The sequence below is a fragment of the Clinocottus analis genome, unplaced genomic scaffold (assembly GCF_023055335.1).
Source record: "Clinocottus analis isolate CAN_PGR_092001 unplaced genomic scaffold, fCliAna1.0.p SCAF_16, whole genome shotgun sequence".
Taxonomy (NCBI): Eukaryota; Metazoa; Chordata; class Actinopteri; order Perciformes; family Cottidae; genus Clinocottus; species Clinocottus analis.
Window position 1 is genome coordinate 7740252 of NW_027175887.1, and position 140956 is coordinate 7881207.

Here is a 140956-nt window from a genome sequence, read left to right on the forward strand (position 1 = left end):
CACATTCACTAAGGAGACTGTGTACAATTATGCATTTATGTCAATCAGCATGTAATAAAAACAGCAATCTTCCAATGAAAGCTCATTCTGAAATCACATAGACAACGACATATTTGTATTGTAAATACTGTCCCAGCATAGTAAAAGCCTTTGCTTCCATTGTTGGACCAAATGCACTAAACTTCTGAAGGAGCTTGCAGGACCAATCATGTGATGAAACCAGTTAGACAAGTATGTGTCACAGATTTGGAGCTTGGTTTGCTTTGAAAAAGAGGATCATTAACTCCGATGGGAATAAATCAACTTGAGGATTAATTACATGAGTATTAATAAAAAGAAATAATCAATACCAGAATTGAAATGCATTTGACAAAGTTTAAAAATGTTAAAAAGCTGTTGACTACAATTGAATACAATCACTGCTTTAGTAAAAACACCACATCTTGTCTAAAGTCTAGGAAAGGCTCTGGACCCATGAGACCATGCAAAGGATAAACTGGTATAGATAATAGATGGTAGATCAATACACTTGATGACAACAATAAGTAATTCCTGTCAGATTTCACTATCATCTTCAGCTCCGGGAAGAGCTGTGAAATATGACATCAGAACAACCACAACTCAGCCACCCACTGAGAACTAAATTACATAATTGCTAGTTAGTGCCTGATGAATACAATTGCTGCAGAAAAGTATATACATTAATCTTTACACATATTTACCCATGTAGTGTGTAGTGTGCTGAAGGGAAAATAATGTATTTTGCGGTGTCTCTGTATGTATGTGGCCATCTATGTGAAGGAATGTGAAGGAATGACAATAAATTGCTGTTCTAATACAGATTTTATAGAGATGTGTTGGCGGGCGGTTGGGGGCAGTGGGCTGGCAGCTGTTGCTGGTGTGCGGGGGCCCTCAGGTCTCGGCCTACCCCTAATGGCCAGACCAGCTGTCGGAGTTCTGTCTGTAGGGGCGCGGGGCTTCAGAAGGCGGGGAGGGCATGAGAACTTCCACCCCCCTGTCCTGGGGGGCGGGTCCCCGCCTTGTCTGCCCTCCTCTGAAAGGGGGTGATTGATGGCGCAGGGTTGACACCATGCTTCCCCAACAATTGACTCAGGAGGGACAGAGGATGAACAGAGAGCTCGGGTCCCCTCTACGTCTTTCTCCTCTGGTTTTCAGAGGCAAATGTGGGATCAGTCGCAATTATAATTCAGTCATTTTTCCCAATATGTCTTTCATTTGACATTTGTAGTGCAACATATGCCACTCTAAACACTTTTCAAGACTGCCACTGCAATATTTCTGCAGACAGACTCAACTTATTTTCTGCTTTATTTATCAGATTACATGGATCTGAACACGGTTTTGTCAAACGACTTAAATGACCCTCTGCCTTTCGCTAAGATAAGCCCTCTTGTTGCACCGGGCCTTCAGTGCCCTCTTCCTTACACCAGTTCAATTAATCCTGACAACAGAGTGGAGATCCATGGTGCGTCCAGGGTGGACAGCGCCACGGCCTCAAGCGTGTGTGACAAGTCATCAGTGGGTATCAACCCAAAGTCTCAGCACCGGCCTGCTAACACAGACCTGACCTTTTGCACTAAACGCCGGGATCCTCCCTGGATCCCTTTCAGCAAGTTGCCAGCACCTCCGTTCTCCTTCAAGATTTACAACCCCGCGGAGGGATAGAGGAGGTGGAAGGAGGGGGTTGAGAGGGGGCACTGTCCGGCAGCTGTTCACAGTGGTCTTAAGTAGCTATTTCACACGGAAACAGAGTCATAGCTTTCTGAATTCCTCCAGCTGGCCAGTCTCCAGCCTAGTCTGAAATACATTCCCGCCCAGAGATGCCTTTGCACTCTCTGCCCTCTCACTGGTCTATGGACGTAAATGCCTCCAGACCTTCCACTAAGTCTCGGTCCACTGTCCCCCCCTCCTTATACTTGGAAGAGACAACAATTCTCCCATCTTGATTAGTGACAGAGGACCCTGGTCTTTTAGAAAGGAGGATATCAAATCACATTGTCTTCTTGGAAAACAATTTAGCAAGAAACAAGAGATAGTGAGACAGGAAAAAGATTCCCATAGGTGAAAAATCTATTTCCTTCCTTCTATATGTCCCCTGCAGAGACAAGGCATGTGTACACATACAGGATTTAATGGCCGTTTAGAGAGCTTGTGTGAAAGTCAAACACTTTTTCCCACAATCCAAAAAGAGATCCATCATTCACATGTGTTTACTTTAGGCAAAAAGCCCCAGCCTCTCAGTCACTGTGTGAGCGTGTGTGTGAGCGTGTGTGTGTGTGTGTGTGTGTGTGTGTGTGTGTGTGTGTAGGTGGGTGGGTGGGTGGGTGGGTGGGTTTGGTGGAAGGAAAAGAAAAGAATCCCGGTGAAAGAGGATACCAAAAGTATGAACACAGTTTGAGTAGAAACCTCTGTTTTTTGTAAGCTTGGTAAGAAATTAAATAATACGGCACGAGGTAAGCACATTGGATTTTAAATGGTTTATTAAAAACCTTTTGACTCAACAACACAGGGACAATTAGAGTAAAACTACAAGATAAATTAACCACACTAAATTAAAAGGCATGAATTGAAATACCTCCTCGCTACATTCAATTAGTATTTAAAATGTAGAAGAGAAAACCTGACATAAACCCAAATACCACAAGAATGTTTTTGCCGCTTCTTGAAACACTGATACGAGTGTGGAAAGAGGGCTGGACAACCCAAAGTGTAAGATCCTGGGAAAAGCAGAGGTGTTCTTTAGATCACAACACCCCACAACAGAGCAGAAACAAAGATAAGTTATCATATCACTGTGGGACACTGCTGTGTGTGTAAGCGTGCATGTGTTCTTTGGGTCTGCTTGTGCTATTGTCACACTTTGAGACAACATCAGAAGTGTGCCTACGATCTCTTCAAACCATAGAAGCCCACTACACTCGAAGCTGAAGAGCTTACCCACAACCCCTGAATGATAAAGAGATCATACAATTATGAAGCAGCCATAAAGGAGACAATACAGATCATCGACCTGAACGCTGCGCTGCAATTGGCCCTGACGTCTGTCTGTAGGGGGTCTCAGCTGCTGATTGGCCATGACCGGTTTTGTAGAGGGGCTTCTAATCCTCTCCACACTCTCTGTGGGTGCTCTCAGGGCTTTTCCCACATAAATCAGTCTGGCCTGGGTGGTAAAGTCATCACGTCCACTGTGTCCACAAACACTGCCTGTTAGCACCCCTATCACATGGAGTGTGCTAGCTCTGAAAGGCCACTGAGCATGAAAGGAGGGCTTGCTGACCACGCTACACTATACGTAGGCTCTTGCCTCCACTTAACGCTCTACTAGTATTATAAAAAAGACATCATCACAGTCGGAAAAAAGCGACCATCAGCTTTGCATTTCATGGCAACATGATCGCAAGGGAAGGCATGTAAAGAGCATGCCACCTTTCAGGACATTTCACATGTTGTGTATCAGCATTTCCAGCTTTTCGGATGTCATTTTGAATAATGTCCTGGATCTTATTCTATAATTAAGGCCGCATCGTCACCGTTTTATACACATGGTTAACTTTGTGAGTTTTCTACAAAACTACTATGTTTCGTCAACAAAACTACTTGGTAGGTTGAGAAATCGATGAGGTTATTATGATTCCCACTACTATTCTTGGCAAGACAAGCCCTGTGTAGCACTCAAGCGTGAGGGTTGGCCAGGCGTCCATGTTCAGGTTCTATGTCCAAACCAATGATCCTGACCCTAACCACTCAAGGTCAACGCCTAGCCTCAGCCAGCTACGCAGCTACAAGGCTGAGCTCATGAGTATGCATGAATATAATACTATTCTTTATAGAAATATTATTTCATCTTAGGGTCACTGACCCCTGCAGTGTATCGACACACTTCCCTGCTGTGTGAGTGCAAAGCAAGGCTGGGTCAAGGAGGAGAGTGATAGCACGAGTAGCCTATACCATTTTGCCTCTCACCCATGGGTGGTCTTCCCTTAAACGGCTTTGGTCAGCTTTCCCTCTTGACACTGCAAACGTATAGTATCATTCACATGCAGTTCTGGGATAAAAGCCTTTCTGTTGGCAATGTGCTTCACAATAGTGCTTGTTATCCCAAGGTATCAAATGCTCAATGGGAGGAATTACAGAGCACTTTGTACAGCTGGGTATACAAAAGCAGAAAGATGGTGCTGGAAAGGCAAGTTCTACAATTAATGTCTACACAAACATGTCCTGATTACCATCTTTTACAATCGCTTAAATCGCTTTTGAAAATGGGCTCAGTTTGGGAAAGTACAGCACACAATTCACACAACCACACACACAAGTTGCAGCCCACCTCAGATCTTTTGCAAAATGAAACACTTCATTCCAAACTTTTAATAATTTGATATAAACCCAATTTCGTCACCATATGGCACACACACCGTTCATACGGCCTAACTCTCTTTAAACCAGTTAAACATTGCTGTGCTCCATCTAAAGCACGTTTGACATTTTACTTTTCTAATGATATAGTCTAGGTTCAATTTTAGAGGAATATTGTCTGTGAATATGTTGACCAAACACAACAAACAAGACAAGTACTTACTGCAACCTTAAATATATATATATATTTCTCATTGTACTCAAATGCATGAAGGCATTTCCAAACGTGTTGATTTTTCCTGAAATTTAGAACAGAGCATAATCTAAAAAATATGTATATAGTTCTTACAAAGCTAAAGCATCTATGGAGACTAACAAGAGAGCGTGAATACAGTTCAATGCAATACTCTGGCTGCTATGTTGGCTTGCTGTTGTAAACAGTGCTCACAGTGCTTACATCCTGTTTGATGAAAATAAAGTGTTTGCCAGGAGTCCGTCTCAATACTTGTGTTGTATGTGTCATTTTAGTGTGTTAGCAATAGAAAAAAAACTATGAGCAATCCTCACAACTGTTCAAAGGGAGCCGCTCTCTTTCCAACCGAGCACAGACTCATAAATCCTGACCTGTCTCATCTGTGTTTGTGTGCTTGGAGATTCCCCCCGAGTCCTGCGCGAGAACTTTGTCGCAGAGGCTTCCACTCTCACACTTTCTCTCCAGTACAAACAAAACACTGGCTTATTTCCTGTGTGTGTGTGTGTGTGTGTGTGTGTGTGTGTGTGTGTGTGTGTGTGTGTGTGTGTGTGTGTGTGTGTGTGTGTGTGTGTGTGTGTGTGTGTGTGGGTGAGGGGTGAGGGTGGAGAAACAGTGTGAGAGACAGAAGAGATAACGAGACAAAGATGTTAAATTATTAAGAATTCATTAAAACTAAAATTTACAGACAAACAATGTCCCACAAAGAAACCAGAGGCTGTCCAATTTCTTCTGTTGTTGTTGTTGTTGTTGTTGTTGTTGTTGTTGTTCACACAAGCATTAATCCTGACATAATCTAATAAAGGTCATATTTCCGGAGGGAAGGGCTGAAGCAGCCACCTCCACTAATAAGATCAGAGAGAAAGAAGACAAACAGGAATTTTCTCATTGGCTCTTTATTTTATGGAGTCAAGCGGCACAGATTGTAATCCTCTGGAACAAAGCATTTTAGCTTGTGAGCGAAGAACACTGGGACTCTTGTGGATCCTTCAACAGCGCTCTGTGGAGGTTTTGATGCAACAAGTTTAATGAGACACGGGTTTGAGAATTCCTTAATACAAAAATTAAGTGTTGATAAAATACTTTTTAATATCATTAAAAGAATTACATCTTGGGATTTATTTTCGATTGGATTCCTGTTTATTTGTATGTAGTTGCATTTGTTATATTAGAAACAGGAACATGCAATCCTCATGTCAGGATATACAATACATTCTTGAGCAGTTGTATTACAACAATGCGAGTGATAACAACCTCGACTTGTAAAAACACTGCCAGACATCTAGAAGCCAGCCGTTGTTATTCATGAATGATCAAGGTCTTCCTTTTTTTTCGGCGAATGGGGCATTTGTAGACTTTGAGTGTCGAGATAGCAACATACTGTAAATACAAGTGTCTGCCCCTGAGCACACTGAGAAATATCTCTCTGGGACTTTCTCCAACTAAAAGCCAAAATACTGCCAACACCTGCCGGAACGAGCTGCGAGTGCACATCTCCAGACGGCGAAAGAGATATTTCACAGCCAGATGAAAACACAAAAACATGGTGTATCTTACACCTACTTGCAATATACATAAACCATAGCACACCTTCCTCCTTGTCGCTATCTAGTTTTCTCTTTCATCTGGAGACGCAGTCATAAATCGTGGGTACAAGCCAACATTAAGATGGCCTGATTGGGTGAGACTTTAAAGAGGAGTCGCAATCAGTTGCAGTCGTATAAGTGCTGGTGAAGAATACAGAACTAAGTAATCATGAAACTGTGCACAAAAAGCAGAATCCAGCTATTGAAAACTGTGCACTGCCCAACTTTTCATCACATGGTGGGTGCCAAAGGAAGCAGGTGCCCGCGAGGCCTAACAAGCTCTTTTCACTGACCCCTATAGATGACGTCACATGCACTAACGAACTTCACTCCAAACCAGCAGCTACATTCATGGCCCAACCCAGGCCTGTAATTTATTCAAGGCCAGGAACAGGAATAGTGTGATGGAGAGGGGGAGACGGTGGTGAAGGGGCAGTGTGCTTGAATATTAGTGTGCTGCCCTCCCCTGCAGAGAGAAACTGTGTCATAATGCCGGAGTCCTTTTATGATTCAAATCAAGGCTATTGTCTCTGTAAGCGACCGGCTCCGCTCTGTGCCGCAGAACAACCGAGGCACTATACGCCGGCCGTGGAAAATGAGTCCACTGCAATAGGCTGAGGAGGTGCAGCCTGAGACAGCAGGGTTGCAACTCGGTACACGGGGCCGTGGGGATAACAGGAATGTCTGCGCTCTCTGCTATCATGTAAACACAATTCACTCTCTTATCTGCATCAACTGTAAACACACAAACAACAACACAAGTACGCCTGCGCAGGAGGGGACACATTCTAGTCGACTGGCTTAATACAGACACTGTTTTTTTAAAGACTTTTAAGACTGTATTTTTTTTCTACGCGTATACTCAAAACTAATGATAAGTAATTATCTTTTGTGTTAATGCTGTAGCAGAAAGTCACATTGCAGCAGCATACACTTTGATATTTAAGATACCTACCAAAACGAACATACAAATTAATGAGCACTTACATATAACCTCCAGTCCTTGTGTTTTTATCAAAACAGATATTATGTGGCTCGGGATTTTAATTAATGTAAGATACACGTGTGTGTGTGTGTGTGTGTGTGTGTGTGTGTGTGTGTGTGTGTGTGTGTGTGTGTGTGTGTGCGTACGTGCGCGCACGTGCGTGCGTGAGGGGGGGGTAGTGGTCTCAGTGCGTAAAAGTCTAAATGTGTGGAAGCTCTGCACACAGACATGGACTTGTGAGAGAGACAAAGAGAGAGAGAGAGAGAGAGAGAGAGAGAGAGAGAGAGAGAGAGAGAGAGAGAGAGAGAGAGAGAGAGAGAGAGAGAGAGAGAGAGGGAGACAGAGAGAGAGAGAGAGAGAGAGAGAGAGAGAGAGAGAGAGAGAGAGAGAGAGAGAGAGAGAGAGAGAGAGAGAGAGAGAGAGGAGGCGGAGTAATATCAGACGCTGGGACAGATCGGGAAGCAAAAGTTTCAGGAGGTTAGCCAGAATCACAGCAGCCTTGGCCGAGCTGCGGAGGATAATACGGGATTGGGACCTAACGCTACACGTTCCGGCTGGCTTTATGAAAAAGTCCCTCTCAATTTTGGAGCCTTTATTTTGATGTGAACTTTATAAAGGATGTATTTCTACTAAAAGCCCAACTTAAAACGTTGGAAGTTCTTCACCGAAATGGAAGGGAATATTCCATGGATTATTTTGTCATTTTTATTGTTCATTCATATTTGTGGAGGTAAGTCGAATTAATTAAATTTCGCAGCTCCACACACATCCGACGGTAGACTGGACATGTCTGGACAATGAAATATCCTCCAAAGACGTATAACGAAGACGTGTCTGTCTAAATATCATGCAGATACACTTATGTTTGGTGTATAAATCTCACACTTTGTATGGGACACGTTTTGTCTGCTTTAAAAAAAAAATGTTACAAAAGAATAATTTCCCTACAATTGTTAGCTTGGTGTGTGTGAGAAATCTGATGGAGGGCTACCACCGACTTCACAAAGCCGCTCCAACATCAGCAGCACTTTAAAGGTTTGGGGAGCAGCGTGGGCTTGTGAAATGATGCCGAACGCGATAGTCCACTTTACAAAAATGCATTTATTGTATGCAAAGGGGCAGGGTGCAAATGTAGTTTAAGCTAGATCAAGGGCTGATGCGCCGACGTTACCCACTCCCTTTCTAAACAAAGACCTTTTAAACAACTGGGTTTTTTTTTTTTCCTCTCCCTCGAAGCGGTTGAGCAATGACTGTCAGATGAGATAAATTAACGTCTCTTCGATAAATTTGTTTCCAAGCATAAACAAATATCATGTCGGCATGCATTTCTATCAAGGTAACATAAAAAAGTGTATCTGCTTTTTGTCAAAGTAAACAACAAACAGGCGTGTGTCTGCAAGATGCCACAAGTGGCAAAATGCCTGCTGAAGACGTGAATCTTAAACTCGAAGGAGGTTTCATCCATTTAATCTCCATGAGATAGAGTTTATACACATCACATGCTACCCCGTGGGAACATTAGTGATGGTATCGCTGGGATTAATTACTTGTAGGATTACATTGTCCTTCCTTAGGTTAAAGTGGATGACAAAAATCGATCTTTGCCAGTTGTGTGGTTGGTTCTCTAACAAATGTCTCTAACTTCCACAGGGTCCCGATGCGTGGATAAATACAGACCTTGTGAAAATGGAGGGACATGCTTAGATTCACCATCTCGGTGCATGTAAGTGTAACATATGAACAGATCTGTCTTATCTCCTGCATCAATACTTCATAAACTCAGCTTTTGAAAGGCATTCAACCCACTTGTCTCCTTGTGTGTAAATTGACAGGCAGATACTGATCAGTTACTTCTTCAAAGGCTCAGGGGAAAGATTCAATCTAGTCTTATACTTTGAGTGAATATACTGTCTTTATATCCTGTTGGCTCTTAATTTACAACTTTTACGTACAAGATGGGGACACAATGACAGAGATGAGCAGTGTCACGCCTCATGTTGGACCGCTACACTCATCTTTTGCACCTGTTAAAGAGCTTTTGTCAGACATGCATCACAGCATTATGCTGCACATAAGTCAAGTTTTCAATCTGAATTTTTTTTATTGTGTGTTATTTGAGTACATTTCAAGGCTTTAAAACGTTTTTTTTTGTTGTTTTTTTTGTTTAAATTGTCTCGGTTTGTTGCCTGCTTTGGGTGTTTTCATGCTCTCACATCTTTCAACAATGCAAAGGCTTTTGTTTTTCAAATTGTTTAGGGGGGTTGTGTGAGAGCCGACTACAATAGTCAAGTTAAATGGCCTACAGTGTCTTGCCCGGAGGTCATCTGTCCTTTTTAAGAACCCTTTAGCTTAGCAAACTTGCCTGAGTGTTTCAGATGTAGGAGATACTTTCATTGATAGAACAAAAACTCCTGGGTTGCCAGCTGCTTCCCTCCAAATCCGTACATTTATTATTTTATTGGCATGAACTTTACAATACTGCAGGGTTCAAAGTTGTACCATTACCAGCAATGCACTTTTCACAAGCAAATATGAAAATATGAGGCAGTCTTTATATATATATATATATATATATATATATATATATATATATATATATATATATATATATATATATACTTTTTTTCAAGACATGAACGTAACAACATAGTTACATAAAGTGATTGTTCTGCCAGTAGTCGCCATTGCACACTAGACAATGTGTAACTCCACTGCATGTGAAACGAGTAACTACCTCCCACATTTTTTCAATCATTAGCTGGAGCCAAGATGGTTGGGTGTCATTAAGTAAGTCAATGTATAATTATGTGTGGCCATATCTTTTCTTTTTCAGGACATCCAACATTATTTTTCTGAGCAAATCATTTTGTGTCAACACCACACCAAAATAGCACTTCCCTACCACAAGTGAAAAGTAACATACTGTCAATGTTCTACTGAGTTCCAACATTAGTCTCCAAATGTTTTCTTATGTAAGATACCATCACTCATCCTTTGTGCTCCTTTAATTCTTTTGTGCTGTGCACTTGCGTTAGAGGTGTAAAAGTTGGGTATGTGTAATCACTATCTTGGTACAGTGCCAACAATGTGAAGCACTTAAAGTGCAAAGGGGAAGGACATTTTCTAATGGAAGGGCACATCAAATGTCATACCACACAGCGTAGAGAGAGTCCCATGGCAGGGCAGAGCAGTGGAGCGGAGCGTGGACACATGAGAGTGGTCAGACCAGTCCTAGACAGAGGTGACTGGTGGAGCCACCCCACCCCTTCCCCTGGGAAGCCCACAGAAACAGGAGATTGAAAACAGCAGAAAAGATCCTTTCTTCTACCAGATACCTGCCTGTAACCTGGCACCATCAGGAACAGGGCATCGAGAGCGAGAGAAGAAAGGCCACAGCAAAGTGAAGCCGATACACAGAGTAGAAAGACAGAAACAAAGTGCAGATACGGGCCAAAAGACTTGCATGTTTTGGCATTTGAAAGGAATTCAGAGAACTAGTAGGAAATAACTTTGCGCCCCTGTTATGCAGAACCACACTGTTCTACGTAGGGAATGTTCATCTTTTCCCGCTTGTTGTCCAGACACTTGCTATATTTTATTTTTCTTATGGCGGGTATCTTCTTAAGTGACAGTTCCTCTGAGTGTATGGCAGCTACCATTGTTACTGTCCCAGATACCAATGTATCCTCTCTCTTGTTGGCAAACATGAACACAGTATAGCTCAAACATGAAAAGTAGGTTGTCTATTCTCTTAGTCATTTATGTGCCTCTGAGTATGCTGGCTACTCCTCAGTTGGCTTAGTAGAGGTTGCAGGCCAGAGAGGCTGATAGGAGATTACAGTAGTAAACTGTTCAAGTGAACGCACTGATTCCCACCTCTTTCAGTTACCCAGTAAAAACCAGTCAAGGCTTTTACTCTGAATGGGTTTAGCATTCCAAGCTTGGTAGTAACTTCCTTTATAGATGACTGAAACTGCTTGTCAGCCATAAATTCCTTTCTTGACAAGATGTCACATGACTGGTTGTATTCACAATTCCTAAAGTGATCACAACTTTAAAATTGTTACTGGTACCAAAACTAATTTACACATGCTCGTGCCAACTTCAAATGTAAACCTGTGAACAGGGAATGCCAGTATTCACCTATGACCAATCTCATATGAGTCAAATTAATTATAACTAACTATAATTAAAGCGGGTAAAATGTGCTTAATGAAGATGATTACCATTGACGTTGATGCATTTCATCACCATGCACTCTGCACTGAAATCTGCACTTAAACGTGCCTCTGTGTCTGCAGACATGTTTTTATTGACACGTGCACTAGTGGGAGTGTGGCCTTTACTAGACCAGAAGGTAAAAGTCGCATAGTGCACCTTAACCCCAAAACGTAAACTAATTTGAGTGTTTTTGTTCCTAAACTGTTGCATAGTTTTAATTAATATTGGCACCCAAAGCATACACCTCCTTCTTCAACTGGCTGGCTTTGTTTGAAGGGTGCAGATAAGATCACCATGTCGTGAGATTTTGTTGGATGTCTGTTCCAAAGATAAAGATGCTGCATAACGTCAGCTCTGCAATCCAGCCTTTGCCAGGTTCTAAATAGCACTACTCAACATGGCTTACATCCATCCATCTCTTTTCTGACCCACTGCTCTCCTAACAATTATTTTTAAGTAGTACCCAATAAGTCTCCTTTCTATGATCTTACTGTGGCCCAGAGTGCTGAACTTGACAGTGAAGGGATGATAGTGTCACAGAGAGTGCAGCCTTCTAGGTGAGCAATCAGGAAGTCCAGTTGAAGAGCTTTAGGCCCCTCAGCTCCACCCTTTGAGCAGAATGTGCTGCCTTCGCGAGGGCCACGTCGGTGTGGCCGGAGGAGAGATAATTAGGCAGATTGAGAGGGTGTCATTCAGAGAGGATCCAGCTGGAGGGATCGGACTGGGGGGCAGGGAGTGGGTAGAAGGAGGGTGTGTGGGGAGGGTGGTGGGCCGCGTAGAGGACAGCTGGTGGATGTTGTGATGGTAATCCAGTGAAGTCAGATCTTGACAAAGGGGAAGCATAGGGCCAGGTGCTGCCATTGAGCAGTCAGCCGCCCCCATACTGTGAGAGACAAGCTCGTGGAGGAATGAAGCCGGTAGCTCACAGTCCCTCTAGCACATGTTGCCTCTCTCACAGCGCAACGGCAACCAGGTCCTCTCTCTCTCCCTTTTGCTCTCTCTCTCTCTCTCTCTCTCTCTGCGTGTCGTCCCAGCTCTGGCGGCTCATCCTCTGCCTCTGTGTCTCAACACAGTGGCAGATCGCAGATTACGTCCAACTCTTTCCTCTGAGCTGAATGGAAATAAATGTGTGGCTTCTTCGCTGCGTGAGGCCCGTGGATGGATACAGTGGTCCCCTTTATGTTATTAATGTTTTGCCCTTGGCCTCAGTAGCAGAGTTAGCATATAAATTGTGAGTGTTTTGTTATGACCCGACAACTCCCAGCCTCTTAGAACATGATGAAGAGACATCTTTGACTTTGATAGGGAGCAGACTGTCCAGTGAGCGTGGACTGCTTTTTCTCTCGTAAAAAGTTTCCATGTGGCTACTTTATTTTTTTATTAAAAATACCAATAACTGTTCATTTGTTTAAAGAGAGAAGATGCATATTCTTTTAGATTTTTTTAAATAAGGACAAATTACAGTTTTGCAAGGGGAAGAGTACCACCTTTCCAAATGTAAAATGAGGCAAATAATAAGTTAATTTCCAATTTTTGAGGTATGCAATTCACACATGCCAAGGCCCATATTTACTGACGGACCGTAGCAAAGAGACAGCTTATATTGTTGGCTTAGTTCAGAGCACCTCGGGGCTAGTGTTTTCTTTGGCATCTTTATGGTGGATTAGAAAGGAATGCTTACTAAGATTCCTCCTGTCCCTCTGGTGCTTTCAGGTTATTGTCCGTACCTCCCATCCATTCACCCTGGTAGCCCCTTCAGGAATGCCTTTAACAATACTGTCAGCCTAGTCTCATTTGGAAATGGGATGTTTGGAATGACTTGTTTGATTTTCAATTACTTTGCAATTTTGTGAGGCAACATATAGCCAATATCACTCATGCTGTCCTGATGGGCAGATGGAGCCATTGTCATGTCATTATTAGGAAAGCTAACACATTACAAACCCAGTAGTTTGAAATTAGTTAAGGGGGGCAGTTGTCATATCTATGAGGACATGAGTACGGTCTGACCCAAGGGTTACGCCATCATAGGGAGGAAGATTTGGGTTTGTTGTCCTTTCTTCTCTCTGGGTCATGACTTGAGACTGAACGGTGGTTCCCAGGCCCCATCACAGGAAGTTGTGCCTTCTGACCTCCCTGCTACGCACATCCTGTCTTATCAGAGAAGCTTAAGCAGCTTACTCAGTCCAGCAAGGTCTCCATGCTCCTCAACCTTGTCATCTTTTGAGTCATTTTATTGTATCCTGCCCACATATGCAGAACTTGTTTTATCGTTTGCTCCTTGGATCTTATATCTGAGTATGTGGAAAAGACATCCACATATGCAGAAAACAAAGCCAGGGTGCTAACTAATTTCGTATTTTACATTATTGTGAGTTGGCACAGGAACATCCAGTTGGATTTTGTGTATTATTCTTCTTTTTGGAGTCGATGTATGTCTGAACCACATGCTTTTGTAGGGATAAGCCTGCCTCTGAAGTCTCATCCCTTGGTTGTTTGTTCTTATCCGTGAGAAGATGACTTCTGAAAAGACATTCAGGCAGGCGTGATTGGAATAACGGAGGCCCGCCAAAGAAATTTCCCCAGTCTCTCCCTCCCCTTCAGAAGAGGAAGGGATGGGTCCATCATTAAATGATTCAGGAAAAGGCATTCACTTTTCCACTAAGCACATTTTCCACAGACATCTTGATTTCAATGTTTACCTTCTCCAGATTTATGGTTTTGGGACTTAAATACCATGCCACATGGATACAAGACATACTTCCTCCATTGCTGTTATTTTATCTTAGTTTGTATAAACGTTGTACTGTGTATGACTGACCCACAGTGTTCTTTAAATAGTACTTCTTTGAGTGACAGCAGTTAAGATAATAGACACTCTCTGTCTGTTCTCCTTTGCTTATCATTAAGAGCCTTTGCCAGTGCAACATAAACAATCTCATTCTTCAAAGATTATAAGCATGTGCTGGTGAATCTGTGCAGCGGTCTCAGTCAACATTGTTAAACTGGAGTGTGGTTGATCAGTTTTAATTCTGTTCAATCCACTTTAATCATGCAGCAAATGTTTGCTGCATGATTAAAGCAATGCAAGCCATTAGAAGGTCTGAGATCATTTCTGTCATGTCATGTTTTTTCTGTTAAGGCTAATATAAGACGCATTGGACATGGTATTGAAGTTGATCTTTCATATGAGGTTGGGGACGGGGTCCTTTTTAAACTTCAGTTTCCAAGTTTAATGGAATCTGGTTCAGTTTAGGTGGTTGGGTGGGGTTTTTATGGTTGAGTTCAGTGGAGAATGCTTTGAAAGACCTCAACCCTGGGATTCATACAATGTGGTTATGGGCAAACGACTTGCTATTTGAAAAATGTCAAGGAGCACTCCAAAATCTGCTGACACTTTGTTCGGATAGTATACAGACAAAAAGTGAAGAAGAAGAAAAAAACTACCATCTCTCACTGGGTCCTTTTTCATAGCGGTATTAAAGAGCACTTAGAAACAAGGGTAAAAACATTTTATTCACTTGGTGCAGAAGATTTTGCAGTCTCCATGCCAGGAAATTGCATTCTGGATTTATGTTGTTATACATGTGAATCTGAGCTCTACAGGACTATCGGAGGTGAGAAGAACACTCTGGCAGCCGTCCTAGTTTTCTAGTCAGATTCATTACTGCTTTTTCTCAAAAGAAAGTTAAATGTCCATATATTCACATGTTTAATATTCATGCTCAGGGGGGGTGCTCTGGAAACCTCCTTCTGGAGATTTCAATACCTCCATTGTGTGTCCAAGCACAATTGTTGGAACAAACTTTAAACTGTGTAACACGCATCCTTTTCGACATGATCATACTTAATTACCAGACTGAATTGGTGCCGCACGGTGTTCAGTGCTACCTGCATATGAAGGGGATCAGTCCTCTGAAGTGCCCCGACTGTCCTTACAAAACCCGGTCTCCCATCACCCCCTTTTTCTCACTCTGGTCTCTCTCACCATGGGTTACTGTTGCCAGGCTACAGCGCAGGCCTGTTGGTCCATGTAAGCCCAGGCCTGAAAGACTAGCTGTTTGGGTCACTGCTCCCCCCCAGCACTTTCATACAAAGGAGTTCTGACTACTTTAGCTCTTTTATTTGGGCCACAAAACACTCCCCAACCCCCAATCTGGCTCTTTGCTGAGAAAGGGAGAGCCAAGCTGGGGAGAGCGGAGCAGTGGAGGCTGTTGGAAGGAGGGGGGGATGTGGATGGGATCCTGTTGGCAGTGTGGCGTCAGTATGGACTTTCATTAAGGAGTAGATCTGGTTCCTGCTTGCTTGTAGAAAGGACGAGGTGAGGGAACAACGTCTGTGTTGAGAGAAGGAAAGAGACAGTTTCCCAAAGATCCTGATATTTTGTTGTAGCAGCCTCTTCTTAAAATGTAGTTCTTCTAATGAAATATAAATGTGGAAATCTTGTCCAGAGTCAAATGATAGTGGATATGTTGTTGCTGCTCTTTCTCTTTATTAGTTTTAGGAAATGCTCTGTGAGATAGGAAGACTCCTTTATACTTGTTGCTTTGTGGAGCATGACTGTGTGTATGAACCGTGTCAGAGATTACAGCCTCTTTGTTCACAGGTGAGTCACCTTCTGACCTCTGGCAGAGTAGCTGCTATTGTATAGGAGAGGATGAGCTCAGGTTACCCTGCTTCAGTGACCCAGAAGGCAGGAAAACTGGCATTGTGTTACACACATAAAGGTGACAGAACTCACTTGCATAAATCAAACTGTTTTAGTCAGATGATCTTCATACTTGACGTAGAAGAACTGAGAAATCACAGTGCTCCACTGCAACTTCTTATTTCATATCAAAGAAATATTTTAGAAGGTAATTTGCAATTCAAACTTGTCTTCATTAAATGTTTAACAATTGCCATTGTCTTCTTTCTTTTATTACTCTTCTCTTTTATGGGTTCACGATACTACCCTTCCTCAGAGGCTGAGGCTGGTTGTAAGTTTCTTTTCTTTGTGTTTGGGTGTGTAGTGATTGTTGCATGTGTTTGCATTGTTGCAGTGGTGCCTTTGTGTCAGTCTTTTAAAGTGTGTTAAGAGGAACTTTTAATGCACGTGTTTTGTGAACAATGACTACATCTCTTGAGTGTTGTGAAATAGCCAATGTGTCTGTGTGTGTGTGTATGTGTTGGTAATGGTTACTGGGAATTTCCCATGAATAAAACAACACAGTTGTTTTGGCTTGACGTCTGCCTGGAGATGTAGATGCCAGACACCCAGAGGTGCACTGAAAGATGTGGACAGATGCATGGTCCCGGGTCTGCAGCTGGCAAAAGTCCTCATATGTGTTGACACGGGGAGATTACCCATTCTGGCCATGCCTCCAGTGTACTCAAAGACCTCCTCCTCATCTGCTCCACTCGCTTCCTCAAAGGTCAGAAGTCGACACTAAATATGAGTCGGGCCCATTGCGCAACAACAGCCTGCACCTGCCGTCCACATCCGCCACACTTAAGGCCGTGCCTGAGCGAAGGCACAGTTCCTGCCTTGCTGTTCCCAGAGGTAATGGAATCCGCAAGGTTGTAAAGAGCCTGATAAGGAGACTCTCAGGTGCACCAGGACAAAGTTGCATGTCTCTCACAGTCTTCACACTGATAGCATACTGATTTGTGTGTTATGGGAGTAGCATGTTGGCTATGACTCAGCGCGAGACAAAAGACTGTGTGTTTTGGCTGCTAAGTTTAGTGTGCATTTGTAAGGGAGGACAACTTATTTATCAACTACAACTACTCTCGTCAGTCTTACACACACTCCCACACACAGGCATATCTACACTAATACACACAAATGAACACAAATGCACTTCATTATCCTAGCTGAACACACAATACTTCCTGGAATGAGTTTTACGTTGTTCTCAGTCCAAAAAGAGTCACGCTGGTCTTTCTAGAACAACTGCCTGTTGAGACTGAAGCTCTTAGGCTTCCATGAGCAGTCAAATGCCTGCAGTACACAGCGGCTCCAGACGAATACGTCTGCGTTGTACTTTTCAGCTCTATAAGCAAATTTCTTCCTCGGCCCTTTCAAAGCCTTCTTTGTGCCACATTTCTGTTTCATTTTTTTAGTGACACTCGAGATTCCAGACATAGTTAATTTGCCTCTAAATAAACCCAGCCAAGCCATGACAAATAGCCATGGGGACTAAAAGTGTGGGGGGGAGGGTGTTGAGTCGGGTGTTGAATCGGGTGTCAGGCTTGCTTGTTCGTCTGTGAGGTTGCCAGGGCAATGGGGATCGTGCAATCGTTGTGAGTCCAGTGTTTTTATAGCAAGGGACGAGGGATTACAGGAAATATGACATGACATTCTTGCTGGACCAGACCACTGTCTCCTCCTCTTCATCGCCCTCTCCACCAATTCCACCTTCTAAAGGCATTCTCTCCTGCAGAGAAGCCCCAGCCCACTCCCTGCAGCCTGAGTGACATTATCATCACAATTAGACGGGGGACCTCTGACATTTGACCTCTCAGCACATTGAGAGAAGGGAGTTGTGGGGGGTTGGGGTGAGGGGGGGTGCAAGCTGGCGTTCAGGGGGGGCTTTAGGAGATGGAAGAGAAGCTGTAATATCTATCTGACAAACTTGCTCAACATTGGTGCTCCAGGGTCAGTGCCTTGGTGCTGATTAGCATTTATAGTTGCTCTGATAGTTATTTTAATTGAGAGACAAACGATTACTTTGGAGACATTTCACTTGTTCTGCATGGTTTCTGTGTTATGCACATTCTTGTGGAAACGCCCGTGGGCCCGGCTTTCTCTTGCTTAGCCCTGTGGCTCCTCCAATTTTCTCTTTTGTCTTTTTAAAGCTGGTAAAAAAAAAGTATCCATTTTGTTTCTAAAACTGAGCATAAGGGCTAGGAAGAAAAAAACGTAATTTCCCGGAAAATATAAATCCGGCTCAATTCATCCATCTTAGCTTATACCTGGAGCAACTTCAGACTCTTAGCCAGGGAAAAGTCACAAAATAGGTTTTGTAAATGATAAATTAACGTTAATGTAGTGGCGATTCTCCTGTAAAAGAGAATAGATGAAACCCCATTGTTGATCCTGCCCAGGGGTTCTTCTCCAATGAAAGAGAAGACCGAGCCCAAGGGTGGGCCAAAACCCAGCCGTCAGTGCCCTGTCATCAGCATCAAACAGCTTGTTTGAAGAGGGGGCTTGTCCGCAGCCAGGGGCTCCACTGGTATAAAGTTACCAAATCATACTGTACTCCTGAGTAAGTCCAAACCATGTCTAAACACCCATAGGACCTCTGCAGAGAGCTATAGGAAGCCATGTTTATATGTTTATCTCAAGTTCTGATGGGAGCAGGTTTAGGTCAGGCTAACACACAGCCAACATAGTGAAAGCAACACGTTAGCAGAGGATCAGGAGAAGCTTCATTTCCTCATGTGTTTCTACATATGATGCATTCAGGCACATTATTAAGCCTGTCTGTTCTGTAAGTTGCACAAGAGATGGATTTACTGGAAATGTTGTTTCATTCATCGACCACAGCTGCTCCTCTCATTCGGTTCATGTGTGCTGTGTGTAGTCCTCGTTTTTCTCATGTCAGTAGTTCTTGGCAATTGATGTGTTTCCAGAGTGTTTTTCTAGGTGTGTTCTTTTTCATATATGAGAACAGAGCAATAGCTGAGGTACGGACAAACTGTAACAGTGTAAGATTATTGTTAGCTAACATAGAGATACTGAGCCTTTTCAGCTGTACATAACAGAGAATGTGCCAAGTGAAGCCCATAAGACAAAGAGAGATGGCCTACCGCCATCTTCATTTTGAAGTTGTTTAAGTGTGTGTGTGTGTGTGTGTGGTAGTGCATGGTAAGTACTTATGGGGTAGGCTACGTTATTACAAATTTGTTCCAGGGTGCAGAAGCATTACTCAAGCCAATGTATGAGTCAGGCAGCAGGCCTTGCCAATGTATCAAGGCAGAACTTTTTAAGGGATTTGGGCTACACTGGAGTATAAGTGTCACAGCTCGGTCTTGAATACCTTAATTTGTCCTCTTGTGATTTTGTTTTGAGCTCAAGGCCAAAGACATTCAAATGTGTTTGTGTATGTGTTTGTTTGTCCAGATGTCGCCTGGGATTCATTGGTCCTCTCTGTCATCACACGGACCCCTGTCATCGATCGCCATGTCTGAACGGAGCAGCCTGCAAGAGCCAGGTGGTCAATGGTATCCCACAATTCACCTGTGTGTGCCAGAGAGGGTTCAGAGGTACATCTATCAGAGTTTGTCTTCAGAGATCAGATCTGAGAAGGGAGATTGAAAGTTCCTATTTTAACCTAGTACAATTCACTATTTAATCCCCAGGCCAAGACTGCTCCCTCATTGATGCCTGTGCCACAAGTCCCTGTGCCAACGGGGCCCGTTGTGCCAATTGGAATAACCACTACAACTGCTCCTGCCCACCTGGCTTCCAGGGAAAGAATTGCCGTAATGACATTGACGAGTGCCGCAAGCCTGGCGCGTGCCTCAACGCTGGCCTCTGCATTAACAGCCATGGGTCCTTCCGCTGTCAGTGCCAGCCTGGATACAGCGGGCGCACATGTGAGGTGTCCACCCTTCCCTGTGCCCCATCTCAGTGCCTTAATGGGGGCACCTGTCGTCAGACCAGCGACCATTCCTACGAATGTGCTTGCCTACCAGGTAAAATAGCTTTTCATCAGTGTAATAGACCACACACACACACACACACACACACACACACACACACACACACACACACACACACACACACACACACACACACACACACACACAAAATCAGAGTTAGTGTGCGGTGCGCATATTTTTTCCCAGGCCCTCAGCAGAGTGCTACAGGCACACAGATTTTCCCATGATGATGACGTAGCTGTTAGTGCTGTTTCTGGGATTAACTCCTCTCTCCCAGGTCAGCTTCCTGTCTGCTATTAATAGCTTATGTCGGAAGATGGGATGGTGGGAGAGTTAAAGAGGCGGCCTGCCGACACTTTACTCCACTCTGCTCTTTTCACAGCAGAAGGAATTTACTTTATGGGCCTTCTGGTTTCCCACTGGGGAGCGGACAGGAAATGGCTCTTGCCAGAGAGGAAGTCATTGAAACTGTGAGAGATTATAAAACAAGCAAACACTGCGGGGAGCGCGGACCTCTGCAGCAGGCAGGAGTCGCGGCTGCTGCTGGCATCGTATGGGAACCATCATGAGAAGATGTAAACACTCAGACACCCTCTGAACCTTTTTACTGCCCACACTACCCCATAGCCTCTCTCGTGTGGGAAATATAACTCAACGTCAGAAGTGGGGATGCTTTGCATCTGGTACAGGAACCGCTGAATGTTTAGTAAACTTTCCCCTGGTGTATATTACTGTGTCTGTGTATCATAACTCTTTTTTTTCTCCCCATCTTTCTCAGGATTTGAGGGCCACAACTGTGAGAATAACGTGGATGACTGTCCAGGCCACAAGTGTATGAATGGAGGAATATGTGTGGATGGAGTCAACACCTACAATTGCCAGTGCCCACCAGAATGGACAGGTACAGATCTATTACCACAATATTCAAACTCAATGTTAAATGTATATCTCATGGTGAATTGGAACATGCTAATATGTCATCTAATTTCACCAGGGCAATACTGTGCTGAGGATGTCAACGAGTGTCTCATGCAGCCAAATGCCTGTCATAATGGGGGCACTTGCTTCAACACCATCGGTGGTCATACCTGTGTCTGCGTCAACGGTTGGACTGGAGATGACTGCAGTGAGAACATCGACGACTGTGCCATAGCCGTCTGCTTCAACGGTGCCACCTGCCATGACCGCGTAGCATCTTTCTTCTGCGAGTGCCCAGTGGGAAAGACGGGTAAGTGGGTTCTTCAAATGCCCCCCCCCCGTGTGTCTCTCAGTCCTTCGCTGCTAAATAGTTTATTTCATGTGTTTTGTGTGTGTGTTTCTGTGCCGTCCCCGCAGGTTTGCTGTGCCACCTTGATGATGCGTGCGTGAGTAACCCTTGCAACGAGGGGGCAGTGTGCGACACCAACCCCCTCAACGGCCGCGCCATTTGCACATGTCCCGCCGGCTTTGTAGGAGGTGCCTGCAACCAGGACATGGATGAGTGTTCGATCGGTATGTCTGCAATTTGTTTCATCATTACTCAGGACCGTGGTCACGGCCTCCCCCGCTCGGTCTTTTCCTCTTCGTGTGTTTCGTATACTGAACCTCAGCCTTCTGCCCGCAGGTGCCAACCCATGTGAGCATTTTGGTAAATGTGTCAACACGGAGGGCTCCTTCCTGTGTCAGTGCGGCCGGGGCTATGCCGGCCCGCGATGTGAGATCGACATCAACGAATGCCTGTCTATGCCCTGCCAGAACGATGCCACTTGCCTGGACCGCATTGGAGAGTTCACCTGCATCTGCATGCCAGGTATGCAGGCCTGTTATCTTGTATTTCAACGCTGCCAATAAAACAATACAGAACACCTCAATTCAGACAGATCCTCCACTTAAGATAGCCTCGAACCAACAGCACAGTCGAACAATTTATTATTTAAATGTACTGAAACATCATCTATAACTCTGCCAGACGGACTGCCAGTGTAGACTGTTATGTAATGCATTTCCATTGATGTTGGGGGTGTGGAGGCACTGCTCTACCCTCAGCGCACTATACAGCCAGACAGGGTATTAGTTTGGACTAAGTGATGGTTTGGACACTCAGTGACAAAAACACAGTGAAACTCTCACGCACAGTCCTACATGCATCCTGGGGTTTTGGGAACTATACAAATTAGAGCTGGGAGTCGGGTCTATAGGACTGTATGTGAGAGAGGGCGAGCAGTTAGGGGGAGGAGTGTGCTGTGAATACTAATGAGTGGTAGAGTGGTGGGAATGGAGCGGAACAATAGGGCCCCTCTGTGCTCCACTTTGCACCCCTCATACACAGAGAGGGAAAGAGGCCTTTTCCCAGAGCCTCTCCCCTCCCCCTTCTTTTCCAGAGACAGGCCCTTCCTCAAACCCTCCTCATCATCAGCCAGCCTGGCAAAGCTCATGTGGAGCTGCTGATTATTTCTGATTCCACGCTAGCCTCTCCCCCAGCCCTCTGATCCACACTCTGTTTCACCTCAATGAAAGAACCCTCCATAGTTTGCGAACGCAGAATGTATAACATGCATCTGTTGAATGCGACACTGACCCAGGGAGAGAAAATAGACAGTTGGCTGTGGTGATTTCAGATCAGTAGAGTGGGAACACTGGGGATGCTCGAGGAATCTTTTATTCATCCCATGGTTCAGCAGAGACAAGTCTCCAAATCTCTGAGGCCTCCTATGAGAGAAAAGTTTCCCATAGATCCTTTCCTCATCGCAAAGAGTACACACTACTACTGACAACCGTACATTAAAACAGAACATAGTGAATCTGCTTCAACTGCAAGAACGTATGTCATTAAGTTTGAACTTCTCTCTTCCAGGTTACATGGGGACTTACTGTGAAGTGGACGTAGATGACTGTGAGAGCAACCCATGTGTGAATGACGGCATCTGTCGGGACATGGTCAATGGCTTCACATGCACCTGCCAGCCAGGTAAGACTTTTCTGCCAGGCCATGATTTCTGTTCCCCGTGTTTAACAACTCCAACCCAGAGAGCCAAAGTTTAAATGTCCCTAGAAACAGAGGAGGGAGGGTCAGCCGTGCTGCTTCTGCCTGCTGGTGTTCAGAGCCCACAAGGCAGCCTATCCTCTCCTCCTGTGTGAACAAAGACACTATTGTGACCCCCGCTCCCCTCCTCTGTGGAATGTGGAAGGGACAGCAGTCTCCCTCATCCTGCCCTGGTGGTGGTGGGGAACAGCAGTCCTGCTAATGAGATTCTTTTCCAGGTCCTCAATTTACATCTGGGACAGACGTCCCCTCTCCACCCCCCATCTCGCTATTGAGCCGGTGGAGCTGATGCAGGAAGGGGATGGGGGGGTTCCCTAAAAGAGAAAACAATCCCACCGTCTCCTCTAACCCCCCCTTACCCTCTCTCCCCCCACCCTTTAGCAGCCCCGGCCCCAACACACAGACCGTCGTGACACTGTTAATCAACTGAGCAGTGTGCTACCAATGCACCAATTCACCCCTGTCTGGGCACTTTGCCCACGGATTTCAAGCCTACTCAGTTTCTCAAGCTTTTCAAGCCAATAGATTTAAAATATTATTACTGCCATTTATTTATTGTTCATATTCGTGTTTTTGTTACTGAGGTATAAAAGGAGCTGTTTCTCCACACATTTTATTCAATTTCATTTACCAGAGTCTAAAACCGACAGTGTAGATAAGACATTGTACAAACACACAGAAATGTAACATAACCTGATGTGAGATAAAGCTGCATAAATTTGATTTCGCTGCCCAGATATTTTAAACTACCTGGTCGCAATATTCATTCATATTCAGTCTTAGTCTTTTCTCATAAACGTGATCACGGTTACATGCTTTCCACTGCTTTATGTAGTGGTCATCTTTTCACTGGTCCAAGTGCACAGATGACATGTTCTTAACCAGTCGAGACGCTCTCAAACCCAACCTGAGCCAGACGTCACTAACCCAGCTAAAGACCTCCGCCCTTCTAAGAAGAGACAGAACTGCCCTCTGACCTGAGCACGGACCCTTCCACTGGACCTTCTTTCTGACCCTTCACCTCTGTGTTTGCATGTCCCAGGGTTTACTGGCACCATGTGTCAGATCGACATAGATGAGTGCGCCAGCACGCCCTGCCAGAATGGAGCCAAATGCTACGACCGGCCCAACGCGTTCGAGTGCCGCTGTGCTGAAGGTAAGAGCTTCTGTACCAAATAGTTGTCAGTGAATACTTGTTTGGATGTACACCGCTCACGACGTCTTCCCAGGCAGAAGAGCAGAGGAGCAGATGAGGCTTAACCACTTGTTGGGCTGTGTTTTGTCTTTGTTACGTGTTCAATGTTTTGGGGGGTCAGCTATTTCCCTAGATGTCTGCTGGCCAAGCAGACTGACTTGAGGCCCCTAATCCCCCTCTTTCCCTCGTCGGCTCTCAGGATCACGGGGTCACTGAGGACCAGCAGTTGCCAAGAAAGGAGCCTTGGTCATCACCCCGACATCTGTTCATCTATTAAACCCCCACACACCACCTCATGCTGCATCTTATCTCCCATTCCTTCACATTCAGTCATGTCCAAGTTTAAAAATAAGCCCAAAAACAGTAAGCGGCGTAAAAAATGTGTCACAAAGACTACATGTATGAGCTGACTGTGTGTATGCACACTTATATTTTTAACACGTTTGTTTGGACCGAAGCCTACTGAGGAGCCTGCTTCATTGTTTCAGTGGCCAGCTGCTTGGTACTCCCTCTGTTTGTGGGCCCCTTCTGTTGAGTGAAGTGGCCCTGTTTGACGTGGCGCAGTCCATTGTTCCCTCCGCCACTGAGAACAAAAGCAGGACTGGGAGGCCTGTGTAGAGCCCTTTTTTTACTGCTTTGCCCAACTCAGCACTGTGCTACACACATACCACACAAACCAACACACAGACATTGTCGACATGGAAACCACAGTAATCACAACCTGAAACTGTCGGACCTTTTTAAAAAGAAAAAGTGGGAAACAGACAGAGGAAGTACAACGAAATAACTAACCGATTGAGAAAAGTAGGAACATTGGATGAAAATGTCTGTTCAAGGAAACATTAAAGCTTTAGAATTGGGGAAAAAAGCATCGCTGCATAAAATGACCAGATAAATGTCTTTACATAAATCAACACTTTATCCTTTATTGCATCTTTAGGTTACGAAGGGACACTCTGCGAGAGCAATATCAACAACTGTCAGCCCGACCCATGCCACCACGGTACTTGCATAGACGGCATTGCCAGCTACACCTGTAACTGTGACGCCGGCTACACAGGCTACCGCTGCGAGAACCAGCTCAATGAGTGCCACAGCAACCCGTGTCAGAACGGGGGCAAGTGTGTCGACCTGGTCAACAAGTACATCTGCCAGTGCCAACATGGAACCTCAGGTGAGAAGAACAGCTCCAAATTGACATTGTCTGACCTCGTTAATTAAAACCTTTCAATTGTTTGTTTTATACAAAATAATTAATTTCCGACAAATTTACGGCAAATGTGGGCTAAATCATGTTGTATGCTCACACATCAATGTTCTAATTTTAAGTTACTCTTTGTCAACACAGGCACAAATTGTGAAATCAATTTTGATGATTGTGCCAGCAACCCATGTGACTACGGCATCTGCAAAGATGGCATAAACCGCTACGACTGTGTTTGCAAACCTGGCTTCACTGGTGAGGCTCTTTGACAATGATGGCACAAATTTGAAATAGAAAAATCCGTCCCTATTGGAAATGTTGAGAAACACACTTCTGATCGTGTCCGACGTCTCTCTCGCCAGGTCCCAAGTGTAATGTGGAGATCGATGAATGTGCATCCAGCCCCTGTAGAAATGGGGGGACGTGTGTGGATGAAGAGAATGGATTTCACTGCCAGTGTCCGGAGGGCTTTAAGCCCCCTTACTGTTACTCCCAAGTGGACGAGTGTGGTAGCAGCCCATGTGTCCATGGGTCATGTAGGGATGACATCAACGGGTATGATTCGTTCAGACTTTGTCTCAGTTTTAAGTGGCATCTTATGTGATATCAAGGAGAAACTTGGCATCAACATCTTGCAAGCTTGTTGCTAATTCTACACGTCACACCTTTTACAAGTAGCATGTGGCATCTTTTTCTATTATTGACTGAACTCCTGTATTTCTAGTTATCGCTGTGACTGTGAGCCAGGATGGGTCGGGAAGAACTGCGACCTGGACAGGAATGATTGTTTGCCGAGTCCCTGCCAGAATGCTGGCACGTGTATCGACCAGCTCAACGGCTTCACCTGCAAATGTCGCCAAGGCTTCAGAGGTAAGTGTGTGGCGTGGTAGCACAACACAGTAACCGCGTCATCAACATCAAAACGTGCAGTACAAAGAGAGAAGTATACACGGACAGCACATGCAGTGAACTTGTAACTGAGTAGCTTATAGACTTAATAGACATTGTTGCTCTAAATAATTCATACCATGTCCTCCATTATTTTCCTCCGCCTGAATGCCAATCGTTTACCTCCCCCTACTGGTGTATTACAAATATGCCAAATTCATTCACCAGAGCTTGACCAAGTCTCAGACTCATCAAAATTCAGTTCTGAAATATGTGTTAATGTCTTCTCTGCAGGTAACCTCTGCCAGGTGAACATCAATGAATGTGCATCCAGTCCCTGTCTGAACAAGGGCACATGTGTGGATGGTGTGGCTAGTTTCACCTGTCTGTGTGAGCTTCCTTACAATGGGCCCACTTGTGCTGAGGTCCTCACCCCTTGTTCCCCGAACCCATGTGCCAACCACGCCCTCTGCACAAACACACCAGACTACTTGGGCTATCAATGTAACTGCCAGTCAGGTTGGCAAGGTAAGCTAATTTTGTATTTATCATCTCACCGCCTCCTCATCTATTGTGAAATAATAGGCCTTATATCTTTAAAAAAAAAATGTTAATGCATAAACACTTATGATCTTGACCCTAAACCTCACTCTGCTCTTCTTTGGCATCTTTCAGGTCAGTTGTGCAATGTGGATGTAAATGAATGCATCTCAAACCCCTGCAAGAACCGTGGCACCTGCACCAACACACTTGGAGGGTTCGTGTGCTCCTGCAGAGCTGGATTTACTGGGCTGACGTGTGAAACAGACTTCAATGATTGTTCTCCAAGTGAGTGGCCACGTAAACCTTGCGTGCTGATGTACAATAATTGTCTGGTTAAGAACAGTATACACTTGGTATTGTGTTGGATAGCAACAAAGTCCTTTTATTCTTTTGTGCCATCAGATCCGTGCCTAAGTGGAGGGTCCTGCACAGATGGTGTGAACTCTTTCTACTGTAGCTGCCTGGCAGGCTTCACTGGGCCCCGCTGTGCTTTAGAGATCAATGAATGCCAGAGCACCCCCTGCAAAAATGGAGGCACGTGCACGGACTATGTTAACTCCTACACTTGCACCTGTAGGCCCGGCTTCACAGGCATCCACTGTGAAACCAACATCCCTGATTGCACTGAAAGGTGAGTGTTTGAGTCATGGAGACATCCCACCACATTGTACTTTCTCAACCTGCTCATATGCACATTTATAGAACTACTGAATATGATAATGAACCTTAAGTCCTTGTGTTCACTCATGTCTGCAGCTCTTGCTTCAATGGAGGAACGTGCACAGATAAAATCAACGGCTATTCTTGTAGCTGCCGCTCCGGCTTCACTGGCTCCCACTGCCAATACGAGGTCAATGAGTGTGACTCCCAGCCGTGCCTCAATGGAGGCATCTGTCAAGATGCCTTGGAGTCCTTCCGTTGCTCTTGCCCCAAGGGTTACACTGGCAACCGCTGCCAGGTACACACACTCAGACTTAACTTGAAAGGTCTTGTAAGGGCCTTGTGTCTTCATGGATTTGTTTTTAGACCAATAAATCCTTAGAATTCTTTCCATTTGCCTCTTGCCTACCCAGACACAAGTCGACTGGTGCAGACGCTCATCTTCCTGCCAAAATGGAGGACGCTGTCGCCAAAAGGATGCTTCCTTCATCTGTGACTGTTCTAACGGCTGGTCCGGACGTTACTGTGACATCTCCAGGGTCTCTTGTGAGACAGCTGCTCGTCACAGAGGTATGTGGACATTATGTCATTTAACTTCTTGGTCAAATGTGTTTGTGTTGTAGCTGAGCAATCAAAATGATTTTTTGTTCTTCCAAATCTTTCTAATCAGGGCTCCAGACAGATGAGCTATGCCACCACGGCGGTCACTGCGTCAACACTGGGAATGCCCACTATTGTAAATGTCCTGCTGACTACACCGGAAGCTATTGCGAAAGCCAAGTGGACCACTGTGAAGACAAACCCTGCCGCAATGGCGCCACCTGCAGGGGATATGTGGGAGGGTATCAGTGTGACGTGAGTACATTTCTTTGAGAATATTGTGTGCTTCTCTGTCTGATTTGAGCAAAGTCAGTGTTCATACAGTGTTTGTCACAGTTGTGGAGATAAAGTAATTGTCATCTCTGTGTCATTACAGTGTATGCCAGGCTTCACAGGACAGAACTGTGAGATAGAGATCAACGAGTGCCAGTCTCATCCTTGCCAGAATGGAGGCACTTGCATTGATCTGGTGGGACATTACATCTGCTCCTGCCCCCCTGGCACACTGGGTATGTGAGCACATATTCAACAGAACCTATGTTTAGTACTAGAGATTACATCACATGGGACTAAAATATACTAAATGTATCGTAGTATTAAATAATTCTCTCTTTTTAAAGGTGTTCTCTGTGAGATCAATGAAGATGACTGTGCTCCACCTCTGAGGCTGCGCAGTGCTCCCCCTAAGTGCCTGAACAATGGCACCTGTGTGGACAAAGTTGGTGGATATCGCTGCAACTGTCCCCCTGGATTCACAGGGGAAAGATGTCAGGGAGACATAAATGAGTGTCTCTCTAACCCTTGCAGTCCTTCCAACAGTCTTGACTGCATCCAGTTGCCTAATGACTACAAATGTGTCTGCAAGCCTGGATTTACAGGCCGAAAGTGTCAGAGCAGGTTTAGTGTGTGCGAGTCTCAGCCTTGTCAGAGCGGAGGAGTCTGTACTGTATCCAGCAGCTCAGTACTGGGATACATTTGCACGTGTCAGCTTGTAAGTACACTTTCACAATACGGATTTAAACGCCTAATTGGATTTTGTAGTTTCCGCATTTGTGTTTTTGTTGTTACTTTATTGAAAGTTCAACATCTAAGTGCATGAATGATGTCTATCCTCAGGGTTATACTGGGCTCAATTGTGAAAGAAGCATGTCCTGTCGGGAGCTCCCCTGCTACAATGGAGGAAGCTGTGCACTCACATTGAGGGGCGTGCGTTGCGCCTGCCTGCCAGGTTATGGTGGGCCCCAGTGTCAGCATCGCAGTAATGAAGGCTGCTCTTCGCAGCCCTGCCGGAATGGAGGGTTGTGCACTGAAGAGACCAGCTTCCCCTTCTTCCACTGCCAGTGTCCCAGTGGCTGGAGCGGTAAACGGTGCGAGCAGGGCACCAGATCCATCGAGGAACCGGCACCCTCGTGCCCTATCGCAGACTGTCATGGCAAAGACAATGACGGTGTTTGCGACAAGGAATGCAACACATTCTTTTGCAGCTGGGACGGCGGTGATTGTTCCCTCGCAGTGAACCCCTGGGCTCGTTGTGCAGACTGTTGGCAGGTCTTCAACAACAGCCAGTGTGATGAGTCCTGCAACAACGTTAACTGTCTGTACGACAACTTTGACTGCAAAAAGAAGGAGAAAGTTTGCAAGTGAGTTAACTTTTACTGGTCACGGGATTCCCCCATTTTTTTCTGTACTGATCTGAAAAAACTTGAGCTGATCCCTCTGTTTGTATTGTTTCCAGTCCGATATATGAAGCCTACTGTATCGACCACTATGCTGATGGAAAGTGTGACCAGGGCTGCAACACAGAGGAGTGTGGCTGGGATGGCTTGGACTGTGCAGGACAAGTCCCAGAAGAACTTGCTGATGGTGTCTTGGTTGTGGTGGTCCTACTGCCTCCGGAGGAGCTTCTCCGCACTAGCACAGCTTTTCTGCAGAAATTAAGTGCCATCCTGCACACTACACTCCGCTTCCGACTGGACAATAATGGAGAAGCCATGATCCGCCCCTACACCCGCAAAGAGGCACGCCTCAAGCGCGAGTTGCAGCCTCATCAGGAAGTCATCGGGTAAGTCAGGCCTACAATATACAAAACAGATTAGGTATTTCCTTTTATATTGTACATTACACTGAACACCTGGCTCTCTGCTGTTCCTCTAGCTCGATAGTGTACCTGGAAATAGACAACCGTCTGTGCTCTCAGCGCTTTGAGGACTGTTTCCCCACAGCGGTCAGCGCTGCAGATTACCTGGGAGCCCTGTCAGCTGTAGAAATGCTCCGCTTTCCTTACCCCCTCAAAGAAGTTCGTGGTGAGTAGCGGTACTCAAAGATCTCAAAATAAACTCGCAAGACAAGTTAGGTACACATGTATGATTTCTACTTTGTCTTCTCATCACAGGTGTACATATTCAGGATGACCCCATACCTCAATGGGGCAAGCTGATGCTGGTGGGGATTGCTTCTCTTTTCCTTTTGGTCATACTTGTGATAGGCATGTTGATTGCTCGTAGAAAGAGAGAACACAGTACTCTTTGGTTCCCGGAGGGCTTCTTCCTCAAGAAGGAACCCAGCAGCAACAAGAACCGCAGGGAGCCCGTTGGCCAGGATGCTCTGGGAATGAAGTAAGTTATTTGTGTGCAAAATGTAACACTAATAATGTAGGTGGGACTAAGTTGCTTCAGCAAATGCTATTTGTGGTTATATTGTTAACATATTAATCTGTACACAGACACATGCCAAAAACCGTAGAGGAATCTCTCCTTGGAGATCACAGCGACCATTGGATGGACTCGGACTGCCCCGAGCCAAAAAGGCTCAAGGTCAGTTCCACACCACCGATACTTTTACAAATGTTTCGCGTCAACTTATGTAAAAGCACAGTAGCGTGTGTATGTACATTTTACAACAACATCTCAGCTGGTAGTTAAACCTGCAGTGACTAAAACATTTTTTTTTCCTTCTGTGAGTTCAGGTTGAGGAGCCCAGTATGCTCTCAGACAGTGAAGACGCAGTGGACAGCAGGCAGTGGACGCAGCATCACCTTGCAGCCGCAGACATCCGTGTGCCTCCCACCATGGCTCTCACCCCACCCCAAGGAGAGTTTGAAAGCGACTGCATGGATGTTAACGTCCGAGGCCCAGGTTAGTAGAGAAATAATCTAAGTTTTCACATCGTAACTCAGGTTTGCAGGTTTTCTATTCTGTCTTTGTATTATCTGACACAAACTCATCCTTGCCTGTTTTCTCATCTCCTCCTAGATGGTTTTACACCTCTGATGCTCGCATCATTCTGTGGAGGCGGCTTGGAGCCCGAGATAGCAGAGGAGGAGGAGAGTGAGGAGTGTTCAGCCAACATCATCTCTGACCTAATCTATCAGGGAGCTTCTCTTGCTGCCCAAACGGACCGCACTGGTGAGACAGCGCTCCACCTGGCTGCTCGCTACGCCCGTGCTGATGCTGCGAAGAGGCTGCTGGATGCCGGCGCCGATGCCAACGCTCAGGATAACACAGGACGTTCACCGCTACATGCTGCAGTGGCTGCGGATGCACAGGGTGTCTTCCAGGTAAAGAAACGTCAACATGTACTGTTTATCGGCCACATCAGGTGTAGGAATGCCGATTACTGATTGTAGCACGTGTATTGTATAAATCATAATGTCAAATCCAACCTTTTCCATCTAGATTCTGATCCGAAATCGCGCGACCGATCTTGACTCCCGTATGTATGATGGCTCAACTGCACTGATCCTGGCAGCACGGCTGGCAGTGGAGGGTATGGTAGAGGAGCTCATCACTTGTCATGCTGATGTCAATGCAGTAGATGAATTGGGTAAGTGTGAGCACATTTTAACTCTCTGTTCCTTAGAGTTTTGTGATAATATTCACTGGAACGATAGATGTGTAATCTCATTGTTTGTTGGTTATTGAAGGTAAATCTTCCTTGCACTGGGCTGCTGCCGTGAACAACGTGGAGGCCACTGTCGCCCTGCTGAAGAATAGCGCAAACAAAGACATGCAAGATCTGAAGGTACGACTTCCCTTGCGACTTTTGCAGCAGCGTGACTTAAAAACAGAGAATGTTTGTATCTAACACAGCCTCTGCTTGTTTTTATTTCCAGGAGGAGACCCCTCTGTTCCTTGCGGCTCGTGAGGGCAGCTGTGAGGCTGTGAAAGTGCTGCTGGCTCACTTTGCAAACAGAGAGATCACAGACCATATGGACCGGTTGCCAAGGGACATTGCTCAGGAGCGTATGCACCACGACATCGTACAGCTTCTTGACGAGTACAACACAGTGAGGAGTCCCCAGGGCCATGGAGGGGTTGGACACCACATGAGTGGAGTACACACTTTGTCTCCACTCATGTGCCCTCCCAGCGCATTCCTGCCTAGTCTGAAGAACACCCCGCAGGGAAAGAAGAACCGTCGGCCTGGGGCCAAGGGTTCAACCCTGGGAGGCCAACATGCTGCCAGTCTGAAGGAGTCAGTCAAGGCCCGTAATAAGAAGCTGACCTTGGACATGCAGAGTGCCTTACTGGAGAGCTCAGTTACCCTGTCGCCAGTCGACTCACTGGACTCGCCCCACGGGGGAGCTAGCAATGCTGGCTACATAACCAACCCCACTTCCCCTGTGGCCATGCAGTCACCAGGGCTCTACCACTCCTCCATGTCTGTCCCAAACACCCCAATGGTACACAGTAGCATGTTGGAGGGAGGTGGCCCCTTTGCTGTGTCTCTAGCGCAACTCAATGACCTGGGAGTGGGAGGAATGTCTTTGCAGGGACGCGTCATGGCTTCAGATGTCAACCACGGCTATGTGCTGAGTTCAGGCCAGATGGGGCTCAACATGGGCTTGGTCAGTCCTGTCAGTGTACCTTTTGACTGGCACAGCCGGATGGCCGCCTCCCAGTGTGGTCAGCAGGTGGTCAATCTTGTGCAGAATAGCCAAACGGGCATGCATCCACAGAGCCCTGCCATGCAGCAGCAGAACATGCTAATGCACCAGCAGCTCTACCGTAATGCCATGCTGCAGCCCACACCCGTTACCTCCACCCCTACGATTAGCCCGGTCAAGATGCCCTCCATTGCTGAGCAGCAGCAGCAACAACAACAGCAGCAGCAGCAGCAGCAGCAGCTCCTCAACCACACCATCAACAGCCAGCAGAGCATGACCCGCATGGGCACCTCCACCCCACCGACACCCCAGACCTCCCAGCCCCCACCATCCTTCTTCCAGCAGCAGCAGATGCCTCCGCAACCTTCTCAGCCTCAGCCTCCTGCTCAGCCTCCACAGGCAGCCACGCCAGCAGCTCAGCCCTCTCAGGCTGTGCCGTCCCAGCCAAGTAGCAGCACGGCAGGAACGGAGGATTACCCAACCCCTCCTTCTCAGCACAGCTACTCATCCGCACTAGATGCCACGCCCAAGCATTACCTCCATTTACCGAGTGAGCACCCCTACCTGACCCCCTCCCCTGAGTCCCCGGAGCCCTGGTCTAGCCCCTCTCCTCACTGTGTCTCTGATTGGTCAGATTCCACACCCAGCCCAGCAGTTGCTGGCCCCGCCCAGACCCAAATTACTCAAATCCCAGAGGCCAATGGCAAGATGCAGGTGTTTGCATGAAGATCTCACGGCCCCTGCTTGAAAAGGGACCTGGGGTGAAATAATTGGTGGACTGGCTTTTAGGCCCGTCTGTTTATGTGTGTCAACCTGTTTCCAAGATTTTCATTGGATTTGGATTGACTGTGATTCTCACGAGGACCGTCTGCTAGTGATTTTGCAGAGAAAAAAAAAGTAAAGGGAAATGTGTGTTGTCTGAAAAACAGCAGACAAATTAATGAAGTAATTCTGTCACAGATGGACTTGTTTTTTATTATAAAAAAAGTATATGAAGAAAACCAAGTCTTTCATTTCAAAGACTTAGGGATGCTCTCCTGGAAACTAACAAACGTTTAAAAAGTAGATAAGAGAAAAAAAAAGTACAATGTTGAAGGGAATTCATTTATTTTTATTTATTGTTTTTATCTCTCTTGAATTGCTTTTTTTTAAGGTGTTTTCACCCTCTTTCTGTCCTAGCTTCTCACATAATGTACCACTCCTTCCTATTTTATACGGACCGCCAACATTTCTATTTAGCCAGTGCGGCAAATGATGGAAAAGGAATATAATTCATCATTCAGACCAGTTAACAGACAGAAAGAGGCATTTTCACCTCTCTTAACTGATATTTATTTAGGCCAACAACAACTGGTAAAGATGAGAAACTGGTTCTAGCAGATATATATATTAAGAGATGCTCAGCAGTAGTGGTATGTTCTGATTTGATTGATTTGTGGTTATTGATTACTTTCCATGTGAGTATTATGAATAAGAATGTAGATGAGTGTCTCTGAAGCACTTCAAGTGACCAGCCTCAAAGGGCAAGTGTGGGTCAAATACAACATTTAACTGCAATGGATATTTATAATATATGTGTGGCATTAAATCTGTGGTAATTTTCCCTATGAACTTTCAAAATAAATTGGCAGACTAAAGGTTTAGGTGTAATGCTCCAATTTACAATGTTACTCTACAGGAATCTTACCTCCAGTTCTACTGTTAGCCCTGATACAAGTATTGTTTTGCCTTTTTAAAATCAGCCTCTCACTGCCTTTTTTTTCTAGAATTTTGTTTTGTTGTTCAATTTGTTTTATACTCTGTATATTTGTGAAAACCGTGGATACCGTTTGTTTAACATCACTTCGGATGTACTAAGCTATGCTCAACAGCTGCTATTTTATCTCACTCTTCCCTGCAAGCATTCCTCTATTTTGCCCGTCTTGTTGAATATGGCCGCTGCCGCTCAGCGGCATCCGACACGGGAGTCGAACCGTTGGACAGACAGGTAGAAGTTAAATTTGTCTTCGTCCTTCACTGGACTAAATGGAAACATTCCTGGACTATCTGCGGCAGTTGAGGTCTCGCTGACACTCTGACCTTGTCTCCGGTATTGTGGTGGAGTCGTGGTCACGGGGTGTGGCTGCTGGGCTGTGACTGCTGATGCCCTGTCACTCCTCAGGGAGGTGTTTTATGGCATGCAGTGGGACCGTTCCCCTGCATCTACAGTGGCTCCCAGTCCAGGGGCAGCGGAGATGCATCTTAAGATGATTGTTAGGAGGGACTGAAAGGAAGGAACACTACTATGTAGTGCTGCACCCTTAAGCTTTTTACAAAATTCTGAGCTGACTTTCCCAGTCGTCCAGCGAACACCTTGTGTAATATTTGACCAACTCATCACCCCCACATGGCCTGCGATGAGTGTTTAGGATAAAGGTCATCCTCTCCTTGACATACTGTGGACATTTCAGCATTAAGTCAGTTGATCATAGTAAGATTTTTGAGAAAGTAACCATTGCATTTTCATCTTGTGACATCCTGAACAGAAATTAGTAGGCCTGGGCCACCACTCTTAGCTTTTTGTGGTGACCTAACACTGCCCCTAGTTGTGTCATAGAGTTTATCTTTCATTCATTTTTGTATCCTGTTCACTATAGACCCAGGTACTGTTTTGATCAGACCTGGGAAACATGTTGTTGTTCACAGTCCAGTTCACATTTTACTTAAAAAACTGTGTTTGTCTGTTTTTTATTTTTATATATAACTGGTCTTTCAATTTTCCTACCAGGTCGCACTAAGTGTTTTGTACATTTCAACCTCCCAACTTCTGTTTGTAAATATGTTTGTTCTGGGTAGATCTTTGCTTGAGAAGTCTTTTGTTTCTGAAATGTATGTACTAAAAAGGACAAAAATAAAATGTACTTCATTTAGCATTATTTGAAGCTGAGGCTGTGACTGATATTTTATTGGTCTTGTGTTATTAGAACAGTCATAGATATTTTCTATCATTATTAATTGCTATACTTGTTTAAAAGTAGTTCAAAATCACTGTACATAATCCTTTCTACAGTTTTTCTTTCTACAGTCAGAAATTGTAAAGTTACTTATAATAAAAACTGTAGGGAACTACATTTTTTGTGTCCTGGTTTTCAGTGATCATTTCATATTTGAAAGGAGGATATTCATTAATTCAGGACCTCATAATCATAATCATTAAAATAAAACTGAAAATCCAGTTACCTAAAATTAATTATTTAACAGTTGTAGAGTCTCTTATAGTTACAATTTCTGTTCAATAAAAATCAAAGAGTAAAGACTGTCTTTGAGACTCCTGTTAAATAATACATAGTAATCAGAGATTGTGGTATTGAACTGCATTATATTATAAATGACATTATGTTTGCACACTGACACAAGCTACAGCCGAAACAAATGGCCAACATGATGAGTGATCTCTGATCGCTGCATCGGCAAGGTTTACATTAAATATTCTCAATCGTAGTATCAGTTGCAGGATTATTGATATATGATATTATGTCTATGTCCACCCAATATATTTTAAACAGTTTAAAATACGGTCAAACAGAGTGGTTACAGTGACCACAAGCCATTCTTGTCCACATACTGCTTTCTGAATAAGGACAGATTGAGATCTTTCATCTTATATTTGGCTGCTATTTTCTTCAAGTTTAGTTTGCTGTAAATGTGGCACAGAAGATAACATCCACATTCGGTCAACTATGGGACCAAACTGTGAGAAAAGGTAGTGCTACTTCATTAAAGTAATAATATATAATATGTTCAAATATAACAACATCAAGCAAATAGAGCTCTGAGTGAGTTTATTGTTTTTCTGCAAACTGATTAAACGTCAATGTTTCAATTTGGCCACCAGGTGGCGAAAAACAGCCAGAGCACGATGTTGCTCCCAACAATGAAAGTCAGCCTAACTTGACTAATGAAATATCGGTTGACTCCTTAACACTCAATCTGATTTTCTGCCGGCACAAATTCAATCTGTCTTGTGTAAATATGATGTCATGTTCTCGCTGTAATCACAGCAACATAAATACAACTGGTACTGTTGTAGTATTGTCGCTTGTTGATCTTTAACTCAGGCTACTTTCAACAAGTGATGCTGAAATGAAGCTTCATAAACTGAGGAATTGGTCCCCAAAAGAGTAATTCTGTATTTTGTCTCTTGAATAAAAGCAGGAGGAGCAACGTTGTGAGTAACTCAAACTGAAGAGTGGCAGTGGTTTAATTGCAGTTAGTTTTGTCTAACTGCAATCTCCTAATGCGACATTGTGTTTCTTTCTCCTAAAAGTGAGGGTAGCAATAGCGATGCTGTTATCAATTACACAGGATTGTATTCCCCCTAAAATGGTTGTGGGGACGAGAGCCTACTCTGGATGACGCCTGCTTGTCTGATGTATTGTCGACTGATATCCACGATTTGTTTTCACTTGTATAATACAATTCTTCATTGTTAGAATCATTAAAGTAGTACTTACTTATATACCACATTGTTGTTATTATAGTGTTTGCCTCTGCAAAAAAAGAAAGGTCTACGAATACTTACAGTACAGGAGTAATTCACATTATTTTTAGAGTTAATGTGCAGTTTACAGACAACATCCTACATTACACCACAGTTGGATTGTGTACGTCAAAGACTGTGACAAGTCGTAGCCACCGCAGTCAATCACTGTCTCCTTAAGAACAATGTTACATTACAAACAGTCCATGGAAGCTGACAGAATCTTCTTTATTTCTTCCCGGCCCTCCTGTGCAGCAGGCGCAGCATCCCGAGAGCAGCATCGAACACGCGGTGGTGTTTGAAGATCATCTTGTAGAAGGCGTCCAGAGGCAGTCGGCCGGTCGGATCTGCATGCTTCAGGGCTGTCATGGGCATGTACAGGCGGTTGGTCTGGTGGCGCAGGGGAGGCTCCTTGGCTGTGATCACTTTAAACGTTTGCTAGAAAACAAACAGAACGACATCACCGCTGAACACTGCATGTCCCCTGAAATGTTTTTTTATTGTTGGCGACCTTTTGAACTTCAATGGAAATTAGCATCACTTGCCTCAGCCACTTCCTCTGGTGTCTGGCCTAATGAGGCGAAGACCTTCATGGAGTATGGCAGGTAGATTTCTCGGAAGATTTTGGCGGTCTCCTCGTCCGTTCCCGATAGATCCATCTTCTCTGCGTCCTCATACACTTTTCTTTCAAACGCTGTCACCACAGGGCCGGGTTCCACCAGAGTTGTCCTTGTGACAGAGATATAAATAAAATTTAAAAAATGCATTTTGGACCACTGTTGCCTTCCACTTGAATTGTTGGTTGACTGCATGAAACATGAAACATGTTTCAGGTCATGTAATCACTTGATGTTAAACTTCATTGCTTGCACTGCCAGACTTTCACAAAATCCCTCCACTGCAAATTTGGAGGCCGAGTACACGTCATTGAACAGAAGCCCTGTGTAGGAACACAAGGAAACATGTTACTGTAACTCTCTTTTAATCGTCAGCGTCTTCTGTGATATGACTGACGCGAACAAACGCACCCTGTATTCCCATGACACTGCTCATCACCACGATATGGCCGCTCTTCCTCCGCTTCATGTCAGGTAGCAGCTCTCTCACCAGCCGGGCCAGGCCAAAGAAGTTTGTGTCAAAGAGCTCCTTCATTGCGTCGATACTTTGGCACTCCAGTGGCCCGATCATGCCGACGCCAGCGTTGTTCACTACAGCAGTGGAGTATTCGACGTCATCCCATGCTTGTGGAGAGATCTTTAAAGCACTTAGAACGTGTCTAGGATGCAAATGAGAGATGGCCTACCAAGAACATCCACCCGTCTGTCCGGCAGGCTGTCAACACACGCTTTGATGGAGGCTTCACAACAGGCATCCAACTGTTTGATTTCCAGGGTTTTGTTTAAGGAGTCACCTGCCGCTTTCTCCAAGGGGCCCCGTTTCCCAAGATCCCTCATTGTGGCAACCACTGCCTCAGATTAACAACGAATAGACAGGAAGTAAGTAGCATGTAGTTATATATATATATCAAGTCTGTTCTGGTTGAGGACAGTGAATGGCTGACCTCTAAAGCGTCTGAGCTCATCCTTGGCCAGCCGCGCAGCCACAGCCAAGCCGATGCCAGACGAGCACCCGGTCACCAGCACCCTCCTGGCTCCCATGGCCGTTTGACCTCTTGACTTCAAAGCTGAAAAGGATCCTGCTGCCCTGTCGGGGAAATTTAATGAAAGGAAAATCCTCCCAGTATTATGTCGTCATCCCCATTTTGTACAATACAGATGTTATTTTGTGATTCAGTGTTGTAATCCACTTACACCAGGGTGCCATGCGTGTATCTAACGAAGTTATTGATTTATTTATTTGCTGTTGCAAAATACCCAGAAGATGATGTGAGAGAGTAATGTTTAAAAAGCACAGTAACAACAAGAGTCCAGTCAATAAAAGAAAAACATAACATTCCCCTGAATAACAAGTCGACGTAAGATGATATGCCTGATGTTTTGATTTGGAAATGCACCACCTATTAAGCCACTTTGGTATTTGTTCAAAGATTATATTCGCTCTGATCTTATTAATGTATCCTGGAATGTGTAGCTGCCTACAATTGCAAGATTAACATCTACAGTCTACAGAGGCCCTGCATTCTCACTCAAAGCTGTAACAGGTATTACAGTGAGTATGTGAAATGGCATGGCACAACATGATAATAGAATTATATACACAAACACACATTATACACACACACACACACACACACACACACACACACACATATATATATATATATATATATATATATATATATATATATATATATATATATATATATATATATACATACATACATACATACATACATACATATATATATATATATATATATATATATATATATATATATATATATATATATATATATATATATATATATATATATATATAATGACATGCAATGAATGCAAATACTTACACCACAAGGGATGAAATATAGACTAGATTATTTTTAACTCCTAGGACGAGTTAACCTCAACCAAGTGCAGAGTCGGACGCCTGTTCCCGCGTGGAGGAGTTGTTCTACCAACCTGTAGCGTGGAGCGTCCTCAACCGCGACAGAGATGGGAAAGAACAACTATGTTCCCCCTCACCCACCGGGTCGACGTATGACGTCACTGCGCGCGTGGGAGGAGGTCTAAACCACAACGGGACAGGCGGCGAAATAAGCTCCGCGATTACCTAAATGGGTCACGCAGGGCGAATCAGTGTGTGGGAGTTGTAGTTCTTCCGGTGATTACCGTGAAAAGGGCAGCACATCTCATCACGTGAAACGTTGTTTGCCACATTATCACTGTGTTATGTTGTGGGTTCAACTTTTGATTACAGAAAGTAATCTTATATACCTTAGTCACAGAATAAATTAGAGAACTGTGAGTTGATTATAAGTAGTAGCAGTATTACAGAAAAATATGCCTGTTCTATACATTTCTATAAACATGTACCTTTAATTAAGTCATATAGTAATATGGTGCTTTTTGCAATAAATAGTTTTATAATTTCTTATTTAATTCTTCCATCATATATTCCTGTTCCCTGTGCAGGTTTCCATGATTTGATGATAAAGTACAATACTGTAATACAAATAAGATTAACATTAGTGCTTAAAGTTGTATTATTGTCTTCAACCCTCGTCAAGAATTGGATTGTTTCAACTTGGACTCTTCATTTTGAAAGTATCTTATTATCACTGTATAGCTCGATGAATTGAATGTGTTGCAGTTCTTCACTGTGACCACTAGATGGGAGTGAAGTACATTTATTAGCTGTCAACCATCAACTCCATCTAGCGACAATGAACAGAATACTAACGTTTACAAAAAATAAAAGTTAATATGTTCAATCTTACACACACACACACACACACACACACACAGACACACACACACACACACACACACACACACACACACACACACACACACACACACACACACCTCAGGTGATTGTTATCGGAAGCTGTCTCTATCCTACGCTCATGTGTGTCCCTACATGAACCTTACCTTTCAGACTAAACAATGCTTCATATCTTTTCATTTTCTACCTAAATAAACCTTTCCGCTCACTCACTTTACACTGTGAGCACAAAAAGTTGGTGACTGATGAGGCTCTGGACCAAATTTAGCGATACATTTTCACTAGTCTGAGACACCGTTTACAGCTTGAAAAGGTGTTCAATAAAATATGGTGATGATTCATATTTTGTGTGTTTATGTAAGAGCAGTTAAAACAGACCGGTCGGGAACACTAAAGTAAGGGGGAGTAACAAAAATGACAGGAGGGTAAATAAGTCTTAGTTGAGCATTTAGAAAAAAAATCATAGTATTATATTAAAAAAAAAGTACAAAAAAGCACAGAAAATTCATGGAATAGTATTTCTATAAAGGTAGATATTGAAGATGTTGAAATAAAACTAAGTAAAGTATATTAAAAAAAAAAGTAATAGTATAGTTTGTTGAAAAAATAAAGTATTAAATGAGCCACAATATTTGATAAGGTAAAAAGTCAGTAGTAATAGTATATCAAAAAAATACATAAAAAGTCGGCAATGTTAGATTTTCCAAAAAAACTAACGTATTGTAATCACAAAATGTGTTAGACATGTTCTAGTATAGTAAGTCAAAATATAAATAAAGCTCATCGTTTAATGTCACAAAATATGTCATAGTATAGCATGTCATAAAAAAGTAATTAAAAGTCATGCATGTACGCATATAATTCAAATAAGTCATTAACAGTCACATTCTTTCACAAAATCATTACATTTCAGTATTCAATTAGATTTTAATTGGTAAAACTTTCTTCCCACGTATGGCCTGATTGTGCACTAATCTGCTTTCATCTGTCTGGGTGAAATTGTATCTCATGTTTCGTGGTTGAATACATTTTTCTGAAATTGGAACCATCTCCACAGAATTGTGGCTCCCCTCGAACAAAACGCGGTGTCATGTGATCTTTGCTAACAAAAGGTATGTAAGAACTTCTCTTGTGACATGATTCTCACCTAGTAAGGCCATCATTTATGTTCAAGCAACTTATTTGTTTCTGCATGCCACAGGTGGGACAGGATGTACAGAACAACGTGGTGGTATGGGAACTGAATACGTTTCATTGATGTCCAGAGAAACTTGAGCCACCACCTCACCTTACGTTTTGTCAAAATGTATACCATCTGATGTTTGGTACTCAGGTGGCCTGATGGTTTGATGGTTATACAACTTTTAAAGAGTGAATCCTTATTGGTTATCCACCTATTCTGATAATAAGATTATAGATGCACAATAGAAGAGAAATCAAGTCACATGGAATTATACTTGCAAGTGACAAAAGTAAAACAAAAAAGGGGACCGTTGGAGTATTTTGCTTATTGATTGGCAATTCTCTTTTCTATCAGGTATCGTACTTTAATTGGTAAATCTGTAAAGTGAAATGGAATTCAATAAATCTGCTTGGTCTTCAATTTAAGTGTATAATAAGTGTCAACAAATACAGACAACTTTGTTTTTCTTAGATCACACTGCAGCCAGCCAGATTAGAAAGGCCTGCGTCTCGTCTATGCACCTCTTCTGAATCATGTTGCACACAAACACAAAACTTAACATACTGACTTTAAAACAGCTGACCTGTAGATGATGTTGGTAAAAGTCAATGAAAAGATACAGCAACACATCTTTAGCCATCTCAACCAAAACTGAGTATTGAATGTTGTGTCTTAGTTGAAGTGCTGTTTCTTTGAATTGTGTTAAACTACGTGTATCTGACATTGTGTCGACCTCCTGGCACAGAGTAGTCCAAACTGGATCTCTTTAGGATCATCTATATTAAAGAGATATCAGAAGTTACAAAATAAGAAAAAAAACATGTGTCTCTGTGTTTGTTATATAATTGTTAAGTACTGCTTTTGGTTCCCATTGGTCTGTCTGGTTTGTATTGTGTGTCCAGGGAGTGGCCAGTTTTTCTTTCATAACCAGACTTGGAATAAATAGTTGCTGTGGACCAGACTGCAAAGATAACATTTTTGAAAACACTGAACGCAACCATCTGCCACAATGTAAGTACAATTTTATGGTTAACATTGTCTTGGATTAAATTCAATGAATATAGATTTCTTGGTTAACGAACTAACCTTACATGCTGTGAGAAAGCTGTCCTTATTTCTATTTATTTTTGTCTGGGTGCAAAAAAATATTTTAATGAAAACCATATGTGTTTCAGGATTTACCTTCCAGCGCTTGTTGGCTTCCTGTTCGTCTTCACGGCTGAGGCCAGAGTTGGGTAAGAAAAGAACGCCCAGTTTAAGTAGATTGTTGCATTTAACTAAAAACATTTAACCAAAAACATTTTTTTATGTTTGCCTTTCTAATTATACAGAAACTCATCTGAGTTAAGTTTCTGTACTGAAGCAGAACAGTGCCTGCTGTTTGATCTGATCTGTAAAACTGATGATTACGAAGTGAGTCGGTCTGAGCAGAAAGCTTTTCACATTTGAGGTGCAAAAGACTTTCAAAAAAAACAAAAAAAGCCTTCTTCTTTACCATGTGTGTTCATGTCCATCAGGTCCGTCACTACGAATCTGTCAACTGGGTTTCAACTGATGAAGAATCCTGGAGCATGGACTTTGCATCAATGACCACATTCAAACGACTGTTTAACTACATAAAAGGTACCAATATTACAGGAAAAAAGTATAGAGCAGTCAAAATTTGTAAGAAGTTTTAAACTTTTTGTTTTGCAGCCAGTTTGCAAGGAACATCATATTTAAAAGCAGATTGCCCAGCCTCAGTTTGAATATGTTGTGTGGTTAAAATCAAAATGGCCTTTTGACCTGACATCATAATTATTGTATTTAGCTGTGCTCAGAGAGCAGAAATAGTTTGGCGGTTTTATTGAATATTCAAGCCAGAACATTTTTTTGCTGTGCATTTCTTTCTGTTTTATTTTCTAAATGTTTACCTACAGAGAATGACATTCAAATGACAGCTCCTGTTATTATTGAAGTACCGACCACGGGTTTGTGGTTGGAATGGAGTACCTACAAAATGAGTTTCTTGCTGCCTGTTGAACATCAACAAAATCCCCCCCCACCTTCTGATGTGAATGTAAGCTTCTTTGACATAACATGGCAAAAAAGATAAAACACATAAACCTTCATTTTGTAATGCCATGATGCCATGTTTCAATTCATTCTGTGAGTTCTACCTTAATAATTAAACTTTGTTGATTTGCAGGTTTACATCAATCAAATGCCTGAAATGAAAGTGTATGTACGGAGCTACGGAGGATGGATGGTGGGCATAAGTGACAAAATCAAAGCAAACAGTCTGTCCTCTGCCCTCAATGCAGTGGGTGCAAAGTACACCAAGAGCTCCCACTATGGTGTTGGATATAACAGGTAAACAAATTAATGATTTTCTCAACGATAATCAGAAAGAAAGATAAACTGCAATATGTGTTGATCAATTTTATATTGTGCAATAAATAATTGTGTGTGGACTTTTTTTTTTTTTAAATTATTTTGCAGCCCAATGACGATGTTGAACAGGCACAACGAGGTGTGGTTCGTCAGCGAGGATGAACCGGTGTGTGACAGTGGCAGTGACAGCAGTGAGGAAAACTGACAGCTTACTGTAAACATAGTATATGAGGAGATGTAGCTGGACATTGCCTTAGTCATAAAGTGTCATATAGATAACCTGCCAGCAAGAGCACAGATTCAAAGAAAATGTAGATGGATTGGAATTATTTGAATACACCATGAAGATAGCTCTACACTGGCTTGTTTGTTTTTGTTTTTTGTCCAATAAAATGACACCATTGCATTACCAATAAAAGGCCTCGTCTTTGGACTTATCCTAAATATGTGTCAAAAAACAGCTGGTTTGAATAGATGAAGCTGCAAAAGATGTCTCGCTCCAATTTAGAACAGAACTACTCTACTCTACCACTAGATGGCACTGCTAGCTCCAAGAATAGCAGTACGGCTTACACATACTGCTTGATTTTTGTTTACCTTTGACAAGAATTGTTGAATATTTTGAAGATTTACTCCGTGAGCGAGAGAAAACAGTGTCAATGTGTCTGAAACCAGACAGGTAAAAAAAAATAGTGTGAGTTTTTTTATTTTTATTGATGGCTGTTGTAATCCATTTACAAGCTAATGTGCAGGAGTCATAACCATCCACCCTTGAACTGCCCTTTTGCTTTGACGTCACTGTGAGCTTCTTCAAAGCAGCCACGGCACCTTATCAAGCAGTGGCATGGTAACTGGAACAAGTTAATCCCAATTCAGCAATTGGCTAAAATTGAATTATACTGAGCATAGCAAAAGATTACTGCCCTTTTATCAACTGCAGTATTAAGGAGGATACATTATATTTTACTCGCGAATGAACAGCTGATGTCAAACTTAAATTTGGTGGTGGGCAATAACTCGGTACATTTACTCGAGTATTGTAATTTACTAAAGTTCTGGTCTGGGTTTCTGCATCCTACATGTCAGATGAAAATGTTTTACTTCCACTACATTTATATGACAGCTACTTTGCAGGTCAACATTTTGCATAAAAATAATACACGATCCGCTTATGAAATAGAATACATTGTTAAAGATTCAACCAGTGGCTTTCAAACACCTTGGTCTGTGACGCCGCACCAAAAAGAAGTTATTGAGCTTGGTTACCAGTTATGCTAAAGAGTAACTTTCTCTCTAAAGATCTCACCCTCAGATGGTTTCATTTAAATTACGCAAAGAGAAAGAATCATCAACAGTACAACAGTAAAATGCTATTTACACATAGATGTAACTAACTTTATGATAATGTCACATTCAAAAAGGACAATTTTTTCTGCAGTGCTGATAATGCTTCTGTGTTTTAACCTAAGTAAGATGTGTAATGAAGCACCTTTACTCAGAAAGTATTAGATTATTCTTTACATTGTTTCACAAGTACTTTTACTTAAATAAATAAATAACCTGGCTATTCTCACACACCACTGCTTGAATTGCAATTCAACAAAATGATCATTCAGAAATTAAAATGAAGTCTGAACGACTGTAGTTTTGACTGTGATTATCTGCACTCTTCAGTTGACCCTTATCTTATCAGCTGAGCTCCAGGATGGCTCAATGATACTGGAGTGATTTCACAGCAGTTAAATTCCAACAGGTGGATATCTGACTGTCCCCAATATAGGGGTTGGCTGGCTGAATGGGTAGGCGTGCCAGTCAGGAGAGGTTTTATGACAGACTACAGATCGAAGTCCACTAAATCCACTTGTGGGCCTCAAACGGCCATCAGTCCACCGGGCTGTGGGGCCTGCCAGCGGGCCATTGTGTGCCTCTCCTGTGTCTGTCTGGCCTCCTGATCGCTGAAACAATGAAGATCAGGCTAGGTGGACCCTAAAGCTCATGTCTCATCAGCCATAATGGACCTACCGGATTATCACCCACAGCAGCCACTTCTCCACAACCCTGGCAATTACCCAGAGGATCTGTTAACTTCGGCGGGACCATCAACATGTATGTACGAGCTACTTCGATAGTGCCTTTAAAGACGGGTTTCAAATAATGTTTGAATATGTATGTGGTTTTAAATCTATAACTTAAATGATTTGTTTTAAAGTTGGAGTGTAAAGGTGTCTGGAAATGTGTAGTATGACAAGGTATATAAATTATATTGATGATGTCCATGTTAAAACTCCATTTACAGAAGTAAAGGGATAAAGTTGTTCACCATTGTGCCACAGGTTTTAATTTGGTAGATTGGAGATTACATAAGGGTCATATCTGTGTTCACAGTGATAAGGTACTGTCTGTAACAGAGGGATCGTCCTGTACTTCTCACTATGCTCTCAACATGCTGAGGAGCAATACACCTCATTAGATGACAGAACCTGAGTAATCTACACTCTTTTAACGAACAGTATCACTGGTCTTATTCCTGACATATTTTCAACTCCAAACCTTCTTTGTGACGGACTTGAGATATTACCTGCACTGATGCAAACTGGAATATGGAGCTGTAATAGTGTTTCTGTAACTACCAAATACACAAATCATTCCCAATAAAAGATACAACTCAAAGGTCCACTTACCTTTTGGCGCCACTGTGTGAAGGAAAAAAAATAAAAAGAGAGCCGATGAAAGGAAAAGAGAAAAGCAGGTTGAAGTAGGATTTTCTTGGCACATCACCATAACGATCCCCATTTTACAACCAGCACTTGTTTTCTCACCTTGTGCCACATTAGCGGTCGTCAGCGTCAGCAGATTGTGTCGTCCTGCACATTTGACATTCAGCGTTAATGGTGGTGTCATTCTCCAGCTCCAGAATTAAAAGCAGAAGCAGACGGCCGACTAGAGTCGGAGGAGAGCTGTCCCATCTGTGGAGACAAAGTGTCAGGATACCACTATGGACTGCTTACTTGTGAAAGCTGCAAGGTAAGGGACAGAGTCTTTGACCATCCAAGGAAAAGTATGTATGCTCTACAACACCATAAAGCGCGTTTTGTAGTATGGATTTAATAGCCACAGTCAGCTATTGTAGAACTAAGATATATTATCCTCTGTCTGCTGTCCTCTCTCTCTCTAGGGCTTCTTTAAACGCTCAGTGCAGAATAACAAGCATTACACCTGTGTGGAACAAGAGAGCTGCCCCATGAACCCTTCTCAGAGGAAACGCTGTCCTTTCTGCCGCTTCCAAAAGTGTTTGTCAGTGGGCATGAAAAGAGAAGGTACAGTAAATACCCCCAGGGACATACACACATGCACTCATGCCTTTGTACGTGTACTTTTCTCCATTTTGACGTGCCTCGTTTCACTGACATGCATGTTCTTTTCTCCCCCATACGTTAATATAAGAAGTCCTAAACCAGGCAGTGCTGTAATGTCACAGATTATAAATGACGACTTTCTATCTGAACCCTAAGAAAAACGGTTTGATGAATTAAATCGTCATCAGTTTCATTATCTGTCAACAGCAGTGAGAGCAGATCGTATGAGAGGCGGCAGGAATAAATTTGGCCCTCTGTACCGGCGGGACAGGCAAATGAAACAGCAAAAGGTGTATCACCACCTACACACTGCTCCTTACAGGATTAAAATGGAAACAACTCAAACGCAACGGCCCACAGCTCCACATGACCCTCACCTGGTGAGCAGTCACACAACTGCTCCACTGCCTTTTGATGCTTTGCATCATGCCCACACGTATCCCTCTGGCATAGAGCAGTCGGGGGCTCCCCTGTCTCTGGACCACAAAATGAATACAGACCGGGTGCTCACCCCTCTCTCGCTGCCCTACTCTGAACTGTACCATCACACCTTCCCCGGATACCTCCAGGAGAAAGGAGACAGGCTTTATAGCGACAGCTCGGCTGCAACAAACTATACCCACCCCATTTCGGACAATGCATTCACACCAAGAAGCACATCCGCATCACCGCCCTGCTCAACATCCAGCCCCTCCACATGTCTCTCGCAGGCTCCCACCCAAACCCTAGACGCTGCCTCCTCGGCCACTCTTAAACCCAACTTCCTCGATCAACTCCTGGAGGGGGCGCAGGATGAGAGCCAGCTGTGTGCCAAGGTCCTCGCCAGTCTGCAGAGAGAACAGGCCAACCGGGGCAAGCACGACCGCCTCAATACATTTAGCATCATGTGCAAAATAGCAGACCAGACACTGTTTGGGCTTGTGGAGTGGGCGAGGAACAGTGCACTCTTCAAGGAGCTCAAGGTGATTCATCATGAATTGTAAAGTTACAAAAACCCTTTCAGTATGCTGTACTTATTTGAGCTCAAAAGGTTGTAGTTTTTAAATGTACAACTTTTATATTTTTGTTTTGTACGTTTCCCACAGGTGGAGGACCAGATGGTGCTGCTGCAGAGCTGCTGGAGTGAGCTGCTGGTCCTGGATCACCTCTGTAGACAGGTGACCTACAGCAAAGAGGGCTGCATATATCTGGTCACAGGACAACAGGTAAAGTTGCAGATTTCCTACATTCATCAACGAGGTCTTTGGATTAAACAAGCTTGTTTTGGGTTGCACTGACACTTTACATTTTGAGCTCTTCATCAGCTATCTGTCATTCTGATGCAGATTGAGGTGTCGACCATCATCTCTCAGGCAGGAGCGACACTGAGCCGCCTGGTATCAAGGACCCAAGACTTAGTGTCCAAGCTGAAGGCCTTCCAGTTGGACAGACATGAGTTTGTCTGTCTCAAACACTTAGTGCTCTTCAACCCTGGTGAGCTTTATTTGAAAGTCTCGTCAGACACTTTCTAGAACATACACATCGGATGTAGCTTGCTTTTTGACCTTTTTCCATTAATGTTAGTCATGCATGCAGCTGCTGGAGTTGAGGGTGTATGATGAATCTGCTTTCTGCTGTAGATGTGAAGTCGGTGCAGAGCCGCAAGCAGGTGGAGCAGACACAAGAGAAGGTGAACAGAGCCCTGATGGAGTACACCCAACAGAGTCATCCAAGACAATCAGACAAGTTTGGCCAGCTGTTGCTACGACTACCTGAAGTACGCAGCATTAGTTTGCAGGTTGAGGAGTATTTGTACCAACGCCATCTTCTGGGAGATTTGCCATGCAACTCTCTACTCACCGAGATGCTGCACACCAAGCACAGCTGAGAAGATGCTGCTGTATCTTCCAGCCCTGGTGGCACAACAGTGGCACAGTCCGAGTCTGGTGCTGCGAACTTTCTTGCCTCCCTGCTGACCTTTAAGACCCAACTGTGCTTTTTATTGTTAAGGATTGTTGCAAATAGTTAAAAAGCATGCACCCTTTAAAAGCCCTTACCACTTCAAAAGCATCTGATCCAGGATCAGCATTGACTTTTATTTAGTAAACCTGTGTCGTACTTTGGCTGTGGTAATACGGTTCATAATGGGATCTTCGACAAACAGCCCCGTCAATATCGGTTGCTGTCATTATTGTTGGATAGATTTGAGATCTAAGCACTACTATGATGTTATAGAGGCAGAATGCCCTCAACTGTGTAAAAGCATAATTGAATAAACTAATGTGTATTGAAACCCCTTAAATGATTTGATTCAAGCATGTATGATTATTATCAACATCAGTGTGGCTCTTTTCTGCAGCACAAACTAATCAACTACAACCAGTCACATTTATAACAAACAATACAGATGGGGAACTAAAAATGGGAATGAGAAAACATAGATGACGATGATTTTAAAAGGATTTTTATTCATCTGGTCTAGTTGCCATAAGTCAATTTATGAAATCATTATACATAATGTGCTGGCACAGGTTTGATACGAGAAGAGAAAGGAAACAACATAAATGTTATGACAACTTCTATGAAATGAATGTGAGACTTATCACCTTAACCTAAAAAGACAAGAGGTAGAACCTGAAACTAAACATCAAATGCATCTAACGCGAACTAAATAAATACACCTCGGGGTAACGCGGGGATTTCTAGGGGAGAATTGCACAGAATCAAAATAAAGTGTTTAACTACCACACACTACTCTTAACAAACGCATAAATACAAACATCCACTAATTCCATATGCACTCCTCCACACTCACTTCGACTCAATCGTCTTGTTTCCTGAATGCCGCTCTTAATATTTGTATTTTCTACATTTGAACCTCATTCAAACTCATTTCTCAGAGGCAATCAGTGATTTGAAAGAAGACAGCTGCACCACGGAGCTGCTGTAGTGCTCGAGACTGCTAAGGAGCTGAAAGAGCCCAATATCCAACAGGTTTTGTGGCAATATTTACCTGATCATAAGCAACTGCAGGGTCAAGTGTTTTTTCCGAACAGTGTAGACACACTGCGAAACAAAGTGTTTTACAATGGCGTCTTACATTCCCCCAGTTATATACGCAGGAGTCTCTGGAGACTGTGTGTGGGGAAGATGAGGGCTGTTACAGTCCAGAATGATCCTTCGACAAGAAACCTACTGTTAATATGCAGAGGCACACAAACAGGGAGTCATATAATAGGAAACAGACTCCTAGTGACCTAAAGGATTTATTCATCCGTAGACAAAATGGTTTCAGCAATTTTTTGTTGTTTGACAATTTCTTTTCATTCTCTTACACTCATCTCAAACATACATCTCACTAATGCTTAAGCAGCAGGCTAGCTTATTCGTAGCTTACAAAGGTCAACTTACTTTTTACAAATCATTGTCAAAAAAATCAAAGTGATCAGCATTCAGTATATATTAAATCAGCATTGATTATCATTTTCACACATTGCTGTACTCAAGAAATAATAAACATGGTAAAGCCCTCCTTCATGTTTTCCAGTATTGTTTTTCAAGATCAGCTCAGTTAACATTTCAATTCATCACATGGTGAAAAATGAGAAATCAAGTTAAGAGGAAAAAAAAAAAAAAAATCACATGGATTTCATTCTTCCGTCAGCTCTCAAAGGCTGAAGCAATTTGTCCAGCAAAAACATGTCAAAATAGTATAAAAAAAACATCCAGATGTCTACAGCTGGAGGAGTTGGAATGGAGGGGAATGCACAAACTACGGGGGCGCGGCCAGTTTCTAGGTGCACAAATCCAATGACGACCACAGTAGCCACCACCAGTGCAGCCCACACAGGAACCACCCACCATGCTTTTTTTTCTGGTCCTGACGATCCAGTACACCCTTGAATGGAATGAGAGGTTTGTGTGTGCCCGACATTCTTACGAGAGCAGCATTACCTGCCATTCATTTTCAGCTAAGAGCCCCTCGCCTCACTAGACTGGAGAGACGGTGAGCTCTGGAAGAAGAAGAAAAGGCAACAAAAGGAAAAGCAAGCAGAATTGAGAGGGGCGGGAACTACTCTGGCCCAAAATACTGTGTGGGCAAAGGCAGTGTAGCTGTTCCCTCTTTTTCTTACCTAAAAGAGTTGCAAAAAATGACTCCAGGGGCAGGGTAAGGCAAGGCATGAGGAGGCAGGGTGCAAGGGAAAGCATTCTTCATCCCAACAAAATCAGTCGCATTACATTTTACAATCTATGTAGACGAGGCAGAGCCAATCAGAAGCCCTCAACTATTGTAACTACATTGGCTGAATGAGTGAGTGATTGGCCCTTTCTCTTGGCATGTAGAGTTGACTGAATTGCTCTCAGGGTCCAGGTTGATAGCTGGCCAAAAGCCTCATCAGGCATGCTGTCCACTGCTAGTTAGCTGGATTTTGCACAAATGCCTCAAGTGCCTCATTGGACAAAATAGAGGACAAAATGAGCTAGTCCAGCCAGCTAGGAGCTGGTTCCCTGAATGGTGACATCTCTACCCATCTTCACCCAGCTCTCGGATATTATTTAGGGGTGCCAAGCTTCTTCGGGGTTCCTGGGCGCTTTTGCCAAAAGTGGCCGGGGATGGTGAAGGCGTCAACACTCATGGACATAGTTTTGGACGGGATGGCAGTGAACTGCTTGCGGTCAGAGCTGTACTTGTAAATGGACTCAACCATCTCAGGTGCAATAATCCGAGGGCCAATACCAGTGAGCCGTACCATCTCCTCAGTTTCAGGGTTCATGGTGTAAACTGCTCTGAACTGGCAGCTGGCATCTCTGAAGAGGATGAGGAAGTGGTTGCCCGCGCTTGCTTCCATCTCCTAAAAAGGAGACAGAAAAATGAAATACAAGGAGAGTACAGTACAGTCCCTTATAGCCAAGATAAGGTGGACCTTTTGTTGGACTCTGACACAACCGGATGGTTTACCTCTACAATCTTGTTTTTCTGTGGTTCATTGACCTTGCCGGCCAGGCAGCAGCGGGTGATAGCGTTATGGATGATGAACTTATTGGACTTAAAGCTCGGCTCCTTGTACAGCTTTGGTCCTGCAAGAGAGAGCATTTCGTAATGTTATTAAAGCCAGCAAAACAATGCTTACTGGATGCTTTTCATAATCAAGTTTAGTTACGAAACATGTCACTGACCTGTGTATTCTGGAATTGAGGCGGGGGAGGAAATAGTGGAGCCATTCTCCCAATCCTTCTCTCCATTGTGAGCACTCACTCGTCTTGGTGACATTAGCCTAGAGGGAGAGTGTGAACGGCTAGAGGGAGTAAAAAAAAAAAAGTTGGGTGAGAAAATATTAGGTGTCGACCTTGAGGCTATTTGTACATGTGTGTTACATGTACTTTTGACCCTGATAACACTGATAACAGTAAGCACAAAACATTTAGTAGTTGGTATAAATATATCACACACACAGACAGACAACCTTTGATCCCAATATTCTGACAATATTTTATGGGAGGCATTTGGTATATTTAGATCGTCAGTATAGATATCTGTACATGATCAACAAAGACACCGAATGTAATTTATTTACCACACTGAATAATGGTTTCTCTCATGTAATGATGTAAATGTCTCATGATATATTGCTCAGCTCAACTTTTTTATGTGAAATCTATTTTTAAAAAAACGGTGTAAATAGATATTTGTATTACTTTGAGATTTAAAATGATCTTGTTGTAAAACTACACTGAACACTAATTTAAGCTATATCATGTGCCTCCCACTTGACAAGCATTTATTAAGAAAATACTGTGCACGTTACCTGGGAGACTTCCTGACAGTCAGGCCTCCAGAGTCGTTAGCCATGGAGGACAGGTTCATGGTGGAGCGGGAGTACACCTTGGTGCCTAGAAGCAAGAAGAAGAAACCATATAGAGTAGATGTGAGTGGAGGAAGACGGGCATACAAAAGCTGAGACCAAGGTGGGTAAAGAACGTCAACTATTTACCCATGAACCCCCTGACAGGGCTACGAGAGAGGACGGAGTCATCTCTGAACACAGCCTTGGGCCTCTGCTTCTTGACACCGCGAACCGTGGTGGGTTTCTGCCTCAGAACCTTGTCCAAGTCATCCATGATTTTCAGCTGATGTCTCCTCTCGTACTCCAGCCGAGTGAACTCTCCTCGGCGCTGAGGAGTCCCCTCGGCTGACGGAGTGCGTGGTGCAGGAGAGGTGCCTGGAGTTTGGGGTCCGCCCTCACTTTTGTTGCCCCAGCCTTCGATGATCATCCACTCTGGCTTGCTAAAAGTACAGGAAGATACTGTGTGAGACACTGATATCACTAAAACAATGAGAACTAGAAAAGGAGTGAGATATAACGTTTACTAAATTGAGGCAGATGGGCAGACAGCGCAAAAACATAAACGCCTTTGGCCAAGACGTTTGCTAGCGAGAAGGCTTAAAAACATAACTCGAGCATCGGACAAATAATGGCAACAATTTGTTTCATTCAATAAATTCTGATCAGTTATATGCTTCAGAAGTCTTGCTCCAGTAATGCCCAAACATGAACAATATTATTCAATAGTCTTTATTTGGTTATGATTGCAAGTATCTGCTAAAAGGGGGGGAGGTCTCACTTTGCTTCTTTTTCTTTTTCCTGCTCTAGTTTACGTCTTTTCATCTCTTCTGCTCTCTTCTGCTGTTTCTCCAGCAGAGCTGCTCTTCGCTGGGCCATTTCATCTTCTGGTCGCTCCTTTTCATCCTAATAATTAAGACAGAAAATAAAAAAAGGGCATGAACACACCGACTTCCCAAATAGCATTGTTTTTTTTGAAGTGCACACAGTAATAATAATTGCCTACCTTGAAAAAGAAACCAACCCCTCCTTTCGCCTCTGGCTCCATCCGTTCACTCATTGTGTCGGAGAAAGCGTCCGGTAGGTCGTCGTCCTCCCCATCTCCTCGCAGAGCAGACAGCGAGATCTCTATCAGGCTGCTGCGTTTGCCATTCATCATCCCTGCAGTGGCATCACTCTCGAAGGAGCACTCTGATGGGGCACCAGAGCTGCAGCCGCCATCTGCAAGCCTGTCCTTGTTTGCCAAAAGACCATGCGACGGCCCGGCCTCCAGGTCCATGCTAAAGATGCTCTGATCGTCATTGGAGCCGACCTCTGACATTGAGTCATCGGGCCGGGGAGTCGGGGTAGGGGTTGGTATAAGGGTCAGTGTCGGCGTGGTGACAGGAGTCGGTCCCTCATCTGTTTTGTCGGAGTCACCGAGGGAGAATGAGGACAAACTCTGGTCTTTGGATTGCCAAGGATTGACACGACGAAGGTGAGGGATGCGGTCCACGTTTTGAGGTGCGGTTATAACCCTTGATGTGGTTGGAAGCTTAGGGTCTGGGGAACGGCCGTGTTGGTGGTGTCTGGGGCTTTTAGGGGGCACAGATTGGGCTCTACGATGTACTTTAGGGGATTTAGGAGGAGTGGTGTGGTTTATGAGTCTGTGGGATGGAGATGGAGAGGAGGAGGCTGAATTGAAATCTCGGGTGGATTCGCGCGATAGGCGTGAAGGGGCTGGGGGTTTAGGGCTGGAACTTACAGCTTTCTTTTTGACCAAGTGGTTCTGCTGCTCAGTGAGCCGCTGCATGTCACTTTGCAGCGAGCTAAGAGCTGCAGTCAACTTGGACACGGCATTGTTATAGTCCCCGAGTGGAGCTACCATTTTCTCCCCATGAGTCCCAGAGCCCTTCTCTCCCGGTGTACCTGCCTTTTCTTTGGAGTGACTGACCTGTTTGTTGAGCTGAAGTCCTACTTTGACATTACCGTCATCCTCCACTGAGGTGCGCTGTTCATTCTGTTCTTGCTGCTCTTCCTCTTCCATTCGAGCTAGCCTTTCTTCAAGTGTCAAGCGAGAGAGGTCTTCTTCTGTGGATGAGGTGCTGATCTGGCCATCCCCTCCTTCCCCTTCTCCCTCACGTTGCTCCTTCTTTAACTGCAAAAAGGCACTCTTCCCCAGTCTTTGTCGGTGCTTTGCAAAAATGGCCTCAATGCGTTTCTTCTGGGCTTCTATGGCCTTGCGCTTTTCTTCAAGACGATTTCCCAGCTCAGACATCTCATTGTTGAGTTGAGGGCTCTTGTTGGGGCTTTCTTCAGACTTTTGCGCCCATGTGGTCATCTGAGAAGAAGAAGGAGAGGAAGCGGGGTCGCTGGCTTTCGGAGAATCCAAAATCTGTTTCTTTTTGCGTTCTGCAAAGTTGGTCATCTTCACACCACTATCAGAGACCTCTTTGCCATGGCCGCTGGCAGAGTGTGAACCAGCAGCTGGTGTGGTTGGAGTGGACTGGGCTTTAGGCAGGTCTTCTGATGCGTCAGAGTCCACACTGCCATCTCTCAAGACAGAGTCATCATCTCGAGAACATTCAGAGGCGTTTCTGATGCGAGTGGGCTGCTTGGACTCTCCTGTGGGCCGGTACATCATTCCTGAGCGTGTGGGGGCAGAGCAGCTGATGGGTGGCAAGTTGTTATGTCTGGAACTCGCAGGGTCATCGGGAGAGTGGAGGTAGAAGCCATCAGGAGCACCATCAGGGTGTAAACGAGGCTCCATCTTGCTATCATTGTGGATAATTTGGAGAGCCTCTTCAATGGTAGGCAGCTCTCCTGTTTCACTCGCCACAAGGCCGTTCTCCTCTGCTAACCTTGGAATACTAGGAGCCTGGGTCGCCCAAGAAGCCCTTTGCGGGCCGTTGGAACCAGGGGGTTTGCTGAGCAAATGGCTGAGGTCTTCAGGAGGGGTGTACGGCACTCGGGTCATATTTTGGCCTGCTGGGTTGAGTTGGTCTGAGCTCACAGAGCGGGTTATCACAGGGTTTCCCATCACAATGTCCACATCACTGTCCAGGCCAAAAGGAATGCTGAAGGACACCGCTGACAAGGGGCGGCTAAGAAAAAGAAGGAGAAAAAAGCATGTTAGTACAATACAAATAAGTAAAACAATACATTGTGTTTCAATGGTAATGAATACGTGTGCTCTACCTGAGAGGTTTTTTGCTCCATGTCTTTCCAACTCCTTCTATATGAGACATTGAGGTAGACTGAGTCAAAGATCCTGAGTACAATGGGGGACACAGACACGTAAAGGCATGCACACCACACAGGGATGCACAAATCAAGCAATACAAAAATAAGACTACTATAAAACACGAAAAACAACTAAAAGACAAACAAGTATCAAGGAAAATAGGTGAACCAGATGTAAAATTGGAGAAACATATAAAACCACTTGATGTGATGATGACAGCCAACTGTATCAATCTTACCTGACACGGGAGAGGAGATGGGTAGGAAAGGCTTCTTGAAGATAGAAGGGGAGGTACTGTAAGTGAGAGAAACCCTGTTTTAGTTCAAACCAAAGAATATGCCAGACTATTAAAAAAGCAAAATCATATTCAGACAGCTTCTGTACCTGCTACCACTCAAGCTACTTGGCATTACTGGTGTGGATCCATCTGACAAAAAAAAGAAACCACTCAATAACATTTGGTCACAGATTATCATTGTAATATATTACTGAGGCTTGCACAGTATTACACAGGACCACACAATGTGTAGACACTTACCCAACGGGTCAATTGGCTGAACAAAGTCTGGCCTTCGTACTTCAAACCAGCTCAGCAGTTCTGCTAGGAAGCTCAGCAAATTGAGCTAAATAAATCAGACAGAATAAATCGGGCATTCAGAAGAAATGTTGTGTCTCAATCAGACAATTAATTAAATATCAGGAGTTTGAATATAAGTACCCGAAGCTCCTGTGGGGTGTATAGCATGTCCTCCAGTGCTAAGTGGCAGCAGCTCTTCAGACAGCTGTCACAGAACTCATTGATGAACTGTAGGTTGTACAGGCCGTCTGCTGCAGACATGGACTCCTTCATGCAAACATCTTACAGAGAGGAAAAAAGTGTGAAACCGACATACACATATTGAGTACTAAAAAGCTGTTCAGGGTTACAATGTGTGTTGGTACCTTCAAGTCTTAGCAGGCCGGGGCAATAGTAATGTATGACTGCAGCAACAGCGCAACCACTGGACAGGTCTTTTACGTCAATCACCACTGGAAAGACGGGCTTTTGTTTGGACTGCATTTTATCCTTCCTGTAGCGGAGCTAAAAAAAGAAACAGCACACAAACAAGTTAATAAAATACTGCAGTTTGACCTTAATTGTAATTTGTTAATGTCTATATGTAACATATTTGACACATTCGTTAATGTGAAAACATCAAAGTCAGTTGGATGCCCTTTAGTCGAGCCACACTGTGACACACAACAGACACCGGTAATAGATTTGTAGTATGAATGTCAGAAAACAAATCATATACAGGTCATGCTAATGTATTCATGAGAGAGCGATGGTGAACAAATGACAGATGCAACGTGAGTGATTTAATTGGAGCAGAAGGGAGAAAGGGAGAAAAGTGGGACAAATGAGAATCTCAGACAGCAAGAGAGGGAGGAGAAATGTTTCAGGTGCAACAGTAAACGACAGTATATGTACACACAAACGGCTCACTGTCTCCAGAGACCAGCTGAATAGAAGCTGGTCTCTGTTAACCTGCATAGACAGTCACAAATAGAAGACCAGAGAAACCAGTTGCACGTGGCAGTTTCAAGGCCTGCTGGAGTACCAATTGTGATTCATGCACCACTCTAGTATCAACAAACTGTGCCACGCCCTATTGACGTTAATGCTGTGACGTGCAATTTATTATTAGATTAAGATGTGTGTGATGCACAATAGTATTCTCACACCAGCATATGGAGGGAGAAAAAAAAAACACACCTGACCATCAGATATTTGCTGATAAATTTGATGAAGACACTGGAGGGATGGAGGGAACAGGGGAAGGAGCAGAGGAAAGGAAGGAACTTACAGGAACAAGTTTCCAGTACCAGCGAGTAGGACACTGTCAGAGAGGAGGAGGGACAGGAAATAGAGAAAGACAAGGAAATGGAGAACAGGAGCACAAGGAGAGGTATTAAACCTGGAGTGGAAGAACTAGAAAAACTAGAGAAAGGGTTGTAATGACGGTACTTTCTTGTAGTGACAAGACAACCTTGTTGACAAAGCAATGACGTTAGACCCTTAGTTTTATTGTGTCAACCAAAACTGGCTGTGCTTGTAGCATCCAATCGGTGAAGGCCTCTAAGTGTAGCAGCACAGCACTTTAGGTGCCTTTTTATAGCACTGAGTGCATAATCCTCAACAGATTATCATGCGTGTCTGGTTATAATGATGTGTGACAAGAGAAAGAAATACACTGGATGTGTAATGCAATACTCACAGAGGGTTGAACAGGTTGGGGCTCTGTGAGGGCCTGAGACGTGTCATTCTGGGCTCCTTCAGTACATTCTCTTAACTTCTGGTTCAACTGAGAGCATGCAAAGACAACAAAATGGTCAACGTGCACACATCACAGATCTGCAGTATACTGTGCATTGTCATCTGTGGGTTAAAGATTGACAGCATCTATATTTATGTAGCTAAACAGACACTGGATCATCTACAGCAGAGGTTTTGGGAAAATCTAATTCTGAACAAGTAATTTTCTGAACGGATACAATAAAGACGTTCCTCATCGCTTCCTTACCCCATTAACCCAATGAAGCAGAGCATCCTCCCAGTTGGAGGCTCCGCCCAGCAGCTCGGCAGAACCACACGTCTTCACGGCAGTCACCGTCTCCATAGCTCCCATGGTCATCAAGGCATCCATCACTGCCAGGTGAGCACTCTGCGCCAATCCCACGGGAGAAGGAAAAGACAGTATCAATCAATTACAGCAAACACAATAATGCTGGACACTGACACTTTTCCTGCTCTGGCAGGGCACAGCTTCCTGCAGAGATCACATTTAACTGCTGCGGAGTGCTCATTGTTTACCAGCAGCATCCTCCAGAGGTCCCCAGAAACCAACTGTGAGTCAGCAGAAACACCGACAAGACGTTTCAGGACTCAAATGCACACACCAGTAGTTGTGGGTGAACTTTGGACCTTTGTTTGTACAATCATTAAGCCCTTAAATAAGCAATAGACTTGTATTATGATAACACGTGTGTCCTAGGACTGTCATTCCTCAGCTGCTTTACCTTTATTTGCTTTCTCTTCAGTGTGCCACCCGTCCCCTTTGCACAGGGAAATATCGCTATATGACTCATGTGCAACAGACTACAAGATGAGTTGTTTCGACTAGATTAACAGGAAGCATAACAATTGATTCTCGGTTGGAAAAAGGTGTTCAATGTCTTTTTTTTGCAGTTTTAGGGTATACTATATCTGTTTTGTCAGACAACAATGTGAATATCAAATCATTATATTGATGTTTTTACACAGAAATAGAAGACTCAAACTAAACAGACAAAAATGTCACCAAACATATTTGACGTTGCCAAGCAGTTGTATCCAACAGACAAGATGTATGTCATTATAATTGAGAACATTAAGGAACCCTTTCAAATGGCTAGAGCCCATTAAAATGCACCGTCAACATTGTCAGCTCAGTTAGACGGAGCGCATTAACTCTATAAACCAGTTAGCTCATTAGAAGTCGCTCTGGGTTTTAGCCACGGATCAACAACCCTTCATATATCAGACCTCCACGTTCATGTAAATGATTCTGATATTTAAAGCATTTTAAGTATCTTTTGTTCATGGAGGGGGTTTCTGCCTGACCCTTTTTATTTGTCCAGTTTCCCATTTGCAATTATTAAGGAAATCACAGCAGCTGGTAAATCACATTATATATAGTTTTAGAAAGCCTCTACAGGTCTATAGCTCATTAACAAAGTTCGGATTACAGTTTTTCCGTTTAACAACAAACTACTTAACACAAGATACTTCTATTTTTGTCTTTCGGCTAATTGCAACAAGCAGCAATTCTGGCCAACAGAGAGGACAGAAAACAACACATTCCTGATATGGGGCCACTCCTTCAATCTCCAACCTTCGGTTTTGAGCCTAATCTGTGCAAATCAGTGCCCGTTCCCTTTAAATACTTACAAAGGCTAGACATTCTTCCTTTAACCTCTTGCGTTGCCCCAGATAGGGGTTGGTGGCAGTCCAGCTGCGTGCATGAGCCCTGTGTGCATGTCTGCCTACTCGACCCTGAGGTAAAGTGCTGACCTGGGCAGACACAATGGTGTGGCAGGCATGGCGGGCTATGCCAGCAAAGGCCTGTCAGATAGCATTGGTCCAGGCTCTCTGGATGTGCTACAGTCAGTCAATGCTGGCCTGCCCTCACAACACTGTTGTCACAATGAGGGCTGCTCCTTGTGCATGACTCGTCTGTTCAGAGGAAATGTCTGCACCACAGAAACGGACAAATGGCTTTCTCCAGGGATTTGGCCTTTTCAGAGCTAGCCACAATCTGACATAGATCATTAAAACATGGTAGGGTTTGGCACATATTCAATACGATCATTGATCAAGTTCCTGTTCTTCCCCCTGAGCCTGAATGATTAAATATGTTTTTGCTTTTTACTGGTGTCTTTGTTAGTGGTGGGGTCGTACTCTGTGGCCTTATATTGACCCGTGTTTCTAGTATTAGGGAAGGCTAAGACATTAGATTACACTTCTCAATATAACGTGTTCTAGTTCAACCCAACTACAAACTTGAAAAAAACATATAGAATAACTACCAAATATGATAGAATCAATCAAAACTCAATCTGATTTTTTCTGTCAAGGTAATACTCGGAACATAAGAAACGAACTGCAGCTAAATTAAGCCAGTAGCTGAGTTTCAAACACTCAAAGTGATTTAATGTAGTCACATATTTGTGCATTGAGCCACAAAGTGTAATCATAGGTTGGAGCTATTGTCAGTGTGAAAGCAGACAGGATGAGAGGGAGAGAGAAAAAGGAAATGAAAAAGAAAGAATGACAGACTTAGTGAAAGTGACCAACTCTGTTGTTATTGTGTACCATAGTTTTTCAGAGGAGAGTTTGGTTCATGACAAAAAGCAGAATGAAACGGGAAGAAGGGGGTTGCTCATGGATTTCCCGCTGCAGACCCAGGAGAGCTCGCTAAGCTCAATCACAAGTCTCCCTAATGAGAGGGGAGAGAGGAGCGACTCATGAGCACCCAGCGTAGAGGCTGCCAGATCACCATGACAACCAACCAGCTGACCCACAATGCATCTCAACACAAGCCTGACCACAGCATTGCTCCGTGCCACTGGTTTAGCACCGGCCCTCCGCTCTGAAAAATCCACCCAGCAAACCGTTAGCACCCATCAAAGCAACAGACAGAAGAAAACGTCACACCACATTAATGAACCACAGACATAACATCTTTAAGGCTCCATTTGCTTGCATAATCATGTCAACAACCACCCGTACAAATAAGGCAAAGGCATCTTGTGGATCATTAAGTGAGATTATGATGAGAGCTAAATCTGATTATGTCTGAAATATGACTTAACCCCATCCCCCATCTCCGCCTGGTGCCAACTGAGGGGATCAGGTCTGGGGCCCAGCAGGGATCTTAGACTAGAAGTTCTCTCAAAGGTTATATGCACAATTATATGAATAAGGACTGTACGCATAAGCACGGAGATCCAGTCGAGAATACATTTACACTAAACGTGTGAAGGCCCAAAGCAGAACAAATGGTGTGAAATTATGAATAACATTTCTAATAGTGTGCCACTTCTATTTCAAACTAAGCGCCTGACTGATGCTCACTTGAGCAGAAACCTGCCGACACAGCAGTATGATTTAAGACAAAGTGTCAGTGCCTGTCCAAAACCAACAGGGGAACGGGAAGAGGGTTAGCTGCATTATAGCTACATGACTTACTTTTTCACTGTTGGAACAAATGCTTCACCCAATCTCGAGTGGACTCAATATCACTATGTTTGAAATGGATGTAATTAGGATTATAATCTATCATCTCACCCAACAATAAATGTACAAATGAGTTAATGTTGTGAGACATGGTAGGAGGGGGCAATGGTGGTCATCTCTGGCGTGTCATCCAATCGCGGATGATGACGTTCAGTCTGCATGGGAGATTATCTCTAATCTGGGCTGGGCCACCACCAGAAGGACAGTTACCAGTAGGGCACACACACACTAACACACACACACACTAACACACACACACTAACACAAGTAGGGGATGGAGGCCGTTGGGGGTTCCTCTGCTTCGCCTCAAGGATGTGCCATCTACAAAGCTTCACTTTTATGAACCCCAGCCTGTAAATACACACTAGCTTGGGTTGCAGGAGAACTAAATTCAGATTTGTATATAATACCACAACATGAGTCATATGAATCAATAATGTATATTTAGGTGAGACTTTTAGAATGTCATGTTTCCAGCTAAATTAAAAGTGTAAAAGATAATCAGTAAATGAACACAATTTGCCTTCTTTTCTTACCTTATTTGTCAAACTAATAATTTGGGACTCACCTTCCTCTTGTCTCAAATCACATGGGACCATTTTCTTTGTGAATATTTTAGAATCTAATTATTGACAATAATGTATCTAGACCTTGAATCTCAAGGTCTAAAAGCGGGGACAACCAGCAAAAAAACCAAAAGCATACAGTTTGATGTGTCTTTTTTTTGCCCTACTTTGACTGTGTAGTTGTATATAGAGCGGGTCATTGGCACGCTGCACTGATGCTGGTTGAGCAACTCAATCCAGTACCAGCATCTCGATGGGTTAGAGTAAGCCTCCATCCCTGGATTTACACACGAGCCAAATGTCGTAATTACTGTCAATAAACACCACATGTTGTTGTATGTGTGATGCATCAATAACAAAGTGAAAAGCCATCAACAGTTTCAGGCTCGGCAGATTAACTGGCAGCAGTGCTAACTTGTCAGGGACAAACGTGACTCAGCATACGTTTCTGTACATGCACTATATCTTATCCTCTAGTTTAACATGAATGTTTGAAGATATAATACACAGCGGCAGTGTTGCAGCAGATTGCTGCTGCTCCAAAGCCGTTTACTGGCCCAAGACCCACATTGATGCTCCATCCTTCTAATGCTGCTGCAGCGTGACCCACTTTCTCTGCCTGCCACACTGTAGCTACAGTGCCAGTCAGCGACAGACAAGCTCACTGAGGAGCCCAGAGCCAAGCAGCGACTGGGAGGCTCATAGAACCAACGCATCAAACAGACAATGCAGCATCAACCCTACCAGATAAAACACGAGTTTAAAGGTTAGGATTTACAGCCGAGGTCGTCCATGGCCTGAAAGCAATAAAGCACCACCCAGAATTGAGAAGCACGTAAGCAGACAGACTCATGCACACACAAAGTACAGCAACATCATGCAGGAAAGATCTACTGTCATGAGGCCTGTATTGCTGGTGCTGTAATGATGCTAGTATTTTTTGTAAACTATTGTTCCCATTGAATGCCTTATTGGTGCCACGGTACGAAATGGCACATATATTTGTTGTCTATATGTTAAATGTACTAAGCACCTTCCGCCAGGACAAATTCCTTGTATGCAAAAGCGGACATGGCAATAAATGGTTCTAATTCTGATCGTCAGTGCAGGTGGTTATTGTCAGTAATCCTACAAGGGCAGGTAGGTGTATGATCCTGTGTAAAGTCCTGTGCAGACCTCTAGGAGGCGGGTTATAAGATATATTCAATGCATGAGGCGGGTAAATATGACATGCTTTAGGCTAATGATTGATGAGATGATATCAATAGACTAAACCAATGTACAATAGCAGCACTGAAAACTACTGAAATAGATGCAAATGATTGGAAAAGATACAGAGACATTGTGAGATAATAACTTGTGGAAATAGAGGTAGGTACAGGATAACAGCACAGGATAGGGCAAGACACTAGGTAATAATAAACAGAAAGGAAATCCCCATTACAGCAACCTTGTCCACTGTCTCCTGAACAGCGCTCTTCCTGTGTTGCGTCTTCCTCTTCGTCTGGTTCCAAAGTACAACTTTGTAAGTATTTACATTCATAATTTCACACTAGATGTAGCAATACCACAATATTACATGAATCAACATTCAACTGCTCATATTACAAAGGTTTTACTGCTAATGGTCAGATAATTTCTATGTTATTTAGTTTAGAAAATGCCACAAATGCATGCACACTTTCTCCAGCATACAATTAAGCTAATCATCACCAGCAGTGCCGCACCTGCTACAGTGGTGGAACAAACAGCGTTCACCTAAAAACAACACGATGCACACAGATCCCTGGAGACTCCCTACTTAGCTTTAAAAAAAAGAAAAAATAACAGCAGCGTGTATATGCATGAAGCAAGAGGTTGTTTTTTTTTAAAGATTCCTAATTTGAAAATAAAATTAAGCTATCGCTAAGTTTTCAGGCTTTCAAATGCTGTACTATCATGTGTGGACAACACAGAGAGAGCGAGAGAGAGCAAGAGATCCATTGTCAAGGGCAAAGCGGGCAAACCAGTTTGTCTTGATTTAACTCACTGGGCCAGCCTGGAGTACTCCCTCAACACAGAGTCTTAAGTTTCACAAGAACGATTTACTCATTATCCGGATCTGGAACACCTATTGAATCTAGACTCTCCCTCCTTCTCACATGCTGGAATTAAAGTAGTCCTCCCTTGTGTCACCATGACTGCCCCTAGTCCTAGCAGCTGGATCCACTCATCCTCTGGGATCAGCTGGGGGGCAAAAATGGGCGGGAGGGGGGTGGGGAGTGTGGGGGGGCAGGATTGAATGAGTGGGGTCTTTTTGATGTCCTTTAATCCCTAGAATCAAAGCATAAACAAACCCCTATATCAACAACCGAGCCCACTCGACCCCCCTTGCTTGTCTACAGACTCCTGGATACCAGAGCATCCGGTTCCACAGGAGGAGACATTCGCTCCATAGACAGACATAAAGCAGTTTTTACCCAAACAACAGTTCTGACATTTCTTTGTCTCAATCCCTTCAGACCACCACCAACAACATCGCATGCCAGACCTGTGTGGCGTCATCACCATACATGTTTACTGGTCCTGTGACTGAATGGAACCTTACCATTTTGATGGGTTTGTGCCGGAGGTCAGCGTCGGTCACCAGTGTGTCCCGGTCTTTGGAGACTACGCCTCTCTGAGTGAGGAGCTGCAGCAGGGCGACGTTGTCTTTGGGCTGTGCCTCGACCTCGGCGCCCCCCAGTAACAGGCTGTACGTCCGGCAGTAGAGCTCCGAGGACTGCAGGAGGCGCGTGACTGGCGGTTTAAGGTGCTCCTGCTCATACTGGTCACAGTAGAAGGGGTCACGCAGCTCGGCGGGGACACTTTCTACCAAGAGACAAAACATACAGAGATGAGGTGATTGAGCAGAGGAGCTTGTAGAGAAATGATTGCAACATTTAAACACTATGTTGAGCAGGATGAAACTCTGAAGGTTTAAAAAATGGGAGGAATTTTAAATGATGGTCAATGATCATCCTGAGCATGTTCTTTTGTTGATGCCGTGGAAACCTGCTTTCTGCCAGGTTGGCCGGCAGATTAGGACCAAATACCCCTGAGCTGTAATCATATGAGTGAGTAGAGCAGAGCAAGCATCAAGGTCAGTGGGGCATGATGAGCTCAGAGGTTGACATCTGCACATTACAAGATGCTCCGCCACTTGTTCAGAGACTACGTAAAGCTCAGAAGCAGAAATATACAACCCAATCAAAAACTAACAGCAAATGAGCAAACTAAAAGTCTGTCTCAGTTCAAGGTAATTGTATTTAAGCAATATGTAGCCCTCCCTATTAGTAACTAGAAGAGGTTTAAAGAATCTGTTCAAACTGGTATTTCTGTACACAACACACATAAGTCTAAAAACATACACTAGACACACCCTCTGGGAAACTGGTTTATCGACATCCAAAGCATCACACTTAACAGCCTGTATACCTCAGCGCAAACATACTGGAATAAATGCCCTTCGGCGGAAAAAGTTGGCATGTTATCTGTCTGAAAAAGAGAAAGGAGAATCGTATGACAGTCTACGAATGTGCCCCATAGAAAACGAAGGGGTTATTTCAAGGGAGGCGTCACTATGTTTTGCTGTATAATTAAAGTCATGTAATGGATCCAGACATCGTCCAACAAAACAAAACGCCCAGCTTCAAAGATTTGACAATGCCGTGTTCTCTATCTCTCCCTCTGAGGACTATTGTTCTCGGACAGTATTGTCAGTCATACCACATGGTCCATTTTGTTGGAAATAAGCTCCCGTAGCCAGAACTAAAATGCTCATACTGTTGTATTGACTGGGACACGCCCACCAAAATGCACACCTTTAGCCGAGGTTCCATGTACATAATACATGTGAAAGAAAAGAAAAAAGCTTCCCTAAAAAGCAAAGCAGGATGCAAATACCACAACTGAGTGAAATATGAGAGATCGATATGAGCTGGATTTCCCTATGAGACAGTCTAGCCATGAACAATGACTCAGTGTCACAGAAACAACCGTGAGGTGGTGAATCTATACACAATTTTCCAAAATTGCATAGCAGAAAATAGCAACAATCATAAGAGAGCACACCCATTATGTTAAATAACTGAAAGGAATTGAAGGTAATACAAATAATGACCAGTTAACAGCCTTAAGCTTCATCAAGCCCAAGCCAAAAAGACTAATACCTCCAAAATGTTGACATCAATAGACCTCCAGGGAAAGATTTGTATTAAAAACATGAGCGCGTGTGTGTGTGCGCATGTGCGTACAAACTGGAGCAACAGCCTCTGACACTTTCACAGGTCATGGGGTCAGTGCTTATCATCTATTCTAAGTAAAGAGGCAGAAGTCAATTGTGAGCAAAGTTTATTCAAGCGTTACCGCATTATTATGGAGGACGAGCAGGGAGACAAAGAGGAGACGTTTAAAGAAGCATCCTGAGAAGATTTCGACCAAGAGACTTAATCCAAACCACCTGCAGGTGTTCTGTACTGTAGCTGACCGAGGCCTCCTCCCATCCCGAGCAAGAGGAAAACAAACTGAGAATATCTCTACAGGCCTGTAACATTGTTGTTATCATCACAATAAAAAACTAACCGGCAAAGTCAACGACACCATTTCAGTGACGAGCTGCTGTGTAAAACAGTCAATCAAAATAAAAATAAGCCGTCATACAGTATAGTGGGATTAATGCCGCTTTGCCATCATGGCTGCAACAGTTCAGCTGCGTTTCCTATCAGTCCTGACTCCTGACCGGCATTGCTTGATTGCCTGCTGATAACAGGAGCCATGTGTCCTTCCACTTCACTGACTGACTGAGCTCATGTGCTGGTTGTGTCGCAGAGCAGCATAAACATATCCAAACAAAAAGGCTGGTGAAAGTCAGCCACAGCTGAAACCAAGCTACATCCTTTTGGTAAAAGGGTTAGACAAGACGCAGTCACGCATTCCTTCTCACTTTACATTTAAGTGGAACAATCAGGATTGGATTGCAAGAAGGTTGTAACAGTGAACATTAACTAACCCCCTCTATTAATAACATGGCGAACCAGTTTGCAAAACCTGCTGGATCTGACTAACATGGCTGCTTACTGGAACCCTTCGGGAACCCTGACACCGATTCAATAATTCATTAGAGCTCAGATATGCAGAAGTGTGCAAGGTAAGCATACAGACAGGAAGTGTAAGATCAGACATACCCAACCCCCCATACCTCCCCCGTCATGTTTAGGCATCATTGAATTCATTCCTGCACAATCCAGAAATCCCATTTAGTAACAATTTGGTTTCTTGCTGTGCTGCTTCAGGAGAACATTTTCCAAAATGATTCACTCCGCATTTTATTTTTCAAGGAGGTGGTTGCCTGTGACTTCAATATCCTCCTTGGGGACTGTACTGTAAACACCCTCATCCCGTGGTGGAGAGGATCCAACACAGATGACTAGCGACTGTCGTACAACAAAGCAGGTTCTGTTTTGTTGCCCCAAAATTAAGTAACCGACACGTGACCACCAGTTCTGAGTGAGACGCTAATGCCAAAACAAACACTACAGTTTAGACGAGGCTGGAGGAGATGATTCATTTATCAGATCTATGGATCATCTTCTAGCTGAAAGGAATATCTAAAAATGTATAAACTTGAATTGCATTGCTGATGCATCAGCTGTTTTATTCCCTTAGTCAATCGCTGAAACGGACACATATGCATGCTTGCAAATCATGGACTCATGAATAATAAATTCCTATGTATTCACCAGCTGATACAATGTGCTCAGAAGGAAGAAGCACTCTTCAAGCACTAGACGTCTCCCATCTCCCTACACATTCACAGGTCAACCTGCAATGGATATGCGGCCCCTAACAGCCCTGTGTATCCTGTACCACATCATCACTGACAGTGCTCGAGTACGACATCAGAAACAGACGCTTTAAATTGCATTAAAGGCCCAGAGAGCACAGACGCACACCCTATAGAGTATAGAAGGCGAGTCTGACTCCATTACGGGTGCTTAAGAGGCCAACAGGACCACATAGGATGGCAGAGTAACAAAGCGGGAGGGATGAATCTGACTTTGGGAAGTGTCCCCGAGGTAGACACCAACTACCACACAGATCTGTGTACAATGCTCTGTAGTGTATTCCCTGTGGGAAGTGGCGAATCACTTCTCGTTCAATAAAGTATCACATTATCCTGAAACGCACTGCAATTCAGTAAGTGAGTCTGGAAGAGTTGTATAACAACGTGAACCAATAGGATTTCTTACATCTTGAGTAAACACTAATGACAAGGTAACATCCTCCTCAGGTCCTTGTCCCTTGTTGACTCACCCTAGTTACAAAGATTATGAGAAGATGAGTAATACTTCCTAAGTGATCCACGCAGCTTGTATCTAGGTGGAGCTAACTTGTTCAAGAAACACATTTTGAAACCTGTAGGTACACGGAAAATTAGGGGAGGACAACAAAGAGCAATTGACCAAATCAGTCATTTTTCTTGAATTGAAATGAAGTTAACAACTGAATTAAATAGCATGGACTACGGCCATTTGCACACATCCCAGTTTGTGTGAACTACTTTCTCCCAAGCTGGCAAACTTGTGTATCAAGAGTTTCTGGTCTCATTCCGAAGTAAAAAAGGTACACACTAGTTTGAGTCAGCCCAAAGTGATTACTCTGTCCCAACAAGTTCAAGGGCAGATCAGACACTTCATCCGTACTTAAGTTCCTTCACCTTGATGAAAGACATTATTCATAAATGACTTGACAAGGCATTACAAAATATAATAACACACTGTCTCTGTGTATGGGTACTGAGCAGCCACATTTCAATGATGCAACTCTAGCGTATTAAAGCAAGGTATGAGATTTTACACTGGTTAAGGTTATTATGTAATTATGATAGTCCAAACATAATGTTACTAGGTGGATCAAACAGCCTATAGGGACCACCCACATTGTGTGGGGCCTATTGCTGGAGCAAAGAATTGTGGGGATGCTACATCTCATAAAGGATGCTTCTGCGTTTCCTTCGGTAAAGGAGCAGATGCTCTTTTCTTTAGCATTTAGAGAAATTGTTCATCTCAGGCACTGTTGTAAATTTATATTTTTACGGGGTGTCCTCAAGCTAGCATATGTATTTCAGTCAAAGCCAAGCCTATAAGCAGCTTTCAGATTAGCGTGATTGCACATGGATTCATTTTAGGGTAACCTATATAAAGACTAGAGATTTTAATTTAATTTATTGCATAATTCGGTGCTTACGAGTTCCCATTAAAAAGCTACTGTCCAACCTTAGTGTTCCTCTATCTGAATGAAGATATGCAATGCATACAGCGTGCTGTCCACATGAAAGACCCAGAGATTAAAAGTGAGGCCTATTGTTATCATGAGGTTAATTGACCTGAAAGAGCTGAGGACCAGATGACAAGTCTGGCTCCTGCTGTGCTATCTGTTGTTCTAACCAGCTGAGTTTTTAGGGAGGGGACTAGATGTCATCTTGACTTTGCAGAAATGTTCCTCATGTTCCTGCATCTCAGCATGGAGAGTGACTTTGACCAGAGGGCGTGGTTGAGGTGCTCAACAGAGCACACAGAGGCAGCAGCAGCCCTGGACACAAGGCTGGTCTGGGATTGTGTAAAACGCAAGTCATGTTGTCAATGTAGAAGAGAGGAAACCTCACACATCCTTCTGGCCGAAACAGAGTGATTGAGATCTTGATTATTAACCTCCAACTGAGTATCAAATTGCAGGCACATCCCAGGAATTAGAATGTGCTTTTATACAATCTTTCATCTGGTGTCATAAAGTAAACGTAACCAGTACTTGAGGAAAAACCCGTTTAAGACAATTAGACTACTGTGTGTACTCCAAATGAAACAAAGGAGCATGTCACCGTGCCTTTCCCAAACATCTCCTAAAGAAGACACCTAATCTCGACCAGATAGTGCTCTAAAACAAAGAGACTTCTTATCACCTCAGGGTCAAATGCTGGCGCTGTTCGACGCTGGCTGGTTTATCACAAGCGCATTTCATTTATTTATTATGAGGACTTTTGAATGAGAATATAAGAACTCCACTGACTGACAAACTGCTCCAGTGTGTCACTCTCTACACCACGTGAACAATGAGCGATTTGCACGCAATTATTTGATCCTGAATATGAATTGCCCTAGAAACCGGTGTTCACATTGGCTACACGGGGGCTGTCAACACGGAGTCGATAGTGAAACCCATCATGTGCTGTGTGCTACCAGATTAAAAACATACACCCAGCAGACTCCAATGTGGGACGAGAGCCTTGTGGCTAGGAATGAGTTAGCGTGATAAGGCCTAGGGAGGAGGCCCGCTCATCTGACTCACACACAGCTTAACTACTAAAAATGTGACCACTCACTGAGTGAGAACAAATGACATGTGTCAAAGTCACAAGAATGCGCACCGGGCATGGTCCCCCTTTCATGTGCTGCTCTTTGTGCTGAAAAATCGCTGAGCTATACACACACACACACACACACACACACACACACACACACACACACACACGTACACACGTACACACGTTCTCCTACGTGCATGTGCGTTTCTCTACACTGCTGAGCAGAATATAAATATTGATAGTCAACAGAAGGATAGTGGTCTTTGCATGACTTCTCTGATTAATATTGACACTCAGCAGGCCCGCAGCCTGAATTGAAACCTACCTGCACTGCCGTAGGACTTTGCCAACAGCCATCCGACACTTGCGCATATTTTTGCTTTAGTGCAGTCATACAAATCCAATGGCTTAATGTCTGGGACCACAAAAGTCTTCCTCATGGTAGGGGAGTCCACCATAGCGAGTCTGCGCAAAAACACGTGAAGCGGTGCTGGAAACAGACACACACACCAACAAAAAAAACGCGACTAGACAGAACAAGAATATTCAAGCAATCATTCTTTTTTTTGCTGAGTATTCCACACGACCGGGGCTGGGAATACAAATGTGGGTTAATGTTTTGTCGGGGAAATATCCGCCGCGGAGCTGCTTCCAAAGCCAGTTGATGTCCTTTTTTTGTGCGGTTTCGTGGGCGTAATCCCCGTTAAATCATTCCTCACGACCGAGCGAAAGCCCAATCCGCCGGGATGCTGGAGGCAAACGGACTATTCCCCTCGTTTTTTCCCTTCTTCGTCCGCATTGCTGTGTACTCCGTTCACTGTGCGCAGCTCCACTGAGCCCGGGCGATGACTGACTACCAGGTGCTCCACACCGGCATCACTCACTCATCTCTCCGTCCAATGGGAAACGAGCTCGCAAAATGAGGGCGGGATCTCGCTGAGTGGACGCAGGCAGCAGGTGGAGGTGGATGTAGTGTGACGTTTTGCTACAGGTTCATCTGCCGGCAAACACTGCCAGGTGAACGCCTGACCGGACATCCTCTGACTGCTTAAAGTGACCTAATAATGCAAATATTACTGAAGCCCTCTCGTAAGGGACGGGTTTGAATACGTGTGTATATAAAATACAAGATATATACATTTAAGTAGCTATGCCACAACGTAAAAATACTCCACAGGTAGTCCTGGATAGCTAACACCTGTGTGGTTATGAAGGGCTTTTATGTGTTTATGCATCTTTTTTAAAAGTTAATGTCATGTGTTGAATGTAAAAATAAAAGGAACAATATAGCAATCAGATAAATGTAATTTAGTAAAATGTCTCTTTGAAATGTAGTTGAAGAAGCATACATTGGAAATACTCCCAAGTGCCTCAACATTACATGTACAGTACTAGACTAAATATACTTTAATATTTCCCACCTCTGAGGCCGACATTGTTGTTTCCGTACTGCCTGTATTTGCATTTAAAAAGCACAATCTTGCGTTGCATTTTCTCACACTTGAAATACAGGACAATCAAGGCAAAAATACACTTAATGTGGGTCTTTACCTTTCTGAGCATAACTGACTCAAATGGCCCTCGTTAAATGCCATGAAACATCAGCCTTGCTGCAGTGAGCTGGGCAAACTCCATCAGCCTCAAGGGTGCTGCTGTAAATGACTCTGACCTCTGGCAGAAGGAAAACAAAAAGAGAAGCTCTGACCCAAGACCACAGAAGCACAACATTATTGATCTTTGGAAAGCTATTTTAATGACTTTGATTTGCTTGTGCAAACTGGAGAAATATGACATTAATCGCAAAAAACTTAAAAATGTTATTACTGAGATGCAGACATTTAGAAACCACCATGATGGCTCAATGCAGCTTGTACTAGTAAATGCTTTTAAGTTTGTTCTGAATTAAAGTTCAATATTAGGTCATGTGTCAGCATGCAAAGTAAATTGAACATGTTATTAAGTCCTTTATTTTTTTTCCAAGATCCCAACAAAATAAATAAAAAGCTAGGCATGTCACATTATCAATGTCGTCACAAACCTGCAGATGTTGAGTAGTTTACATACCTTGCTGCACATTAAAAGCAGCCTGCAGTATGAACTAAAGTGAATGAGAGGAACAGAGTATTGTAAATCTATGTTGGAAGGAGAAATGGAAATTTAAGTCATTTCCTTTTAACTGGTTTTAAAGTGTTGTTTCCAGAAGCACCATCTCATTGAAAAACAGAAAATTCAAGAGAGCCTCATCACATGATGTCCCAGGAGCATCAGCGCCCTACTGCAGTAACTTTGTAAGAGGATTACCTCTCAGCTATTTCAATCTAATTATGAGAAAAACAATATATTCCTTATTTCACGGCACACTGGTGGGAAGTTCACATTAAATACTGACAAATGTACGAATATTTAATTTAAAAGGTCAAATACTTCACACATCTATTATTGGAGCACATCAATCTGAATGTGTTAAGTGATGTCAAAAGAAAAAAATGAGTTTTGCAAAGCATCTACTAAACAGCTAATGTGAGACTATTGGCTCTTCTTGAAAACCAAATTACTTGAGTGCAGAATTTCTTGTCAGGTGAAAGTCACTGCTTTGCACAGATAAAACTAAATGTTTATTACAACAACACTTTCAAAACAAGTAAATAAAGTTTCAGACATTTGAAATGTATGTCAGACTGCATCGGGTCACGAGCAGATCCTCAACAGCACTGACAGAAAAACATTACAGCATTAACATCGACTGCTTCAAGAATGATCAGTGGGAAAGTAAACACCTGCACCCATCACAAAAAGTGGGCATGAGGAAGTGCCTTTAGGGCTAATGAATAATGTTTTAAAGCCCTCCTATTATTCAATTCAGTTATACAAGCTGAGCCACGTGTGTACTTGTACGATACATGTACAACCAGGGCATGGTTTTATTATTTGGATAGTTAACTTTTGGATACAAATTTTGAAATCTTTTCCGGATCATTGGTTTTTGCAAGAGACCCACCTACTAGTGATCCTCAAGCCAACAATGTGAGGCTTGAATGCTCAGCTCCACTTTCAAATGAATGCCTCCCGTTGGAAAAAAACAAACAACGCTCCTCCCCTTTGTTTTCTAGGGCAGTGCTTCCTGTCAGAAAAAAGATATCTGCATTTATTTGGCGTACAAAAGTTTTTTTGCTGTTAATTCTTTTACAAAATTTTGTCCAGAAACAAAAACCTCCCCAGAAATTAGTTACAATTATCATGTAACCACATATTAGTATTTCATTACAGAAGACTGCTCATTTGCACAATTATTCTGAGCTTCATACTTGAGAAACACTGCCACCATATGGCCAAAAGTAATACAAAAAAAAAAGTAATACAAGTTCATGTATTTGTGTACTGTACTATGGCAAAAATAGTGCCATTCTATAAAAATAATATTGATAAAATGAAGCAATTACACAGATTTGAAAAGAATGGAGCATATTCAATGTGTACAAGAGAAATCAGAGGATTGCATCTTTACAAAATTCAGCAAGGAAATATATTTTAGTCCTCTTTAAGCCCTCCAAAGACGGCCGTGGGAACACTCTTCTGTTCAAGCTGGACCTCTGCAAAAAACCAAGAGGAAAAACAACAATTTACAAATGTATGTTGATGAATAAAATGTGTCTGTATGAATGTTTAAACAAACATCAAATGTTTCTGTTTTTCTACTGAGGCTCGGCCTGTTGTGTCTGTCACTCACCCTCTGGTCCCTGGTTTTCATCATCTTCATCCTCGTCATCAATATCAATCTCATCAGGATTGGCTTGTTTGGAAAGTTCAGCCAATTCGGTGCGAGAGGTGTCACTCCTGCAAAAGCACATGAAGAGAATAAGATTCATGTGTCTCAACTTAGGTTGAAGCGTGTAGTCCAATTTTATGAAATTAAAATCACTTCTCACAAGAGAAAGCAAAAAGACAAAAAACAGACCTGACGAAGAGAATCTTCTCTTTGGGCTTGGGCTTGTCCTGCTCGGCCTCTGCAGCAAGCATCTGTGCTTTCTGCTCGAGCATCTTCATGTCATCAAGTCCCATTTGGCCTGGAGCAAGATCTGACACTGGATACAAAACGAATAGTTGGACAAACAGAAACAATAGCAGAAGTACATTGACTTGTGAACTTCAAGGATTTGGGAAAATTAGCATGTGTGGCTACCATATCAATATTATGAAACATCCTTCCTAATGTTTCCTACAGCCTATACAGTTCACAGCTAAAAAGTTATTGCAAGCTCCCTCACCAGTGCCTGCAGAGCTTGTTGTTGCCTTCATCATCTGAGAGGTCATAAAGTTGACCTGGGTGTTGTATGTGGCTTGGACACTACGTTTGATCCTCAGCATTTCTCTAATCGTGTCCTCATTTCCATGGCGGATCTCAAATTCTTTCCAGGCTTGCCAGAAATTTGCAGTCACCTAAAAGATCAAGTTCATAAATATATTAAGAGGAATTATGATGTGCACATCACACACATTTTATTCAGAAACAGGTAACGGCAGGAGGTGGTTTATCTTACCCGTGGGTCACAAATCTGCGAGCAGTAGGAGTAGATCGCTCTGCCCCGATCAATCTCACCAAGTTTACTCTCCATGTCAGCAAAACGCTGACACATGTCCCTTGCATGCTCATCAGGAAGGACCTAGTTAAAAACATAGATTTGAGTTGTTTCAATAAACAATACAACAGTCAACTGTGTCATTTGATTAGTCAGAAATAGTAGAAGAATGTGTTACAATGCATAGCTTATAACACATTTTTAAAAATCAAATCTATTGTGTAGAATTTAGCAAGATCTAGCGGTGAGGTTACCGATTGCAAACAACTGAAACTTCCATGTGCTTAGCGTGTAGAACTACGGTGGCTGGCGAAAACACACCAACGACCCTTTCTAAAACTGTTCCTTTAATTTAAACTGACGTTATTATATGCATCAATGATTTTAACACATACCTCGATAGCTTTCTGGTAAATGGCTCTGGTGTACGTGACTCCATAAATTTCAGCTGCTCTCTTGATGTAGATATTGAACATGTGATGTCTCTCCCCAGTATCTACTGCCTCTGTTGCTCTTTCATAGACAGCCATGGCGTGTCGTGCCAATCCATATCCCTCCTCCAATTTGGCATACAACAAGTAAATGGCTAGAAAGGAAGGCACAGTGGTACATTCAGCATCAATACATTATGAAGAAAAAATTGAAATAATGAGGAATATACTGGATACAAGTTTTCAATATAATTTGAACAAAGGTACTTACTCTTGGCAAACTTGGCAGGGCAGCCATCCAGGGCTTGTTCAAATAAATCTCTAGCTCTCTCCAGCTTCTTGCCCCCATAACGATCAATGAACTTGGTGAGGTAAGTGTTCCAGATGTCATAAACATTTGGCCATCTGAAGAGAGCAATACCACGCTCGTATGCCTAAGGAGGAATTGAAATATTGTTTATATGAGTGGTACGTTGATCAAGGCTAGAGTACATTTTGACAATATTGAATGTTGGATGAGTTCTTTGGTGGCATGTTATTACTTTGAAGCTTTCCTCAAAGTAGTTGTGCTCTTCAAGGAACATGGCATAGTTGATGATGATCTGAGGCGTGGCGATGCGGAGGTCAATGATGCGATCATAAACTGCTTTGGTAGACTGAGTAGAAAAAAATAAGGAAGAATTAAACTTAACATATACCACTCACAGAGATGAATGATTTCAAAGACATGCCAAAGCACACAGTGGTTCAGAATTTAAACCAAAGACTAAATAAATATCATGTAACGTTTACCTTCTGTATACCTTTGGCTCATATGCAGTGACATAGACAGGTAAACACACAGACATGTCGTGAACTTACCTGGAAAGTGCCGAGACTCTCCTCCAAGTCCGCCAGCATGGACCAGACCTTCAACGACTTGTAAACTCGGTTTTGCACTGGCTCAGATACATCAAAGTACTCCGCCTTCTTGGATGGGATTGCCGTCGCTTTCTAAATTAAAAAAACAAGATAGAGATATATATATATACTGGGTTTTGTTTCAGCTAAAAAGGTGATTTCTATGAAAAGCTGAAAGCAACACATAGTATGTAATGATTGTGTTACTCACTAGTCAACCTATTGTTTAAGTTGAATGGCTCACTCTACACTAAACACCATTATGATATACAGCCTCAGGTCACATCTGTGGGCGGCTGGATCAGTTACCAGATGCTAAGTTTGAAAATTGTAAGGTAAACCTGCATAGAGATATACTTTCAAAAAACCTTTTGAGGAAGTAAGAATATGCCAATGTTGTTGTAGTTTCTCAGTCCTGCCACTAGATGACAGCAAACTACTGTGTAAATTGTGTAACTTTACTGATTCTACCTGAAATGAGGACTGTAGATGAGATACAAGCTTCTTACCCTCAGTATGCGCAGTGCCTGTTCATAGTTCTCATGGCGTAGCTCCATCTCTCCATATTCACACCACACTGCAGAAAGGTCATCCACCTGCTTGAAGTGTACCTTGGTAGCCTTCTCAAAAATGGTCCTGGCCTGAGTGACAGTGAGCAACATTAAGACATTTAGGCAATAGAAAAGGAAACTCAGAATTGCAGAGGGTTTCCAGACTGCCTGTAGAAAGACCTCAGAGACTTACATCATCCAGCTGCTCATTTTCCTCGTAGAATTTTGCGAAGGAAACCCAAAGAGAGTGAGGCTTTCCTGTGGCCTTCAAAGCATCTATAGTCTGCACCGCCTCAGTGTATGTGTTGATAATCTGCAGAAGACATAGTGAGCACAGATCCATTAGTAAAGTACAACATAAAGGCAGTGCTACCTGTGTGGTGTTTGTTATCCCAATATGAATTGTTTATGCAAAAAAACAAAAAGACCTAAAACTCACCTGCCGTGGATTGCCGTCATACAATTTTACCCGCTTGTGCCACTCATGAACATTATGAGGGTTTTGCCGCAGTAGAACACTGTTCAACAGGAGGGGCCGCCGGGCTATCAGCTGCTCAAAACGGGCCAGTCTAAGCTCCATGTCAATGTCCTCTGGGAGGAGAAGGAGAGAGAGTAAGGCATGCATGACAAGAGACATGAAAGCAAGAAACTTTTACAATATTAATGAATCCATACACACCATCTTCATTCTTCCCCATCTCAGCAGTGGTCTCCATCTTTGCTGCGATCATGCTCTCCTCAAACTGGGCATAACTATCAAACACTTGTGTGAAATCCCTTACTGTTACCACTGTAAGGATGGCCTCCTCATACACATCACGGGCCTGAGAAAGTAAAAACACATAAATCGTCATGGAAAGTCAGTCAACTAGCTTAATATTAAACAGAGGTATCTCACATTTTGTTTAAATAAATGTATATATGATGAGTGCTGTATGAGATATATATAGACACACATTTGAGCTATTCGGAAGATACACACCTTCTCAAAGTGACCACTTCTGATGTAATAGTCGGCCAAAGAGCACCAGAGTTTTCCAAGTTGGTCTGTGAAGCGAGTGAGGCCTCCTCGGATGATGGCCCCGACATTGAGGGACGTTACCTTATCAGGGTTCTGGGAGATCAGGTCGCACAGCTCATGCCACAGCTGTCCAACAAATACATGTAGAAACAATATAAATTTAGCTTCTCAACTTAAGAAAAACCGTCAAATTTGTACGTGCATAGGATATTAAAACCATACTTGATAGTTAGATTTGCCCTCTTTGGACACAAAGCTGACGTCATTGACAACCGCTGCTAATCGCACAGCTGCTTCATCCAAGCGGCCAACAGACCGTAAGTAGTCAATGTATTCCTCTGCATTTTCTGGAGAAAGCTACATAGTACAAATAGCAGAACGCACATGTTGATGACATTTATCATTCTTGTGTTTCGCTTCCTCATCAACATTAGAGCTTCATATAGTATGCTGTTAAAATGTGTTGGATGATTGGTAAAACATTTTCAAGACAAAATCATGTAGTTGCCTTTCACTTTCATTGGTAAAAGCACTAAAGCACACAGGTACAACTATTAGTGTTCATCCTAAATAACAGCTGTTGTATAGGACAAGTTTGTGTACCATGCTCTTACCTTAAGGTACCTGCGGTACACTCGGATGGCTGTCTCAGGCAGGGGAAGGTTACGGGCAAAGCGGAGATACAAAGGCCAGATACGCGGGTGCTGAGTAACAGGAAGAGCTCTGAGTGCACGGTCAAATGTTTGCCGACTTCTCGTGATCTTGCATTGAGATACAAGGAACTGGCAGTAGTCAAGCCAAATTCTGGGCATCTATTGAAAAGACAGGTGATTAGTTTCAAGAAAAACAGACAAAACACAGACCACATTAAAATGTTATTTTATCCTGTAAAGTGGTTGAGTATTACCTTATGCATGAACACCAATGCCCTTTCATGGCAATTATTGACCTCTTCATAGCCTGGTTCAGTAACAACTTTCCCTTTGATTTGTTTCCGTCTCTCTCTCAGATAGTTGTACCACAGCTTGTAGCTGTGAAATTAAAAACATTTTTTAATCAGACCATAAGCAAATAGTAATCATAGATTGCCAAAATAGTCATGCATGTCAGAATCAGAACCATTTATTGCCCTGGAAGGAATTTGTATTGGCGGGTGGTGAATAACATTTAAACAATAAACACAGTGCAAGAAATAGAAGCATATATAATGTAAAATTAAATATACAATGTAATATCAAATTAAAATAAAATGCACGGACAGATGGCAGTACTTTAAACTTTAAACAAGAGTAATGTGAAAGTGACAAATGTAATGTGACATGCGTATTTACATATGAGGTCTGAATGGATGTGCAGGGGAGTGACCCGGTAGGAAATTGTCCTGGGAGTGACAGACTCATGTGAATGTATTAATCGTGGTTTGCACAGTACAATGTTGTTGCTTTGTTTACAACGGCCCCCTGTTACGGTAGTTAGTTACCTGCCGGGCAGCTCTTTCAGAGCCCGCTCGTAGATCATGTTTAGGATGGATTTGGCCGCATTCTGTTTGAATTCAATGTACCGCATCCAGCACTTGACAGAGTACGGGTTTCTGATGATCTCCTCTTCGTATGGCAGATCATCGTCCTCCTATCGTAGCCACAAAACACACAACATCTTGAGTAACGTGACAACTGTAACATGAATAACTTTAGAGGGAGTTTCGCTGGTTACGGCTAACATTAGCGCGACGTTACTACGACGTTAACAATGCATCCATTTATTGATTGTAACGGCTACAATAAACATGAATACATCTGCGGTGACTGTCGATAGTTCACACTGTAAATCATAACCACTAGTTTGGAGCCAATAATGGCTTAAAACAACTATCTATGATTCATAGCTGACTAGCCACAACAAGCTAACTTTAATATAGACATGCTAACGTTCGCGCTTCAGTAAACGTTAGCTGTCGTTAGCTAAAACTCCCCGTCGATGAAGGCTTTTAGAGAACACGAAGTAATGGTCTAACTTACAAACATAACATCGGGCTTTCCGTTTAGTGAGGGCATTTTTCCTGGGGAGAATAGCCGTTCGAGATATTAAAACAAGTAATGCTAACTGTAGCTAACACTCAGGTAGCAGACGACTCGAAGCGTGTAGCTGTGTCGGTGGGGTACTTCCGGTTTGTCATATTACGTCACATAGACTGAAGTTAGATCCCATTCTCTTGTAGCAAATGTCGTATTTGTGCTTGACCTGCTTTTCTTTTCTTTTTTTTCTTTTTTTTTTAATTTTTTTTTTTACAAATGATGTATTACAATTAATATTATGTTACCGTACCACTGGTCAAATTAACCTTCATTTGTATATATTGAGCATACTGCTGACAATACATTATGAAATATACAGGAGTGGACACCACTGCACATCCATTAATGTATATTTGGATTTTGGTAAATGTCATAATATATAGATACCAGGTAGCATATCAGCATGACTATTACTGGGAGGTAACAGACTCAGTCACTGCCTTAATGAGACAATTGTCCACCTGAAATGTTCAGGGTAAAACTTTCACTGTGGCTCATATATCAATATGAGCCACATATACAACAAAAGCAAATTGTGATGTAAAGAAAATACTATAGCAAATTTCCAAAATTTAAGAATCCTGTCAAGTCAGTTTTAGAGTTAAAAGGTTACCTGTTTTTATTTTTTTAAATAAAACTATTAATGAATAATTTATTGTCTCAAAACCACAGTGACATAGATTTTCAAGGTCATTGTGTTTCCATAACAGCAACAACATCCTTAGAATCAAATGTAGCACAAGGATAAAGAACTATGACATCTGAGTGGAACTTATTATAGGTCTTATCTCAGCCTTGTTGGCAAACGTTCTTCTAATCCTTTTAAGGCAAGGTGTAATACGACTTGAACTTTATGGAATGGGCCTTACATTCACTTTTACCAGAGGAACATGAGCCGTGCAAATGTCCTGCAACTGTATACCAGCACCCCTTGGGTGCTTCTCCAAAATTAAGTTCCATTTCTGGCTATGGTCATGTTCAATTGCAAGGGCAAGTCGAGACAACCTTTATTATAAAATGATAAAATCTTTTTCATGTAGGTTAAATTGGAATCAAAATTATTCTTTCTTTAATTATTTAAGTACATTTGTTAAAAAATAAATAACACAAATATATTGCACAGCATCTATTTCTGGATATACTTGGAACTTTGGCTAAGTCTAATAGTTTTCTTTAAAACTTGTTGCATGACATTAATAGTACATGTCATACTCTTCAAAATGTATATATGATGTGTTAGGGACTGTAAGCTACAATGCTGAGTTTTGATTTACTTATATTGGTGATTCTCACCAATGGTATTTTTTATTGTATTTCAATTATTTGAAATGTGGACAAGCTACACTACACACCGGTGACATTGTGAGTTCATCTTACTAGGGCAAATAGTTTATGGGTTCAAAAAGGAAAGATTAATTTAATAGATGATGTATGCATTTGTCAAATTAGTTATGTTTTATGTTTAACACGCAGAGTGTGATTTATGATTCTGTCTTGCTGGTTTAATTTACAATTTAATTTGTCTTGTTTTATTTTTTTTTTAAAGTGAAGCAATGCTTAATGTTAAACACACACAAAGCTTTACTAAGATAGGTCTCAGATGTGAGGGATGCTTGACCAAATTGAGTGAGGGACTGCAGCTGACTGGGCAGTTCCAGCTCTATAAAAGCAGCAGCTTCAGTCTCCTCTGACAACTGACAGACATCACAGGTTAGTGCTTTGTGTGTGTTCATGCTCATATAATTTACAATCTTTTGTAATGTAATGTGACTCTTTGTCAGCATACTTTTTTCACATCAAATAATTTTAAATGGATAATATTAATCAAATATGTTACTTTCTATTATATTTCTATTTCAACTACTAATAATACTTAACATCTAAAAGTCTACTATTTAATCATCTTTGAATGATCTTAATAGCATTTCATCATTGGAGAGACTATGAAACATAGTTGGGTAGGAGCTGATACGCTCACTGAGGTAATTGTCATGGTAAAACAGCTTTATTCATATAGCACAATTTAAACAGAGGTAATTCAAAGTGTGTTGTAGGCAATACAAAAGCAGAATACAGTTGATCAAAATAGACCAAAAAGAATAAGAAAAGAAGGAAAAAAGGACATTAAATAAAACTCTAAAATTTAAATCAAATACAAATGACAGCAACAGTGCAGTAATAAAAACGTATGGGGCCATGCAGGTTTTCTATAAGAGGTTAAAAGGAATGTAGTGTGACTGCTGTTTACTGTTGTCAGCATTAGACAGTGGAAAATACAAAAACGTTCTGTCTTCAATGATCGTCTCAATCTGTCTTTAATAGCATTCAGGCAACAAAAGATCTGTGGCACTCATTTGGGATAAAGTGAGGTAAGACGTCACCAATAACTTCACAGTCAGATACAAATACTACCATATAATACCACCATATACTATCACAATGTAATTATTCAAAATAATACAAATTCTTTTTTATCTTTTCAGTTCCCAATAAAGTGCCATCATGAGCACAGACGCAGAGATGGCGAGCTATGGCCCTGCAGCCATATACCTTCGCAAGCCAGAGAGGGAGAGGATTGAGGCTCAATCTGCTCCATTTGATGCCAAGACAGCCTACTTTGTGGCTGATGTTGCTGAAATGTATCTCAAGGGAAAACTTGTGAAGAAAGAAGGTGGCAAAGCCACCGTTGATACAATCTTATATGAAGGAAAGGCACCAAAGGTAAGTGTGACCATGTATGAAACTGAAATGATTATTTAAAAATTACTTTTTCACTTTGCAGACTTTCTTAGCAAACGAGAATGAGATACATTGTATTGAACTATCATATAAAAGAATATAATTGTGACTTGACGAATAGTATTTAATTTAATGGTATAGGTGAATACATGCTTTATTTACATTTTTTGTGAACAATAAAAAATGATGACATCCATTCCATTTTTCTTTTACTGTTTTCTTTTTAGACTCTCACTGTAAAAGAGGATGACATCCATGCCATGAATCCACCCAAGTATGATAAAATAGAGGACATGGCCATGATGACCCACCTCAATGAGCCAGCTGTGCTGTATAACCTCAAAGAGCGTTTTGCATCATGGATGATCTACGTAAGCTTCAATCTCATAACTCAGTGTGCTTGTATCTGTAAAGCCTGTGCATCAAATGTGATAATGTTTCTAACTGTGGTGCTACAGACCTACTCTGGCCTGTTCTGCGTCGTGGTGAACCCCTACAAGTGGCTTCCCGTGTACGACTCCCAGGTTGTCAATGCATACAGAGGCAAGAAGAGAGTGGAGGCTCCACCCCACATCTTCTCCATCTCTGATAATGCCTATCAGTTCATGCTCACTGGTAAGATATTTTATTTTGAGTGAAACACACAACAACTGACTATCTTTTCACAATGTATGATATTTTATGACAAATTAAAGTATTTGTTTGTTTATTTCAGATCGTGAGAACCAGTCTATCCTTATCACGTGAGTGAATATACATATAACAGAATATTATATGTACTATTTATATAATATATTATAGGACATTGATATGACCTAAGTTTCCCCCTCCTCTCTTGTTTACCCCAGTGGAGAATCCGGTGCAGGAAAGACTGTCAACACCAAGCGTGTCATCCAGTACTTTGCAACAATTGCAGTAGCTGGAGTTAAGAAGGAAGCTAGCAAAATGCAGGTAAAAATGTGTTGTTCGCTAAAAATCTTTGTCACAGTTGATTGTTGTTGAATAATTTACACAGCCTCATAATGTCTCTATGTAGGGTTCACTTGAAGATCAAATCATTGCAGCCAACCCTCTACTAGAGGCTTATGGTAATGCCAAGACTGTGAGGAATGACAACTCCTCTCGTTTTGTAAGTATTCACATTATGGACCTTAACATTGCTCTTCTTATGCTTATTGTCACCTGGCGTCAAACTAACACTTTCTGGTAAATGTTTAGGGTAAATTCATCAGAATCCACTTTGGCACCACTGGGAAGCTGGCCTCAGCTGATATTGAAACATGTAAGTTCTTGTTATTTTCCTGTTGTAGTGGACAACATTGTCCAAATGTAGTGTCTTGAATTGTTCAATTCGCATGAACAATCAAGAATTCTTTATATGACACTCACAGATCTGCTGGAGAAGTCTCGTGTCACCTTCCAGTTGTCTGCTGAGAGGAGCTACCATATCTTCTATCAGCTGATGACTGGCCACAAGCCTGAGCTCCTGGGTACATTATAAGACAATAACAAAAAATAAAAGAATATAATAAGAGTATTTTTCTCATTCATCAATTTTTTCTTATTTTTTTCCAGAGGCCCTTCTTATCACCACCAACCCCTATGACTACCACATGATCAGTCAGGGAGAAATCACTGTCAAAAGCATTGATGATGTGGAGGAGTTTGTTGCAACAGATGTAAGACAACAATTAGCTAAATAGATACTATACTAGGCAAAATATTTCCCATAAAAAATAATTTTGCCTCTTTTTACATTTCAGACCGCAATTGACATCTTGGGCTTCAGTGGTGAGGAGAAACTGGGCATCTTCAAGCTGACTGGAGCTGTGATGCATCATGGCAACATGAAATTCAAGCAGAAGCAGCGTGAGGAGCAGGCTGAGCCCGATGGCAATGAGGGTAATTATTGAAGAAAAAATACTATTCTCATCATGCAAGTATTCTGGTGTGTAAAATACCACACCAGTTCATGTGTATTTAGTATTCTTTCTGTTTCTCTCAATCAGAGGCTGATAAAATCGCCTACCTCTTGGGCCTAAACTCCGCTGATATGCTGAAAGCTCTGTGCTATCCAAGAGTCAAGGTCGGAAATGAAATGGTGACCAAAGGTCAGACCGTGCCACAGGTAATAAAAAGCAGATTTGAAGTTTGGAAAAAAGGGGAATGTTTGCATCTTGATATGAAAATATGATTCTATTAAATTACCACACTACATTCCTTATTTCTAGGTCAACAATGCCGTGAGTGCTCTGTGCAAGTCCATTTATGAGAAAATGTTCTTGTGGATGGTCGTTCGTATCAATGAGATGCTGGACACAAAGCAGCCCAGACAGTTCTACATTGGAGTGCTGGATATTGCTGGATTTGAGATCTTTGATGTAAGTTACAAAAACACATAATGATAGAGTATTAACACTGCCTGCCTATTTTACCTAATTATCTACCTGTATACTGTAGTTTAACAGCTTGGAGCAACTCTGCATCAACTTCACCAATGAGAAACTGCAACAGTTTTTCAACCACCACATGTTTGTCCTGGAGCAAGAGGAGTACAAGAAAGAAGGCATTGAGTGGGAGTTCATTGACTTCGGTATGGACTTGGCTGCCTGCATTGAGCTTATTGAGAAGGTAAAAACCAATCTGGCAGGTAGAACTGTTTTCTGAGTAGGTGCTAAATTGTTGATTCTTTTTAATATGATAAAATTTCCCTTCAGCCAATGGGCATCTTCTCCATCCTGGAAGAGGAGTGCATGTTCCCTAAGGCCTCTGACACAACTTTCAAGAACAAGCTGCATGATCAGCATCTTGGCAAGACCAAGGCCTTTGAGAAGCCAAAACCTGGAAAGGGCAAGGCCGAAGCTCACTTCGCTCTGATTCACTATGCTGGTACAGTGGACTACAATATCAATGGGTGGCTGGACAAGAACAAGGACCCCCTGAATGACTCCGTTATTCAGCTCTACCAGAAATCATCAAACAAACTGCTAGCGTTACTGTATGTATCCCATGGTGCCGAAGGTAAGAAGCTATACACACTGGCAATTTATTCATTTATGTTAGTAAGATGAGATAAAACCTGAGCAGAAACAAAAGCAATGATTCAGTGGCATAATTAGCACTTATTATTTATTCAGTCTCATTAATAAAATCAAATTATTTTGCAAAACAGATGCAGCTGCAGCTGGTGGTAAGAAGGGTGGAAAAAAGAAGGGAGGCTCCTTCCAGACTGTGTCTGCTCTTTTCAGAGTATGTATTGTTTGATTTCTTTGGATAACAATCAAAAACCTGCTAAAATAATGTTGACATATTATCTTGTTATGATGTTCTACAGGAGAACTTGGGCAAGCTGATGACCAACTTGAGGAGCACCCACCCTCATTTTGTCCGTTGCTTGATTCCTAATGAATCAAAGACTCCAGGTAAGACGTTAATTATCACCTTTCTGCACTTTGTGTAACATAGTAACAAAAAAATAATTCTACCCAATGTGTTTTTGCAATTATCAGGTCTTATGGAGAACTTCTTGGTCATTCACCAACTGAGGTGTAACGGTGTGCTGGAGGGTATCAGAATCTGCAGAAAGGGTTTCCCCAGCAGAGTCCTCTACGCTGACTTTAAGCAGAGGTGACAATAACTTCCAGTTCATGCACAACAAATTTAAACTTTTTTTTTTTTTTTACTTAACCCTTGTGTTGTCTTCGGGGTCAAAAATGATGCGCAACTATTTTTATCAGCATAGAAAAAAAAACCTTAATGATCTTTTTTTAACTTGAAATTCAATGACTTTTCCTTCAACTTTACCCAAAATAAGAAAAAGTTACACATTGCCTTAGTTTCTATTTTCATAAATGCTGTAGATAAAGAGTGTAAACATCTTTTATTAGGGGACATTTCTTGAAAGCACTATTTATTAATGGGAATCCAGACAGAGGCTATAAAGGCGCTGCCGATGACGGTACCCCCAATACTCTCTTTACTGTAGCCACGACGTGGACGTTTCACTGTAGCAGATCCTAGATCTGTCCTAGAAATACCTTTAGCAATAACAATAATAATAATAATAATAATCAACCTAAACTTTAGTAAAGAAAACAAATATTACAAGTGTGTTGTAATAAAAGCGGGTGGATTTCTCTGATTAAACACACTCTTTCTGCACTGCAAAGGGGTTTAAAATGCAATCAAGCTGCTTATTTTAGGAGTTTAGTGAAGGCGGGTCATTTTTGACCCTCTGTGTATAAAGCTAAGACAACACAAGGGTAGAATGGTGATGCAGAATGTCAGCCCAAGAGTTCAAATACATCAAAGTAACAGCATCATCTCCTCGCAGATACAAAGTATTGAATGCTAGTGTCATCCCAGAGGGACAGTTCATTGACAACAAGAAAGCTTCAGAGAAGCTGCTGGGCTCCATTGATGTGGACCACACTCAGTACAAGTTTGGACACACAAAGGTTCACCATTATCAACATCATTAATAGATTTAGTCATTTTGATGTGTCCTTGTGTACTGATGAATGAATTCCTTCACTTGAAAACACAGGTGTTCTTCAAAGCTGGTCTGCTGGGTGCCCTGGAGGAGATGAGAGATGACAAACTGGCTACGCTGGTGACCATGACTCAGGCTCTTTGCAGAGGATATATTATGAGAAAGGAGTTTGTTAAAATGATGGAGAGAAGGTAGGATTATTATGCAAGCACTATACTCAACTTTTTCTATTTAAATATTGAAATCACTTTGATATCCTCCCCATTTCTACAGAATTCTGTTACAATAAAAGCTGTCTTAATATATATTTTTGTATTCTTTCAGAGAGGCAATCTTTTCCCTCCAATACAACCTTCGTTCTTTCATGAATGTGAAGAACTGGCCATGGCTGAAACTGTTTTTCAAGATCAAGCCTCTTCTAAAGAGTGCTGAGACTGAAAAGGAGCTACAACAAATGAAGGAGAACTATGATAAGATGAAATCAGACCTGGCTACTGCACTGGCCAAGAAGAAGGAACTGGAGGAGAAGATGGTTTCTCTGCTGCAGGAAAAGAATGACCTGCAAATGCAGGTGGCTTCGGTAAGTGAAGTAATTTAGACCGTCATGATCTCAGGAGATACTTGGAGACCAAATGCATTATGGTTTGCATTATGCATCTGTTTTTCCAAATATCTAGCCTTTCTGCATAGTGAATCTACTATATAAATAATTTATATTACACATTGAGCAAAAACAAAATATTAAATGAATATGTTATGTGCATGTATTTTCAAATTATAGGAAGGGGACAATCTCTCCGATGCTGAGGAAAGGTGTGAAGGGCTCATTAAGAGCAAAATCCAGTTGGAGGCTAAACTCAAAGAGACAGCTGAAAGACTGGAGGATGAAGAGGAAATTAATGCTGAGCTGACTGCCAAGAAGAGGAAGCTGGAGGATGAATGCTCTGAGCTGAAGAAAGACATTGATGACTTGGAGCTCACCTTGGCTAAAGTGGAAAAGGAGAAACATGCCACAGAAAACAAGGTTCACATAATTTTAAATAAGTTATAAAATATTTCTACAGAATCATATATGTTTAGATGTTAAGTTATAGTAAAACATATCCTTTATTCCTTTTCCTTTTAAACATATCCTTCATTCCTTTGTCAGGTGAAAAACCTGACAGAGGAGATGTCCTCTCAAGATGAGACCATTGCCAAGTTAACCAAAGAGAAGAAAGCTTTCCAAGAGGCCCACCAGCAAACGCTTGATGATCTCCAGGCAGAGGAAGACAAAGTCAACACTCTGACCAAGTCCAAGACAAAGCTGGAGCAGCAAGTGGACGATGTGAGGAAACATTGCTTTCAATGTTAATAAACTATTAAGCAGTTTGGGTATTAGGATTGATGTCCATTTGTACAAATGCAAAACATTTTATTTCAAAAGCTTGAGGGATCGCTGGAGCAAGAGAAGAAGCTTCGCATGGACCTTGAGAGAGCCAAGAGGAAGCTTGAGGGAGATCTGAAACTGGCCCAGGAATCCATAATGGATCTGGAGAATGACAAGCAGCAATCTGACGAGAAAATCAAGAAGTACGTTATTTTGTTATTTACATTTTTTCACAATTGCCTTGTTGCAACATAATGATTTTGAGGGGACAATAAAAGACAGGAATGCTTTTGTTTCTCTTTTCCAGAAAGGACTTTGAGATCAGCCAGCTCCTCAGCAAGATTGAGGATGAACAATCTCTTGGTGCTCAGCTTCAGAAGAAGATCAAGGAACTCCAGGTAATGTCATATATATGAATATTAAAGTCAGTTAATCAAAAACAACATGTTAATTATATTCCAATGAATAAGCCCTCTTGATAATATTACTGTACCATCCCATCTAGGCTCGTATTGAGGAGTTGGAGGAAGAGATTGAGGCCGAGCGGGCTGCTCGGGCTAAAGTAGAGAAGCAGAGGGCTGACCTCTCCAGGGAGCTTGAGGAGATCAGTGAGAGGCTCGAGGAAGCTGGTGGAGCAACATCAGTTCAGATTGAGATGAACAAGAAACGGGAGGCTGAGTTCCAGAAGCTGCGTCGGGATCTTGAAGAGTCCACCCTGCAGCATGAAGCTACCGCAGCAGCTCTACGCAAGAAGCAGGCTGACAGTGTTGCAGAGATGGGAGAGCAGATTGACAACCTCCAGCGTGTCAAGCAGAAGCTGGAGAAGGAGAAGAGCGAGTACAAGATGGAGATTGATGACCTCTCAAGCAACATGGAGACTATTGCTAAAACAAAGGTGTGGGGTTTGTCAGTGTTTTTGCCTTGTATCCTTAAGTTTAACGATACTAACATATTTACTATCTTTGATGACGGGATAATATCAAGAATAATCAAAAATTATTCATTAACAAGCACTAAATGTCTGTGTTTCTTGAATTAAAAAATACATGTATTATTATAGGGCAACTTGGAGAAAATGTGCAGAACTCTTGAGGACCAGTTGAGTGAGCTTAAATCTAAAAATGAGGAGAATGTTCGCCAACTGAATGACACCAATGCACAGAGGGCCAGACTGCAGACAGAGAACGGTAAGTCACATGAACACCTGTAATGAAAAGCACCGGGGAGGTGAGTTAAACATTTAAAAAAAGCTGTATCATACATTGTTCATCAGGTGAGTATTCTCGTCAACTTGAGGAGAAAGAAGCTTTGATTTCCCAGCTGACCAGGTCGAAGCAGGCCTTTACTCAGCAGGTTGAGGAGTTCAAGCGGCACATTGAGGAAGAAGTGAAGGTATTTCAATACCCATTCTCTCCATAAAACACAACCTATCTAGAATAATAGTGAAACAAACATCTTTTGGAAATTACCTGGAAACTATCATCCTTATCTTGTCATGTTAAACAGGCCAAGAACGCCCTGGCTCATGCTGTTCAGTCCGCCCGCCATGACTGTGATCTGCTCAGAGAGCAGTTCGAGGAGGAGCAGGAGGCCAAGGCTGAGCTGCAGCGAGGAATGTCCAAGGCCAACAGCGAGGTGGCTCAGTGGAGAGCCAAATATGAGACTGATGCTATCCAGCGCACTGAGGAGCTGGAGGAGGCAAAGTATATGAACCATTTATAGTTCCATAAATTAAACACATAATACATTGCTGTCGGGATAATGTTATTTGGATAAGTATGCTAGCAAAAATGTTTCCTTCCTTGCTCACTACAGGAAAAAGCTTGCCCAGCGCCTTCAGGATGCTGAGGAGTCCATTGAGGCTGTAAACTCCAAGTGTGCTTCTCTGGAAAAGACCAAGCAGAGGCTGCAGGGTGAGGTGGAGGACCTCATGATTGATGTGGAGAGAGCTAATGCTCTGGCTGCCAACCTCGACAAGAAGCAGAGGAACTTTGATAAGGTAACATGGAATCAAGACCAAATTGGTTTGAGTAAAACATAATCTATCGAAGCAAGTATTGATTATTATTCATCTCCATAATTCTAGGTTCTGGCAGAATGGAAGCAGAAGTATGAGGAGAGCCAGGCAGAGCTGGAAGGATCCCTGAAAGAGGCTCGCTCTCTCAGCACTGAAATGTTCAAGATGAAAAACTCCTATGAGGAGTCTTTGGATCAATTGGAGACCATGAAGAGAGAGAACAAAAACCTGCAACGTATGTGAACATTTGTACTTCAGGGAAAATGATACTGATTATATACCAGCTCCTAAAAGTGTAATTTGTTTTATATTATCTTTCCCATAGAGGAGATCTCAGACCTGACTGAACAGATTGGTGAGACTGGAAAGACTATGCATGAGCTGGAAAAAGCAAAGAAGACTCTGGAGGCTGAGAAGAATGAAATTCAGACAGCACTGGAGGAAGCTGAGGTACAACAACAAACACCAGGCGTTGACAAGGACTCACAAAAACCATCCAGCAGTCAATCATTTAGTGTGGGAAAACCAAACAGACATCTTGCCAATGATGAAATTCATTGGATCTTAAACTTTGCTTTGTTTGGCACATATACAAACCAAAAACAGCATGCTTGGTCCTACAGAAAAAAAGTTGATATTTTTTTCATTGTCATGTCTGGGTGACCCTTCGAATGCAGATTTCTTCAAATCATTCATTTCATGAAATAGGTTAAAATAAATGGAATATGTTAGTATTTTTTGCTTCTATCGCAACACAACAACAAAAAATGTTTTCCCCGATTGAAGTCAATATGAGATATTAACCTTATAATGTAACTGTTGTAATTACACTAAGGGTGCACTGGAGCATGAAGAGTCCAAGATCCTTCGTGTTCAACTTGAGCTCAACCAGATCAAAGGTGAGATTGACAGGAAGCTGGCAGAGAAGGATGAGGAGATGGAGCAGATCAAGAGGAACAGCCAGAGGGTGATGGACTCCATGCAGAGCACTCTTGATTCTGAGATCAGGAGCAGGAACGATGCCCTGAGAATCAAGAAGAAGATGGAGGGAGACCTGAATGAGATGGAGGTTCAGCTGAGTCATTCCAACAGGCAGGCCGCTGAAGCCCAGAAACAACTGAGGAATGTCCAGGGACTGTATAAGGTGAGATTGGTTGGATTGCTAAATGAAAAATAAATGGTTGAGAGTAAAGAAAGTTAAGATTAACTCTTCATTGATATGTTTTCAGGATGCCCAACTGCACCTCGATGATGCCCTCAGAGTACAAGAGGACATGAAGGAGCAGGTTGCCATGGTGGAGCGCAGAAATGGCCTGATGCTGGCTGAGATTGAAGAGCTGAGAGTCGCTCTCGAGCAGACTGAGAGAGGACGCAAAGTGGCTGAGCAGGAGTTGGTTGATGCTAGTGAGCGTGTGGGACTGCTTCACTCTCAGGTTTGTTTTCAATAATCCACAAGAAACTAGTATTCTGAAAATAGAAACATTATAGTAAACTTTTTTTTTTTACATTCAGAACACCAGTCTCATTAACACCAAGAAGAGACTGGAGACTGAACTCGTCCAGGTTCAGGGTGAAGTGGAAGATTCAGTTCAGGAAGCAAGAAATGCAGAGGAGAAAGCCAAGAAAGCTATCACTGACGTGAGTTTACTCTAACTCGCCTAGGTTATAGTTTTGGTCTTCTTCCATTCCCGGATAAAGTTCATGATGGATTATGAAAGAATGAGACACCATTGAATCATTTCAGGCTGCCATGATGGCAGAGGAGCTGAAGAAGGAGCAGGACACCAGTTCTCACTTGGAGAGGATGAAGAAGAACCTGGAGGTGACAGTGAAGGACCTGCAGCATCGTCTGGATGAAGCAGAGAACCTCGCCATGAAGGGTGGCAAGAAGCAGCTCCAGAAGCTGGAGTCAAGGGTATGCACTGTATACTTTAAATGCTCATCATGTATTACGTTTAGGACGTAAATTGTATGTTCCATGAGTAGAAAAAAAAACCTTTTATCTGAACTAATGTTTTGGATGAGTTATGTATCATGACTTTACAGGTGCGCGAGCTGGAAGCTGAAGTTGAAGCCGAGCAGAGACGTGGAGCTGATGCTGTGAAAGGTGTTCGCAAATATGAGAGAAGAGTGAAAGAGCTGTCCTACCAGGTAAATATAACTGATAACTGGTTTTATTCTCACTGTATTTCATTGCTAACAATTCTTTATTCGTACAGGGTGAAGAGGACAAGAAGAATGTGACCAGACTTCAGGATCTGGTGGACAAGCTGCAGCTCAAAGTCAAATCTTACAAGAGACAATCTGAGGATGCTGTGAGTCAAATAGACAGTGACACATAATTTACTGTTGATTTAATAATATCATCACTCTTAACTGCCTTGTATCTAAGTCAATATAACTTAAATCCCTTAACAGGAGGAGCAGGCCAACACACACATGTCCAGGCACAGAAAGGTCCAGCATGAGCTGGAGGAAGCTCAGGAGCGTGCAGACATCGCTGAGTCCCAGGTCAACAAGCTGAGAACCAAGAGCCGCGAGCTTGGAAAGGTAAGTTGGTTGTTTGCATGATCACAGTATCAATTAACACAATAAGTGCGTTATTACAGCTTTTATTGTACGCTACATATTTGAACTTGCACCTGAGAATAACTATGCTGATGAATTTTTCTCTTTTTTTCTTTAGTCTGAATCTGCTGAGTAAGCGGCATCATCGGGTTGAAGCCTTTCAACGAAGTTCATAAAATATGAATACGTTGCTTTAACTTTTCAATAAAGATGTATTGCAATCACACTCCCGGATCCTGTCATTTCCTTTCTGACAGCTCATTTATTTTGAGCAATAAACCATGCTGTAATATCTTGTTGTATCTGCATAACTATGAAGCATTGTGAGTGTGTAAGATTACACCGTCCATCTATTTCCTTTCAACTGCCAGGGCATCAGGCTGAGCAGAGTATTCCAGACGTCCCTCTCTACATTAAACAAAATGTTCTGGAGAACTCCAAGGCATTGCCCAGGCCAGACGAGATATATAATCTATCTAGCCTACTCTGGTATACCTATTTCTAAGGCTGCGCCCAGCCCCAACAAAAGAAGCTAACAGAACGCTGCAGCTTAAGTCCTCACTAAGACCAGGAAAGTGGATCACATCACTCCATGTTTGAGGTCTTTGCACTGGCTTCCTGCTGCTGGTTTATAAAGCACTTAATGGTTTAGGGCCTAAATACGTTTGTGATCTGCTGCTACTTTATGAACCATCCCGACCCCTCAGGGCGTCTGGTTCTGGTCTATTTTCTGTAACAAGAGTCAGAACTAAACACGGAGAAGCAGCGTTCAGCTTTTCTGCTCCACATATCTGGAACAAGGTAGAAACGTATGAATTGGAAGTACTGACTCTCGTCCTGACCACTTCACACTTGGTGTCCACGTCCTTTTGAAATATTGTTACGTATTAACCTGCGCTCTTATATCTCAACAAATTCAATTCTGCTTCGGACTCAAACAAGCCTGTGTCCTGTCCTGTATCCATGCAATGCTCTGTTTGGATGTCGCAGGCGATAAATAGATGTCGGGTGCCAAGTTATGCAAGTCTATGCACTCTGTCTCCAGGAAGAAATTAAACCTTGACTTGGAATCTTGGAGCAGAATGAGGTCTTAAGCTTTTGATTCCCCTTCATCTGTTATCCCTTTGGGCTTTTTCACTGAAGGGTGTAGGATTTCACTTCACTTCTGTATGGTCCTAAAAGGGGATATAGGGTAAACATACCATAAAGGAAATCAACATCACCAAAGTAGATTTCTTTCCATTGCAGAATCTTAAACAATTAAATGTCAAAGGAACAACATATATAACTTATTGCTAAGTAATAATCACGTTTTTACACAGATATCCGTACAACATTTATTGACTTGCAGATGTTTAAAACAAACATCACATAATCTACTCAAATATGTATGTGTCCTAAAAGCCAACTCAAAATAAATCAATGTAAATTAGACAAAAAACTTAATGAAATGGATCCCTAACTTTTAATTTCTGTCTTCACTTCGCCTCAGTCACATTTTGTTTTTTAGAGGAGATCTCAGGCCTGAGTGAACAGATTGGTGAGACCGGAAAGACTATTCATTAGAAAGCCAAGAAGACTGTAGAGACTGAAGCGACTGACAGTCAGACGGAAGCTGAGGTACAATCCTGATTACAATTTTTGACAACTCATATGATGAAATACATTAACAGCATTTGTATTTTTTAAGGGTAGAGCATGAGGAGTCCAAGGCTGCGGTCGAATAGTCCTTTTTGGTCAGGAAGGTTCCTAACTGAGTAAAATGACCAGAAAGTATCTAAGTGCTGGTAGAGTTCTCTAAATGCAAAGGAACAAACAACACATGGTTCTGATTGTGAAAAGAGCTTCAATGCTTCCTTACTCGGCTCATTTAGCATAGGAAACACTGGACCTTCCTTTATGAAAGGAAAAGAGATCATATTTTGTAACTATTCAACTAATTTAATATAGAGAGCATTATCTCTCTGTCTTTGTTTTTAAAGATGTGATATGGATGTAGAGGGCTATCCATAACACTTAAAGTGTGATTAAGTGGATCAGTTAAGTAATTTTGTTTTTCTCGTGTAAGAAATTTAAATTATTGTTAATGTTACGGACATGTATTTGTGGTTCAAACAGTCAATCACACAACTGATAAGATCAGCAAAGTACAAGCATAAAACACCATGTGTACTTTCTCTGTCATCGGTTTGTGCTTACTGATACGCAAAATCAGACTTGCAGATGCCTTTCTATTTCTGATCATACTGTAACCTTGAAGTGTGGGCAGTCATCAAATAATACACAGGCCCCTCACTCAATCTGATTTCCACTCACAGCACAGTGCATACCCATATTAAGTAATGGTATGTTAAACGTAATGAGATTTAGAAGTTGAAGAAGTTATATTTTAATAAAAGCCAACAAGTAATTACATTAAAGCCTGTAATTAAAATTGTAATAATTACACAAATCAAATGTGTTGGAAAACCTTATACACAATTACGGTGAAGGTTTTTGATAAATGTAACTTTCATCGGCTAATGTGCTTCACTAAAGTAAAATGATTTACTTGTGCACAACTAGCTCATAGAAGTAAAAGATAACCCAAACCTTTCTGATCAGTCAGTTTTACTATTATTTCAGCTTCGTGTATTGCTACCCGTCCAAATTACAGTGGTAAAGAAAATGAGAAATAATTCATAATATTGTTAAAACAGGTTTGACAGCTGCTTTGTAGTCCATTTAATATATTATCATTATCATATATACGGTATTATATACACTACAACCAAGAACCTTGGTGAATTTGTAAAATCTCTATAATTAATGTATTCACCCTCTGTTTTCAATATTGTAGGCTGCAGCAGGACAAAATGTAAATATTCACAGCGTTTACGCTTGCGCTTTTCGGAAAAAAAACATAATTTTGTTTGGAAGTTATTATGAACCTTCATCTTCTTTACTATTTCAGGTCAAACTACAACAACACTCGATGCTGCACACCTGGCAGAGTTTTATCTTTACCTTTAACATACTCGCTATAATACCAAGGATAAAAACAAGTCATTCATTTTCCCATTTCCTTTGGGGTTCCTTTTTAATGCTGTCTTTTTGGACACTCAGGGAACAACAATTACCATTCAGAACATATTGCAATGCCCTGATCTGACCTACACAGACATTATTATATTGATTGAAATAAGAAAATACATATATTTATATATTTTACTTGGGAAATAGATTTTTTAAGAAAACAAATCTCTTTAAACTACTGATGTGGTGTTAATAACATACTAAATCTGTCCTATAAATATATCTTCCTCTTCACCGCTCCCTCTCTTAGCTGGATTTATTTCTGATCACGGTGGCAATACCTTGTGATCTTCTAGCAAGATGACAAATAAAAAGACATGTCTGCTCAAAACTTGGAAATAGAAGTTAATCTTGAATATGATCTCAGACTTTCCCTTCATTGAATCAGTCCTCAGGAAAATATTCATGCTATTTATGATGAACATATTCTGGTGTTAAATTATCTGAGTTGGCAATCCTTCTGTTCCCAGGAGGTACACAACACTTGTCTAGTGTTAATGTAGAGACCATGGCCAGAATTTAATTTGAGATTTGTATGTCCAGTAACTATACACCAGTGACATTTCAAGGCTTCTCCAAATTTAAAACTCTTCACTGGCTGCAATATCAAATTGAATAGGACACATGTGTCATAAACTGTTTATTTATTAGATACATTAATCCACAAACAATGCAGTGCACTTTTTCAATTTACCACTGTGTATAAAGTGGGCATTACTGGTGAAAGCACAATTAAGTTGCAAAATATATAAACCTCATAATATCATCTGTTACTGACAGTGATTTTTCACAAGGAGTACAATTATATTAATTTTCAAGATTGTGCCTGTATATCAACAATGTAGACAAAGTAAACTAACAAATACAATTAATTTGATTTATTTTGACACACACCACAAAACCTTTCAAATAAACCCATTTAGTGTGATTTTAGTGCATTAGTTTTTTTAATACTATAAAGAACTATTCAATATTTATTTATTTGTATAATATCTCTATGCAGTGAACATATCACCAAGGTCAAGCATTCCTTGACTTGTGTGGGACACTTAAGCTGAGTGTATAAAAACAGCAGCTCTTGACGTCGGCTCCACAGAACGGCTTCCAAGATGTGTTGCTGCTGCAAACTGTTCACATGTCTCCTCACGAGCCACTTGTACTGAATAACAGAGAGCAACAGGCACCATAGTTGATATAGCAAAGTTTTCACTTTGCTTGAATGAGTATTCAGCAAAGTTACAATGTTAAAGTGTGTTGTAATAATTAAAAATAATATATATATAGATATATATATACACAAGGGCTTTAGGGCAATTTCTGAGTATATAGTAGAAGCAACGAGAGGAGTCCTTGGTCATACTTTAAGCTATACGTTACATAATCATACAAATAAATATTTAGCTTAAAGCAGAAGTGATCACAGTTTTGATTTCAGTAGAGGTATTGTAGTCCAATCTTTTCACAGGAGGAGCAGGCCACTCAAACGTCCCGGGTCACAAAGGTGAGCTCTCGGTCAACAAGCTGAGAGGCAGGATGCTAGAAAGGTGACTCTTCATTCGGTTTAAGGTCAATAGTAAACATTTGAATTGTTCACAAATTTGAACTGATGGCTTTATTATATATTCAGTTCACAGGCTAATAAAAATGTGATTTACTATTCATCAGCGCAGAAATGAGAGAAGTGGCTGAGCAGGAGTTGGTGGACGCGAGTGAGCGGGTCGACTGCGTTTGTTGTCTATCACTCTAAACAACAAGTTAAGTCTTGAAAATATTTGCTAGTCTGATGGAAAGGCAATGACAATACAAAAAATCTAAGGCGAGGGGGGTGTCGTTAGCACTGGGGATTTTAATGGCACTAGATCAAAGAGCCAATGTCTTCCCCCCTCCGATGCCCATGCCATATAGTTGTTGAGCAGTAACTCTTGCAACGTGTCGCAGGCTGTGCTCTTGAGCAACTTCTTAATGCCCTTCACCCCATCTGGTCCAGAGGCATTGTCACTGAGGTACAAAGCAGTCAGCTTGGCACCCGCCAGCATCAGAGCGTCACTCAGTGAATTCAAGGCAGGTGGGATCTCAGAATGCAGAACTCCAATAACAGCGCTTGAATTTGCTCTTCGTCTCGAGGTCCATGGGGATGGCCTTGGCTGCCTCCACCCCTCTAACCTCAGAGCCTCTAAATCATCAAAGTCCTTGATCCCCTTAACCATCTCCTCCACTCACTGGGCATCATCCAGCTTTTTTCCTCCCTGGCCCTTGTAGCTCAGTTCTACTTCCTCTACTTAAGTCTCAGCCAGAGAGTTGGTGAAATGTGAAACAATATCTGTTGACTGTGACTACTTACCACCACACATATGGGGTACAAATGGAAGGAGAAGAAAGGAATGACTGAAACTTACCATGAGCCACCACAGGGCCAGGACAAGGACCAAAAGGGACTGAGGGACTGAGGCCTTGATGACAGGTGCCTTTTATATACAGGTGCTGATTGGGAAGGAGCCAGAAGGATGCGCTCAAAAATCCTACATTTCTTCTCTGTAGAGCATTCTCCATGACATATCATTCAAAGCACCTCTGACGCAACAATTAAAATAAGCAGGCAAATGGTAACGCCAGGTTAACAGCAGTACCGGACTATTATTACATCTGAATCATGCAATCACAGAAATAAAAACTTACATTTTAGTTGATATTACAACACCACTGAGGGTAGGTAGCCAACTTCAGAAGCTTCATAAGACATAACCCATTTTCCAGCCATGTGCACCATCCCTTGGAAACCGTTACAGTTGTGTTGTCACTTTTTGAAACACTTTGTGAAAATGCTGCATCAAATTGGTGAAGATATTTTTTTTTTTGCTTGTGTTTTCTTAATTTGCAGTTTGTTGATGTCCCAGGGTCATCATACTACTAGCTCACACAAATCCCTTTCAGAATGTAAATCTGAAACCATTGGCAAATTGCTCTCTGAGATTATGGGAGGATTTAACATTGAGTCAGTAACACTTGTCAGAGTAACACTCACTGTTATGGAATGACAATTGGCTTCACTATTGTGTGGTGTTCATATTTTGTTATTCAGAGTGCGTGGGTCTGGTGGACCCGCTGCATCTTTGGGGTTTTAATTAAATACAATCAAACAATTTTAATTCAAAATACTCAATAGATGTTTAATTCATCCCAATTACAAGCAATATAAACATATGATTAAAATTTGCCCTTCACATTTGTTAGATCACATTTATAAATGAATGTGCTACTCTCGTTCCTTGATGTTTCTGAGTGGCTCCTCCATCAGGCTTCCCTGTGTACACAAGTAAGTTCCAAGCAGGCAGCCCAGATCTTTATTCAAGAAGACCATTCAATTCACAACTTTTTTATATGCATATGTCTTCACTTGCTGACGTGCTGGTCCTGGGGCTCGTCATCATTTTGGAATTAGCTGAGGTCAACGCACAGGACCCTGACATCAGAGCATAATTAGAGCATAGAACCCTGAGGTCAGAAAAAAGAACCCTGAGGTCAAAGCAGAGAACCCAGAGGTCGGCGCATAAAGCCCTGAGATCAGATAAGTCATGTCTTCACTTGCTAGCTGCTTTTTTTTGTGTAGGTTATATAATGTTAAAAGAAAGGAATATTTAGTTAAAAGCTTGGTAAAGGTGCTTTTGCCTTTGTGGCGTCAAACACACAGGAATGTTCTTGGACCTTGGAGCCAATGCTATTTATGTGAACACTGCAGGCTACTGCTTGTACATTTGACATCCAAGATATTTTTAGAGGTAGACTTTGGCTCTGTTGTTCGTGTTGGCCACTGCAGAGGAGTCGGCAACAATGCATGTGATATAAAGAAATGTTCCTTTGTTTAGAATGACCATTCCACACAGCTGTCTGTATGTTTTTAATTCATGACATTAATGGCATGCTACTGTTTATTGTTGTCTCATGTCTCTATGATATGTAGTTGTTAAGGTGATTCAATACAGCATATGAAAAATAACAAATACAAACCCAACAATCACTATAATTTGAATGTAAAGAAAGCTTTGGTTAAAACATGCTAACTAAACATTGAAATATACATGTCTTGTATATTTGGAACAAACACAATAGCTTTACCTTTAGACTCACCCTCTCCAACTTTCTTTTCCCTCCTAGTAATTTGTTATCTCTTTACAAATCAATGCGCTTCACGATAGACTGTCAAGCAAGAATGTCAGTTACATAAATCCTGCAAACGCAACTGTAAAAAGTCAGCACACCAGAGATCCTCCCCTGGTGTGACTGACCTTTATACTGAAAGCATGGAATAATCAATCAAAGAAAAAGACACTGCAATTTGGTTCTCTCATCTCAGTCATTGAGGAGTGTAACCCCCTTTTAAACCTTCTCAGGCTCCTCCTTGTCAAATGTAGACATGTCATATTTCAGTTCAAGGGCATAGTGCAGAGACTCATCTATAAACATCTACAAGACACAAGGACATACAAAGGAGTGACTAGCTATTTACTTCTTTTTTTTTTAAATCGTCTTTTTACTCAGGAAAGTAGAACTTGCAGTAATAATGCAAAATATGTTTTATGGATTTACTCTCATTGAAATGCTAACATAAGTTGCGTTTAACATGTAATTTGTGACACAAGAGCATACAAATTGTCAAAAATGTAGCTAATGTAAGCAGAGAGTAACTATTCCCACAAAGTAAATAGCGAATAAAACATAATGTGAATCATCTCATTAATAAAAATGTAAAGTAGCACTACGATGCTGCTATTAGTCAACATTTCCCTGCAGCACTGAAGGTAGTTACACTGAAAGAAATCTGCATCGTGAAATTATGGTATTTCTAATTGTATAATTGTGTCTCTTTAAAAATGTTATAACTATCGTACTGAAGCACAACAAAAACATACATTTAGTTTGGGATGTCACTGTTGACCTCTAACAAAGCTTAATTCCAGCTCAAATCAGATGATGCATTTTGTTGCAGTCACAGTGAGACAGTACAATGGGCCCTGTGTGACATTGCACAAACATACACACGTATGTAAAATAAAACTATAAAATAGTTGTTCCTTACTTACACTTTTCATTCATGGGGAAAATACATTTGAGTGGATGTAAAAGCCAAAAAAAAACACTGAAAAGGTAAGTGTAGAAGTAACACTAATTGGAAACTTGAGGTTTAGTTTGAAAAATAATTATCTTCCCAAGCAACACTATCAGAGATATGGCTTAAAATAATTTGAAATTAATTTACACAATCCAATGAAGTTGGCTTTATTTGCAAATGTAATTTTTTTTACATAAAATAAAAATATTAATTCTTTAAAGTAAATCAAGCAGGATTTTATTATAAGCACACAGTTATGGAATCTCCGACATCTTGTTTATTGACACAGGATTTATTTATTTTTGGTCTTATCCTTCTCTAGATGGCAACTGCACTGCAGCTCTGCAGCTATTATGGAATGACGCTCGGCCTCAGTTTGATTTCAGACATCTGAGATGTGCAGTTGTTCTGCAACTGTATACCAGTGACATTTACATGCTTCTCCAAGACCACAGACTGTGCATGCCATGGCACAGTCCAGTGAGATTAGTATTGCTAACACGGAAGATCATGAGGGAAATAACATTGTATTATTGAAACAAGTAGCTGACAGTTCTGTATCTTAATGAAAATAATTAATTTTTCTACACTTAAAAAAGGCCCTGAATGAATATACTATTAATTTATTTGTGATATTTGATGACATACTCGTGAATTGATAAAATAATACAAATGTATTATTCGTAAAAGATTATTAATAACATTTCGCAAAGAGAACAATAAGAGACATTTCTTAAGATACTTTTTATATCCGTGACCCTGAATGGAATGGCTCTGAACCTGTTTTATGGAATAGTTGACTCTGTTTAAATAGATTACTAAATCTGACATTTGTGAATGTCCCTTATAATACTTGTGTGTACTTTTACTTCAGTAATAGTTTAAAGGCAAGACTACATATTACACTGTGGTTTTACTATTTTTACTAAGTAAACATCTAAAGACATCTTCCAAAAAAGCTTCTGCTTCAACACTCCAAAATTGACAAGCCATGTCTTAAGTGTTTATTTTTACTTACGTTTTGTCATATTTAAACTTAGCTTACCTAATTTGGATAAACCCTGCGTGTCAATATAAAGACCAAACTGAGAAATTATTGTTTATAATATTTCTGCAATTTCTGTGAAGATCAAAATGTTACACCACTTTTTCATAATGTGCCATTGAGACAAAATAGACATTACAGAAATCAATGCCTGATGTTGTACTGAATTAATATAGTATCTGTAATATGTAAAATGTTAGAATAATTATGTGTTTCAACTAATCAAGAGCAAACATGAAGTAGCGATCAGGTTTAATTTCTGTTTTTATTGATTGGTAGTTCATACTTCTTCTCCAGAGGGATTTGTTATGAACAAAAAGGAATGTTGGCTAAATCTTTGACACTGACAAGCAACTTTTAATTGCAACCTAGCTACAATTTCTGTCTTTGGATAAGCAGCTAAAACTGCATTATCTTATACTGCAAACATTACATTTACATTTGAAAAAGCAAAGCAAAGACTTCTTACCCACACCACTAAGCTTGAAACTTTAGCCAGCTATAAAATTAAATTAAATCAAAAATTAAACGCCTCCATAAATAGCCTACCCGGTTCTGGAAATAAAAGCAATAAACTTGAGTTGTACTATTAAAAGCTTCTAGGTAGTGTGGGCAAATTAAAACTACAGATAAAATTTTATAAACTTCGTTCAATCAATTATTTTCCCAGACAATTTCTGACACTTTACATTTAACTCTAATGCTTTCCTCAAAAAACAATTTACCGTGGCATACCTGACTAATGTTTATTGCCACCATCCTTCTTATCTTTCTTTCCAACCCCCTTTCCCTTTCCTTGCACTGCTTTGTCCCTCCCCTTTCCAGGATCCCCTTTCCATGTATGTCCGTCCTGAGCCGAACCCTTCTGCAGCTGAGCTGTGTGAACCTTCTCAATCAGAGAGAAGCAGTCTTCCTCTGGACTGATGGGGCTGTTCATGCTCCCCTGTTCATGGGGGTTGGGCGATGGCGGCTTCGAGTGAGATCTTCTGGGACTGGCGTGGCTTGGAGAGCAGTGCATGGAATCTTCTTTCGGGATAAGGTTTAAGTTAAAGGACAGGGGCCTGCCAGTTCCTGGGCTCAGAGGGATCACAAGGTTATCTCCCGGGGCTCCGAGGGTGAGGAAGACTTCTGGGAACGTACATGCTTGGTTGGTATTCATTAGTCCCTTTGACAGTATAGATGAAAAAATGCCTCTTTTATTACAACAATATCAGGCAACAAGCTCACAAACAACACAAGCTGTGACACAGCTTACCTGCTCTGGAGTGAAGCTCATGGACACCCTCACTGTCACCTGTGAAGAGACAGCGCGTCATTGTTCTACACGGAGTCGTTGATGCTGAGTAGTTTTGTTCAGTGATGCTGAGTAGTTTTGTTCATTCACAGACTAGAGTTTAAAATAATAATAATCACTAAAAGCAGAAAGATGTATGATTATCAACAAAACTCACCCTATGGTATTTAATAATGATGAACTTCAGTTCAAATAATTACAGAACAATCATTTTAGTAAATGCATGTAGTCTACTGAAGTTACTTTATTTGACCTTATAAAAGCATATATACACGTTTTAAAAATATTAATGAACAAGTCACCTGTGCTGTGGAATTTTGCTTTTGCTGATATTCTGTCGCCGGGGTGAATGAAGTAGACTTGGGGACGGCTCTGGGGGAGCCAGATTCTGCATGAGCTGCCTGGGATTGTGAGGAACGTCTGTAACAGTCCTCCCTTGATGCTGTTGTTGTACTTTCAGACAAAGCGACGTGGCGTGGAGAACCCTTGCAGAAGAAAAAACAAAACAAAAGGCAGATGAGCTGTCAAGTACTCTGCTTTGATTTATATAATCATAATTAACTGTGGGTATGAGGCTGTTCATATTTCCGTATATCAACATACTTTCCTCCTTTACATAAAAAACAGATATATACAGTAATATGCTCCATGTCAAGAATGTAGAAATCTTTCTTCAAAATCATTTTAGCTCAGCTCAATATCACTCTTGGACCGCCTATAGAATAGATGGATACAGTATATAGATAGATACTTTATTTTATATATATATATATATATATATATATATATATATATATATATATATATATATATATATATATATATATATATATATTTGCAATATTTCTTATGTTTGTATAATACAATTATTATTATTATTATTATTATTATTATTATTAATAAACAATCATTTAAATGTTGAGAAACTTACTGGGATTCCAGCCTTTGCATTTCTACCATTTTCATTACTTTCAGAGTTCCCACATATCCCTGGGAGGGTCGGCAGTGCAACACGCTGATCGTCTAGCCGTCGTCCCTGACTGGAGGAAATGACTTTGAAGAACGCATCAGCATCTGCACCTGCTACGGAAAGACAATAATTATTACTATGACATCTCAGGGACAGAAAACACAAACCTTCTCTGTGTTTGTCTGACCTTGTGCCTGTACACTATTCAAAGCGCTTCCATTGTGTTTGGGAGTGCTAGGTGTACTTATGCTGGGTTGTAAAGAGCAACGTTGCTCCTCCATACGTCCACCTTGTGCATGACTCATCATTTTAAGGAACTTGTCCTGGTCAGCTGGAGATGCCTCCTAATAAAGATATAAAGAAAGAATGTATATAAGAAGTGGGACAACTTGCAGACAATTTGGGAAATAGAGGCCGACACAAAAAAAAATAAGTACTTTATTTCCTCTTCTTAACACAGTTGACAAGGAGCCTCCCTATCACTGATGTTATTTTACCATTTTAATCAAGTATGATTACAGGACAGTAGGTGTGTTGGCAAAACTATAAGCTGTGTATTGTGCAGCGTGACCTCTCACCTGCTGATGTTGCTCAGGTTTGGTACGGTTGATGGAGGGAGACCTTCGGGGAGATTTATTAGATGCGTCTGAGCTGGGATGCTCTTTACGTTGAGAAGACGGGGTACTCAGATTTTGGGAAATTTGGGGTGCATAACATCTCTGTTCATCCATCCTTGAGCCCTGTGGAAGAAAAATAGGATTCATTGTTATAATGTTGGATCAAAGCAGTTGCAAATATTCTACACCCGCAAAAAACATTTCAGAATGTTTTCACCGTTCTGTGTATCAGACCAACCTGGGCTTTAGAGACCATGTAACACAAGTAGCTTGCATCCCTCTCGGAAGCAGTTGACGTTGACGTGGTACCTCCATTCTGTATCCCTGGCAACGAAGGAAGAGAGACCCGCTGGTCATCCAGCCGTCGGCCCTGAGAGTTGGCCAGCAGGCTGAAGAACTTTTCAGAATCCGGACCTGAAAAAAGAGACACGTGAGTTTTAAGGTAAAATGTGTGTTGTGGCACAATTCAATTATCATTGTAATAACATGAAATGCAAGAAAAAAAACAGGAAGGCAAACATATTATTCTAACCGTTGGGCACAGTGCTCTGACTGGGTTTGTGTTTGGGTGTGGACTTGGGACTAACATTTAAGACACATCGCTGGTCTTCCATTCGCCCACGCTGGGAATGACTCATGAAGGAAAAGAAATCATCCTGTTCCGATGGAGTCAAAGCCTGTGTGGAAAGAAAGTGTACAGTGCATATTTAGGTGAGTAAATAAAAATAAATGACATGCAAAAAGCAAACGAGGTGCTCAGATTGCAGATGTAAAGCCTTATTGTTTTAGTAAATATATGTGGTTTAGCTTCTCGTTAAAGGGGATCGCAGTGACTTGATCCTATACCTGTTTTTGAGATGCATTATCTTTCGGCTTCGGTCGTTCCACGTGTGAGCCGGGGCTGAATGAGGCTGAGCGTGGAGGACCTGAACCAGATGCAGATGTAATCTTTTTTACGGAAAGCTGGGTTTCCGGGGCTAGGATGTGAGGTAGAGAGCACCTTTGCTCATCCATTCTGGAACCCTGAAATGCATGAGCACCTTTCAGTTGATTTTATCACGGGGCACAATTTTAACACATAAGGTTTTGCACAAAACAAGACTTCCTGTAATAATGTGACCATACAAATCTTTGCCCGAAAATAATGTGTTACTCGTATTTATAGAAATGTGCAATAATTCAACTGCAATATTAAAACTGGATCTATACTTTACATTTTAAGACATATTCTTAACTAGTTCCTATTTATACTATTGTTGTATTTGTATTTTACACATTAATTATGTCCCACTTCTTCCCATTGGTACACTGTGGTCATATATTGTATGTGTCTCATGCACATATTTGTACATATTTTTTTATACTTCCCATTCTCATTCATTCTCGTCTCTATTTTTTACTTATATTCTCTGTTTACATTGCATTATATACGGCAATATTCATTCATTCTCGTCTCTAGTTTTTACTTATATTCTCTGTTTACATTGCATTATATACGGCAATATTCATTCATTCTCGTCTCTAGTTTTTACTTATATTCTCTACATATGTTGCGTTATATCCAGCAACATGTACATCATTTGTGTTTTACATAGTCTTTTGTCTTATGTTTGTATATAAGATAAACTGTAACTGTCTACTTGGGTATCAGTTGGGTAAAGTATTTCTGATTATCTCATTTGTGCAAATTATTTAGATCAATCTGGTTTTAAAGCATTTAAAGCCACAGCCAACATCAACTTTCATCAATAGCTATTAGAAATGTAAAACATTTTGTTCTTTAATAAAGGGAAGTACTAACCTGGACTTTAGAGACCATGTAACACAAGTAGCTTGAATCTCCTTCTGCAGATGTGTCATTTTCCTTTTTTAATCCTGGTAATGATGGAAGTGACACTCGCTGGTCGTCGAGCCGTTGGCTCTGTGTATTTGCCAAGAGGCTGAAGAACATTTCAGAATCTAGATCTGGAACGATGACATGTGAAAACAGGTGGAATAGTATGGTACTGTATAGAAAATAACTCTAAAAACATGAATGCAGCATGTCTGAAACTGGGTCAATTGGGAAGAAATGGGAAGTAAAGGCAATTGCATGCAATTGTACAGCCAGTTTCAATTTTTTCACCTGTCTTTGAGGTACTGGGCACAGACTTCATATCTGTGTGTTTGGGTGTGCAGGGAACACTCCTGCTAGGATCTAAGGAACAGCGCTGGTCATCCATGCGTCCACGCTGACCATTGCTGATCATATTCAGAAAATTCTGTTGCTCATCAGGTAATTCTTCCTATTAGGCAACAACAGTGAGAATATTACAGCATTCTCAAAACGGTCAGGGGACAAAAAATTGTAATCATTAAAGGCAACAAGAATGACACAGTGGGGCAGAACAGACTATTATAGTTAGTGCTGTCATGCTCAGAGCGAACCCGTAATTGATTGTCTGGCATCAGCAGACGCTTCCTGCTTTGATCTGGAGTACTCTCTGTCACAGAAATCTGAGGTGCAGAGCCATGGTGGTTATTACTCCTATGATCCTGAGAAAACAATTCACATTTGAGGTAGACTTCAGTCATGTGTTGATCCACTGAGCCTCCCACAACCTAGAGTCTATAGTACCTGGTAGTTCAATCCTGGCAATGACAGTTCCTCAAGGTGTTTCCCCCCATTGCCTGAACCTGTATGGAGTAGGGGGGAAACAATCAACAATACATCTACCAAAGGACACGTCCACGGTAGATGGTGTCTTTGTGTCTTCTGTCCCAACCTGCAAGTGTGGTTTTGATTTGTCCAGTTTTAACAGGACTCAAGGAGCAACACTGTTCTTCCATTCGTCCACGCTGTGAGTAACTTATTATGTTGAGGATTTGCTCATGTGCTGGGTTTTCCTGTTGAAAATCAGCCAGAAGGAAAAAAACAAACAGTGTGAACTATCACAACTTAAATTGTCCTAAATCTTTTTTGGGCTAATTGCCCAAGTGTTTTTCTCCACTCTCTCAAAGTAATAGTCCTGGAACCTATGATAGGGACAAATGCAAAATGTGAAAGTAATATGAAAATGTTGTATTTTACATAGCCAAGAAATAAAATACCACGGAGAAGAATACATAGGATAGAAGGTTTTCTTCTTTTGGTCACTTACAAGAATTCAACATCACTCTGTACACAAGTAACTAAAAGATACTGACTGATATTCTATACAATAATAACCACAATATCAGTCAATAAGGCATCAAAACAAAGTGGCAAAATGTGCACAAACTTACCAGCGCAGTGTCAATTGCTCCCGATTTTGAGTCCACTTCAGCAGCCTCCATGACAGAAAATAATTTTCAAAAAATGGAAAGGGTGCCCAACTGAAAACAAGATCAAATGTGAAACAGTAAAGAAATTTACTCAAAGGTATTTGCAGTAAGTGATGAAGAACCCATGCAATACTTCTTGAATGTATCTATTTTATGTGTCCTGTTTGATGCTACTCCAAATGTGTACTGGATATGCTTGGTGGAAAGCTTTTAAAAAGAGTTAAGTCCCAAGTATTAACCCATTGCCATTAAGAGCCAGTGCGCTGATCGTAATAGTACCATCTGTAATCCCAGATGAAAACATAATCCTCAACATGGTGAGGGATGATCTTTTTCACCGGTAGGTGTACATATTCTCCGTTCTGACCTTACGCGATACTTAAAGTTTATATTTGCATTTTTAAAGCCCCCACATAGTGAATGTATGGCATGTTATATGAGATGAACAAAACTGACACTGCTGTGATAAAAAGAACACTTAACTCAAATCATGTATGCAAATATCCTTAATAAATAAAGTCATATAAATACTGGTGAAAGGGATCAAATGGTAAATGACATTGTACTCTAAATATCGAGTGAGAATAACAGAACCATAAAGTATCAAAATACTTATTGGACCGAAGTGTAGAAATGTTGATTATTTTTGTCACACATGTTGAAAGTCCAGTGGAACACCACGCACAAGACACAATTTCAAGTGAATATCATGTTTCTTTTATTACTCATTTTTCTCAACAAGAAACAAACACCCACCACACTTGCTTGAAGCTATATATTAAAGCATATGTTAACTGTGCAAAAAGAGGTACCAGAAGAAGAAAAAAGTATTCCACACTTAATATACGTTACTTCTATTGGCTTATGTACATCCACATTAGACTTGATACGATTTTCTGTGAGATGATCCAGTTTTCAGGGAATGATGCGATTTTTAAAGTACAAAATGATGACAAATATATATTGTAGTAACAAAAATAACAATTTGAACGAGAATCGTAAAATAATCAAGATATTAAGAATGATATTAAGAATGTCCAATTAAATATTTTAATACAAATTTAATCACAACAGTATACAGAGCCCAAGTCGAAACAAACAATAAAAAGATCATTCGAAAACAAAATACAGAATCACAAATGTTTCCTTCTCTTGATACATATAAGATTTCACTTCAGACAACGGAGATGCTGTGACAGAGGACCAGCAGCCGATCAGCTCAAATGAAAGACTGAATCTTTTTTCCAGTGTGGATCTAATGATCTAACAGTCAGGATTAGGAACTTGGTCCAGACTCTTCAGGTCATTGAGGAAGCTGGTTGGAGTCAGGATGTGAGAAGACCCTGTCAAGGAGAAAGTTGTATTTATAATAAAAAAGAGGCAAAACCTCTTGAACGCTGCGTTTGGGACAAAAAAACAACAACATGACCTTTCCAATAGTGATTACTTACCGATCAGCACTTCCCACTTTCCCTCCGTGGCTCGAGTGACTTCGTAAGCAGAGCGCATCTCTGAATGTGACAGCCCACCAATCACAAATATAATAAGTCGAGGACCAGAGCGATATTCTGTTGGAGATTTATTTTTGTGCCACTGTCCAAACCGTGCACTGCTGTAAAAGATTTAAAACAATAATTGAGCAACAAGTAACTTTACTAAAACTCGGGCTGTTTGTGAGCAGCCAGTTTCATTACAACGAAACAATACATCAATAATCATACCCAATTTAAATAATATTAAGTAATTTAATGGTATGCAATGTTTTTCCTTTATACTGTACTCACATACAATTGCCCTTGGTAAATAAATGTGTAAATCATATAAATACATTAGTCCTATGGGAAGCATGTCAGAACACACAACTTGTTCCAGTCTGGAAGCAAAAGGCTCATCACCTAAAATCAGCCGAGTAATAAGTATTACATGTTTTTGTTATTTTAATGACAACAAGGCGATTCAAAGTGCTTCACATAGAACCATTAAAAGGATCAAAACATAATGCAAAATAAAACATTTAAAAACAATTAAGAACATTCATGAGAGCATTAAAAAACAGTCAAAAAGCAAAAAATAGAATAAAAGTTGCAATGCAGTTTAAGAAATAAAATGCAGTCGTGAGATGAAGAAATGTATTGATATTCTTGAATTTGGTTCAATTAAAGGCAATACCAAACAGAAAAGTCTTCAATCTGGTTTTAAAGGATCTGAGGGTCTTAGCAGACCTGCAGCTTTCAGGAACCTTGTTCCAGAAATGTGGGGCAGAAAAGCTAAACGCTGCTTCTCCATGTTTAGTTCTGACTCTTGGAACAGAAAGTAGACCAGAACCAGACGACCTGAGGGTTCGGGATGGTTCAAAAGGTCGCAGCAGATCACATATGTATTCAGGCCCTAAACCATTCAGTGCTTTCTAAACCAGCAGCAGGATTTTAAAGTCAATCATTTGTTGGACAGGAAGTCAGTGCAAAGACCTCAAAACTGGAGTGATGTGATCCGCTTACCTCTGCTAATCAGTTTTATAATGTAAAAAAAAGAGATCAAATTAACCTCTTTTCCAAATGTCATGTCTGGTTTCATACAGTATCTATAAATATATATTTATACGCACATATAGCCATTATATATTGTGTGAACATGATTGACTACTCAGTTTTAATTCTGCACTTTGCTAAAAAGGAAGAGGGCGAGCATTGTGCAGATTAGAAGTGAATCCAGACCATTAAAATGTTCATAAGAACCGTCATCATGGTAGGAATTCCCTGGGGGATTATAAATTAATAAAAGTAAAACTGGCTTAATTTCAATTTTCTCCTTGATTCATGTCATCTCAAGCTTGGCTCAGTTACAGGGATAAAAGCTTTTCTTTGACATCATTAATCTGTCTGCTACCCCCAGTTAGAATTACCACTTCCTGGTTACATGCCTCTACCAACCAGTCCTGTTGCAATTTACATCCATGTCCGTCCAAAATGTAATCATTTCATAATTTTATTTTATTAGATATTTAATTAGTATATGCATTCTTGAGTTATGGCCAAATTGTGTTTTGTGAGGTCAATGACCTTTGACCACCAAACTCTTATAAGTTTATCCTTTAACGCAAAAGGACGTTTGTGCCAAATCCCCTGCAGGCGGTCCCAAGATATCGCATTCAGGAGACAAGCCGAAAATATGAAACAGATTAGGTTCTTGTGAAAGGACAGGAGAATATAAACAGACAGAATTGTTGAGCAGAAAACGAAAATGACAGCAACAGAGACCCAGAAAGCAAAGCAAAATACTGAAATTAACCGAATTAATGAATGAATATTACTGTGGGACATTAGGGAGTCTATGTATTTTAATCATCGTAAAAAATGTGCAGTTCATATTTGGGTTTCCAGCAGCACTTACCTGATGGCTGTCTGAGTCGTGTTGATGGGAGCAGGATCAGAGATGAATGGCCACTGCTTTCGGTCCAGCTTGTCATCTGTGGCATTCTGCGTTATAGGAACACAGATGGTGAAAACATCTGAAGGGCAAAACTGAGCAGGTCTGCCTGCAACACCAGAGACCAAATTCGAGGTTTAATACCTCCATGACGTCTTTGATGATAGGAACCCATCGAGAGAGCTGGTAGGTGCTCTCTGTGCGCAGCTTGCGCTCTGGCAGTGTTTTCCCGGCGTTGCGGCCCTGAGAAACAACATGATGTTATGTAAGAAAAACTGAGGGAAAATGTTATTTTAAAACTATAACCATATTGCAATCTAGACACCTACCCCAGCTATAATGTTGCAGCCCAGGTTCTGCAGGTTAGTGATGATGTTGCTGTCGGCCTGTATGTTTGCATGCTGGATGAGCTTGGCAAGGTTCTCCTCCCCGATGCCTGCATGGATAACCAGATATAGATATATAAAAAATAGTGAAGGCTTTGATACCACTTAATACTCTCATACTTCACAACTTTTATTATGTTAGCTCTTGCAATCAACAGTCACATAAAAGAATGCTGTTGTGCACACAAATGGTTGGTTTTAAAATGTTGTACTGTATTGGTTAAAATCAGAGGTTTTGACAAAATCGCACCTTTTTTCTTGTGGAATATGTACAGCAGGATGATGCGGATTTTATCATAAGTCTCAATTTCATTGTTGAGGAGCACAGGAACAATGCTCTTCATGGCATCCTTTAGAGGTTCCCCTTCTTCATTCGCACCCATTGCCAGGTCCTGTGGAAGAGTCTCGTGTTTAAGCATTAACTTCATTGCTGACAGACGACTCACAGGGCAGCTGACAGGAGGATTTAAACATATCCTAGGAACTGTGTGACCTGCTTTAAAACTATTGTCAAGCTTTATGATGAATTTGGACTCAAATTTAGCGCCAATCCATAACAAAACATTTTGTGAGCAACAGAAACGAGAGAGTGGCTCCAAGAACATATAAAGACACAACACATTGTTTTGTTTATAACGCTACACAGACATCTGTATTGAGTTGCCCAAAACAATGTAGAGCACTGAAACAATTGACAGCTGAGAAGGAGCTGTTGCTGGTTGGATCACACTGTCCATCTTTGAGCCAGAACATGCCCATTGGATTAAAGAGGCAGCTTTCAGACATGCTGACACTCCATTAGTGCAGTTGAGTGATTCATTCGTATAAAAAGGTCCCATTAACACTTGCATTTCATAATGCCATAACCATGCATCGCTTAACATTTCCTGTGTGCTTTGGACTCATCTGATGCTGGACTAAATGTGGCAGAATGCATCCCCTCAGGGAGACAAAGCATGTTTGGCTCAAACAAACAACCCACTGGGGTTTGGCTCTGGTCTTGATCGCGGCTTTATCCCAGGCTCATATTGATGGAGGGATTTCCACATTACTAAGTAGGACATGTGTTACTAAATGCCTTTTCAGTAATGACATAGATTCTTATATCTATATATATATGGATGGATGTTGATGTCCGGTCCCAAGCTTCTTATGTAATGTTACGATTCTACATTAAATAGAGCTATAAATAAAAGACGCCATAACGTCTAGGTCACTCAGCATGGAGAGTGAGAGAGACACTTAACTGATCCCCTGTGACACGAAAACTACAGACTGACACAATGTCCAAGAATATTAAACATCACTCTTTGCCTCAGAGTAAGTGAAAACACTAAATCGATTGAATTCCAAGTGTACACCCCAAAAGAGTACTGACCTGTTCCACTTCACAAAGCTTATCAAGAGAGGCCTTAAATGTCTTCATACAAGCTTCAGCTAGGTGCAAGTGAGTAGAGTACTGTGAATGAAAATGAATGACAATTATTGTTAATTTATGAAGTTATGACAAAATCATCACATGATATATAACACCGATAGATGGGAGACTTTCTGGAGCTACTGCAAAGATCCTTGACATGATGGACCATTAATGTAACGGCAAATTAGCTACAACATTTAAGTTGAGACTTAATTAAACTAACTGTTTGATTTTGAAATATCTTCTAATCAGAATGTCTCATGTCTTCTAATACAATATGTTCAAAATCCTTATTGAGGGAAAAACACTGTAGTATTAAGTCTTGCTCCTGATCAACTCAGAGTAATTGCTTTAAAATGGAAACATGATCACTAGATGATAATATTAAGTGAGGAGTTCATCTTCATCCCACTCACCATGCTCAGCTCCTTTTGGTACTGAGGCATCTTCTTTAACATCTGAGAGAGATCTTTTAAATTGGCCTAGGATGCAAAACATTTTTTTTTATTAAAAATTGCATTAAAACCTAATATATACAATGAGACCTGCATGAACACTCACATTGTCGGTGCACATTCTCTTGCTCTGACAAAAGGTGCGAAGAAGCTCTGTCACTTTCCTGCAACAATGGGTTTTGCAAATGATTAGTCAGCTTATGCAGGCATGTTTAATTCATAAAAATATAACCAAAATGCAATGTAGTTTGATTTTTTTTATTTAAGTTCCTTACATGGTCAAACTGTAACCAACATATATAGAAAGACATCCCCAAAGATGTTGTATGTTTTGTGTTACCTCAATGTACAAGCTTCATTATGATTATTACAGTTAAATTCATTAGTTGCAATACTCTAGACCAAATATTACTCTACTATGTAACGTATCACTTACATTTATTGGCATAGTATAGTGTACAATTGCTAACTTTGAGTGTGTGTTTCCAGGAGAAAGCAATGACCAAAGCTTGTTTGGACAGTTGACTGTGACGCGAGTGATATTCTCCTCTCGTTGTGACGGACTTACTTGGTGACATCAGCAATGTGCATGTGTCTCAGCTGAACCCAGAGCTCGTCATCTTCGTCCAATAGCACTTCTCTGTCATTTGAATTCCCAATGCCGGTTGACTGGTACCTTTCAAAAATAAAAACCAGGAACACATACAACATAGTTGACTATGGAGAAATGGTTTGCCCAAGACAGTGAAGTGATCTGGCGAAGCAAAGGAGCAGCAGTATCTATGTAATACGATGCTCACTCACGTGTAGATATCCTGTTTGATATCCAGCAGGTCGTAGGCCATTGCCTGGAAGGTCAACTCATGAAGAATAGGCGTGATGGGATCAAACCCACGATCAACAATCAGGAGCTGGGATCGCGCCTTATCTGCACCCTAAAATCAATGAACATAAGATATAATTTCAGCCTAATCAAAGATTTGATGCACAAGACATAATAAATTAGGACATAATCTAAAGTATGCATTACATAAGAACCTTCATAATTTTTTTTGTAAATTTGTCATGCAGTGAAAGTCTTATCAGCTTTTATCAATACGGGCTCATCCCTGCCTGAGGCAGCATGAGGCAGCACTTTGGCAAAAATGGTCAAGTACAGTAAAAAATAAATAAAGAGAATGCTTTGTTAAGCACTTCAGATGTATGGAGGCGAAAAGAAAATCAGTAATACATGCCTTTTAAGACCCATCTCAGGATTAAGGAATTGTCAGCTAAGAAAGCAGAAAAGGGGAAGAGAGAAAGGAAAAGGAAAGGTCCAGCAAAGCGTGAGAAAAATACAGGAATTAAAACCCAGAAACCAGAGAAACATCCTCAACCAGTGAAGGTGAAGAGCTGCCGAATCCCAAAGCAAGTTTATTCTCTTATGCAGAAAAGTTGGTCTGGCAGGAAAAAAACAGCTTAAGAATTTAGAATACAATAATTATATTAATACAGTAGAGCACAAAAGAATGGTCGTGGGTGGTGATCCAAGTAGTTCCTAACCTCCCCCATGCTAGGGTTGTCAGCTTTGTGAGCAGTGAGGCGCTGGTAGACCTCCTCAGCCAGTCGAGCATTCTCCTCTGGTCCCCTTTGATAGATAGAAACAACTGAATCAGCAAATTCAGTGGAAAGCTGCTTTTAGATTACTTTTATGCAAGGCTTTCATACTTGCGGTAACGGATTGAAGGGTACTCTTTGAGTGTATCACATAGGGTCGCAATCTGCTCTGCCAGAATTTCCAGCATTTTGTCTTTTCCTTCGTTCGGCTTAGAACTGTAGAAGGAGTACAGAGAGTTTGGATCGTCCAGGGAGAACACCTGTAGGGAGGAGAGGGATTGAGGTATGCTTCAATTTAACAATGTAATGTATGTTTACAACAATCAAGCAGCACAATTCATATTTTTACATTAACAATGGAAAATACGAGAAATTTTGAAATGTTATACTCTTAGTAATACACTCATAGCTAGGGGAGAAATTACTCTTGTTTCACTCTTCACTCGTGGCTCAGCAAGCAGCAAGTGGAGTGAAAATGCTCTAATAACCTGCTGTATCCCACCCACTTGAAACTCACTAAACATCACACAGACAAACTAGTGACTAGCTGTTTAACAAAATGGAGCATTTAGCAGATCATTTTCTCAGGAGCTGTTGGTCACCAAAAGTGATTGTGAATGATTCTTTACCTGAGACTCATACGGCAGGAAAGCAACATTGATCTCTTTCAAGGTCTTGACAACTTTGGAAACTCTGGATCTCCCAATCTCAGCAAAGAGACCATCTGGACAAGCTAAACATAAATGCAGTAGAAATGGTAATATGTTAATGTACATGTTTTACCTTAAATATTTTGCACAGAAAATGTTTCCTATAGGTTTAAACAGTATTACAATATGCAGAGTAGACAAAGACAATCTTACTATCGGTGAAGAAGATGTGTGCTGCTTTGTAAGTAAAGGCAGCATCTTTGAAGTCTTTAATGAGAGCATGAACCGACTGTAATTGAAAACAAATTTTGTTTAGAGTTTTAGGAAAATGAGAAAAATGACAATGAACAAAGAAGATCGTCTCGAGGGTAAAAGGCAACAGCTGACCTTCTCCACTGGTGAAATCAAATAAATGGCCTCCAAACTAGAGATGGGCTCTCTACGTTTATTGATGTCCTCCACAACTGAAAAAGGATAAAACAGACAATTTTACATTAAATATAAAAAATCTGATTTTATCAATATAGTTTAGTTTTTCTTATAATAAGGCTGGTGATTTTTTTTTTCATTTTATGACATATTTGTCACCATTTATGCACTGATGAACAGTAGACATTGTTAACTTAAGAAATATTTTGGTCATCCATTTGTATGTGACAAGACAGCCATAAATATCTCCCGATTGCTATCTGACAATTTGAAGAGTTTGGCAAAAATCAAGCAACACCTAAAGAAAGTTTATTGACATCTGTTACTTTTCCAAAGCTTGATCCCTTGTGTATGCAACCACATGATACAAGACCATTTTTTAATTATATGCATACTTACTGGTCACGCCCTCTGCCAAAATGTCTGACATCTTACAGCAAGAGGACAGAATTCGCATGCTCATGTGATCCACGATAAGAACCTAGAGAAGTACACAATAAAGAGAGGGTATAAATTCAGTGTGACAAAATCAGGGGATTTCTTCATTCCTATTGAGAAAACAGTTACCTTCCATTCTCCATCCTTCTTTACACTCTTTATGACCCCATTGAGGATTTCTGTAGAAGAATTAAATGCATGTATGGTTACAGAGCAATCAATCATTTGGAAACATTTATTGCGCCATACAATGACAATAAAAAGTTCACGTGCATTTGAGCAACGACTCCAATACAGAAATATCTGGCAAAGCGGTTCATAAAACAGATACCTATGATTTGCAGTGACTCATATTTTTGATACAGCATCCATTTAAAATTGATGTCATGGGAATATTTTTATTTACGAAGTATGACAAAGAGCGACATTTATTAGTGACTAAAGAGTAAAAAATGAATGTGAATTGAAATGTTGTCATTAATGCCTACAGTCAAAGGTTAAAGGTCAGCTGTGTGTCTAAAACTCCCTTAACCAGGAACCAGGAACTTTCTTGAAACAAACCCATATTTAGAACTTGTATTTACCAACTCGGTCGGCTGGGTGCAACTTCCTCATGTGAAATTGTTGTGATTACTGTGTACAGTGTGCCGTTCAGACAAAAGCATCGTTGTTCCAGTGACTTCAGAGACACAACAGCTGAGCCGTGGTCTTCCCAGTGAAACCAACTACAAAACTGAGTGTTTTCCAACAGTGGAAGTAGGCCATTCTGCCCATAATGCCATGAAATAAAACACGCAGAGCAGCTTTTCCACAAAACAAAATCCATTAATTTAGCTATTGTTTAGGCCGTCACATGTTAACCAGTGGTTTACCACCTCCGCTAAGAACTACATTGATGTGATTTTATGTTCATCACTCGACTCCCTAGTTTAACCTCATTAGAAACACAGTTGTGACTCGCAAAGACATAAGATTGATTCTTATTAGCCAAGTCTTATTACCACATCTATTCACTTGCTAATTGATGTGATAAGTGGCTGGTTAATGCAACAGTCTATTATAAAGAAAAACATCATTACTCTCCACCTTGTGTTAACGCTTATTGTAATCACTATGTTATGAATTGTTTCTACAATAAATTGGTGAGGTTTCTGAATATTTCAGTGGATTCATATCTGTTTCTGGGTCAAGACTACATAGGTATAATCTAGTCTGTACCAACTGGGACCACGTGAAAAATGAATCACTGACACATATTGTGTCATGCCCAACCCATTTCATAACAGGCAACTGGAAAAGATGACTAGTTGAAGCTCGGGCCTGCCACCTTAAAGCAGACCATAACAGCATTTTAGTAGTCTTAGTCTTAATCTTCACCTGTATTTGTTAATCTTTAAAATGTAGTTACATATCTGCATGCTCAATTGCCAGGCATCAGTCTGTCACTCACAGAAGGCTATTATGCTGTCAATGCTCTGAGTTTATTACTTGCGGTGACATATTTTATTTGGTATTACAGTGACAAAAAAGTGACAAGGAAGAAGCCTTGCAACCTGCTATGCTTAACGTAACTTCTGTCAACGACAATATTTCCAAGCATTACATCAAGCTTATAAGACCTGTTTACCGCTTTAACAACGTTTGCAGATTTCCAAAGTGAAGTCTGAGGCAATTGAAAAATAAAGAAACAGGAAGCTCTGAAACTTACATTTATAAATAGGCCTAGTGTAACAAATAGCCAGTAATTGTTGGCCTGGTCTCTGAGTCCTGGGCAAGTTCAGAGACACTTGTATAACGAGTGCAAAAATGCAAAATGATGAGCAATTCTGTGTGACTGTTTTTTATTTACGTCACACTGTGACATAATAAAAAAGGTTGCATCAGTGTTTAAAGAAATGTACCTTTAACAGTACAAGTTGTTTAGAACAACTGAACCACTTAAAGCACATACTTGTAAATGTCGTACAAACGTATGTCATGTAAAATAGCCAATACAATTACATAACGCTATTTGTCTTTGTAGAGATATGTGAACACACAATGTTTTAATAAACCATTTATATATCAAGATTTAACAGATACCTTACAAGCCCAAATTAGTATATGATATGACGTTATTGAAACATTAGTGAGGGTATTTATACACGTGAATATTGAAATATCAGCGACTTCAAACACTTTTTGGAACAAGTTATAATTTAAGTGAGGTTTAATTACGTACAGACTCAACGTTACGGACGATTTCACGTGAGTCCATCTCGAGTAAAGCTCGGACTTCCTGTCGGCGCGAGCTCGCTAACGTTAGCTCGAAGGTGCACTGTCCGACCATCGTCGCAGCACCTGCCACAGACGCCGATACTTTATCGATGTATACATCCGCCAACAACAAAGCCCCGTTTATCCTCCGCCAACGGTGTTACCCATACGAGCAACACAACACAAATATGTATTAATGACTTGGTCAGCGATGTATTATTCCCTCAGGTTTGTATTTCAATTGAGACTCAAACAGGAAGAACCTGAGGTCGACCAGCGGCGTTTCGGATAAAGGTTCAAAGAGCTCCAACGAGACGAATCAAGTTCACGACCCGTGTATTTGAGTTGTTTTCAACTTCTGAACGCGGATACAGATATTAAACGAATGTATAACTTACTTTCTCCAACTACCGCTTTCAGCCCACTCGGTGCCATCTTGACAGCGATCTGCTGGCTCGTCGGTCGGTCACTTCCTTGTTGTTAAAGCCTGTATGACTCGAGCACACGGCCATCGACAGTGAAATGTCGCCCCCTATTGGCTGATAATGGTATTGCATGAACACTAGTATTCTCACTCTTGACTATATGTATTGCAGAAGTGGGCCGTCAGGGCCTTATAAGCCTTCACTGCTGGCCTAAACAGAATCACAAAGTTATAGCTATTTTATAATTTCATTGTTTTTCACAAATACACTACATGCATTATAATTACTTTCCCTAGCATCTTATTTTCTCATTGTTAAATCTCTTGTCTTCCTCTGCCTTCAGCCTGCAGGTCTGCTTTTCAGAGCAGCAGGTTTTCATCCAATCAGATTTTTTTCTCCTGTGTCTCTATGGGAGCAAAGCAGGCCTTTGCAGATAAAAGTACACAAGGTGTGGACGTTGTGGTTGATTGTCATGGACCTCGACAAACCAGATCTATAGTTTGACAATCTGGGTGTATTCCTTGAGATGCAGCGCCTGTGAAATAGCGTGGACGTATATGATTAGTCAGTGGCCCAGCATGACCATTAACATGCACTGTGATTGTTCAGTGGGGCACGTAGCTACTAGAAATGTCTAGCTTCTATCAAGAACCAACAAGCTACCTTGCCGGTGGATTTACTGATGACTTGCTGGTGGATTTGATGACGCCTTTCGCACATAGGGTTACAGGCATGTGGTGAGGTAAATGCGGATTGTATTATTCATTGTTTTTACTTCTGCAGTCGTATTTAATTACAAACAAGCCACAGCGCTGTTGTTGTTGCTGCTGGTGAGCCGGGACTGCAATGAAAAAATAACCTAATAGGGAAAAATAATAATACATGTAGTGTATTTGTGAAAAACAATTAAATTATAAAATAGATATAATTTTAGTTTTTTTTTTAAATTACAAAATAGCTATAACTTTGGGCTGCTTACGCTAGCAGAGAAGGTTTAGCAGGCCCTGACGGCCCGTCACTGAGCCCAACTGTAGATAGGAAGAAACAGTTTTTGTGGCGTGAGGTTCTCATTGGTCCTGATGGGCAACAGCTTCCTGCCAGATGAAAGGGACTCGGAAAGTTTATGTCCAAGGTGAGAGTGGTCAGCTACAATCTTCCCTGCCTGCCTGCTTCAAGGTCCTTGAGATGAAGAAGTCGTCGAGGAACAGTTTGCAGCCAATCACTCAGCAGAGCCAATGATATGCCACAATCTGTCCTTGTCCTTGTCAGTGGCCAAGCACCTGTAGGCTTACTCATCCTCACCAGAGATGAGTCCAATGATTGGTCATGATACTGAAGGCGGTGTCATCCACCTTCAGAAGCTTGACAGACTGGTGACTGGAGGTGCAGCTGTTGGTGTACAAAAAGAAGAGAGGAGAGAACGCAGCCTTGGGAGGAACCGGTGCTGATGGTCCGAGAGTACATGTTTCTCTGCATTTGCATAGTCAATGCTTCTGGACATGTTACTATAAATATTGGCTGCTGGTCAAACCAGTTCTCTTCTGGTCACAAAGCGGGATTGAAAATGGTAAAACAAAACCATTCTTGACTTGAATGAGAAACAGCATTGAAATTATGTTAACAAGAATAACACACATTAGCCAGTGCCTCTTGCGTCAAATTCCTCCACCTACTCAACTGTTTTATACAAACCCAGTGGATTTAATAATGCTTTAAAACAGTTATAGGCAGAAAATAAAATAATTTATTTGTCATAACATCACACAACCATCATCATGAATCATCACTGGTGCAGACAGTTGTTTTCATCTACAATGATGCAGCAAATATATAGAGCTCCAATAAAAAAACTTCACACCTTTGCTTTATGCTTTGGTCTCGTATGTATTTTTCTGTTCATCTCTATAAACAATTCTCAATTACAAATGCTTTGATACTATGTTGTAAAACACTAAACATGGAAAATTGCTGCTCACAAAAGAAATAATGAAAATTACATTAGATCCAACTGGATATATAACTCAAATTACAATTGTATGACAATGTAATCACAGCAACTCATCAGCCATTTAAACACACCGAATTCTGGCATCTGAAAAGTCTTTGGGGAAAAAAAATATAATCCCACATGTAGATTAAAGGCATACGAGGAATGCCCAACACACATTAGGGATGTGTTAACTTCTCACAGAGTTCCGATGTGTCATAATCTTACTCCAGTCCAACCAGTTCTCGTTTTATCCAATAATATACTGCCAGATAATCCTTCATCAGTGGGGCTAGGAATATATGCATGCCTTCAACACATAATCCTTAATTCTCAGACACCAAAGGAATTTCTTTTAATCGTTTCTGCTCTTTACGAGCATGCATCCGTTCTTTGAAGGCCTCCATCTCTTGCCTCTGAAAATAAATACACCACAATCATTATCATACATTGTGATTCACAGCCGTAGTTCCAGCAGACTTTATTACACAGAATGGTTGCTGTGGATAGTTTTAAAAACAGCTAGAAAATCATACAACAATTATTAGTGGGTTTATTTTTAGCCTAAATTAATATCTTAAAACTTACGCGCAGTCCTTTATCAGGGGGGAAGATTTCTCTCTGGATACCATAAAAAATGACAGAAAAGAGAATATTTGTTATTAAATGCAAAGCACCTAGCCTCTCTGAGTGGACTGATCAAGTATGGTCAAATGTAAAACAGCAGCATGCGTAGCGTACCTTTCTCTTTATTATGTACTCTTCGAAATATTCTGCTTGATTTGAGATCCAGAACATGGTCACGGGAAAGGACAGATACAGCATCATCTGCTCAAAGATAAATAGATCAGTAAGTGAGTGATTGTGGAAAACGGATTACATCATGGCCACACTTAGCTTAATGATAATGACTAGCGAGCTCGAACCACTAAACATGAAGCAATTTGTGTGAGTAAGGTTTAAACCAATAAATATGAACAGTTGATACTTACTCTAAACATCTCAATTTTAACACCCATTTTGATTCGGTACCGGACCCACAACAGTGAAGCGTTATCTAAACTCAAAACATCGTCAAAAGACCTTCACACTACTTCCGGGTTAGTGACTTGGAAGCCACAACGCATGCGCTGAAGTTTTAACACGGTTTTAACATATTTTAACACGGTTGAAAATAGACATACGTATCACATTTGATCTTATACACTTTTGTTTGACACCCGATAAAATATAATTTGCAGAGTTAACAATATGACGTTTTCTTTTGGATCCCAGTTGACCTTTGGTTTAGTAAAGGCGAAGGGGTTGTCCGCCGAGGGGCGCTGCAAACCATTGATTTTGTCCTGTGACCCATTGTCCCCTATGTTTTTTTAAAGGTACAATTTGCATTAAATACCTGCAAAAAGGACGACAGTTGATCTTATCTCTCTTTATTAGCCATCAATGCAGTGCCACAAATCATCAAACCTAAACACTTGTCACGCTGTGGTTAATGTCTTCCAAATATTAAGTAATCCTTTCAGTGGATTTATCAACACAATGTTTACTGTCTTTCGACTCTTTTGAACTCGTGGTTTGGAAACAATTGTTTGTATCAGTTTTTCTTTACTTAGGAAGTTGCATCATATCTAATCTAATCAAACACAGAGAGACGACACCACAACGGGGTACTTTTGGGAACAGCATTGTTTGTTTTTTTACTTTCACTTATAGTTCTTTAGCTTTTCCCCAAAATATCAGGTCGGATTTACCAAGTATATTGCCAGTTATCCTCGTGTACAGACACCAGTCGCCTCGTCCGTACCACGGTCTTTACGTCCTCGACGAAAGACCTACGCGTGACGTCATCGACAACGAGAGGTGTTCAGGATCCTCGGAGAGAAAGATCCCGCGCGCCCTGGCAACCTGATAAACCCAGGTAAACGCCGTTGTTTCAAACATTATTCTGGCAGTCTTGTTGTCTCGGTGAGCCGAACGAGTGAACAGCAAGAGACACGGTAACGACGATGTAGAGGTTTGAGAGGTAGCGCTGATGCCCGGCGCCCACTGAGACCGTTCACTTGCACGGCGGCCTGTTCTGGCTAACTAGCTTGCTAGCTAAAGCTAGTTGGCAGTTGTCTATCAAAGACACAATACCCGCATCTACATTGTGTCTCTATCTGACACTCCTCGCCTGTCTCACACACCGCTGACCACAAATGCGCTGTAAATGGACCGATTAGGGGTGCTACGACCACTGTGTAGGGCATCTATTGCTAGTTTGCTCGTCGACTGTCTTGTGTTGTGGGAGACGGTGACGCCGTCACGGTGATGATGGCGCACACTCAGATTGAGGCTATTTGATGATAATGCAGTCAATGAAGCAGGTAACACGTAATATAACTGTAATGGTCAATTCCCAACGCTTGCCGTCATGTTAATTAAACAATATGTCGGGGTCTTCGTACGCTTTCAGCTCTGCTATCCACAGCACTGACGTCCATTACGAAACCCGGGCAATAATCTATGCCCTGTGGCCTAACGTTAGGATCTTGGCTTCTCGGCGATGGGCGCTTGCCAGCATAGTCATTACTTGGAAATGTATCTTTTTATTCCATCCAATTTGGTTACGGTATCTATCTCGCATAGACGTGTTGGAGGCTGTAGTGTGCATACGACTAATATGGGGGGGATATTGCAGACATAAAGCTGTGGAATTCAGCCGACCGGTATGTTCAAACAGATTACTCATGCAGAGGCCCGTTACTTAAGCCAACTATCTGTCCCCCACTGGCGTGTAACATTTGTATTTAATAATTTGAATGCTTGGTTCGCTATAGTCGTTGGAAGCCCAATCTTTGTCAAGATACAGATCAATTTAATGACAGGCAAGAGCCCACCTACGGTCACGTGCTTGTTTTGATCGGCTTCTTTGCCTAAAGGTGCACAAAGACTAAAGCAGCTTAAGTGCTACTGTAACTGTAAAATATTATACACTTTATGTTCCATCTTCCTGAAACAACATTTCGGCAGTTTATTATGCAGACCTGTGTTGGTATCGATTCAAAGCCATAGGTCAGTTTTGTGATAACCTCGTCACTGGTTAGGTATACAACAAGTGTTATCACTGTCTTCACCTTGTGTGTAAATAGAGGACCAACTGGGTTAAAGGGCAGTTATCAGGTAACTACTTAATCAAAAAAGATCAGATGGTTAATCTATTCCTAACATTACTATAAAGTAATGTTCCTTGTTGAAATAGATCCACTGTGCTATACGTTTTAAAATAATGATCGACTTAAGGTGCTTGAAGATACTACTGGTTAAGTACAGCGTTAAGCTTTTAATGGCATACCTCAACATACCAGTAAGGGATGATTGTTGGTTTTCCATTTGAAACCATTGAAACTTCCTACAACATTGCAGGGTGTCTCAAAAATTGCAAGCCAGGATGACGTTCATGGTGTTATTTCTGGCCCTGAATTTGGACATTAGTATCATGTCCTACACCAATGAATATATGTTTATTTTTTTCTGTGTGTTTTTTAATTCCTATTTTTTGGTTCTTTTCTCCCTGGTTTGGTTGCCATGGTAACACCATCCTTGGCCTAGTTGTAAATGACCTCTGAATGAAACTGAGTGTGTGGTCAGGGAACAAATGAGCGAGCAAACAAAATCTCTTCTAGTGCGTGAGAGTGCAGATGCTTTATTTATCACTTTTGAATCATTGGCAGTTGTGCCATGAAGTCTATCTACTACAACCATATCATGCGAGAGCAACAACAATATCGCAGGATTTGTTGTCTCTTTGGCCACATGAAAACAACGCGTCTTTGTCATAGTGTGGCATCTTCGATCAGCAAAAGTAAATATTCACAATTTTGTATTGTGGGATGATCAATTATTTTATAGATTTTATTATTACAACCATTATTGATGGTCCGCTTTCAAGGCTAATGTCATTAGATTGGTTAGAACAAAATGCAATACTCGGGGGGACTTGCTTTAAATATAATTGAGTTGAAGTCAAACAGATTGTCACCTATATTTTCTAGCGCTTTAGTTGGAGTGGACATTAACACAATCCAGCCGTTGCCTACATAAACACAAACCTCCGTCAAACACCCTCTCATGTCACAGTGTTATGTTAACAATATGTACAATGACTCGCAAAACATCGCAGGGATAATTGTATATCGGCACAACCTGTGTCAAGATATCTGTATCTTAAAGAAACTGTAACATTTAGGGGGATTGACTAGCAGCATTGGAATACAATTACTGTTTCAATCAATGTTTAATCAACTGAAACGAAGAATTGTAGTATTTTAATTTGCTTGGAAATGGGAATTTATATATTTTTCCGAGGAAGCAGGTTGTCTTCCACAGAGTCTGACATGTTGCACCGCCATATTTCTACAGAAGCAAAATTATTGGTGTATTGAAAATCTCCGATGTTACTGGTGTTTTTATTGGACCTTTTTTAATATTTTGATGTAATTTATTGTCACACTTCAGCAGGTATTTGCTTTGCTCTTTCCTTCAACTACGCACAAACAAAGCGTGAGCAGATATGCCGCTGTGGGGAAGTGAAGGATACTCGAGTTGATAGCAACTGCGCTTGTTACTAAGTAAAAACCAATCATTTATCCATGCATCTCTGGACATCTATGTAAACGAGTGAAAACCTAATTCAATCGGCCACCGCCGCTATGTTTACACAAGCACAGCAAGCACGATCGGCCAAAAGGTTATTTTTTTCCAAACAGAAAACAGGAGGAATCACTGATACTGACATATGTCTGTGTTCTTTATTCTTTATAAACTTCACTCAGAAGTGTTGTTTGTTTGTTGCCAGTGATATAATTACTATATTTAGTTATGATGTTGTTGTGAAATAACTGTTGCTTCTCTACAAACAATATTTAGATATAATTCAAATATTAATTTGAAACCTGTTATGAATGTTTTAATAATTCTATTAATGTTTTTATAAACACCTATTTAGTCATGTAGAAAAGCAGAGTATTGATGAAGGTAGATAACTATCCCTACCGGTAGCTTTAAAAAGTAGGGCTAACCATGTGTAGTTGGTTGAATGAAGTCTGCCACACACGCTAGTTGCCACTGAACACATATTTTAGCCACTTAAAATAAAGGTCCACCAAAAGAAATGTGCACAATGTACATTGACATTATTCTTTAAAAAAGGACTGCGTGATATTGACCCAAATTATGTTGATGGTTATTTTGTTATTTTGAAAAAAAATGATTTTACAATTTATTTTTCTACGATATTAAGACATTGAAAATGAAGGAATATCCACCCTAAATTATGTAAACTGTAAGAGTTGAATTGCATGGGCAGATGTGCTGTCTGAGAGCAGACAGTCCTAACATATAATATACCGAATATTATTCTTCTTCTATTCTGGGCTGTCACTGTAACATTCAGGAAAGTTTCTTGTGGATTGTGCAGCAGCTAGCAGCTTCCCAAAAGTAAAGCCAAAACATCTCAACCGTCACCATATTGCCAGTAGCAGCGCTTCATTCATTCATTGGCATGTATTTTAAACATCAATATCACACTAGTATATTGTTAATTATATTTTTGGGAAACAAAATTGTGTCATATTTGATTATTGTGCCTTGTAGATTACGATGCAAGGACAAGCCCCTGATGGGCTTTGAAAGTTAGATCTCTAATTGCTTCTAAAATGCTAATGAGTGTGAAGTTGTTCAAGGGGTACTCCAGTGAATTAGTATAGTATTTCACTAAAATAAAGATGAGGACTCAGCACAGAATGTTTAAAAGATAATGGAGTAAAAAAAAATACAGGCAGAGATATCCTGACGTTTAATCTCTAGCAAGGTTCAAGCTTTCTTTTAGAACTACAGAATCATTTTTTGTTACATTCAATTAATTCTCAAATGACTAAAAGGCTTTTGTTATTATTACTACTAAGTACCTCTTTCTCCACCCTTCTCCTTTCTATTGTTTTTTCCTGAACAAAACTAAATATGTAAGTGATTGCTATACCATGTCGAGTTGGCAAATTGCCTACTCCCCGTTTTCTCCACACTGTGTCCCTGTAGATTTCAGCTTCTCCGGTGCGCTGATGATTAATGGAAGAGCCTCTGACTTTCTTGCAGAGTCTCATCACTGTGTGCACTGCAGCCTCTTCATCTGACCCAACCCCCAGTCTAAATGCAACCCTCTCTCTTTTCCCCTTCCTCTTGCTATCACCCCTCCCTCTCCGCCTCCCATGTCTCTGAATACGATCTCCCCCACCCTTCCAGTGACAGGGCCATCAGTTTGGCCTCCTCTGAATTGCTGTAGGTCGGAGCTTTGTCACTCTAGCAGCTGCTGTATTGTCTTTGGGAATAGTGCATATGGCACGTGGACAGAGAAGTGGGTCTTTACAAACATTGTCACTGTCTGGCTGCGGCGCAGATGAGCCACTTATTTTTGGGGAAAACCAGCATTGTGCATTGCTCTCACAAGTCACCTGAGTTGGCGCTGCTTTGTAGTTGGTGGATCTATACTTGCCTGATCTCTTAGCTTTTTGACATCTGATTCAACTTACCACTGGTAGTATAAGTATGAATTAGTATGTAGACATATAATGTGGCTGGTTTGAGATAATCAAATGCAAACTTGCAAATTTGATGTGGTAACATCAGGCCAAAAACATGTCACCATAAACCAAACAGTGATTTTTACTGATTCTGTAATTGTCACTGTGAGATTCATGTTCCTTTTGGCTATTTTGTTGGCATTATTCATATATTGTGAGGCAGCATTTAATATCACTTCTGTATTTTAATTGTGGACCAAAAATGGTTAATTGGAAATTAGCTGATAAGAAGTTTTTAGTTGTGTAATTTATTATTGTCATATGTTTTGATAAGATCAGATTGACCTGTTCCTGGTGTGCAGTGTGGTCACGAGATGTCCTGAACATCAATACAAGAGGGTGCTCTGGCTCAAGGACTCATGGCGTATGTATGGTCCCTTGATCTGATCACATTAGTTTTCTTTCACGTCCCCAGTTTGACCGCGGCTTCACGTTGTGTTCTGAATTCAGATTCTTTACCTGCAGTCTTGCCTTGTACAAGATGCAGTCTCTGTTTTTGTCCAAGTTGTTGCACATACAAATTAGCTTAATTTATTGAGTTCAACATTTCTAGATGGCTTTTGTGAGTTACGAAATTACTTGCGTTTGTGCCAAAGTGGCCACAATATATATATATATATATATATACTTGTGATTTACTTTAGTATCACACACAAATGTAATTGTTTCATTTGGTCTAATTTGAATTTGTTGATTGCAGTGCTACAATCATGATCAATTTTTAGTACATTTTACTTTGCTGGTTAAGTGGTAATTTTGGTGACCCTAACCATGGTCTCTTTGCTTTAATTATATATAATTTAGAGATACTGGTGTTTCTATGACTGCTGAGTTAATAATATTGATATGGAGCCATATCAGATATTTACCCCAAAAATGAAACAAAACTGTTGTGCAGCTTTATATCTATTGGAGTAATGCAGTCACGATATGAATGGCAGTGGTCTATATCAGGAGAGGATGGGAGTGCAGATAAGGGGGCCCTTAAATTGGTGGGGGAGGCATACAAGATCACTCCAAGGGAGTTGAGTGAGTGGGGGTGGGGCATGATGAAATGGACTGAGGAGAAGACAGGAAGGGGGTGGGGTGTTAAAGGTATAAGTGTGTGAGCAAGAGAGAGAGGAGAGAGCAAGGACCTAAAGCTATTGATGGGAAAGCAGGGAGGGGTGGAATGAGCAAGCGCAGAAGCAAGGGAGGGAGGGGTGTGTGGGCTGAGGCTCTGCTGAATGAGGAAGCAGCAGAGCCATTTTTACTGTTGAGTAACTGCATGCTGATCTGCCTCTGCTAGAGAGAGGGTGAGGGAGCGAGCCAGAGGAAGAAAGTGCTCCTCCTGGATCTTATCGGAGCCCTCTCTCCCCTCTCTCGCCTTCCCCTCTCCGTTTTGCTTTCAGTTTGTGTGCATTTAAGTTGGGGAGGCCCTGGAGAGGACACACAATGGAGCGAAGAGCCTGTGGCAACTGGGCTGTTGTACTGCTGAGAGGGGGATGGGGTAGAGAGAGGACCGGTTCACACAGCTAACACAGCCTGCCGGCTGGAGGCTTCCACAGCCTTTCCTCCCCGCCTGGACCCACGGTTTCCAGGCCGGGGCCTTTTTTTGTGGAAGAAATATCCTCAAACTCCACTTGGACAACACTAAGGATTACTCATTGTGTTCTGAGGGATTTCAGGATACAAATCGAAGCCTGAAAAATATATCCCTCCGGTGTTTGGGATAAGAGAAGAGAAAAGAAAAAACAAACTTCGGTGTAATTCTTCTTAGTGGACTTCATAAATGGATTACAAGATGCATGCCAAATCAAATGATTTGCTGGATTTTCAAAAACTGGACGCCCTCCTGGAAAAAATTGCACATTCAGTCTCTGTGAAAAGGTAATGTTATCTGGCGAAGTTGACTCTCTTACAAAGTTTTCCGACATTTAACTGAGTCACTAAAGATTTTACAACCATACAGACTAAATATAATCAGTTTAAATTCATAGTTTAAAAACTGGCATGTTTAAATCAAAGACAGCCTTGAGTAACGGCTCGTGGGACTATCATGTGGTTGGTCCAGTACAACGATCCAGTTTAGATTTGTTGTGTTGAGAGTAGTATTGTTATCCAGAATTTACCCAGAAGCCATGAACCTACCACCTGGTGTGAGAGGGGGGTGAGGAGGAAGGGTTAGTTCAGAGGAAGAAGGGGGTTGTCTGTATGGCAGTAAAAATGTTTCCTGATTCCTGGTAGGGTTTGGCTTGCTCATCCCAACCAGCTGGAAGTTAAACCTAAAAGAGCTGGCATGATTCCTGCTTTTTCCTGTTCATGGTGTGTCTGACTCATTGTTAGTCTATTTGAGTCATTGTGCTCGCACTGACTCATTCAAGAAGTGCTCATAATCAATACTCGAGAAAAGTACTGAGATATGCAACATTGTGATGAACATCCATAAGACAGATGTAAACAAAGCTGTCCAGATCTTTCGGTGTGTAACTGCCATGTGTCTGTAAACACTGAAGTCACACAGGGCATGGGTGGTCACGATTGAATAGGCAAGCTTCCAAAAGGAGGAATCATTGAGAATAGAAATACAGTACACTTGCCAAGAGGTGGAGTGTTACCATAGAAATGTTTTTTTCTTGATACCAAGTTTCAGAGCTACTCATAAGGAAGCGACAGACCGATAGCACATGATACAAGGGGGAGAAAGGTAGATTAGTAATCCATGTCACATACCTAAAATGCCATTGATATTATTGGTGTATAGTTCCTATTACTTTGCTAGTACTCAGCCTCATACTGTACAATCATGAGCAATGTTTAGAGCTAGTTATGCTGCTGTCTACGTCACCTTAATACTGTTCATTATTTCTCTACAGGTATATAATTGCACTTTTTTGTGCAGCTGACATATTTAGATTTAATCATAACATTAGTAGTATTACTATTACAAGGCTCATTGTAATTGATTGGTACTCGATATACGCAATATTGATTTTGAATGGAAAAAGAAAGACATCCTTAATTAGGTATGCAGATTATAAGCTTAACCTTTTCCCAACAAATCATCAGACACATTAATGATGAATAAAAACATCAAAATCTTGCATAAATAAATCCATGTATTGCTTTCATTCAAAAGCAACACTTTTTTTTACACAATTGCTTATAGCAGCACAATATTTGTATGTTTGAATGATTTATGGGATTAACACCATCTTATTTTGGTTATAAAACATCACAAATTGCTGCTCCTGTTCTGCCTGTCATTCACAAAATAGATGGAGGAAATAAGGATAAAATATCATTCTTAGCTTCATACCAACTTTATTTGAGATAATAACATGCTTTGATACACTGAGACAACAATTGCCTTTCAAATGCCATTTGGTTGTAGTTGAGGGTCTTTTGCTGGTCATTGGCCATTTTTGTGTCGTTGGCTCTAGTTGACGCTTAATGGCTGAATAAGGACTGGAGACAGCAAGTAAAAGAATTAATGAGTTCAGTAATTAGTGTGATTTCTTTTTATCTTTCACATGTGCCTTATTTCTTTTGTACATAAGTTAGAAGACTCCAGACTGACAATACCACTGCAATGCAAAAACGGCACCCTTTACCTTGATGTTCTTGTCATATGGAGGATGTGTGCCCTCATCGCAGGTTCCAAACATACTTTATTATACTTACTTATTTTCAAGAGATGCATGACAAGTATTGCACCAACCTGACACAAGGAATCCTAGATCACTCATATATGTCAGTATTTAACATCAGCTAGAGCTTATCTGATATTTAATAACACTGGTATACTCTGGATAACTCTGTTGAGTTCATGAAACAGAAATACCCTCACATTCTTCACCACTAACCAATTTAGAGGAAAAATGGAAACACTTAAGACAAAGAAGCCAGTAAAAAAGAGCGTCAATAGAATCAATACGGTGATGGCTATTGGCAGACAGAAGAGCATTAGAGTGGAGAAGTGTTGATGGTGGTTTTATGAAAGAGAAAATGGCCAGTGAGTAAGAGTGTTGTTGTAAGCTTTGTCACTGTGGTCTAATTAATTATTTAGTCATTTACTTTCAGGAAAAACACAGGCCATCATTCTGACACTTAGTAAGGACCTCAGGTGGAATCTGCAGACCTACATTTTTGTCTGAAATCGCCCCCCAATCTCCCTCTACATGAATGATTAATAGTTTACTTTCATTGGGAATGCAGACATCTTGCTGCCATGTTTTTCCTCCCCTTTTCAAGTAGGACAGTCACTATGAGGCTGTATATAGGACCAGGTTTCCTTGTGAGAGATGTGAACCCCCTACCCCGGTATTCAGAGCCACTTCCTCCCCAGAAAACATTCCACAGCCGTCTACAGTGATGTATGTCCAGGTCAAAGATCAACGGCTATTCCAGACCTGAGAGCAATGTAGTACTTGAGGCAACAGGAAGTGGACCCCTTGATTGACCCCTGTTGGGGTCTTCTGTAGACTCGATTAGTCGTGCATGCCAACATTGTTCTTACACGAGGAAAGCAGGTCATTGAGAGTGGCTTACACAAATGTAACAATAGACTAGTTGAACATGTTATTATTGACATCAACTATTACTCGGTTAAAAATGAAAACATAAATCCTGTTACAAACGTGCAAAACTTGGTGGTAATAGTAGTTCTCAATAGAAATGGAGATCTTACTATGTACGTGGTCATTTTTTTAAAATATAGTTAATTGACCTTGGATGTGACAAATTCTTTTGAAATGTTGACTTTCAAAGAATGTTATTTACTCCACAGCCTTAGTTTCTCTGCCCACAAGTGCCCTCTCACCAATGTAGTGCGTTCTTGGCTTGAAGTTGCCGGGTTGTTGTCTCATATTTACCTATAATTTTTATCCATTTCTGAAACAATAAGGGTAATCAATTAATAGTTGACAGAATATTACACGTTTTTCTGACATTTTATAGACTAAAACAATTCATAAATACAGACAAATTAGTCGCTAGTAAAAAATAAAAAATGTGTTACAGCCGTATATATATTTGGACTAGGGTTGATTGAATATAATTTATGTTTAAAAAAAAAGGAAGAGGCAAACAAACCAAGATTAAACCGTTTAGTTTTAAAGTTTAGTTTAGTTGGATATAGTGTTACTCACGGAAACTCAAAGGGAACGAGAACAGGCTCAGCAGGTTCCCTTTGCCAATTTTATTTTAATATCGGTTGAAAGAACAACAGTTGTTTTCATGTTAGATGTTTCTGGCTTGACTTGCAAATGACAAACCACAAACTAAACCGCTGCATTGAAATAATTTGGCATAATCCTCAGTGTTTCTTGAGACACAGATGAAATTGTTCAAAGAAGCGTTTGGCTCTGGAGTTTGTTCCTAACAATGTGGCTTACTCCTCTCCAGGATTGTTTGAATGAAAGAGACTAAATTACATGCATGCCTGCAATAAACTGCCCTTCCATAATATTGAGATATAATGCAAGAGGGTATTTTTTTTACAAACTGCAGTAACAACATTTGACAGAAAAGAATAGGCTGTAAACCTAGTGTATTGGTGGAATGTTTTTCTGACTCCAGCATTCAGAAATCACCAGCAAAGTAATGCAATGTGCAGTCGTGTGGTCATGGAAATATAGCTGAAAGGCCCAGGGGTGAACTTTCTCTACGTCTGTCTGTGATCACCGGTTTTGTGTTTCAATAAGATAAAATAACAATACTTGTGTTTTCATTTAATTGGAGATAGTAATCGGTATGACTTGAAAACGTGAATGAAAACCTTTTGCGTATTGTCATAATAGTCTCTGAAGAGCAAAGAGAGAATGTAAGGTATTTCCTTTCAGAGTTTCTCAAAACTGGTTACTTGGTCAACCTGGTCAATTAGATGAACATAGGTTCAAGTTGGCCAAGTGCCATCATTAAGAATTTATTATTGTAGCAACATGTTGCAAGTTGATTGAAGTGTGTAAGCTAATACCTGTCTCCATTTTCATGACGGCATTGCAGGATTGTCGTGACTTGTACCTCAAATATATCTTTGTGTGCATGGAAGTGAAACAAAACATGTGTGCAACATGAACATGCAGTTCACAAACTTGAGTTGACGATTTGGATCAGAGCTTTCGTGTGTTGGTACATGCGTGTGACAGAGAATATGTCGAGTACAAAAACGAGATAGATTACAGGGAGGTCTGACAAATAGGAAAGATGATGAGTCGTTTGAGAATATTGCTTGTTTAGCTATATTCCTGAACTGCAGATACTGAAATCAGACTGTAGGTATCATTCATGCCCCCTCATTTATTGCATCTGTTTCTAAAAGTATGTTCACACTTGTTGTTGTTGTTGTAATGTCAATGACTGTCACTGTGAGTGTGCTTATCGCTCGTGTTAATGAGCCGTTAAGGACCATCTGGCAATATGTCTATGACGATGAGACTACACTTGATGCAGCACTGGAGGCCAGCTGTACCAGGCTTGTACTGTGGCTACCTTTCTTTACCTTTTCCTTGTAGAAGATTTCCTATAGTGGCAACTCAGGAGCTGTTACTGGTGTACGTGTTTTTGTCTGTGGGTCGGAGCCATCTGTGCTGTACCTGCCGGTGTTGATGGTAAATGCTGTCTCACTTTAGACCAGTTGCTGTTTCTGTGTTACCAATGTGGTTTGATTCACTTGCACAAAGCAGAACAAATATGTTGTCATCTTACTGTCTTGTCCTTACGGCGCTCCTATTAAAATGTCCCTCATTGTTTAGGTTACGAGCCTAAATGTTGTCTTTCTAGTTTGTTGAGTTCAACTTATTTCTTAGACTTGTCTCCTTAAGGTTCACCCAGTTAAGTTGGTTTGGCCTTTTGTCACATTAAAACATTGCAATCTAAAACCGCTACTGGAGAATGAGTACAAAACCCCTCTCAACAAAGTGTAAAAGATTTTGAATGACTCTAGAATCTTTCCAATTTTTTAACACAGATTTGGATTTCTCAATCCCAATTCTGTCTTTTAGAAAGAAATGTTCCTGCAAATGAAATGCGTGTCAAGTTGGAAAGACGTTTTGAGTTATGCAGCTTCTCTGTAACATCTCTTTCACAACTAGTGATCAGTTGCCATAGACCTGACAATGCAGGCTGGTGGAAATATATCCAGCTGGAATACATGTAGCTGAAGCTGACGCAATATCACAAACACCTGTGCAATCCAATGCAATAATGCCTCATCAGAGAGGTATTGATTGTGCTCAGGTAACTTTGTCCCTAAACAGCTTGTGTTGACTAATACCAGGTATCAGACATTAGAGGACTTGCAACATACAGTTACAATTACTAAGCAAATTTCACTCAAAATATGTTTCTCTCTACAGGCCGTTCTTTTGTGCCTGTTCCACAAACAGTCACAACCCACCATGTGATGGTACAGGTTGTAGTTATTTGTCAGCTGATTAGAAGCATTTACTGTGACTCGGCCCGTCACAATTTTCTGAAAGTCGTTAGTGACACTTGAAGTAGTTAGACTGCTGATAAGACTGATTAGTCTAAATAATTGAACTCTTTGTAAAGCCAAATCAGCCAACTTTTAAATATTACAGATAGTTCTCAGCTTTAAAGTTTTGCACTTTGGGCCTAGACACGTTCTGTGCTTATTTCTTTGTAAGGCTTCAGGCTACAAACTTTTTTTTCTTCTTTCTTTTTTTGTGTTGTCATTCAACATATTGGTCAGTTAGTCAGATTCTCCACTGTGTTCCAGCGCCTCAGGGAAGCCAAGTCTGTGATCATGTGGTGTACAAACTGCTTCCTTCTTCTCAGAAAGTGACTCATCGAGAATAAGATTAGTCACAGATCTATCCTGTGGTCTGTGTATATAGTCTTAAGACCCTTTTGTAGGGGTGGGTTTCAGTATGCAAGAGTGGGGGACCAACTTGTTTGAAATAGAGGCTTGAATACCTTATGATCAGTGTTTTGTCCCAGAACATGTTCCCCAGTCTATTTTTAGTTTTCTCGATTATTATTTGGCCTTGTTGTCTTACCAGCCTTGTGTGTGTCTTTGAATGAGATGTCCCTGCCTGCCTTGGAGAGGACATTATGTTGGCCTGAGCGTTGCGTAGTGGAACACATGGTCCCCCAGCTGCCAGATGACGCCAATTCCCCCTCACCCTCCACCCCTGTCCACCCACTTCCCTAAACACTCCCAGGTCCTTAGACAGTGTACTGAAAGCACACACGCAAGAGCAAAATCTCTGAGCTCTGAATACAGAGAATCAAATTTGGAAATTAATTCATTTTAGTAGAAGGATATACATTTTCATATCTTAAGTCATAACTAAAGGCTGCTGTCTGTAACCTTTAGTGGGCGTCCAGTGCTTGTATAGAGTTTTATGCTAAGTAGATATTTAATGATGAGGACTTTCATTTTGAATTTCACCATCAGAATGTCTTGATAATGTCTGAATGATAATATTTAGTTGTTCTGCTCTTATTTTGAAGTAAAATTAGTCTGTGGAAATGGTAAAGAAAAGCAAATTTGAAAGAATCATAACATTAACTACTCTTAAGCTTTGTTTATACTCACCATAGTAAGGCTCGCCCTAGAAAGCTTTGCTATCAAGGCTTGCATGTTGTCTGCAAATGATCAGCAAGATTGATTGAAAGCACTATTATTATTGTCTGAGACATTTACAAAGAGGAAACATCTTTACATTTACTGTAGAGCACAGAGTGTAGAGATCATTCTATAACATCTAAGTTTTGATAGTGAGACACACACATTCACAGATGCACACACACACTTACAAATGCTCATACACACATATTTATAGACGCACTCACAGACGCACACACTCACAGACACGCACATTCACAGACACGCACATTCACAGACGCACAACGGATAACTTACGGACTGCACTTTACCTAAATAAAAGTTATTAATTAGATATTGAACCACAAATCCCAGCAGCACTTCCTCTGCATGTCATGAAGCCTCATTTTATCAGACTTGTTGAACACAGGTCTGCGTTCTGCACCTCAGAGAAGATATTTTTTAGGAGATACTCAAACATCTCTGCTACTTATTGAGTGGCGTTATAATTGCGTGACACAACGAATCGATAATGAAATTCGTTGCCAACTTTTTTAATAATCGATGTTATCGATTCGTTGTTGCAGCCCTATTAAAAATGCCTTAAGATTGGCCTGGAACAACTCTTCAATTGTCTATCTACCATCCACAAGCCAAATACCTTGTTCACAGATGTATTATGGTTTGTTTCACTGCTGACCAGAGCTATATTTGCAATATTTTACATAAGATTTTATTTGGCAACCATTGCATTAAAAAATGTGCCATTTTCAATGACCATAGCATCGTCTGTGATGTTTTACTTGTAACGTGTGAGTTCAGTAACGGACGCAAAATCAAGCCAATCATTGTCATGACATTGGGAAGGAAATGTGTGTAAATTAGCCGATTCATTTTGTTAGGTAAATCCACTTCTTAGTATAAACACTTTTTTAAATCATCTGGTCAAAAAAAGTTGTAAGATGCAGAACATTGCACCACTGAGCAACTTCCATAGGAAGGGGCACCCACTTTTACCCATCCATTGGTGCTAGCCAATACAGCTGCTGCCCCAATGGAGGAAAAAAAAATAAATATTCAATGTTGAATAATAAAACAATAATAAAACACTAGTATGTCACAGCCTTTTCTCCTGTGAAATAGTTTTTACTATCTTTATTTGTGAGAGTTTTTCCTGATCCAATGTGAGGTGCCGGGACAAGGATGTTATGTAAACAGATTGTAAAATCCTCTGAGGCAAATACAATTTTGTTAATCACTGCGCTATGAACAAAATAAAGGTACATTTTATTGAAGGCTGTTTAAAAAGATGCTAATGACAGTATGCTTTTTTTCTTTTTCATTCTCCAGAGAGTCCAGCGAGGAGTGCAATGGGATCAGTGGTGCTCTGTCAGTGGAGTCTGTGCCGGGGCCAAGACTGAACTGGTGTCCTGCCAACACCACTACCCCTGCCCCTGCAGCTCCAGCTCTGGGGCCAGAGCCCAACCCAGTTAGAATGGGGGACGGCCTGGATGCAGCACAGATGTCGGGCAGCAGCAGCAGCAGCCAGGGGCAGGCCCAACAAATGGGCAATCCCCCACCCCCAGAGTACATCAATCCCAACAGGCCAAAGCGCCAGACCAATCAGCTGCAGTACCTGCTCAAGGTGGTGGTGAAGGGCCTGTGGAAGCACCAGTTTGCCTGGCCCTTTCACATACCGGTGGATGCGATCAAACTTAACCTGCCTGTAAGTGCAAGCTTTATCCCTCTGTGTGTGTGATGGCTCATACCTGAAAACTGTAATACATTAGGCTATACATCAACATGTTTGTTACAGGTTTATGGTTATTGCTGTGTGCAAAGTAGATCCCGCTACTTTTTTGTATATGTATATACAGGATTGTTTGCGATATTATGGCTAATTTTCCTTATTTTTGAGTAAACTATAGGCTACCATTTATTCTTTCAAATGTAAAAACAACGTTTACACACATTATACACTGTATCTTTCATTTCACTGTTTTGGAGTCGAGTGTCTTTATACTACCATTGGACTAGAGAATATTTTATGCTTATTGATGAACAATGGCCATTGTGCCTGTAGAGAATGTCACATAGTTTCTTACTTGCAGTGTTAACCTAGCTAACTTTTTTCAGGACTACTACACAATAATCAAAATTCCCATGGACATGGGAACAATCAAGAGAAGGCTTGAGAACAGTTACTACTGGAATGCCCAAGAATGTATCCAAGACTTCAACACAATGTTTACCAACTGCTACATATACAACAAGGTAACAGAGTTGAAGACATTGTTAACATGAAGTGCCAAAGATTCTGATATGCCTCTACTTTTGCTAAGAGTATTTGTCTCCCCCTGCAGCCCGGAGATGACATAGTCTTAATGGCTGAATCTCTAGAGAAGGTTTTCCTCCAACGGGTCACTGAAATGCCTGAGGAAGAAACTGAGATTGTTGTCATG

General features: G+C 41.4%; 10 protein-coding genes across 15 annotated transcripts in view; 5 read left to right on the forward strand and 5 right to left on the reverse strand.

Moving 5' to 3' along the window:
* Window positions 1-7663: 7663 nt before the first annotated feature.
* On the forward strand, window positions 7664-35977 carry notch3 (notch receptor 3). Its single transcript, XM_068578125.1, has 32 exons — window positions 7664-7925; window positions 8846-8918; window positions 19524-19666; window positions 19763-20098; window positions 20844-20966; window positions 21060-21293; window positions 21401-21556; window positions 21669-21854; window positions 22899-23012; window positions 24130-24243; window positions 25223-25456; window positions 25631-25741; window positions 25849-26041; window positions 26211-26356; window positions 26669-26902; window positions 27050-27202; window positions 27320-27548; window positions 27674-27875; window positions 27991-28147; window positions 28248-28432; window positions 28554-28686; window positions 28798-29168; window positions 29294-29817; window positions 29913-30239; window positions 30332-30480; window positions 30570-30792; window positions 30900-30990; window positions 31143-31311; window positions 31429-31733; window positions 31852-31999; window positions 32100-32197; window positions 32289-35977. The coding sequence occupies exons 1-32, from the start codon at window positions 7865-7867 to the stop codon at window positions 33786-33788; spliced, it is 7422 nt and encodes a 2473-aa protein (XP_068434226.1). The 5' UTR covers window positions 7664-7864; the 3' UTR covers window positions 33789-35977.
* Window positions 35978-37790: 1813 nt separating this feature from the next.
* zmp:0000001048 (retinol dehydrogenase 8) lies at window positions 37791-40106 on the reverse strand. Of its 2 annotated transcripts, none has more exons than XM_068578824.1 (7): window positions 40049-40106; window positions 39143-39285; window positions 38885-39046; window positions 38610-38789; window positions 38428-38521; window positions 38127-38310; window positions 37791-38019 (listed from the first exon to the last, which is right to left on the reverse strand). In XM_068578824.1, exons 2-7 carry the CDS (start codon window positions 39237-39239, stop codon window positions 37810-37812), a joined length of 927 nt encoding a protein of 308 aa, XP_068434925.1. In that variant the 5' UTR covers window positions 39240-39285; window positions 40049-40106; the 3' UTR covers window positions 37791-37809. The 2 variants fall into 2 exon arrangements, with proteins under 2 accessions (XP_068434925.1, XP_068434926.1); XM_068578825.1 differs by having other exon boundaries at window positions 38885-39050; window positions 40049-40104.
* A 3227-nt stretch (window positions 40107-43333) lies between these two features.
* soul5 (heme-binding protein soul5) lies at window positions 43334-44890 on the forward strand. The gene is made up of 6 exons (XM_068578350.1): window positions 43334-43404; window positions 43501-43582; window positions 43687-43792; window positions 44089-44228; window positions 44358-44521; window positions 44651-44890. The coding sequence occupies exons 1-6, from the start codon at window positions 43334-43336 to the stop codon at window positions 44745-44747; spliced, it is 660 nt and encodes a 219-aa protein (XP_068434451.1). The 3' UTR covers window positions 44748-44890.
* Window positions 44891-46554: 1664 nt separating this feature from the next.
* On the forward strand, window positions 46555-49765 carry nr5a5 (nuclear receptor subfamily 5, group A, member 5). Its single transcript, XM_068578064.1, has 7 exons — window positions 46555-46648; window positions 47451-47566; window positions 47718-47859; window positions 48106-48860; window positions 48984-49103; window positions 49224-49371; window positions 49518-49765. The coding sequence occupies exons 1-7, from the start codon at window positions 46555-46557 to the stop codon at window positions 49763-49765; spliced, it is 1623 nt and encodes a 540-aa protein (XP_068434165.1).
* Window positions 49766-51124: 1359 nt separating this feature from the next.
* Window positions 51125-72512, reverse strand: camsap3 (calmodulin regulated spectrin-associated protein family, member 3). Of its 3 annotated transcripts, none has more exons than XM_068578360.1 (18): window positions 72033-72512; window positions 65915-66177; window positions 59508-59648; window positions 59202-59288; window positions 58791-58823; window positions 57886-58024; window positions 57662-57801; window positions 57482-57566; window positions 57328-57370; window positions 57182-57237; window positions 56898-56934; window positions 54727-56803; window positions 54502-54626; window positions 53871-54163; window positions 53685-53769; window positions 53056-53174; window positions 52838-52956; window positions 51125-52730 (listed from the first exon to the last, which is right to left on the reverse strand). In XM_068578360.1, exons 1-18 carry the CDS (start codon window positions 72163-72165, stop codon window positions 52431-52433), a joined length of 4275 nt encoding a protein of 1424 aa, XP_068434461.1. In that variant the 5' UTR covers window positions 72166-72512; the 3' UTR covers window positions 51125-52430. The 3 variants fall into 3 exon arrangements, with proteins under 3 accessions (XP_068434461.1, XP_068434458.1, XP_068434459.1); XM_068578357.1 differs by having other exon boundaries at window positions 56898-56970; XM_068578358.1 differs by lacking the exon at window positions 58791-58823 and having other exon boundaries at window positions 56898-56970.
* Window positions 72513-74309: 1797 nt separating this feature from the next.
* xab2 (XPA binding protein 2) lies at window positions 74310-81342 on the reverse strand. The gene is made up of 19 exons (XM_068579458.1): window positions 81206-81342; window positions 80668-80816; window positions 80095-80218; window positions 79802-79999; window positions 79410-79544; window positions 79149-79313; window positions 78846-78990; window positions 78606-78757; window positions 78360-78479; window positions 78125-78256; window positions 77577-77708; window positions 77258-77371; window positions 76987-77149; window positions 76680-76870; window positions 76246-76368; window positions 75973-76144; window positions 75663-75789; window positions 75435-75541; window positions 74310-75297 (listed from the first exon to the last, which is right to left on the reverse strand). The coding sequence occupies exons 1-19, from the start codon at window positions 81239-81241 to the stop codon at window positions 75236-75238; spliced, it is 2547 nt and encodes an 848-aa protein (XP_068435559.1). The 5' UTR covers window positions 81242-81342; the 3' UTR covers window positions 74310-75235.
* Window positions 81343-83567: 2225 nt separating this feature from the next.
* On the forward strand, window positions 83568-94673 carry LOC137787169 (myosin heavy chain, fast skeletal muscle-like). The gene is made up of 40 exons (XM_068579459.1): window positions 83568-83631; window positions 83746-83983; window positions 84229-84372; window positions 84460-84616; window positions 84717-84744; window positions 84850-84952; window positions 85038-85130; window positions 85220-85283; window positions 85393-85491; window positions 85577-85680; window positions 85765-85903; window positions 86011-86129; window positions 86233-86382; window positions 86462-86632; window positions 86719-87022; window positions 87174-87250; window positions 87336-87423; window positions 87511-87628; window positions 88335-88458; window positions 88548-88684; window positions 88818-89073; window positions 89275-89517; window positions 89644-89820; window positions 89920-90065; window positions 90170-90260; window positions 90368-90757; window positions 90923-91049; window positions 91136-91254; window positions 91369-91565; window positions 91678-91861; window positions 91949-92114; window positions 92205-92329; window positions 92715-93023; window positions 93109-93312; window positions 93392-93517; window positions 93624-93794; window positions 93926-94030; window positions 94099-94194; window positions 94298-94429; window positions 94566-94673. The coding sequence occupies exons 2-40, from the start codon at window positions 83765-83767 to the stop codon at window positions 94581-94583; spliced, it is 5820 nt and encodes a 1939-aa protein (XP_068435560.1). The 5' UTR covers window positions 83568-83631; window positions 83746-83764; the 3' UTR covers window positions 94584-94673.
* Window positions 94674-110552: 15879 nt separating this feature from the next.
* On the reverse strand, window positions 110553-121377 carry stxbp2 (syntaxin binding protein 2). Its single transcript, XM_068579092.1, has 19 exons — window positions 121313-121377; window positions 118788-118837; window positions 118620-118701; window positions 118179-118255; window positions 118005-118080; window positions 117771-117874; window positions 117253-117401; window positions 117088-117172; window positions 116350-116480; window positions 116114-116221; window positions 115652-115709; window positions 115507-115572; window positions 115049-115129; window positions 113921-114062; window positions 113614-113720; window positions 113429-113527; window positions 113249-113334; window positions 111310-111470; window positions 110553-111201 (listed from the first exon to the last, which is right to left on the reverse strand). The coding sequence occupies exons 1-19, from the start codon at window positions 121347-121349 to the stop codon at window positions 111122-111124; spliced, it is 1779 nt and encodes a 592-aa protein (XP_068435193.1). The 5' UTR covers window positions 121350-121377; the 3' UTR covers window positions 110553-111121.
* A 1729-nt stretch (window positions 121378-123106) lies between these two features.
* pet100 (PET100 cytochrome c oxidase chaperone) lies at window positions 123107-124429 on the reverse strand. Its single transcript, XM_068579138.1, has 4 exons — window positions 124319-124429; window positions 124068-124154; window positions 123915-123947; window positions 123107-123742 (listed from the first exon to the last, which is right to left on the reverse strand). The coding sequence occupies exons 1-4, from the start codon at window positions 124343-124345 to the stop codon at window positions 123653-123655; spliced, it is 237 nt and encodes a 78-aa protein (XP_068435239.1). The 5' UTR covers window positions 124346-124429; the 3' UTR covers window positions 123107-123652.
* A 746-nt stretch (window positions 124430-125175) lies between these two features.
* The window catches only part of brd4 (bromodomain containing 4), a 27186-nt gene continuing 11405 nt past the window's right edge, over window positions 125176-140956 (forward strand). For 2 of the 3 annotated variants that reach the window (XM_068578122.1, XM_068578123.1), the window contains exons 1-4: window positions 131240-131812; window positions 139845-140220; window positions 140631-140768; window positions 140858-140956. The exon at window positions 140858-140956 is cut by the window's right edge and continues 37 nt beyond it. In XM_068578122.1, the coding sequence (XP_068434223.1) occupies window positions 131715-131812; window positions 139845-140220; window positions 140631-140768; window positions 140858-140956 (711 nt within the window). In that variant the 5' untranslated portion in view covers window positions 131240-131714. Of the gene's footprint in view, window positions 125245-131239; window positions 131813-139844; window positions 140221-140630; window positions 140769-140857 lie in introns of those variants that run through there. The other variant, XM_068578124.1, reaches the window with a different exon arrangement.

Excerpts from the sequence above, each read along its gene's own strand:
- notch3 (XM_068578125.1), top strand. The coding sequence starts at position 7,865 with ATGGAAGGGAATATTCCATGGATTATTTTGTCATTTTTATTGTTCATT. Across the intron at positions 29,818-29,912 it reads AAGAAGGAGAAAGTTTGCAA|TCCGATATATGAAGCCTACT; the intron begins GTGAGTTAACTT and ends TATTGTTTCCAG. Across the intron at positions 30,240-30,331 it reads CCTCATCAGGAAGTCATCGG|CTCGATAGTGTACCTGGAAA; the intron begins GTAAGTCAGGCC and ends CTGTTCCTCTAG.
- zmp:0000001048 (XM_068578824.1), bottom strand. The coding sequence starts at position 39,239 with ATGGGAGCCAGGAGGGTGCTGGTGACCGGGTGCTCGTCTGGCATCGGC. Across the intron at positions 38,790-38,884 it reads CAGACGGGTGGATGTTCTTG|TGAACAACGCTGGCGTCGGC; the intron begins GTAGGCCATCTC and ends CCACTGCTGTAG. Across the intron at positions 38,020-38,126 it reads CACCAGAGGAAGTGGCTGAG|CAAACGTTTAAAGTGATCAC; the intron begins GCAAGTGATGCT and ends TTTGTTTTCTAG.
- soul5 (XM_068578350.1), top strand. The coding sequence starts at position 43,334 with ATGTGTTTCAGGATTTACCTTCCAGCGCTTGTTGGCTTCCTGTTCGTC. Across the intron at positions 43,583-43,686 it reads GTAAAACTGATGATTACGAA|GTCCGTCACTACGAATCTGT; the intron begins GTGAGTCGGTCT and ends CATGTCCATCAG. Across the intron at positions 43,793-44,088 it reads ACTGTTTAACTACATAAAAG|AGAATGACATTCAAATGACA; the intron begins GTACCAATATTA and ends GTTTACCTACAG.
- nr5a5 (XM_068578064.1), top strand. The coding sequence starts at position 46,555 with ATGGACCTACCGGATTATCACCCACAGCAGCCACTTCTCCACAACCCT. Across the intron at positions 48,861-48,983 it reads CACTCTTCAAGGAGCTCAAG|GTGGAGGACCAGATGGTGCT; the intron begins GTGATTCATCAT and ends CGTTTCCCACAG. Across the intron at positions 49,372-49,517 it reads CTTAGTGCTCTTCAACCCTG|ATGTGAAGTCGGTGCAGAGC; the intron begins GTGAGCTTTATT and ends TTTCTGCTGTAG.
- camsap3 (XM_068578357.1), bottom strand. The coding sequence starts at position 72,165 with ATGGTGGACTCCCCTACCATGAGGAAGACTTTTGTGGTCCCAGACATT. Across the intron at positions 56,804-56,897 it reads TGGAGCAAAAAACCTCTCAG|CCGCCCCTTGTCAGCGGTGT; the intron begins GTAGAGCACACG and ends TCTTTTTCTTAG. Across the intron at positions 52,957-53,055 it reads CTCAATTCCAGAATACACAG|GACCAAAGCTGTACAAGGAG; the intron begins GTCAGTGACATG and ends TCTCTCTTGCAG.
- xab2 (XM_068579458.1), bottom strand. The coding sequence starts at position 81,241 with ATGCCCTCACTAAACGGAAAGCCCGATGTTATGTTT. Across the intron at positions 80,817-81,205 it reads GAAAGCCCGATGTTATGTTT|GAGGACGATGATCTGCCATA; the intron begins GTAAGTTAGACC and ends TGGCTACGATAG. Across the intron at positions 75,542-75,662 it reads GAGAAGATTCTCTTCGTCAG|GAGTGACACCTCTCGCACCG; the intron begins GTCTGTTTTTTG and ends GTGCTTTTGCAG.
- LOC137787169 (XM_068579459.1), top strand. The coding sequence starts at position 83,765 with ATGAGCACAGACGCAGAGATGGCGAGCTATGGCCCTGCAGCCATATAC. Across the intron at positions 84,745-84,849 it reads AACCAGTCTATCCTTATCAC|TGGAGAATCCGGTGCAGGAA; the intron begins GTGAGTGAATAT and ends TGTTTACCCCAG. Across the intron at positions 91,255-91,368 it reads ACATTGAGGAAGAAGTGAAG|GCCAAGAACGCCCTGGCTCA; the intron begins GTATTTCAATAC and ends CATGTTAAACAG.
- stxbp2 (XM_068579092.1), bottom strand. The coding sequence starts at position 121,349 with ATGGCACCGAGTGGGCTGAAAGCGGTAGTTGGAGAAA. Across the intron at positions 118,081-118,178 it reads TGATTTCACCAGTGGAGAAG|TCGGTTCATGCTCTCATTAA; the intron begins GTCAGCTGTTGC and ends TTTCAATTACAG. Across the intron at positions 114,063-115,048 it reads AGCTTTGTGAAGTGGAACAG|GACCTGGCAATGGGTGCGAA; the intron begins GTCAGTACTCTT and ends ACTCTTCCACAG.
- pet100 (XM_068579138.1), bottom strand. The coding sequence starts at position 124,345 with ATGGGTGTTAAAATTGAGATGTTTAGA. Across the intron at positions 123,948-124,067 it reads AGTACATAATAAAGAGAAAG|AGAGAAATCTTCCCCCCTGA; the intron begins GTACGCTACGCA and ends TATGGTATCCAG. Across the intron at positions 123,743-123,914 it reads CCCCTGATAAAGGACTGCGC|AGGCAAGAGATGGAGGCCTT; the intron begins GTAAGTTTTAAG and ends ATTTATTTTCAG.